General features: G+C 44.0%; 11 non-coding genes across 11 annotated transcripts; 2 read left to right on the top strand and 9 right to left on the bottom strand.

Moving 5' to 3' along the window:
- Positions 1-1559: 1559 nt before the first annotated feature.
- Positions 1560-1631, bottom strand: trnam-cau (transfer RNA methionine (anticodon CAU)). The gene has a single exon. It is a non-coding gene; the product is annotated as a tRNA-Met (tRNA).
- Positions 1632-33304: 31673 nt separating this feature from the next.
- Positions 33305-33376, top strand: trnam-cau (transfer RNA methionine (anticodon CAU)). Its single transcript has one exon. It is a non-coding gene; the product is annotated as a tRNA-Met (tRNA).
- Positions 33377-55516: 22140 nt separating this feature from the next.
- On the bottom strand, positions 55517-55590 carry trnat-agu (transfer RNA threonine (anticodon AGU)). The gene has a single exon. It is a non-coding gene; the product is annotated as a tRNA-Thr (tRNA).
- A 12919-nt stretch (positions 55591-68509) lies between these two features.
- On the bottom strand, positions 68510-68599 carry trnap-agg (transfer RNA proline (anticodon AGG)). Its single transcript is given in 2 exon segments — positions 68510-68545; positions 68564-68599. It is a non-coding gene; the product is annotated as a tRNA-Pro (tRNA).
- A 13565-nt stretch (positions 68600-82164) lies between these two features.
- trnaw-cca (transfer RNA tryptophan (anticodon CCA)) lies at positions 82165-82236 on the bottom strand. Its single transcript has one exon. It is a non-coding gene; the product is annotated as a tRNA-Trp (tRNA).
- Positions 82237-82810: 574 nt separating this feature from the next.
- Positions 82811-82892, bottom strand: trnas-gcu (transfer RNA serine (anticodon GCU)). Its single transcript has one exon. It is a non-coding gene; the product is annotated as a tRNA-Ser (tRNA).
- Positions 82893-88966: 6074 nt separating this feature from the next.
- On the top strand, positions 88967-89049 carry trnal-cag (transfer RNA leucine (anticodon CAG)). Its single transcript has one exon. It is a non-coding gene; the product is annotated as a tRNA-Leu (tRNA).
- Positions 89050-107639: 18590 nt separating this feature from the next.
- On the bottom strand, positions 107640-107721 carry trnas-gcu (transfer RNA serine (anticodon GCU)). Its single transcript has one exon. It is a non-coding gene; the product is annotated as a tRNA-Ser (tRNA).
- A 15350-nt stretch (positions 107722-123071) lies between these two features.
- On the bottom strand, positions 123072-123161 carry trnar-ucg (transfer RNA arginine (anticodon UCG)). Its single transcript is given in 2 exon segments — positions 123072-123107; positions 123125-123161. It is a non-coding gene; the product is annotated as a tRNA-Arg (tRNA).
- A 6591-nt stretch (positions 123162-129752) lies between these two features.
- On the bottom strand, positions 129753-129842 carry trnap-cgg (transfer RNA proline (anticodon CGG)). Its single transcript is given in 2 exon segments — positions 129753-129788; positions 129807-129842. It is a non-coding gene; the product is annotated as a tRNA-Pro (tRNA).
- Positions 129843-132809: 2967 nt separating this feature from the next.
- On the bottom strand, positions 132810-132900 carry trnar-ucu (transfer RNA arginine (anticodon UCU)). The gene is given in 2 exon segments: positions 132810-132845; positions 132864-132900. It is a non-coding gene; the product is annotated as a tRNA-Arg (tRNA).
- Positions 132901-144179: the final 11279 nt, after the last annotated feature.

Raw genomic sequence — 144179 nt, 5'->3', positions numbered from 1 at the left:
CCCGGAGGGAAAGGTCCCCACAGAATTCTGACAATGGGGGTGAGGGGAAGATGTGTTTGGTTGTGGCATCATGCTGGAGTCAGCAGAAATGGCAGAGAATGATCCTTACTAAGCAATCCTGATTGAGCTGAGAATTACACTTGCAGTGTGAACTAGAAGGGCAGAGTTTTAAAAATAAGGGATCTCCCATTCAAGATGGAGACGAGGAGGAATTTCTTCACTCAGATGATTGTTAGTCTTTGGAATTCCCTTTCCCTGAGAGCAGCGGAGGCTGGATCATTGAATATATTGCAGACTGAAATAGACAGATTTTACAAGGAAATCAAGGAATGAGGGAGACAGGCTGGTAAGTGGAGTTTAGGCCATAATCAGATCAGCCATGGTCTTATTTAATGGCAGAGTAGACTCGAGGGGCTGAAAGGCCTCCTCTTGCTCCTATCTCTAATGTTCTTATGCCTGTAAGCTCTTCCCCATTCTGGTTCCTTTTTCTTTGCACGTTTGGTTTTAATCTCATTTCTCTCTTGTTTTTGCTTTCGGATGGCAGCTGTTCATCATTCCTCCATTCACACTCCTTTAGACTCATCTCTGGTTTTTGTTACTTGTTCCTTTACCATTCCCTGTAGCCTTGCAGCACCAATTCTTTTGCCATTGAATCTCTCCTGCCCTCTACCCTGCAGACTGAACCACAAGACAAAAGGTTTTTACTAAATTCACTAACGAGTAGCGAAGGAGAATTAATTAATAATCTGACAGTAAATGAGCATCGAAAAATCTCACAATATGTTAGAGGCAGGCATTCAGTTCGAGGAGAATGGTCACACACATGCTACAGTTTTCACCTTAAGCAAGTCCGATATGGAGGGAATGAGCGATAAACTGAACTCGTTAAAATTCGCTGGGTGATTAACAGATAAAAAAAGACAGGAAGCAATCAGACTATCAAAGAATTATTTAGCACAATATGTAGAATGCATGCCCGAGGGAATGAAACTTCACGTTCTTGGTTCATGATGATTTGGGGGACAGAATTCCATGATTTGAGTCAGCGATTAAGAAGGAACCTGTCCAAGTATTGATTAACTGTGTCTTTGACGTGATGCTGTCTCCGCAATGCTGATACTCTCGATGGGACATGTCGAAGGCAGGACACTGTTGTCCAAATTAGCATGGTGAATTACTGCAGGGTGTCCGGTAGATTGGACATACTGCAGCTTATACGTATAAACTTCATTTTTATATTATTTCCATTTAAGGGAATAGCTTTTGCTCTTCAGGCAATCATAGCTTGTTAGAGAACAAGAGAAGGCCACTCGGACCATCATGCCTGTGTCAGCTCTTTGGGAGAAATGGAATGAGAGAAAATCTAGGCTTGTGTGTGTTTGCCGCATTTACAGCTTGTGTTCTTGTGTGATTAAAAAACATGACAGAGGTTTGTTGCAGACTGAAGTGGTTACAGGAAGCGAGAAGCTGCTTAAAATTCTTGTGTACGGTAAAGAAATATCAGATATATTTGTGGGGAGAGGCCAAATGTTTCTTTCTACTTTTAAAGAAAACGTAAATAGCAGAGAATGGTTTCGATCCATCGACCTCTGGGTTATGGGCCCAGCACGCTTCCGCTGCGCCACTCTGCTACCAGTTGATAATTTCCTGCTACGTTTTGTTGTGCTTCGGCGGCTCCCCTTGGCGACTCAATTCCACTTTGCAACATTCCCAAGAATGTAACAGACAGAGGACGACACAGAAGAGCAGTAAGAGACTGTCCGCACACACGACGATAGGAAGGCAAAGGAGCATGGAGTGAATCACCATTTATGTAACGACGTTCTCTCTTGCATAAATATGTCCCACATTCGTAAGGGATTTTCTGTTGCCTAAATTAGCTCCATGTGCATGTGTGCTCTTGTTGAAAGGTGTTGCGGTGTTTAAAGTGCTTTCCCGTTTTTATTAAATATCTTCCCTGCTGTGCAACTTTGCTGTCTGCTTGGAACTGTGTTCACTGCTGAGTGCGAATCCCACCACGACAGATGGTGGAACTTGAATTCAATAAAACATCTGGAATTAAAATAAAAACAAAAAGCTAAAAGCTACTGCGGATGCTGGAAATCCAAAACAAAAACAGAATTACCTGGAAAAACTCAGCAGGTCTGGCAGCATCGGCGTAGAAGAAATCAGTTCACGTTTCGAGCCTTCATGGCCCTTCGGCAGAACTGAAGCATAGTTAGAAGAAGGGATAAATATAAATTGGTTTAAGGTGGGGGGGGGGGGGAGTGGGGGGTGGTGGTGGTGGGGGGAGAGAGAGACATTGAGGGTGTGGTGATTGTGGAGATGAGCAGATAATCAAAAGATGTCACAGACAAAAGGGTCAAAGAGGTGTTTTGTCTGAGAAAAGTGCTAATTAAGAATGGCAGACAGGATATTCAAAGTACAGCTCTAGTGGGGGTGGGGTGGAAAGGCTAACAAGGTTTTAGTTTTAGATTTAAAAATAATGGAAATAGGTGGGGAAAGAAGAATCTATATAAATTATTGAATCTTTCCCCACCTATTTCCATTATTTTTAAATCTAAAACTAAAACCTTGTTAGCCTTTCCACCCCACCCCCACTAGAGCTGTACTTTGAATATCCTGTCTTCCATTCTTAATTAGCACTTTTCTCAGACAAAACACCTCTTTGACCCTTTTGTCTGTGACATCTTTTGATTATCTGCTCTTCTCCGCCGATGCTGCCAGACCTGCTGAGTTTTTCCAGGTAATTCTGTTTTTGATCTGGAATTTAAATTCTAATGATGACCATGACACCATTGTCGATTGTCGTAAGTATCCATCTGGTTCATTAATGTCCGCTAGGGAAGGAAATCTGCCGTCCTTAACTTATCTGGCCTACATTTGACTCCAGACCCACAGCAATGTGTTTGAATCTTAAATGCCTTCAGAACAAGGGCAATTAAGGTTTGGCAATAAATGCTTGCCGAGCCAGCGATATCCACGTCCCATGGACAAATAGAAGAAAAGAACTCTGCTCTCTGCTGTAGAACTGTGCTCTCTGCTGCAGTTCTGTCCAGTCTGATGTGGAACTGTGCTCTCTGCTGTGGAACTGTTGAGAGATATTCTCTGTTGTGTAAAATACTTTCCTGTCGTGCAAATCTGTTCCAGGTAGTGTAAATACGATCCCCCTTGTACTTCTTTTCTTCTCCATTCTGTAAAATGTGACCTGATCAGAAGGTGTCCCCTGTTGTCCGAAGATATTACCTGTTGTTCTTTGAAGACGTTTTCTGTGGGTAAATATTTTCTTCCTGGTCTCATAATGTTCCCCAGTCGTGTTAAGATGCCTCGTGTTATGTTTAAAATTTCCCATTTCCTATGTGAAAATCGTGATATGCCACAACTGGTCAGTTGTCAAATCTAAATTGCATCAATTAGCCTCTGGTCGTGAATGTGACTGTGGGTACATATCATATCCATCAAACTCTGTTACTGTATGTGAGCGAGATTTGTTCTGTATCTGTCAGTCACAGGTAGTGCCTCTGAGTGTAGGATTCATTCTATAACTCAGTCCGTGGAACAGTTTGTGAGATAAAGGCAAAATACTGTGGATGCTAGAAATCTGAAACAAAAACAAAAAATGCTGCAAAAACTCAGCAGGCCTGACAGCATTTGCGTAGAGAAAGACAGGGTTAACGTTTCGAGTCCGTATGACTGTTCCTCAGAGCTGAATAAGAGTCATACGGACTCATAATGTTAACTCTGTCTCTCTCTCCACAGATGCTGTCTAGCCTACTAAGTTTTTCCAGTTTTTTTTTTTCGTTTTGTTTTTGGACAGTTTGTGAGAATGGGGTTTCTTCTTTATGGGTCAATGTCTGGTACTGTATGTGAGGGTGGGATTAATTCTGTATCAGTCAGTGGCACAAAACGTCAATTTGGGAATCATTCTGTACTTATAAATTCTCATTACTGTTATGGAAAATGGGATTAATTCTGTATCTGAATGTCTCTGGTATTCTATGTGGGCTTTGACAGCATTATTCAGCACTCAGTTTCCCATACTTTGTGGGAGTTTGGAATTAATTCTGTTTCAGTGAGTGGTATTGTGTGGAAAGTATGAATCATTCTATGTTGCTCAGTCCCCCATATCAATGGACTGGTCAGGTGCGCAGAAAAGTGGCAACTGGAATTCTACCTGGGGAAGTGTGAGGTGATGCACTTAGGGAGGTCAAACAAGGCAAAGAAAAACAAACTACACTGTTAATGGGAGAATGTTCAGAGTTGTAGAGGAGGTGATGGAGTTAAAGTGAATGTCCACAGATCCTTGAATTTGCCAGTAAGGTGGTTCAGAGGGCATGTGGAATCATTTCCTTTATTAGCTGACTATAGAATATAAGAGCGGTGGGGGGGGGGGGGGGGGGGGGGAATCGCCCTATCTCCATCAGAAGGGTCTCACTGTGCAGCTGCGGAAAGGCTCAGCCAACGGAAAACGGAAAATGCTCGGAGCATGCGCGGTGCGGCACCAGGAAGCTGAATGTGGGTGATCGTCGCCTCATTAACACCGACTCTCAGCGTCTCCGCCGCGGGGACGGGGAGCGGGTCGGCGCCGTGAAGCCGATGGTGCAGCGCCTCCCCGATCCTCACCGCCGCTTCCCAGATTCTCCCGTTTGCACCGTGTCTTTGATGCGGTAACAGAGAGGGTTGGGGAGGGTGATGCTGTTCATGTGGTTTACATGGATTTCCAAAAGGCATTTGATAAAGTCTCACACAACAGACTTGTCAACAAAGTTACAGCTCATGGAATAAAAGGGACAGAGCAACATGGATATGGGATTGGCTGAGTGACAGGAAACAGAGGGTAGTGGTGAATGGTTGTTTTTCAGACTGGAGGAAGGTTTAAAGCGGAGTTCCGCAGGGGTCGGTGTGAGGACCCCTGCTCTTCCTGATATAAATGAATGGCCTAGACCTCGGTGTACAGAGCATCATTTCAAAATTTGCAGGCTTGATGAAAGTTGTGAACAGTGAGGAAGATAGTGTTAAACTTCAACTGGATATAAGTGTAAAAACAGAAAATGCTGGAAAAACTCAGTTCTGACATCATAATCTGTGGAGTGAGAAACAGAGTTAACTTTTCAATTCTGTATGACCCTTCTTCAGAGCTAAAGATATAGACAGGATATAGGCAGGTTGGTGGAATGGGTAGACAAGTGGCAGTGGTAAAAGTTTAGGATCAGAATGCTTTGGGGCCAGCCCTGGGGAACATGCACACTCTGTGCCTGGGAAAGTCAATGCATTGGACACAGTGGTTTCTCGGGCACAGAATTGTGGGAGTTGCAGCCACCATGAGCAGATGTCAGTAAGTGTTTTATTACAGGCTGATTGTCAGTGACCTGAAATATTAATTCTGTTTCTCTCACCGCAGATGATGCCTACCTGCTGCATATTTGCAGAATTTCCTGTCTTTATTTAAGACTCCCAGCAGCCACATTATTTTGACAGTGAATTATTGCAGGTGTTGCTCACAAACCCAAGGCCAGAAACACAAACTGACAAATGAGGAGTCCTTTTGCATCAGGGTGGATGTTGGATATGGAAGTCGGTCTCTCGCTTTCTGTGAAGGTATGTTCTTGTTTGCTGACTTTCAACTGGAGTGTAGATGGAGGAGTAGTTGATGTGTTTAACCTTGAGTACTTTTGAGATCAGTAGAGCCTATCTATTTCTGATAAAAGGACACAAGCAAAAATCATTAGCTGTTTCCTGTACTGTAAGAGACTGACAGAAAGTAAATTCCACACTCTGATTTGGTGACAGAGAGTGACAGACTGAGTTAATTCCACCTAGAGTCATATACTGTAAGAGAGATTGACAGGTAGTTCATTCATAGAATCATAGAACGGTCACAGTCCAGGAGGTGGCCATTCAACCTGTCATGTCTGTGCTGGTTATATTCATCTTGTGCCACTTCACCACCTTTTCCTGTAGCTCTGCACATTTTTCCTTTTCAGTTAATCCAAATCTCTTTTGAATACATTGTTTGAACCTGCCTCCATCACACTACATAAGAACGTATGAAATAGGAGCAAGAGTTAGCCATTTGTCCACCCTAGCCTTCGATGCCATTCAATAAGATCATGGATTATCTGATTGTGGCCTTTGTTATTCACAATAAGAGGTTGTGGTGGAAGAATTAATCCAGGCTGGTCTTTTTGTTCAAGCTGCTTTATTTTCAAGACAGCTCCTCAGTGCTACAGACTTCCAAGTATCTTCCCCACAAAGTGTTTCAGCTGTATCTTTTCATTCTGTTTAGGTGGGATAATCAATGCCCACCACCTGTTTAACTAACAATAACAAGGCTTTTGTCATTCAAAAATCTGCCTAATTCAGCTTTGAATATATTCAATGACCCTGCATCCACTGCTGTCTGAGGTAGAGAATTTCAAAGATTAAAGATCCTTTGAGAGAAGAAATTCCTCCTCATCTTTGTCTTAAGAAGGAGACCCATCATTTTGAAACTGTGCCCCTCCTTGTTCTAAATTCCCCCATGAGGGGAAACATCCTCTCAGCATCTTTCCCCCTCAGAACATTTTAAGATCTAATAAGATTACCTCTCATTCTTCTAAACTTAAATGACTATTGGCCCAAACTGCTTAATGTTTCCTCAAGGGACAACCCCTCATCCCAGGAATAAGCCGAGTGAACCTTCTCTGAACTACTTTTTTTTTGGAAAAATATACTTTATTCATAAAATATCTGGAAGAACATTACAAAACATTTCCAAATGGCCATCACAAAAAGTGCAATCATATTCAACTTTTCCACATGGATCACGAGGCGCAATTAATACCATCAATGAACATTACGGTATTTTCAATATGGTCATCACAGTCAGTCAGACAGTGCAATGGTATTGGAGTTATCGATATACAACATGTTGCACTCTGAAGTGCTTCAATATAATTGAGACACATGTAGCTTTCACTATATACATTCCTTGTGAGTCATACAACCGAGGGGTCTATACGATTCCCAGCCCCTCGGTGCACTATGGCAGAAAGGTCTTAGACAGTGACCTTTCCCAATTGCACCTTTGTGGCGGCTGCCTCAAGCTTTAGTGCTTCCCTCAGCACGTAGTCCTGGACCTTGGAATGTGCCAGTCTGCAACATTCAGTCGGGGGCAACTCTTTGCACTGGAAGATCAACAAGTTTCGGACAGACCAAAGGGCATCTTTTAGCAAGCTGATGATCCTCCAGCTGCAGTTAATGTTTGTCTCGGTGTGTGTCCCTGGAAACAGCCCATAGAGCACAGAGTCCTGTGTCACAGAACTGCTCGGGATGAACCTCGACAAAAACCGCTGCATCTCTCCCCAGACTTTCCACATAGGCACATTTCACAAGGAGGTGAACAATGGTCTCTTCCCCACTACAGCCAACTCAAGGGCAGCGTGCGGAGTGGGTGAGACTCCTGGTGTGTAGGAAGGATCTGATGGGGAGGGCCTTTCTCACCACCAGCCAAGTTACATCTTGGTGCTTTTTGGAAAGTTCTGGTGATGAGGCATTCTGCCAAATGACTTTGACAGTCTGCTCGGGGAAGCACCCGACAGGATCCACCATCTCCTTTTCCCGCAGGGCCTCTAGGACATTACGTGCTGACCACTGTCTGAAGGACTTGTGGTCAAAAGTATTTCTCTGCATAAATTCTTCCACAAGGGACAGGTGGTACGGCATGGTCCAACTACTTGGAGCGTTCCGCGGCAGCGTGGCCAGACCCATCCTTCACAACACCGGGGACAGGTAGAACCTCAGCACTTGGTGACACTTGGTGTTTGTGAACCGGGGGTCTATGTAAAGTTTGATGCAGCCACACACAAAGGTGGCCATCAGAATGAGGGTGATGCTGGGCATATGTCCCTCCTTCAACAAGATGACCAAAACTGTACACAGTGTTCGAGCTGTAGTCTCACCAATGCCCTGTACAGTTGCAGCAAGGCATCTCTGCTTTCATTCTCCATTGTCTTTGCAATAAAGACCAACAATCCATTTGCGTTCCTAATTACTTGCTCGAGCTACATGTTAACTTTTTGTGATTCTTGTCCAGGATGTGTCTGAACCACAGTATTTTGCAATCTCTTCACATTTATATAATGATCTGCTTTTCTATTTTTCCCACCAAAGTGGAAATCCTCACATTTTCTGACAGTATAGTCCACGTGCCACATTTTTTCCACTGACTTAACATATCTATATTGTTTTGTAGATTCTGTGTCTTCCTCACAACTTCCTTTCCCACCTATCTATGTATTGTCAGCAACTTTGTCTAGTCTGTCCTTTCATCTGAGTCATTAATATAGATTGTAAATAGCTGAGAACCCAGCACTGATCCCTGTGACACTCTGCTAGTTGCAGTTTGTTAACCTGAAAGTGACCCACTTCCATTGAGTAACAGAGACTGACAGACAGAGAGTTAATTACACACACGTTATGATAGATTGACAGAGAGTGAATTCCACACACTCAGAATAACTGTGATTGACAGAGTATTAATTCTGCACTCACACACAGTTACAGAGATTGACAGAATGTTGATGCCACACTGACACATAGTAACGGAGACAAAAAGATCTCGAGTTAATTCCACACTCTCACACAGTAACAGAGACCAACAGATACAGAAATAATTCCACACACACATAAAGTAACGGGGACTGATGGAGAGTTAATTGTGCACTCACATACAGTAACAGAGATGGAGGGAGAGTTAATTCCACACTCGAATGCACTAATAGAGGCTGACACATACAGAATTAATTCCACACTCAGACAGACTAATGGTCAATGACAGGTCGAAAGTTACTGTATTTCCGCCCTGAAACACAGTAACAGAGATTGACGGATAGAGAGTTAATCATGCACTCATGTACAGATGACAGATACTGGGGATTAGTTAATTCCACATTCGCATACAGTAGGAGAGATGGATAGATATAAAGTTAATTCCACTCACTCGTACAATAACAGTTACCTGGTTCACACTTGAAGAATTCATCTGACGTGCGTCACACGTCCTCTTCATTGTTTCATGATATTTTCTATCTTCCTCATCATCCAAGGAGCCCTGGCTTTGGTTCCTCCCCATTTCCCTCTTATTGGAATGTACCTACTCTGTTTCTGAAATATCTCCTCCTGAAAGATCACCCATTGTTCTGTTACAGTTTTTCCTGTCAGACTCTGGTTCCATTTTACCCTGGCTAAATCCCCTCTCCTCCCATTGAAGTTCGCTCCCTTCCAATCACTCTTACCCAAGGGTTCACCCACAGACACTTGGTTCACGTGGCCAACCTTGGCCCACCTCATTCCCCAGCACCAGATGCAGCAATGCCTCCTTCCTAACTGGACTGAGAACATTCTGGTCGAGGAAGTTCTCCTAAACACATTTCATCAATCTCCAGACATCACCACTCTATAGTTCTTATTACTCTTAAAAATAAGGGGTCGCCCATTTAAGACAGAGATGAGGATTTTTTTTTTTCCCAATCGGAAGCTATTGTGTCTTTGAAACTCTCTTCCTCAAGAAGCAGAGACTTTGAATATTTTTCAGGCAGAGATAGATTCTTGATAATCAAGGGGGTCAAAGCTTATCAGGGATAGGCACGGATGTGGAGTTGAGGTTACAATCAGATCAGCCATGATCTTATTGAATGGTGGAGCAGGCTCGAGGGGAGGAGTGGCCCTACTCCTCCTAATTTATATCTTCCTATGTTCTTATACATCTGTGATTTCCCTGCAGATGTGCTCCTCTATCTCCCTCTCTCTCACCTTTTTGGAGGCCAATTGAATATCCCCGTGAGTGTGATCATCCTCTTATTATTCCTCAGCCCCAATAAATGAATTCTGCCTTTGTCCTTTTGAGGATATTGTCTCTTACCAAGATTACAATGACTTCCTTAATTTGTACTGCCATCCTACCTCCCTTTTCCCTTCTCTATCTTTTCTGAACACTTTGCATCATTGAAAATTAAGCACCCAGTCCTCACAATTTTTAAACCACGTTTCCGTCATTGCCACGACTTCATATTCCCACACGGCTATTTGTGCTTCTAGCTCATCAACATTATTCACCACACTTAATGCGATAACACACATGTCCTTGTATCTCTCTTGGATTCCTTCTTCATCTACTCCTATCTTGTATGTTCCCACTTCTTCCACAGTTATTCCTCAGTTCTGCTTCTATATCCTGATGCTCACCCCGTGCCTATTTAGTTCAAACCCTCCCGAATCACACAAGTGACCCTCCCCATGAGGAAATTGGTCCCAGTCCTATTAAGGTGCAACCTGTTCCTTTTGATTAGGTGTTTCCCGCCCCAGAACTGGTCCCAATGTCCCAAGAATCTGAATCCCTCCCTCCTACACCAGCCTCAAACCACATATTGATGTTCCCTATCTTCACATTTCTACTCTCACTAGCACGTGGCACTGGCAGTAATCCCGAGATTACTCCCTTTGAGGGCCCACTTTTTAACTACCTCCCTAGCTGCTGGAATTCTGACTGAGGGACCTCAATACCTGTCCTCCCTGTGTCATTGATACTGACGTGTACCACAACCTCTGGCTCACTCCCTTCCCCCTGCAGAATATTCTGTACCCTCCCCGTGATGTCCTTTACCCTGGCACCAAGGAGACAACACACCATGTGGGACTCTCAATGACGGTGACAGAAATGCCTGTCTGTCCCCCTGACTATGAAATCTCCAATAATGACTGCATTTCTGCTCTTTGCTGTTCCCTCCTGTGCAGTTTCTTGCCCATTGATGCCATGGTCTGGACTGCACTCCTTCAGGGTGTCACCATTCCCAGCAGTCTCCAATGCTGAGTACCGGTTTGACAGTAGCACACACCCTGAACACTCCTGCATTTCCTGCCTCTTCCTACTCTTCCGGATGACCACCCATCTACTATCCTGACCTCTCTCTCTCTCCCATTGAGGTGTTCCGCTCCTGGAATGGACGATCCAGCGATCTCTCATCCTCCCTGATGCTCCACAGTGACTCCAGCTGCCCGTCAAGGTCGGAAATCCTGAGCTCGAGCTCAAGCTGCTGGAGACACTTCCTGCACATGTGGCCCCCAAGACACATGAAGTGTCCTGAGGTTCCCACATGGGGCAGGAACTGCAAACAACAGGTCTCAGCTGCCCATTCATGATCGAAAACAAACCTCTATTCCGTCTTTTAGAAACCAGTTTGTACCTTGTTTAAATTGTTATTTATATTAAATACCTCATGACCTGTTCTGCACTAATATTCTTATAATTGCCCTGATCGAAATGTTTAATTTTCCAACTCCTTGTTTAATCAGTGCCTCATGTTGAGAAATCTGCACAAACCAACCAGCTCCCTTCTTTCTCCTGATATCATGCTTTGACTATTTATTATAAACATGGCCGGTTTGCTCCAACCCCTCCCTCACAGCTCTTTATCCTCCCCACCGCTTTCACTCTTCTCTCCTTCTCTCTCTCACTGCTGCTCTCGGGCTGCTCTGCCACTGCTCTTCATCCACCCTCCAGTCTCACTCAGCTCTCACTCTCACTCACTCTCAGCTCCTCCACAGTCCCAAGTTTCTGACTGTTTAGGAAATTCTCTGATCTTTCTCTGCTCCAAGATGGATGACCTCACACTTCCCCATGTTGAGCACCATCGGCCATAGTTTTGTTCACTCACTGAATCTGTCAATGAGCCTTTGAAACTTGCTGCTCCTGCCTACACTACAAACCATGTCACCTAACCTATTGCCATCAGCAAACTTGGATATAGGCTGGAAGTATTTGAAATGTAAGAGCTCTGGGAATGCAAACACAACAGCCAGCTGACGTGACAGAGAATCAGTTCAGTATCAATCTCTCCACGCTGAAAAACAGCCATTCACCACTACTTTCTCCTTTCTGTCCCTTATTCAATTTTGCATCCATGTTGCACCTGCCCCTTTAGTCCCATCTGCTTGAATTTTACTAACAAGTCTATTTCAAACCGCTTTGGAAATCCAGACAAACACCATCAACCTCACTACCCTGGGCAATGTTCTTTGAAACTTCATCAAAGAACTTCATTAAGTAATTGCCATGGTTTTCTGTTAACCAATCTGTGCTGGTTGTCATTTATCAATCCATGTTCAACAAAGTGACAATGAATTTTGTCCTGGATTATTGTGTCTCAATGTTTCCCCACCACCAGCATTAGACTAACTGGTCTGTTGTTCCTAACTTTATCCCTCTCCATTATAAACATGGATGTAACATTAACAACCTGCAGTTCTCCGGCTTCACTCCCATATCCAAGGAGGTTTGAAAGATTGTGGCTCGAGCTTCCTCTATTTTCCCCCTTCCTTCCCTCAGGAATCCAGGATGTATCCCATCCAGGTTATGTGGCGTTTCTACTATGAACACTGCCAACCTTGTGCTGGCCTCCTCTTTATCTATTTTCATCCTATCCAATTTCTCCACCAGCTCCTCCTTTACTGTGAGATTAGCAGCATCCGCTTGTTTCGTGGTGACAGATGAACTGTTCTCATTTAGTACCTCAGCCCTCTGCCGCCACAGGATCTCCTAATCAGCTGACCTTTTCAGTAACTGTCTATACATTGGTAAAAGACTTCTGTTTTTGGTTAGGTTACCTTCTAATCTTTTCTCATACACTCTCTTGGCTGACCTAATTTCCTTTTTCAGCTCTCCTCTGTGCTTTCTATATTCTGCTTGGTTCTCCAATGTATTATGAATCTGACAATTATCATCATGCTTCTTTGCAGTTCCCACAGAGCACAGGATGTGTAGGCAACAGCTCTCAGCTGTCCCAACAATTCACTGAAATGAGCCATTTAATTAAAGTCCTTGTTATTTAGAATGTTCCTCTCTTTCTCTCTTCTACTTTTGCTGTTGTCTCTCGGTTTCAATTACACATCAGCTCCTTCCCCGTCTGCACCTAATCCCCACTCTCCACAAAATCCACATTTTAAACTCTTCACTCTGCAATTCACTCTCTCTGTGTTTGAGCTTGCAGGTCACTCTGGGACTTTTTGTAAAATAATTGTTCTACTGTATTTATTCGAAAACAGTTTGTTTTTAAATTATCAATTCATTTGCACTGTAATTCTAGTTCATCAGAATTCAATGTTTCAATAAATTGGAACTCAAGAAAATCTAGAGATGACTTACTTGTTCTGCAATGACGTGTCTATTCCACTTAGTTCATTAAACCCTGTTCTAAACAGAAAGCTTAATCCAGATAATATCTCGACCTGATGAACTGATGATGCACAGAACTCTCAGCTTTTGACAGGAGTTATTCCACTTTTGATTTTAACTTGTTCGCTGGTGTCGATTTACTTGGATTCTTCACCTGATTTCTCTGCTGTCCAATGAAGTTCTCTCAGCAGAGTTCTCAATAATAATTTGATTTTTCCTCACAGGATTTCAATCTTGATGGTTTTTGAACTGTTTTATTAAAGGATTTAGTTTTGTAATTAGCTCTAGCTCCCTAGCTCTCCTCATGATCAGACAGGAAGTTTAACTGTTGCATTTTCAAGCAGCTGACAGCTTGATTTGAAAAGTCATTGTGACAGGATTTTGGGTTTGAATCCAGTCACAAATCTGGTTGTGATGCATTGTGGCTCCAGCTGTCATGTGACCTGCCAGGGGATGACATCATAATTGCCCCAGTCATGTAGCTGTTGATTGGTCGATTTCTTAAACACTTTCACTGGGACTGACCTGGTCGCAGTCGCCTTTGGAACACAAAGGTGTTTTTTTCAAATCCCACACTGGAATTTGTGTGTAACAAAGAAGACTGCTACTCTAGTACAGCACTGAGGGAGGGCTCCACTATTCGAGGTGCAATCCTTCAGAAGACCCATTAAAACGAAGCTCCCTCCAGCCTCTCCTTTTGTTGTAAGTGATTCCATGGTGCTCTGCCGAAGACACGAGCAGTGGCGTTATTCTCCTCCTCCCCGCCTGCGCAGTCGCTGATATTTATGTCTCAATCAACAGCCCAAAATATGGTCACATTGGCGCTTTTGGAGGTTTCCTATGTGCAAATTAGCTGCCTCTTTCTGACAGAAAATGTCTGTTCCTTTTCCCTGAATGAGTTTCGGTTTTGCACAAATAAAACATGAAATTTGACTGAAAACTCAACTCAGGTGGGACTCAAAATCACAACCAGTGCATTAGTAATAAAGGATAGAGGGTTTAATTGATCAGAGTGTGTGATGGACTAATGCTTTCTGTATTAAGTACCGATTTCATTAAGATAATATAAGAGAGAGTGAAACAACTGGATTTTAATTCCACTTCTATGGCTACTATTCCCAAAAACACCATGGAATTGGGTCAACAGGCAGATGTTCCTGCATTAAAATACCCAAATACTGATCAAAGGATTCACAGGTGGCAAAATCTGGGAAATGCAGCTTGGATAGGATACTGCAACATTTACTGGGAGCTGCGCTGTGTGTAGGATTCTAGTTCTGAACTGGAGATTTTCAATATTGAGAGAATAATGGCATCAACAAATTTCGACAGGGATGCACCTCGTTTCAGTTCTCTCCAATAACTATTGAGTACAGAACCAGAGTTAACCCTAGAATCATAACCCACATCAATGATTGAGAATGATTAAATTAACCTCACATTCACATAGAAAATTGGACAGGGTGAACTACTGAACAAATCCAACATGTTACCAGGCACTGACAAACTGCACAATACACACACACAGCACCAGAGTCTGACAGATACAGAATGAAGCCCATTACTCACAGCACCAGTGACTGACCAGCACAGAATAAATCACCCACTCACTACAGTAACGGAGACAGACAAATGCAGAATGAATCCCACGTCACACACAGTACAGCTGACCAGTAGATACCAAATACACCTGAGACCGTTTGACATTCAGAAGTTGAGAATGAATCAGACTTTCACACAGTGCCAAACACTGAGACACAGAGGAATCATGAGCACACGTTCAGAATCAAAGTCTGATAGAGACAGAATGAATCCCACAGTCATTAATGAAAATGAAAATAGCAGAAGATGGTTTCAATCCATCGAGCTGTGGGTTATGGGCCCAGCACGCTTCCGCTGAGCCACTCTGCTAGATGGCGAGGTAGTGCCACAGTGTTATTGTCACTGGACGAGTATTCTAGAGACCCAGGAGACCCAGTTTCGAATCCCACCATGGCAGATTGTGAAATTTGAAATCAAAACTCTGATTGTCGATTGTCGTCAAAAACCATGCAAAACCTGCCTCTTTTACATGATCCCACTGGTAACTCCAGGCCCCTGACCCGCAGTAATGTGGTTGTCTCTTAAATACCCTCTGAACAAGGGAAATTAGGGATGAACAAAGTTGTGCACAGCATCAGGGATTGAGTGTTACAAAATGTATCTAACACTCGCACAGATTACCAGAGCCTGACAGACAAAATGAATCCCACTCTCACATACAGCATCACAGACTAACAGATGCAAAATATGTTTCAAAGATTCCCAGATATTGAGAATGACTCTCACATTCCTGTTCAACACTTGAAACTGACAGATACAGACTGAATTCCACACTCACATTGAGCAGCAGATGTTGGAATGTCCAAAATTAATCCCACCTTCAGACACAGAACCAGGCTCCGACAGTGAATGAGAAGTGCACAATCAGATAGTACCACAGACTGAATGATCTAGAATCGACACCAGATTGATTTACAGTGCCAGAGACTGACAAACACAGGATGAATCTCATTTACGGACATTTACAGGGACTAACAGGTATAGAATCAATCCAACACTCTCATATTGTGGTCTAGAATGACACATACAGCATTTATCCCAAACTGGTATATCATAGAAACAAGGATCAAGTGTAGGCCATTTGGCCCTTTGAGCCTGCTCCACCATTCAATATGATCATGGCTGATCCTCTATCTCATCGCCATATTCCCTCTTTCTCTCCATACCCCTTGATGCCCCAAATATCCAAAAATGTACCAATTTCTTTCTTGAATATACTCTGTGACCCGGCCTCCACAGCCTTCTGTGGTAGAGAATTCCACAGGCTGACCACCCTCTCAGTGAAGACGAGACCATGAAGCAGCACTGAAACATTGTTATGGGGTATGTGGAACATTCCTTGTTCCAGTCCGAATCAGGCCCCCTCCCGCAACTCTTTCTTCGGTACACCGATGACCATTTCGGTGCTGCTTCATGTTCTCACCTGGACCTGGAAAAAATTATCAATTTTTCTTCCAATTTCCATCCCTCCATCACCTTCATGGTCCATCTCTGACACTTCCCTTCCTTGACCTCTCTGTCTCATTTTCTGGTGATAGACTGTACATCAATATTCGATACAATCCACTGGTTCTTCCTTATCTTTTCTCCAAAAACTTCAGTAGATTAGTTAAGCATGATTTCCCTTCCATAAACCCATGCTGACTTTGTCTAATCCTATTAATGCTTTCCAAGTGTTACCATGTTACCATGTCTTTTATAATAGACTCTAGAATTTTCCCCACTACTGATGTTAGGCTAACTGGCCTGTAGTTCTGTTTTTTCTCTCCCTCCTTGTTTAAATAGCGGGGTTACAATTGCCACCCTCCAATCTGTAGGAATTGCTCCCGAGTCGAGAGATTTTCGATGATGACCACCAATGCATCCAATATTTCCAGGGCCACTTCCTTTAGTAGTCTGGGATGTAGATCATCAAGTCCTGGGGATTTCTCAGCCTTTAACCCCCTTAATTTCTTGACCACAATTTTTAACTAATACTAGTTTTCTTCAATTCCTCCCTCTTGCTAGACCCTTGGTTCCCTAACATTTCTGGAAAATTATTTGTGTCCTCTTTTGTGAAGACAGAACTAAAATATGTGTTCAATTCTCCTGCCATTTCTTTGTTCCCCATTATAATTTCCCCCGTTTCTGACTGTAAGGGACTTACATTTGTCTTTGCTAATCTTTTTCTCTTCACATATTTATAGAAGCCTTTATACTCAGTTTTTATGTCCCTTGTAAGTTTCATCTCATATTCCATTTTCCCCTTCTTGTCAAATCTTTTTGTCCACTTTTGCTGAATCCTAAACTGCTCCAAATCTTCAGGCTTGCTCTCGTTTCTGGCAATTTAATATGTCTTCTCATTGGATCTAATATTATCCCAAATTTCTTTTGTAAGCCATGGTTGGGCCACCTTTCCTGTTTTATTTTTGTGCCAGACAGGAATGAATAATTGTTGTAATTCATGCATTGCCTATCCACTGCTCAACCATTTCAGTACAGTTCCCCAGTCCATCATTGCCAACTCACGCCTTAGACCCTCGTAGCTCCTTTTATTTAGGTTCAGGACCTTCGTTTTGAATTCAACTTCTTCACTATCCATCCTAATGAACAATTCCATCATTTTATGGTCACTCTTCCCCAAGGGAGTTAATTATTTCTTATTGCATGGCACCCAGTCTATGATCGCCTGCTCTCTAGTTGGTTCCTCAATGTCTTGGTCCATAAAACCATCACGTACACACGCCAGGAAATCCTCCTCCACAGCATTATTGCTGTGTGGTTTGTCCAATCTGTATGTAGATTAAAGTCACCCACATTACAGTTGTATCCTTATTGCATGCATCTCTAATTTCCTGCTTAATGCCTTCCCTTACATCTCCATTACTGTTTGGAGGTCTATAGACAACCCTCACCAACGTTTTCTGCCCCTTGGTGTTTCTTATCTCCAGCCAAACAGATTCCACATCATGATTTTCCAAGCCAATATCCTTCCTCACTATTTCATTGATTTCCTCCATTACTAACAATGCCACCCCACCTCCTTTCTCTATTGGTCTTCCCTTCCTAAATATTCAATACCCCTGGATGTTCAGTTTGCATCATTGATCACCCTGTAGACATGTCTTCATAATTGCAACTATATCATAACCGTTTATAAATATTTGCACCGTTAATTCATCTGCCTTATTGCAAATGTTCTACACATTAAAATATAATGCCTTTCAACTTTTCTTTAACTTTGTAACCACCTTCGCTTTATTTTGCACTCTGACCCCATTTGTTTTTCACTCTTTTTTTCTGCCTTTCACTTTTGCTCCTTACTTTTCTGCCTTGTGTTTCTATCCTTGTTTCCCCCTCCTCTGTCTCCCTACTCAGGTTCCCATCCCCCTGCCATTCTAGTTTAAACCCTCCCCAACCGCACTAGCAAACACTTTCCTCCACCACCACCACCCCACAGCCAACCCCTCCACTCCCACCAACCCCCCACCCCCAACCCCTCCACCACCAAGGACATTGGTTTCGGTCCTGCCCAGATGCAACCTGTCCTGTTTGTACTGGTCCCACTTTCCCCAGAACTGGTCCCAATGTCCCAGGAATCTGAATCCCTCCCCCCAACACCATTTCTTCAGCCATGTATCTATCTGATATATCCTGTTGTTTCTACTCTCGCTAGCACGTGGTACTGGTAATAATCCTGAGATTACTATCTTTGATGTCCTACTTTTTAGTTCACATCCTAACTCCCTATATTCAGCTTGTAGGAGCTCATTGTTTTATTTTTTACCTATGTTGTTGGTACCAATATGCACCAAGACCACTGGCTGTTCACACTGCTTTCCGCCCCCCTTCACAATTCCCTGCCGCTCTCTGGGACATCCTTGACCGTGGCACCAGGGAGGCAACATACCATCCTGGAGTCTATTTTGTGGGCCACAGCAACGCCTGTCTGTTCCCCTTACTATTGAATCCCCTATCACTATAGCCCGGCCACTCTCCTTCCTCCCCTCTTTTGCAGCAGAGCCACCCGTGATGCTATGGACTTCTGCTGCTTTCCCCTGAGACGTTGCCTCCCCCAGCAGTATCCAAAACGGTATATATGTTAGAGAGGGGGACGGCCACAGGGGACTCCTGTACTACTTGCCTCCCTCTACTCTGCCTGGTGGTCACCCATTCCCTTTCTGCCTGTTCAGTCTTTATCTGCAGTGTGACCGCCTCACTGAATGTGCTGTCCCCGATGATCTCAGCATCACAGATGCTCCTGGGTGAATCCACCCGCAGCTCCAGCTCCGAAATGCAGTTAGCCAGTATCTGCAGCTGGACGCACTTCCTGCACACATGCTCACCAGGGTCACTGGAAGTGTCCATGAATTCCCACATAGCACAGGAGGAGCATATCGCGGGTGTGAGCTCTGCTGCCATGAGTTCCCTTTAAATTAAAGTTGTTAGTTACTCCCTTTTAAAGAATACTAATTACACTAGGGTCCTTATTCCACTCCAACCTCTCCTACTACAGTCCAAAGTCCTCACGTTATTTTGTTTAAACTAATGGACTGCAGCAGTTTAATTAATAGAATAAGTAGAAGTACTTACCTGACTTACTTACTGCGTCATAATTTGAATAGTGATGTCACTTTGAACTCCACCGCCTGGAGGCCCTGAGGGTCCGCCTCTCCTCTCCGGACTTGGCGTCTGTCAGAGGAAGAGAATGAAAACCCCACTCAATCACATGCACCGCTAACTGACAGATGCACAATGAGTCTCAAACACTATCACAGTCAGATACAGAATGACAGCAACAATCACTTTCAGTCCCAGAGACTGACAAGCACAGAATGAATCCCAGACTCTCTCACTGTAGCACGGCCTTACAAACAGTGAATGAATCTCAAACTCATTCACAGTATCAGAGTGAGTAAATCCCAAACTCGCACACATTATCAGGGGCTCTATGTTACAGATGGCATCCCGCTTTCCCGTGTAGTCTCTCTCTGTGGAGAACGGATCCTCGCAAAACAATCAGGCGACATTCCCCGATGTATAGTAAAACACTGTGGAACTGGGGCTGGAGAGAGTCTTTGTAAAATGTATTTCCTGACTAAAGTAAATGGGCACGAGTTGGGAGGAGGAGTGAGGGCGAGAAAGCACAATCTGATTGGCCTGTTTCCATATCCAATCCTGAAATTATATACTTAGAGGCTGGTTTAGCCTTTAAACTGTCCATTCAGAGTCATCTTTTCCCAATCCTTCATTAGCATAGATCTGGGAGACTGTCTATTTATTCGGCGCTCGGAAGAGGTTTGGTTTATTTCTGTGTCTGAAACTGAAGATGGTTGATGAGAAGAAACCAGCTCCCAAGAAGGGAGCCAAGAAAGCCTTAAAGAAACCGGTAGCAAAGGGCGGCAAGAAGCGGCGAAAGTCGAGGAAGGAGAGTTACTCCTGACCATTTTCTGAACAGATTCACCAGTCAGAGTTACAAGGACTATTAATACAATCTGCTCGACAATCCGCCTTTTTAGACTCTGAGGAACCGCCCCGAACAGTAATTGGCTGCAGCCTTACGCCCAGGCAGTTGCGTCCAAAATCGAACCAATGAATTAATCCCTGGCAACTCAGGTCCTCATTGGTCGAGTTGTTTTTAATTGCCCATTTAAAAATTCCGCCTTTTTTTGCAGCCGTTTACCGTCTCGACAATAGACTTCGTTCTTCCCTTTTTTTGAAAATTATAAATACCATTTTTCACTATCACTCACTATTTCCTAACCCCAATGAAATTCCAGTTCATGTAACCTGTCCCGGCAATTTGTAAACCCCGCATCATCCTGGTGAATCTGCTCATTTTTGGACAGAAACACCAGTCTGTTGTTTGAACTGTGTAAAGTCAGTGCTGATTTTCCCAGGCAATAACTGAATTGTTAATATAATAATAATTGAGCATTGCTCCATACAGCACAACCAACCTTTAAAATCGCCGCTCGCTTAGAGGGCTGGAATGGGTAATAAAATAGAAACGGTGCTGGGGGCATCAGACCCCTTCCCATTGCCCTCATTCTGGGCTGTTCATTCCGATAAAGAGCGGGAACGGGAGCGGCTCGAAGCTCCCCCTGTTCCCGGTCTGAGTCTTGATGGACATCCGTGCGAATATTGGGATTAGGAGCAGGAGGAGGCCACTCAGCCCATCGAGCCGGCTCCGCCATTCAGTGAGATCATGGCTGATCTGATTGTAACCTCAACTCCACTCACGGATTGAACGGCTGATATCAGAGGAACCGCCGGATCCTGTCATTACTATCCGACTCATTATTCATCCAGAACAAAACCTTTCGACAATATGAAGCAGTGATGAGACTTTTCAGTGTCAGTGCAGAATGTGCCATCCGGGTAAATAAACAACGGGCAACCTGAGATTCTCAGTACATTCCCCGTCAGAACAAACCAGGCACTAACATTCCCGATCACAGCCCATCCCAGCTCCCGTTCCCAGGTCTCTGCTCTCTGTGAGGTGGTGGGTGGCTCTTAAAAGAGCCTTTGTTGTGTGTTCGGTAGAAAGGGTCGAGTTGTTCAGCCGCCGAATCCATAGAGAGTGCGGCCCTGGCGTTTCAGAGCGTACACCACATCCATGGCAGTGACCGTCTTGCGCTTGGCGTGTTCAGTGTAGGTGACCGCATCCCTGATCACATTCTCCAGGAAAACCTTCAGCACCCCGCGAGTCTCCTCATAGATCAAACCCGAGATCCGCTTGACACCGCCACGGCGAGCCAGGCGGCGGATTGCTGGTTTGGTGATGCCCTGGATATTATCACGAAGCACTTTGCGGTGCCGCTTTGCTCCGCCTTTCCCCAGTCCTTTGCCTCCTTTCCCTCTGCCAGACATGATGATTCTTCACTCAGATAGCTGCAGAATATGAGAGACGAGCTCCTGCACGTTCCTCTTTTATACAGCCCGCCCCGACCTAACTGAGAAACGGGCAGAGAGTGAGAGGCGGGACGGGGAGGAGACTGAGTGACAGACAGAACAGAGGAACGTCTTTGATAATCCAGCTCCGCCCCCTGCCCGCTCGAAACGACATTTTTTTAAAATTATCGACAATGGAAGTTAACACAGCGCTCGGCACAAAACTTATAGATTGGAGCTTCATGTTCAACGGTTCTAGAAACCCGCAGCTTTTAAATACAGAGCTTTACAAAGAAAATTCAGTACTACTCCCGCCCATGTACATACACTATACCCTGTCAAATCCTTCTGTTTCCACTTCACTCCCAGCTTCTGTTCTATCCCCACACACCTCCCCTCCAGACGGGTTGAGCAGTTTACCGACACCTCACTCCAGCTGAATTAGACAAACTCATGTGTTGGGCTTTGAGTTGTAACGCGGGGTTTCTGCGCCCGGGTAACTGTCTTACACACTCTCACCCTGAATCTGTGAAAAGGAAACGAGCAGAAACTGACAGAGCAGCTGAACAAATCCCTAGTTACAATGGGGCACGGACACCGCTCTGTTTCATTGCAGAGTGGGGGAGGGGCTGGGTATAGTGCATGTCAGTGAGATACCGGGAATTTTCAATTTAATATAAATCATTTCAGTGTGAAACCTGCTCCCAGCGCCGGGACAGGGACATTTGATTCGGGGATCAGCTCTTTCCTGAGAGACGTGGGCGGCTCTGAGAAGAGCCTTTGTGTTCAGAGGTTTACAATTTGCTCGGCTGGTTTCATTTCTTTCCTGGCGCTGCTTTCTTAGCCTTTGCTGCTTTCACTTTGGGCTTGGCCTTCGATTTATCCACTTTTTTAAAAACCTTTCCGCCCGTGACCTTCTTGACGGGAGATTTTTTCTTCAGCGCTGCTTTCTTCACCGCCTTTTTTGGAGTTGCCGCCTTCTTGCTGCTTGTTTTCTTGACTGTTGCTTTCTTCGCTGGGGATTTCTTGGCTGCTACTTTCCTGGCTGGAGATTTCTTAGCTGCTGGTTTCTTTGTTTTCACCTTCTTGGCCGCTGGTTTCTTGACTAAAGATTTCTTGGCTGTTGGTTTCTTCTCCTTCTTTCCCACTTTCCCCTGGGATTCCTTCTTAGGGATTTTGAAGGAGCCGGAGGCGCCCTGTCCCTTTACCTGCACCAGGGAGCCGCTCTCCACCTTCCTCCTGATACTTAGCCTGATCTGGGAGCCGAGCTTCCCCACATCGACACCGCTGCCAGACAAAGCTTTCTTTATCGCGGCCAGGGACATCCCCTTGCGATCGCTGCAACCCGCCACAATCTTGAGGATCTGTTCGCCTAACTTGGGACCGGCTGCCTTCGATCGGGAAGCCGCCTTCTTCTTCTTGGGAGGTTTGACTTGAGCGGCAGCGGCTGGAGGAGCCGTTTCAGTGGCTGCAGTATCAGTCATATCCGAGACTGTGTGGAAAATCTCTCTGACAGTCAGAACTGGATCAGAAATGAAACCAGTGGTGGCGGCTCAGAGCAACTTAAACACAGAGAGCGGACGGGGCAGAGACAACCTGCTGTCAGCTCCCGGCTCCTCCAGCCTCTCTGTGTTTCTCTCTCCTCATAAACTCCCCAATTCCACTTCAAATTGGACATTTCAGATTCCCACACTCGCTTCCTTCTGGTAACAAAATCCGAATCTTTGTTGTCGAGAAAGTTCCATCCGAATTAAAGGCAGCAATTTCGATTTAAACCCGTTTCTTTGCTGCTTTGATCGCGCCCTCTCAGCCGAGCGCTGACTTCTTCTCTGTGTTTCCACTGAAATCTTGAAATTATCGAAATATTTCCCTTAAATTCTCTCTTCAGGGCTGAGCAGGGGAGCAGCGCGATCCAATTACAGGGATATCTTGTGATTTTACACAAGAATGACTCGGAAACCTGGCGCTGAGTCCGGACACACAAACACAGTGACATTAGTCTAACCCGCCCGCCCCTTTAACACACTCTCGCTGATACAATGTCACTGTCAGCCTGTTCCTGCCCCACGGAACTCATTTCTTGCTTTCTTGACTCCATTCTCTCTCCCCTTGTCCAGTCCCTTCCCACCGACATCCGTGATTCCTCTGACACCCTACATCATATCAACAATTTCCAGTTCGCTGACCCCAACCGACAGGAGCCATGGACGCCCAATCCCGCTACAGCTCCATCCCCCACCAGGATGGTCTGATGGCTCCCCGCTTCTTCCTCGAACAGAGGCCCGAACAATCCCCATCCACCACTACTCTCCTCGTCTGGCTGAACTTGTTGTCACACCGAACAATTTCTCCTTAAACTCCTCTCACTTCCTCCAAATAAAAGGTGTGGCTATGGGTACCCGCATGGGCCCCAGCTATGCCTGTCTCTTTATGGGGTATGTGGAACATTCCTTGTTCCAGTCCTACTCCGGCCCCCTCCCACAACTCTTTCTCCGCTACATCGATGATTACTTCGGTGCTGCTTCATGCTCTCATCTGGACCTGGAAAAATTTATTAATTTTGCATCCAATCTCCACCCCTCCATCATCTTCACATGGTCCATCTCTGGCACCTCGCTTCCCTTCCTTCACCTCTCTGCCTCAATTTCTGGAGATAGATTGTCCACCAATATTCATCACAAGCCTACCGACTCCCACAGCTACCTTGACTACAGCTCCTCACACCCCGCTTCCTGTAAGAACTCCATCCCATTCTCTAAGTTCCTTCACCTCCATCACATCTGTTCTGATGATGCCACTTTCAAAAACAGTTCCTCTGACATGACTTCCTTCTTCCTTAACCAAGGTTTTCCACGCACGGTGGTTGACAGGGCCCTCAACTGCGTCTGGCCCATCTCCCGCGCATCCACTCTCACACCTTCCTCTCCCTCCCAGAACCATGATAGGGTCCCACTTGTCCTCACGTATTACCACACCAGCCCCCACATTCAAAGGATCATCCTCTGCCATTTCCGCCAACTCTAGCATGATGCCACCACCAGACACATCTTCCCTTCACCCCCCCGGCGGCATTGCACAGCGATCGTTCCCTCCGGGACACCCTGGTCCACTCCTCCATCACCCCCTACACCTCAACCCCCTCCCACGGCGCCTTCCCATGCAACGGCAGAAGGTGCAACACGTGCGCCTTAACTGCCCCTCTCCTCACCATCCAAGGGCCCAAATATTCCTTGCAAGTGAAGAAGCATTTCACTTGCACTTCTCTCAATTTAGTCCACTGCATTCGTTGCTCCCAATGCAGTTTCCTCTACATTGGAGAGACCAAACGCAGACTGGGTGACCACTTTGCAGAACGCCTTTGGTCTGTCTGCAAGCATGAGCCAGACCTCCCTGTCGCTTGCCATTTCAACACTCCACCCTGATCTTATGCCCACATGTCCGTCCTTGGCCTGCTGCATTGTTTCAGTGAAGCTCAATGCAAACTGGAGGAATAGCACCTCATCTTCCCACTAGGCACTTTACAGCCTTCTGGACTGAATATTGACTTCATCAATTTTAGATCATGAACTCTCTCCTCCATCCCCAACCCCATTCCGATCCCCCCCTTTTATCCCCAATAATTTATATAGATTTTTCGTTTCCCAACTATCTCCATTATTTTTAAATGTATTTCCGTCCATTGTTTTATCTCTACCTTTTAGCCTATTTCGATCCCTTCCCTTCACCCCATCCACACGTGGGCTATCTGTACCTTGCTTGTCCTGCTTTCTACCCTTAAATAGCACATTCCTTAGATAATATCACCACCTTCAACACCTCTTTGTCCATTTGTCTATGACATTTTTTGGCTATCTCCACTTCTCAGTGGCCTTCTATCCAGCTCTACCTGTACCACACCCCCTCTCCCTTAAACCAGCTTATATTTCACCTCTTTTCTGTTTTTACTTAGTTCTGTTGAAGAGTCATACGGACTCGAAATGTTAACTGTGTTCGTCTCTGCATATGCTACCAGACCTGCTGAGTTTTTCCAGGTATTTTTAATTTTGATCACATCTACACATTGACAGGACAAACTGTGTCTCAGATTTACAGCTCCCAGGACAGGCGTTCCTCTCCTCTCGGCCTGAGCTGTGGATTCTCGGGAATTAGTTGTAGTTTCCCAGCTCAGTAACTGTTAAACCCTCTGAGATCGGAGTTGCTCACAGTGTCTGTTCCCCAGATCCAGGAGGCTGCAGCCAATCACAGCTGTGCCTGAGTTAACCCGTAACTGTTTTAAATTATTAACTTGTTCACAGGCAAATTTACTTTTGATCATTGGAGGGGGCATCGAATGAAGCTTTGTGGGTAGATTTTAGGAATTAAAAAGGGGCAGCCATATTATTAGGTGGTATTATAGACCCCCAGATTGTCAGCGGGAAATTGAGGATCAAATATGTGCACAATTTTTGGAGGTGGGTAAAAACAATGACAATAGGACGATTATATTAGGTGATTTCAACTTTCCCATCATTAATTGGGATAGAAAGTGTGCTAAGGACTTGGATGGAGTGCATTTCTTGAAATGTGTACAGGAGAACGTTTTTGGTCAATATGTAGAGGGTCCAATAAGGGACGGTGCATTGCTGGACCTAATTCTGGTGAATGAAGCTGGACAGGTGGCTGAGGTGGTGGTGGGCGAGCATTTTAGTGATAGCGACCACAACATGGTACAGTTTAAGTTTGTTATGGACAAAGAAATCGAAAAGTTGCGAAAAAATGTTTTGCATTGGGGGAGAGTGGATTTTAGTAAAATAAGGCAAGATCTGGCCAAGATAGACTGGGAACAGTCATTTGTGGGAAAATCTACAGAGGAATAGTGGGGGGTGTTCATAAAGGAAACGGGGATGGTACAGGTTCAACATGTTCCCTCTAGGGTGATAGGAAGTAGTAACAAGCCCAGAGAACCATGGGTGACCAGAGATATTCAGGTTAAGATGAGATAGAAAATAGAGGCTTTTAGCAGGTACAAGGGATGCAAAACAGCAGAGGCATTAGTGGAGTACAGATAGTGCAGTGTGGAGCTTAAGAAAGCAATTAGGAGAGCAAAGAGGGGATATGAGAGAGCTCTGGCTGGTAAAAGAAGGGAAAATCCCAAGATATTCAATAAGTATATCAATGGGAAGAGGATAACCAGGGTCATAGTATATGGGATCAAGTGGGCATTTCATGGGTGGAGCCAGAGGACATCGCTAGAATTTTGAATGAATACTTCACATCGGTCTTCACCCAAGAGTATGAGGATGAATGTATCGAACTCGGGGCGAAAGACTGCGAGGTACTTAAGCAAATTGGTATAGCGATTGGCAAGGTATTGGTGGTGTTGGCAGGTTTAAAAGTGGAGAAATCTCCAGGTTCGGATGATTTGTGTCCCAGCCTGCTGAGGGAGGCAAGGGAGGAGATCGCAGGGGCTCGGACCCAAATTTTAATTCCTCTCTGGCCACGGGGAAGATTCCAGAGGACTGGAGAACAGCTGATGTGGTTCTGCTATTTAAGAAGGGTTGTAGAGATAAACCAGGGAACTACAGGCCAGTGAGTATCACGTCAGTGGTAGGGAAACTATTGGATAAATTTCTGAAGGAGAGTATCCATCTCCACATGCAGAGGCAAGTTTTGATCAGGGATAGTCAGCATGGCTTTGTCAGAGGCAGGTCATGCCTAACAAATTTGATTGAATTTTTTGAGGAGGTGACCAGGTGTGTAGATCAGGGTAGTGTAGTTGATGTAGTTTATATGGATTTCAGCAAAGCCTTTGACAAGGGAGACTTATAAAGAAGGCAAAGGCACATGGGATACAGGGTAAATTTGATAAGGTGGATTCAAAATTTGATTAGCTGTAGGAGGCAGAGGGTGATGACAGAACGATGCTTTAGTGACTGGAAGCCAGTGTCCAGTGGCATACCACAATGATCTGTGCTCTGTCCCCTATTGTTTGTCATTTATATAAACGACATAGATGACTATGTGGGGGGGTAGAATTACTAAGTTTGCAGATGACACAAAGATTGGCCGGGTGGTTAACAGTGAGGTTGAGTATCTTGGGCTACAGGAAGATATAGATGGGATGGTGAAATGGGCAGATAAGTGGCAGATGGAATTTAAACCTGAAAAGTGTGAGGTGATACACTTTGGATGGAGTAATTTGACAACGAAGTATTTAATGAGTAGCATGGCACTAGGAAGTTCTGAGGAACAAAGGGACCTTGGCGTGTGTGTCCATAGATCTCTGAAGGTGGAGGGGCATGTTAGTGGGTTGGTGAAAAAGGCATATGGGACACTTGCCTTTATCAATCGAGGCATAGATTACAAAAGTAGGGAGGTCATGTTGGAGTTGCATAGAACCTTGGTGAGGCCACTGTGCAGTTCTGGTCGCCACATTATAGGAAGGATGTGATTACACTGGAGGGGCTACAGAGGAGATTCACCATGATGTTGCCTGGGATGAAACTTTTAAGTTACGAAGAGAGGTAGGATAGACTTGGGTTGTTTTCGTTGGAGCAGAGAAGACTGTGGGGCGACCTGATCGAGGTGTACAAGATTATGAGGGGCATAGACAGGGAGGAGCTTTTCCCCATTGAGGAAGGGTCAGTCACAAGGGGGCATAAGTACAAGGTGAGGAGAAGGAGGTTTAGTGGGGATGTGAGGAAAAACTTTTTTATCCAGAGGGTGGTGATTGTCTGCAATGCACTGCCTGGGAGGGTGGTGGAGGCGGGTTGCATTACATCCGTTAAAAAGTACCTGGATGAGCACTTGGCACGTCATAACATACAAGGCTATGGGCCAAGTGCTGGTAAATGGGATTAGGTAGGTAGGTCAGGTGTTGGTCAGGTGTTTCTCACGTGTCGGTGCGGACTCGATGGGCCGAAGGGCCTCTTCTGCATTGTGATTCTGTGATTCTGTGATTTGAAGATAGACTGTGCCTACTCAGCTACAAAACAACAGTATCGCGCCTTCATGTGGAGTTCAAGAGAGAGGGGGTGGAGGGATAGACAGAGACAGAGTGAGTGAGGGTGGTGAGACACAGAAAATGCATCAGTTGCAGAAATCCTTGTAAATTCTGGTGTTATCCAGAAAGATTCTCATGTAGAGGCAGAAGCTGCAGTCTCAGATCTTAATGATATTGTAACAGAGACACATTATTAATCCCACACGCAGGATTAATGCTGTATTTTAACAGAAATGAGGCAGTATGAAGATAATGGTCCAGTTCTAAAAATTGTGCAAGGAAAGAGGGACCAAGAGTCTTTATATCTTTGAAGGTGACAGGAGATTTTGAGGGAGTAGTTAGGAAAGCAGATGGGATCTTTGGTTTCATCAACAGAGGTACTGAGCATAGAAACAGGAACGTTATGTTTAACATTTATAAAGCTCTGGTTAGGCTGCAACTAGAATATTGCCTCCATTTCTGGTCACCACGTTTTTGGAAGAATGTGAGAGTGTTTGAGAGGGTGCAAAGGAGATTTACCAGATTAGTTCCAGACATGAGGGATGATAGCTGCAAGGTTTGTTTGCGGAATCCGGAGTTGCTCTCCTTGAAGCAACCGAGATTGAGGGAAGGTCTGAGAGAGGTGTACAGGATTATAACAGGTTTAGATCAGGTAGACAAAGGAAAGCTGTTCCCATTAGCTGAGAGCAGAAGGATGAGGCAGCACGGATTTAAAATATAAGACAAGATGTACAGGGGGGATGTGTGCAAGAAATTTGTTACACTCTGGGTAATGACCTGGATCTTGATCCCTCTGGGCATTGTGGAAACGGAGATGGTCAATGATTTCAAATTGAAATTGGGTGAGCGCTTGTGGGAAATAAAGTTGCAGGAATGGAGCAGGAGAATGGGACTGACTGGATTATTCTACAGACAGTCAGACTGGATGGGCCGTATGGCCTCCTTCTGAGCAGCAATGTCTCCATGACTCTATGTCCGTCTGTCTCTATGACAGTGTCAGCGAGTGAGAAACAGTAGCCCATGTTTAACCCTCGGTTCTCCGTTCTACTCCCTGCAGCTCTTGGCCGTTGGGTATCACTCTCAGTGAGTGATAGTTTCACTCGGATTGAATGAATCTGTTAGAATTCCTGACAGATATTAGCTCTTGCACGGTCCCAGCAAACACCCCGACTACCGGCTTCCTCCAGTGATTCTGCAGGATTGCTTTGTGATGACGGGCCCCTGAACAGCAAAAAGACTGCACAGAAAGATCCCAAGCTGAAATTCTTAAGGGGGCGAGTCCTAATTTCCATCGTTCCCTTTCTCAGGAGCTCCACATCTTTTGCTGGTCTCGGATATAAGTGAATCGGAGAACGTTTCAAAACATAATTGTTTCACGGAATGTTGTAGAATTCTGCGTCATTCCGACCCACCAGAGCTCAATGGGTCGGAGCGGAAGAGCGCACGGGCGCTGCTCTCCCCCAGCTCCACCTGGGACAGGAAGAGCTGCCAATCAAGAGACCCCAGTCCTGGGGGAATGGAACAAACAGCAGCCTCCTGGGAGGAGGGAGACAAAATGGCAAGAAGCTGTTATTGAAAATCATTGCTGCTTTCTCCCCACAAAGCAACTGTGAATATTCCTGGTTGAATTCCCACTCCCCCGGTTTGTTGATATTGGACAGTGAGGAGTGGGAACAGAGCCGGACAGTCAGGATGTGGGGAGTTAGACAAAGAGTAGCTATTGCAGGCACCAGATGAGAAATAGGACGGGCACTTTTTAAACTGCGGCAGTTTGGTTTCGGTAGCAGTTTTATTAGTGGAGATGGGGGCGTAGCGGGAATCTAGAATTCCAGGTTAATGAACATAAGAACAGAAGGAATAAAGAGCAGGAATAGGCCACTCGGCCCCTCGAGTTTGCTCCACCATTCAGTAAGGTCATGGTTGATTTGATTGTAACCTCAACTCCACATTCCTGTCGACCCTCGATAACCTCTCACCCACTTGCATTCAAGAGTCTACCCCTTCTTTAAAAGTATTCAGAGACTCCGCTTCCACCCTCTTTTGAGGAAGAGAGTTCCAAAGACTCAAGACCCTCAGCGAGAAAAAAAAAATCTCCTCATCTCTGTCTTAAATGGACGACCCCTTATTTTTAAACAGTGACGACGAGTTCTAGATTCTCCTCCAAGAGGAACCATCCTCTCCACACCTACCGTGTCAAGAAACATCAGGGCCCCCTCAGGATAATGTTATGGAGGTGAGGGATCAAATCCCACCACAGCTGCTGGTGACATATAATTCAAAAAAACCTTGAAAGTCACGTTGATAAAAAACCCATCTGGTTCATGCACTCTCCTGCTCTGTTTGAACGAATATACATTCCTGAGACTTGGGCTCACTGCCGGACTAACTTAGTGCAAACAAAAACAGAAAATGCTGGAAAAACTCAGGAGGAATAACAACATCTGTGGAGAGAAAGACAGAGTTTACGTTTCATGTCTGTATGACTCTTAAACGTTAACTCTGTCTTTCTCTCCATAGATGCGGTTAGACCTGCTGAGTTTTTCCAGCATTTTCTATTTTTCTTTCAGATTTCCAGCATCTGCACTATTTTGCTCTTTTCTTACTGTGTTGTTGGTGCTTGTGGAACTGATGTCTCTGCTCTCTGTGAGTGATACTGTACTTACTGTGTGAGAAGGAGCTGGCTGCACTTCTCCTTTTGTCACCGAATCACTATTTCGATTCTGCTGCTATCAAACTTTTGCCTGTAGGAACAAAAAAGTATTTATAATAATTCAAAGAGAGAGGAGGTAGCAAATACAAAATAGACCAACGCATTTGTTTCAATTAATAGTCAATAAGAAAAAACAGAAAATTAAAAGCAGCAACTCAAGCAGGGCCTGATCTGAAGGGTAATTAGAGCGAGGCAACATATTCTGGCCTTGTCAGCGACTCCTACAGCCCGTAAACAAATAAAAACATAAGTGGATCCCGAGTGTGGGAAGTAGTAATTTGAACTGTACAGAACTCCCTGCTCTGTCACTCAGTCCCATTCATGGAGCAGTGGATTGTTTCTGGAGGGCAGGAAATTGTTGTAAAATGATCCAAGTCCTTGCAGTAGCTGGGTGCTGCAGCACTGTCGTGCAATCAGACACTGACTCTGTTCAGAGAGAGAGAGAGAGTGGATGCAAATCATCCTCTAACCCGAAGGTCTGAATAATAGAAAGAATAACGGAGACATTCCGATACAGAATTAACCCCACTTCCCCTGGCAGTAATGGTGTCTAATAGACACAGAATGATTCCCACATTCACAGTCAATACCACTGCCTGATACAGAATTAACCTCACCCTCACATATAGTACCAGGCATTGACCCATAAAGAAGGAAACCTGCTCTCAAAAATTGTTCCAGAGACTGAGTTGCAGAATTAATCCTACACTCACAAACACTATCTGTGATGGACACATACAGAACAAATCTCGCTCAAGTCCAATAACAGAGTTCTCAGGATGTATCACACAATCACATTCATCACTAGAAGGTAACAGATACAGCTGTGAATTGACGACTGTAGTCCAGTTGGGAATTAACCAGATTTTCACTCAAGAAGAGGGAACATCTGAACACAACATGGAACACATTAACATGACAGGGGAAATTAAGGCCCCTGAAAGAAAATAATAACCCGATAGAAAGCAGTCACACTGAGCAACAGAGAACATCTTTGCAGAACAGGGAGCACTTTGAAACAACAGAGAAGATTTTAATGCAGCTGGGAACACGTTTGCGTGACAGGGAAGCGCGTTACACAACGGTGAAGATCTCCCAACAGCAGAAAGCACAGTTACACGATAGAGAGCACAGTTACACAACAGAGGGCACAGTCACACAACGGAGAGCATTGTTACACAACAGGGAGCCGAGTTAGACAACAAAGGGCACAGTTATACAACAGATATATAATTACATAATCGTGAATACAGTTACACACCAGAGGGCAAAGTTCCACAACAGAGAGCACAGTTAAACAACAAAGGGCACAGTTCGACGACAGAGGGCACAATTAAACAGATGACACAGCTACACAACAGAAAGCACAGTAACACAGCAGAGAGCATAGTTACACGACAAATAACACAATTACACAACAGAGAGCGCAGTGAAACAACATAAGACGCAGTTACACAATAGAGGGCGGAGTAACACAACAGGGAGCACAGTTACACAATAGGGAGCACAATTACACAACAGAGAGCACAGTTACACAACCAGGTGCACAGTTACACAACAGGGTGCACAGTTACACAACAGGGTGCACAATTACATTACACGATGCAGAGTAACGCAACAGGAGTCATTATTACAAACAGGGGACATCTCTGTGCAGCTGGGAACAGTTTACAGAAATGATTAGTTTCTCCACCTCAGTGTCTTGCTAATTTTCTCGGCGTCTTTCTCTGTCACCTTGTGTATCCTGACAGTCTCTTGCTGCCTTTCTGTGTGTGTTTTTCTGTGTGTCTCTGGTGTTACGCAGTGGAATTGTGCAGCCAAGATGATCCACCCAACACATCTTCTCTCTCTCTCAAAAGCACTAAACAAGTGACCATTTAGCTCCCTAATACACAAAACTAGCATTCATTAACTAGTGATAATATGCAGCAGAGTGGCGCAGCGGAAGCGTGCTGGGCCCATAACCCAGAGGTCGATGGATCGAAACCATCCTCTGCTATTTATATACCCACTAAAATAAACATTTTGCTGATACCCACAAACTTATCTCATTTGTAGGTATTAGCATTGGCATCTCGCTTCCTGTAAACACTTCTGTCTGCAACAAATATCTCAAATTGCTTTTATTCACAAAAGGATACTAGCTGCAATTGCTACAAACACTCACCAGCAGAGACCAGCCCATTTCTCGCAAAGAGCTGGCACAGTCTGAATGTTCTTCTCTCGTTCACTATCACCTCATCATTACCTGAATAGGAAATTCCTGAGATGGGAAAATATAGTGAAATTGATATTTATTACATGCAGTCTGTCCGACCTATATGACAAGCAGCAGTAATTCACCATTCTAATTTGGACAACAGCTTCATTCACTGTGACATGTACCATCGAGGAAGAGAGAATCATCATAATGAAGACAGCATCATGTCAAAGGCAGTTAATCAATATTTGGGTAGATATCAGCGTTCCTGATTAATTACTGGTTTAAAACTGGGATAGTGAAGTTTCCTTCCTTGGGCCTTGCATCAGATACCTTTTATACAGTAAACACCTTTGAAAGCCTCTGATTCTTTCCTTTATCCTGTTATTAGCTGTTCGGAATTTAATGTGTTCAGCTTCCTGCTCATTCTGCCCTTACCGACCTTACTTAAGGTGAAAATTGTAACATTTCTGTGACCATTCTCTGCCTCTAACATATTATGGTCACTCATTGCTAGATGCTCATATACTGTCAGAATATGAATTAATTATCTCTCGTTACTTATTACTAAATCTAATATAACATTTTTCTCTTGTGGTTTCCAAATCAGGGTGGACGGCAGGAGAGGTTAAATGACAAAAGAGTTGATGGTGCAAGGTTAAGGTAAATGGGCAAGTAACAAAACCAAAGATGTGTCTAAAGGAGATGTGAATGATGGGATGATGAACAGCTGCCATTCAAAAGCATAAACAAGATAAAAATGTGAATTCAACCAAAATATCCAATGGAAAAGATACATAATGGGGATTCAGATTACATTCTCAAATTGTTGTACTCATTGTTGAGCCTGGAAGGTTTTAAAGTGCTAAATTTAAAGATGAGACATGGTTCGTCGAGCTTACGTTAAGATTCATTAGAACACTGCAGGGTGCCGAGGACAGAAAGGTAAGTGTGAGGACAAGATGGAAAATTAAAATCACAGGAGATTGGAAACTCAGAGTCTGACCTGCTGACAGAGCAGATGTTCATCACAGTAATCACTGAAACTGCCTAACATAGATCAGACCACCATTGTGAGCAGTGAATGCGGGGTGCTAAGTTAAAGAAATTACACATAAATCACTGTTTCAGCTGGAATGAATATTTTGGTGAGGACAGGTAATATTCCATACCAACACTGCTAATTACCTTCCTTTTTTCGCAACTGGTTATCTCTCCTCTCTCTGATTGAAAGGGCCCTCAAGCATTTCTTTTCCATTTCGCGAGCTCTGCTCTCAACACTTCCCTCTCTCCCAGAACACCGATAGGCTTCCCTTGTCCTCACCATCCTCCCCACCATCTTTCACATTTAATGGATCATCCCTTGTCATTTCTTTGTAAGGCAGAGAGTTGTTGCGGTCTTTAACCCTCTGCCGTAATTGGTGGTGAAATCCGAAACAAAATAAACTTTCAAAAGTGAAACGAGTAAATACCGAAGGGAAAATATTTTATGTCCAATGTAAAGGAGAAGGGGAGGGGTCTGATTTGCTTCTATAGAGCTTGCACAAAAACGATTAACACAAACGTTTCCTCCCGTGTCGCTGTTTAGAATGAAATGGCGGTAACCGCTTCCCAGAATGCTTTGGGGGATGTAAAAAGGCCTATCTCGAGCAGAAGGGCCGCACCTCGCAGGCGCACCCATGTCCAACGGAAATCCTCTTTAAGCCGAGCATGCGCGGTACAGCTCCCGGAAGCTGAGCTTGGCGAGTGCAGCCTCAGTAACACCGATTCTCAGAGTCCGAATCAGAGCCTCCGGGTCCCTCGGACGTGCGGCGATGAACCCGGGGGACGGCACCATGAAGCCGATGTGCACCATCCCAGGCGCCGCTTCCCGGTTTCATCTCCCGTTTGCACCGAGTCTTTGATGCGGTAACAGAGAGGGTTGGGGAGGGTGATGCTGTTCATGTGGTTTACATGGATTTCCAAAAGGCATTTGATAAAGTCTCACACAACAGACTTGTCAACAAAGTTACAGCTCATGGAATAAAAGGGACAGAGCAACTTGGATATGGGATTGGCTGAGTGACAGGAAACAGAGGGTAGTGGTGAATGGTTGTTTTTCAGACTGGAGGAAAGTTTATAGCGGAGTTACCCAGGGTTCGGTGTGAGGACCCCTGCTTTCCTGAAAAATATTGTTGACCTACTCCTTGGTGTGTGGGAGACCATTTCAAAAGTTGCAGATGACATGAAAATTCGAGGTATTGTGAACTGTGAGGAGGATAATGTTAAACTTCAAGAGGACATAAGCATATTGGTGAAATGTGCCGATAAGTTCGACCTCAGAATGACCCGGGGCCGGCCCTGGGGAGCATGCGCACTCTCAATGCCGGGGAAGTCAGTGCATTTGATAGAGCCGTTTCTGGGATGCAGGGAATTGTGGGAACTGCAGTCACCATGGGCAGATGTTAGTAAGTGTTTTATTGCAGGTTGATCGTCAGTAACCCGAAATGTGAACTTTTCTTTCTCCACAGATGCTGTCTGATGTGCTGTGTATTTCCAGCATTTTCTCTCTTTATTTCAGATTGCCACTATCCACATGATGTTGTCAGTGAATTGTTGCAGGTGTTGCTCACAAAACCAAGGTCAGAAACTCAAACTGACAAATGAAGAACACTTTTGAATCAGAATGGATGTTGGACGTGGAAGTCGTTCCTCGCTTACTTTGAAGGTATGTTCTTGTTGGCTGATTTAGAACTGGAGAGTATAGAGAGGAGAAGGTGATGGGTTTAACCACGAGCACTTTTGAGAACAGTAGGGCCCAAGCATTGCTGATAAAAGGTCTTTTACTGTTTCCTGTACAGTAACAGACTGACAGGAAGTATATTTCATATTTATATGTAACAGCAGAGAGTGACAGACGGTGTTAATTCCACCCACACTCATATATTGCAAGACAGATTGACAGAGTTAATTCATCGAATCATAGAAAGATTACAACACAGACGGAGGCCATTCTGCCCATGATGTCTATGCTGGCCTTCTGATGGAGCAAATCACCTCTTACCACTTTATCGCCTTTTCCACATAGCCCTGCACGTATTTTCCTTTTTGGATAATAATCCAATTCTCTCTTGAATTCCTTGATTGAACCTGCCTCTACTACATTCTCAGGCACTTCTCCTATCCACTCACTGCATGACAAGGTTTTTCCTCATGTTGCCATTGTTTATTTTGCCAGTTACCTGAAACCTGTGCCCATTGTCCCTCCACCTTTCCACCAATGGGATTAAAAACTCTTCCTGTCTGCTCTGCCACACTCGCAGTAACAGAGACGGACAGAAAATTAATTCCACATACATTCAGTAATGCAAATTATTAGACTTTTTATTCAAACTCACATACAGTAACAGACTCTAACAGAGAGTTAATTTCACACTCAGATCCAGTAACAGACATTGACAGGATGTCAATTTACAATCACGCAGAGCAACCAAGACTGTCAGAAATTTAATTTCACACTTATTCACAGTAACTGAGACTGGCAGAGAGTGAATACCACACTCACAGCATAATTGATACTGACAGGTACAGAATTACTTCTGCATTCATGTACAGCAAAGAGTTTGACATGTAAGGTATGAATTCCACGTCCACAGTCAATACCAGAGACTTAATGATAGAGATTTAATTCGTCACTCACATAACAGAGACTGAGACTTAATATCTCACTCATATACAGTAACACAGATTGGCAGATGATGAGTGTGGCATTAACTTTCTCGAAGTAGCAGAGCCTGAAGAGGAGTTATTTCCATGGCCTGATACAGTAACCGACACTGACAGATACAGAATTAATTCCACGTTCTGATACAGTGACACAAGCCAACAGAGTTAATTCTATATTCACCTACAGTAACAGATTATCATACAGAGATAATTTCACACTCACGTACAGTAACTGACATGATTGGATAGAAAGCTAAATCCGCGCGTGCATACGTGACAGAGATTGAAAGTTAAGCTTTACACAATAGGAAGGATCTGAATGCATTGCAGAGAGTGCAGAAGAGGTTTATGAGAATGAGTCCAGGGATGAGGCACTTCAGTTATGAGGAAAGATTGGAGAAGTTGGGACTGTTTTCCTTGGAGAGGTGAAAGCTAAGAGGAAATTTGATAGAAGCTTTCAAAATCATGAGGTGTGTGGATAGAGTAGATAGAGAGAACCTTCCCTCTTGTAAACGGATCGAGAACCAGAGGGCATGGTTTTAAAGTGTTTTGCAAAAGAAACAAATGCGAAGTGAGAAAAAACTTTTTCACACAACGAGTAGTTCGGTTTTGGAATGCACTGCCTGGAAGTGTGGTGGAGGCAGGTTTAACTAAGTCATTCAAGAGGGCATTGGATGATTATTTGAATAGAAACAACTTGCAGGGTTATGGGGAAAAGGCAGGAGATTGGCATTAAGTTAAAATGCTCAGAGAGCCGGTGCAGACACGATGGACCAAATGGCCTCCTTCTATAGCATAACAATTCTTTGATTCTGTGAATTCACACTCAAAGTGACAGAGACTGACTGATAGAAAGTTAATTCCACACAATCCAGAGATTGTTTGTGTATTCCTCACTCACATACAGTAACACAGGCAGACTAATATGAGAGTGTGGAACTAACTGTCTTACTTTCACTCAGTCTCTGTTGTTATAACTTAATTCCTCACTGAAATATTAATGGAAATTGACAGGTCCTTTATTCCACTCTCAGTTGTCACAACAGAGACTGGGAAAGAGAATTTCACATTCACAGTAACCGAGACTGACCGATAGAGAGTTAATTCCACACTCACATACAGTAACAGAAACTGACATAAGGAGTTAATTCCATATTTTCATACAGCAATTGGCTAACAAAGATTGAATTCCACACTCATACAGTATCACAGGCTGTTCGAGAGTTATTTCCACTCTCATAACCATATCAGAGACTGACAGAGATTTAAATTACACACTCACATTCAGTGAGCGATGGACAGAGAATCAATTCCACACTCACATGCAGATAAGGCTGAGTTAATTTCACACTGAAATACAGTAAAAGAGACTGACAAACAGAGGGTTAATTCCACACTGACAAATTAAAAATATAAGAGAAACAGGAGGAGGCCATTCAGCCCATCGGGCCAGCTTTGCCATTCAATAAGACCATGACTGATCTGATTGTGGCCTCAAACCCACTCTCCCACCTGCGCTATAACCCTTGACTCTTCTGCCGATGGAAAATCTGTCTAACTCAGCGTGAATATATGCAATGACCCAGCCTCCACTGCTCTCTGAGGTGGACAATTACAAAGATTAAGGACGTTCTGAGAGAAGAAATTCCTTCTCACCTTCTTCTTAAATGGGAGATGTTTATTTTTAAGCTGTATCCCCTGGTTCTATTTTCACCACAAATGGAAACATTCCTCTCAACATCTACCCTGTCAAACCCCCTCAGAATATTATTTGTTTCAATGAGACCACCTCTCATTCTTCAAATCTCTGATGCAGATCAGCCCAACCTGCTTAAACATTCCTCATAAAACAACTCCTTCATCTCAGGAGTCAGTCTAGCACCTCTGTGAATTGTCCCCTATGCAATTATACCCCTCTTTAAATAAGGAGACTCCAACATAACACAGTACTCTCGGTGTAGTCTCACCAAAGCTGTGTAGCTGTAGCAAGACTTCCCTACTTTCAGACTCCACCCCCCCCCCCCCCCCCCCCCCCCAACCGAATAAAGGCCAACATTCCATTTCCCTTCCTAATTACTCGCTGCAGCTGCACATTAACTTCTTGTGATTCATGTACAAGGAGATCTTGATCCCTCTGTACTGCAACATTCTGCAGTCTCTCTCCACAGTATCACTGCATCGAAGGAGGCCATTCGGCTTATCAAGTCTGCATTGGCTCTCTGAAAGAGCATTCTACCTGGTGCCATTCTCCTCCCTTGTCCCCATAACCTTGCACGTTCTTTCCTTTCAGGTAGCAATGCAATTCCCTTTTGAATATCTCAAGCAAACCTGCCTCCACCACCCTTTGAGGAAGTTTGTTCCAGACTCCAACCACCCTCTGGGTGAAAAAATATTAAATTTTAAATGAAACTTTGAGTCTATCTCACATCACATTTACTCCTTTTGCCAATTATTTTGAGTCTGTGCCTTCTGGTTCTTGATGTTCTATTGAGTGGGAACAATTTGTCATTTATTTACTCTGTTCATACCCCTCAGGATTTTGAATACATCCCTCAAGTCTCCTTTAAGTCACCTTTTCTCCAGGGAAAACAGCCCCAACCTCCCCAGTCTATCCCCATAGCTGCAGTTCTTTATATTGGAATCATGCTTGTGAATCTTCTGTGTACTCTCTCCAATGCCTTAACATCCTTCCTTAAGTATGACACCCAGAACTGGACACAGTACTCCAGATGAAGCCTAAAAAGAGACTTATAAAAGTTCAACATGACCTCCTTACTCTTCACAGAATCACGGAATCTTGTCCTCAGTGCCCCTATTAATAAAGCCTAAGTTACTATATGCTTTATTGCCTGTTCCCTCAACATGCCCCACCATCTTCAATGACATATGTACATATACAATGCGGTCCATCTGTTCCTGCACCTCCTTTAGAGGGTCTCCCTTTATTTAATACTGCCTCACTATATTTTTCCTACCAAAATTAATCACCTGACACTTCTCTGCATTGAACTTCAGCTGCCACTTGCCTGCCCAATCCACCAACATGTCTATGTCCTTTTGAAGTTCAAGACTATTCCAATCACAGTTGACAATGTTTCCAATCTTGTATCTGCAAATTTTGAAATCATGCCTTGCACACCACAGTCTAGGCCATTAATATATATATCATTTGAATGATGTTTTTTTTTTCTATTCTTCCCATCAAAGTTTCCCACTTTGTATTTCATCTGCCAAATGTTTGCCCACTGATTTAACCTTTCTATATCCTCTTGCAGACTCTTTGTTTCCCCCTCACAATCTGCTTTTCCACCTATTTATGTATTGTCTTAAAATTTGGTGATGCTCTCCCCACTCATCTGTGGGGAGTACCTTTGGTACTCTTTCGAGTTATCAACAGTCACAGATTGCAACTCTTTCGAGAACAATCACAGTTCTTGGTTTTCCAGGAGTGGGACATGAACCCACAACCCTCTGATTCAAAGGCAAGGGTGCTATGAACTGAGCCACAGCAGTGGCACTTCATCAAATACCTTCTGGAAATCTAAGTACAGTACATGGACTGGTTCCCCTTCATCCACAGCACATGTGACTCCTTCAAAGAACTCCAATAAATTGACTGGACATGATTTCCCTTTCACAAAGCCATGTTGACCCTTGAATTTTTCTAAGTGCCCTGCTATAACTTCCTTAATAGCTTCTAAAATTTTCCCTATGACAGATGTTAGGCTAACTGGCCTATAGTCTTCAGCTTTCTGTTTCCCTCCCTTTTTGAATGAAGGAGTTATGTTTGCTATTTTCAAATCTAATGGAACCTTCCCTGAATCTAAGGACGTTTGGGAAATTAAAACCAGTGCATCAACAATCCCACTAACCACTTCTTTCTAGACCTTAGGGTGAAGCACATCCGGACCTGGGGATTTGTCAGCCCGCAGCCCCAACTATTTACTCAATTCCACTTCCCTGGTGATTGTAATTTTCCCCAAGTTCCTCCCTCCCTTCCATTTCCTGATTTACAGCTATTTCTAGGATGTTACTTGTGTCCTCTACAGTGAAGAATGAAGCAAAATACCTGTTTAATTCATCCACCATTTCCCTACTTTCCATTATCGATTCCCCTGAATCTAGAACATGTGGGCACCATGTCAGCATAAGGGGTTGATCATTTTGGACTGAAATTTGGAGACATTCTGCACTCTCAGTGTGTGAATATTAATACTTCTCTGTCCTAGTGAAATATGGATGCTTCATCCATGAATATATTTAAGGATGACGCAGACAGGTTATTCAGTGAATCAATGGATATGGGGTGTAGGCAGGAAAATCTAGTTAGGCAGAAGGTCAGGCCTCTGACCTTATTTTGTTTGCTGTGATATTGCCTCTTAGTGAGTGATTTATTTGGTGTATTTCAGTCTTTGGTATGATGTATGAGTGGTTCGGGTTCTGCAAGTCAGTCTCTGGTACTCTATCTGAGTGTGAATATCCTTTTATTTCTCTTTTAGTCTCCCACTCTGAACAAGAGTGAGTGATTTTTTTTTCCATCAGTATCTGGTACTGACTGTCAGCTTGAGATTCATTCAACATCTGCCAGTGTTTTATATTCCATGTCAATGTGGAACTAATTGTGTTTTTCAGTGTGAGTAGTTGCAATCAATTCTGCATCTGTCAGTATCTGGAACTGAACAGCACTATGGGATTCATTCTGTATCTTACAATCTCTGTTAATGAATGTCAGTAAAATTCATTTTGTGTGCATTATTTTCCGGTACTGGAATTGATGGCGGGATTTAATATTTAACTGTTATTCCCTGGTACTGCATGTGAATTTGTGTCACATCCTGTATCAGTCACTATCTTTGTGTGTGTCTGTATGTGCATGCAGGGTTCATTCTGTATTTGTCAAAATCTGGTACTGAATGGGAATTTGGAATAATGTATTTTAATATATGTCTACATCTGGGGCAGAGAGTTACTGTGGGATTAATTGTATATCACTCGGTTACTGGAACTGTGTGTGTAAGTGGGATTCGTACTCTATCTATGTGACTTGGGAGCTGTATATGATGGTACTTTACTTCCATATCTGTATTTAATAGGTATCTCAAGAGTTGTCGGCAAAACCATTTATTTCACATTGTAGACTGCAGTTCAGGGTTAACCTGATTATTGTGATTTGTTCTAAGATCACACATAAACCCAATTGGGTAAGGATTGGGATGAGAGGTTTCCTTCCTGCCAGGTATTAAGATGTGAATCATTTACAACACCATGCCTGAGATAACTATTGAGTACAGATCCAGAATTAATCCCAGAGTCATAAGCAACATCAAAGATTGAGAATAATAAAATACACCCCACATTCACACACAAAACTGGACATGGTGAACTACTGGACAAACCCTATACGTTACCAGGCACGGACAAACTGCCCAATAGACAGACAGCACCAGAGACAGACAAATGCAGAATGAATCCCACATGTCACATTGAGAACAAAACACTTGCACACCTGCAGTTCTACTGGCAGGCTCAAAAAGTGTCCAGACACTCATACAATACCAGAAAATGCAATATGCAGTCTGAATATGACACAGATATATTGTACCAGAGAATGAGAGACACAGAATGACTCCAACACTCACTTTCCCACCAGAAGCTGACTGATAGAGCAAAATCTTTCCACATACAGTTCCACTGACAGTTTCAGAATGTAACCCACCTCTCAGTATCAGAAAATACTGATACAGATTGGAATTGAATATAACACAAAAAAACTGTCCAAGAAAGTGACTGTTACAGAATAAATCCAAACATATTGGCAGTTCCACTGACAATGTCTCCACACTCACATACAGTAACCAAGACTGACAGGTTCAGAATGTCTCTCAGTTTCACACACTACCAGTGAGTGACATAGATAATAAATCCCACATTTACAAAATGGGCCAGAAAAGGGCAGTGAAGAATGTATCTCACTCTCAAATACAAAACAACGGTCTGTCGGTTTGAGCACAACATTATAACTTCTGCTTGGTATAACAAAATATTATGAAATGTCATCACCTCCGTTAGTAATTCCAAAAACCTCCCTTCGCCGTCCAATAAAATGTGAACGCTTCTTGTCTGTTCTGTCGCTCTCTGAGTGTGCTGACATCTACTGGCCAGAGCTAAGAAGTGCAACAGAGCGGAACTTTTTTTTATTAATTCAATGGATATGAGATTCGCTGGCTCGGCCATCATGTTTATACAACTGGGAACACGTTTGTACTGCAGGGAAGCATTTTACACAACAACAAAGAACATTTCAACACCAGAGAGCACAATTAGACAGCAGGAAATATATTCTAAACATGTGAAACACTTTAACACCATAATGGAACAGTAGACATTCAACACCAAGCAGCAGAGTGGCGCAGCGGAAGCGTGCTGGGCCCAAAACCAAGAGGTCGATGGATCGAAACCATCCTCTGCTATTTACATTCTCATCAATGCCACAAGGGAGTATTTTCTGTTGCCCACAATCATGTCTGTTATTTGCAACAGTTTCTTGCAAGAAATTTCAGAAGAATTCAATCTTCAACAAATCTCTGATATGGTGTTTATTCACAGACGGACACAAACTGTAAATGCTGCGAACACATACTAGCCAATGCTTTCCCCTTTCCCTCAGCCCATTCCTCCCAAAGAACTGGCACAGGCATGTCCTGAGTGGCCACCTCCTCTTCACTATCGCTGTATGATTATCTGAATAGAAAAAACCATCCTCTTAGATGGAAACAATATCGTGAAGGTCATATTTTTTCAAGTTAATTCACGGGATGTTGGCTTCGCCGACAGGGCCGCAATTTTTTACCCATCCCGAGTTGCCCCTGAGAAGGTGGTGGTGGGCTGATTTCTTGAACCGCTGCATTCCGTGTGGTGTAGGTACACCCACAGTGCTGATAGGAAGGAAGTTCCAGGATTTTGACCCAGCGACAATGAAGGAACGGCGATATATTACAAGTCAGGATGATGAGTGACTCGGAGGGGAACTTAGCCGCAGGTTTTCCGATCTATAGGACACCCTGCAGTAATTCGCCATCTTTATTTGAACAGCAGCGTCCTCCCTGTGACATGAACCACCGAGAAGGACATAACTATTAGCATAGCGGAGACATCATCGCACCAAATACACAGTTCATCATTATCTGGACAGAAATTGTCATTCCTTCTTAATCACTGGTTTAGTTTATGGAATTCCGTCCCCATGATTAATAATATCAATCATAAAAATAAGTAACCATAATTATCATAAAAGTTTCATTCCTTCGGGTTTGCATTAGATACAGATTACAGTAAATTATTATTTGAGTGCCTTTGATTGTTTCCTGTCTTGTTTTACCTGTTAATAGCTGATGGGAATTTAACGTGCTCAGTTTACCACTCATTCCGTCCTTATTGGCCTTACTTGAGGTGATAACCAGCATGTACGTGACCTTTCTGCTCGAACTGAATGTCTGTCTCTCACATATTTTGGTCACTCATTGCCAGATGCTCATTCACTTTCATATTGTTAAGACATTCGAAACTCCAATGAGTCTAGATCCAACCTGATCAACCCTTCCTCATTAGAAAACCCCCTCAGTCGAGGGAATATCCCAGTCACCTTTCTCGGGAACTGTCTTCAATGCAAGTAAAATCCATCCTTCAGTAATCAGACCAAATCAGCACCCATTATTCTAGGTGTGGTCTCGCCAATGCCCTGTACAGTTGCAGCAAGGCTTCTCCGCTTTTCTATTCCAGTCCCCTTGCAATTAAGACCAACATTCTGCATGCCCCCCCTAAGTATTTGATGCACCTGCATGCTAACTTTTTTTCAATGATTCTTATACAGCGGCACCCATATCCATCTGTACTGCAGCATTCTGCAATGTCATCTAAACATTTTTTGTATTTCTTGTACAAGGATCCCTCTGTACCACAGGATTCTGCAGTCTCTCTCCATCTCAGTAATATTCCTCTCTCCTATACTTCTTGCAGAAGTGGGCAACCTGACATTTTACTACATTGCACTATATCTGCCATTTTATCCCCACTCACTTGAACATCTACATATCTATGCAGACACTCTGTATCCACCTTACAAATTGATTTGATTCCTATATTTGCGTCGTCAACAAATTTTGCTACAATACAGTGGATCCCATCATTCAAATCATTAACATCGATCATAAATAGTAGAGGCCCCAACACTAAACTCTGTATCTGTCCACTAGTTATAGTTTGCCAACCTCAAAATGATCCATTTATCCTGACCCTCTGTTTCCTGTTAGTTAGCCAGTTCTCAATCCATGCTAATATATGAACCATAACAACATATACTCTTATCTTGTGTCGTGACATTTTATGTGGCACCTTATAGAATGTCTTTTGGAATACAACTGGCTCCCCTTTATCATCCCTGCTGCTTACATTCTGGAGGAGCTCTAAAACAATAACCCAACAAGATTTCCCTATCTATCTCCCCTTAGAATCTTTGAATTACACTCACCATTTGCCTTCACACTTGACGATAGTACATTAATTTCCCTCATCCAAACCTTCCTGGCACTTGGTGATGGACGGCTTCAGTATCCAAAGAGACGTGAATGGTGCTAAACTTTGTGCAGTCATCAGGTTTCTGACCTTATTTTGGAAGGATGGTCATTCATGAAGCAGCTGAAGATTGTTGGGCCGAGGACACTACCCTGAGGAACTCCTGCAATGATGTCCTGGAGCTGAGGTGATTGACCTTCAGCAACCACAAACATCTTCCTCTGTGGTAGGTATGACTCCAAGCAGCAGAGAGTTTTCCCCATGATTCCCATTGACTCCAGTTATCACACTGGCACTTACTGTTATACTTACCCTGATTGACTTTTTAAAAAATTTTCATCTCCTAGTTTCAATCAATATCCAAATTTAGAAAGAGAAAAACAGAGAAATCGGCACAAACTAACCAGTTACCTCCTTTCCTGTGATATCAAGCATTGAATATTTTGAACATCGCCGGTTTGCTCCAGCCCCTTCCTCTCAGCTCTTTATCCCCTGCCACTCTCACTCTTCTCTCCGTCTCTCTCCCTCACGGCTGCTCTTGGGCAGCTCTGCCGCTGTTCTTTCTCCACCCTCCAGTCTCACTCAGCTTTCACTCTCGGCTCCTCCGGCATAGTCCTAAGTTTCTGACTGTTTAGGAAATTCTCGGATCTTTAGTTCAAGATGGATGACCTCACTCTTCCCAGTGTTGACCACCACCGGCCACAGTTTTATTCTCTCACTGAATCTGTCAATGACCCTTTGAAACTTGCTGCTCCCACATACGCTACTAACCATGTCACCAACCTATTGTTATCAGCAAACTTGAATATAGGCTGGAAGTTATTAAAATTTACATTAAAACAGAAAGTGCTGTAAAAACTCAGCAGCCCTGGCAGCATCTGTGCAGAGAGAAACAGAGTTAACGTTTGAGTCCATATGACTCTTCTTCAGAGCTCGCCACTACTTTACCCTTTTTGTCCCTTATTCAATTTTGTATCCATGCTGTCGCTGCCCCTTTACTCCCAGCTGCTGGAATTTTACCAACACGTTCATTATGTGGGACTTTTTCAATTCGTTTTGGAAGTCCAGACACTTATCATCATCCTCACTTCCCTGGTCAATGTTCTCTGACACGTCATCAAAGAACTTTATTAGTATTTCAGTGCTGATTTTCTGTTAACCAATCTGTGCTGGTTATCATTTATCAACTCATGTTCTGCCGAGTGACAATGAATTTTGTTCTGGATTATTGTCTTTAAATGTTTCCCCACCACCAGCATGAGACTAACTACTCTGTAGTTACTGGGTCTATCCCTCTCAATTTTAAACACGGATGTAACATGAACAACCTGCAGTTGTTTGGCTTCATTCCCATATCCAAGGAGGATTGAAAGATTGTGGCTCGAGTCTCCGCTATTTCCACCCTTCATTCCCTCAGTAATCCAAGGTGTATCCGATGCGGATCGAGCAGCTTTTCTACTGTGAGCGGTGCCAGCCTTGTGATAGCTTCCACTTCATCTATTTTCATCCTATCCAATTGCATTAGCAGCATCCGCTTGTTTTGTGATGACAGGTTTAGTGCAAAGTTTACGAGGCAAATACCAGGGATGGGCCGGTTGTCTTTGAGGTGAGATTGAACAGGTTAGGCATGTATTGCATGGAGTTCAGGACAGTAAAATGCAACTAGATTCAAACTTTTAACATCCTGAGGGTCTTGACAGGGTGGAGATGGAGAGCACGTTTCCTCTTGTAGCAGAATCTGGAACTAGGGGTCATTGTTTAGAAATGAGGGGTCGCTCATTTCAGACAGAGTTTCTTTTCTATCCGAGGGTCGAGCGTCTTTGGAGCTCTCTTCCTCAAAAGCTGGTGGAAGCAGAGTCTTTGAATATTTTAACGGCAGAGTTAGATAGATTCTTGATTAACAAGGTGGGGGGGGGAGGTGAAATGTTATTGGGGGGAGGCAGGAATGTGAGGTTGAGGTTACAATCAGATCAGGCAGGGTCTTATTGAATGGCGGAGCAGGCTCGAGGGGCTGAGTGACCTACTCCTGCTGCTAATTAGTTTGTTTGTATGTTCTCATTTAGTACGTCAGCCATGCCCTCTCCCCGCACAGGATCTCCAAATCAGCCCCCCTTTCAGTGACTGCCCTTATGCTGGTAAAAAATCTTCTGTGTTTTCGGTTGTTACCTGCAAATCTTTTCTCATCCACCCTCTCTTCTGATCTAATTTCCTTTTTCCATCTCTCCTCTGCACTTTCTGTATTCTGCTTGGTTCGCTAATGTATTATGAATCTGACTATTATCATCAGTCTTATTTGGAGTTCCCACAGAGCACAGGATGTGTAGGCAACAGCTCTCAGCTGTCCCAACATTTCACTGAAATGAATTGTCTATTTAATTAAAGTTCTTGTTATTTAGAGAGTTCCAATCCTTCCCTCTTGTACTTTTGCTGCAGTATCTCTGTTAAAATTACACAGCAGCTCCTTCCCCCTCTGCACTTAACCCTCACTTGCAAAAAATTGAAATTTTTAAGTCTTCACTCTGAAATTTACTGGCTCTGTGTTTGAGCTCACAGGTCACTTGAGTTCTTGTTTGTAATTTAATTGTTTCACGTAATTTACCTGAAAGTAAGGTTTTATTTTGAATATCAATTCATTTGCATTGTAATTCCAGTTTATTTGAATTTATTATATCAACAAACTAGAAGTTTGCTCCTAGTTTCTATGTTTTCAAAGGAAAATCTAGAAGTGGCTTATTTGTTCTGCAATAACGTGCCTGCACAACTCAGGTCAATAAATCCTGTTCTAAACAGAACGCTTTATCCAGACAATACATCTACTTGATGAGCTGATGATGCACGGAACACTCAGCTTTTACTCACTGATCTTCACAAGAGTTGATTGAGTTTTGATGTTGACTTGTTCGCTGGTGTCGATTTACTCAGACTCCTCACCTGATTTCTGTGCTGTCTAATGAAGCTTTCTCAGCGGAATTCTCAATAATAAGGTGACTTTTCCTCATAGAATTTCAATCTTGATGGTTTTTGAACTATTTTATCAAATGATTTTGTCTTCAAAATGTCACAGTTGCTCTCATGATCAGGCAGAAAGTTTAACTGCTGTGTTTTCAAGCAGCCGACAGCTTTATTTGAGATGTCTTTGAGACAGGATTTTGGGTTTGAATCCAGTCACAAATCTGGCTGTGATGCCTTGTGGCTCCAGCTGTCATTACCTGCCAGGGGATGATCACATAATTACCCCAGTCATGTAGTTGTGGATTGGGCGATTTCTTAAACACTTTCACTGGGGCTGACTTGGTCATACTCGCCTTTGAAACACAAGGGTCTTTCTTCAAATCCCAGTCTGGAATTTTCTTGTAACAAGGAAGGCTGACACTCCAGTACTAAGGGAGGTGTTGTCCTTCAGAAGAGACATTAAAACAAAGCCCCGTCCATCCTCTCATTTTATTTTAAGTGATCGGATGGTGCTGCGGCAGAAAACACACGAGCAGTGGAGTTATCCCCGTCCCGAGTTCTGGCTGATATCTATCCATCAATCAACAGCCCGAAGTATGATCACATTGATGTTTGTGGGAGTTTCCTCTGTGCAAATTAGCTGCCCCTTTCTGACAGAAAGTGTATGTTCCTTTTCCCTTAACCAGTTTCGGTTTTGCTCAATTAGACATGAAATCTGACTTAAAACTCAACTCGGGTGGCACTCAAAATCACAACAAATGAATCAGTAATAAAGGATAGAGGGTCTAATTGATCAGAGTATGCGAGGGGCTAATGTTTTCTGTATGAAGAATTGATTGCACTAAGTCACTAACCTCAGTGTCCCAGCTCAATATAACCCTGAGCAATAACTGGCAGCAGGTTTTTGTAGAGATGATTAAATTGGGCCCTGATGTTGACGAAGGTTCCCCCGCGCTATTGAAAGGAGCGCGGGGAATTCTGCCACTGTCATGGCCAACTTTCGTGACTCAATAACGCCACCAGAAACTGCTGCACATAAAGAATTAACTGAAGGGTCAAAGTTTAAAGTGGAAAACCAAACCCCTTCCCGGCTTCACACAGGAACACATCGCCCTTCAAAAAACATTCTTCATCAGATCCAATATCTGATCAATGAGATACAGGCACCTCCTCCTGCCTGAATTCATTATGTGCAGGAATTGGATTTATTTTGTTTTATCAGCTCTTAAAAGTATCCAGGAACCGGGAAACTTTCATGATTTCCTGTGTTTCAATGAAAATTATCATCTGAAATTTTCAGAAAGACACAGAAAATGCTTGTATCACGGAGCAGATTTGTCCATCACTGGATTAATACAAACTCACTTCCCGTCCAATCAGTGAGGGATGTAGACACAGAAAGAATATGAACAGAGAGGGAAACAACTGGATTCTAATTCCGCCCCCCTGAAAAAAACACGACGAAATTGGGTTAACAGACAGATGTTTCAGGATTTAAATTCCCAAATATTTATCAAAGGATTGGCAGATGGTAAGATCTAGGAAATGCAGGTTGGAGAGGATAATTTTATTATCTGCAGTGTTTACTCGGGGTTGAGTTGGGTGCGGAATTCTAGCTCAGGACTGGAGACTGTCAATATTGAGAGAATAATGGCATCAACAAAGGCTGACACCTCGTTTCAGTTCCCTCCAGATTTAGTTTTTTTTTATGAAGAGGGGGTGGAGGAATTAACTTCATGAGGCAATATGTACACACTGGATCAGAATTTGAAAACCTGCTCGGTCCAGGATTGTGAAAATCGGAATATACAAACAGAAGTAAAGTATCCTTCCCTCATGCCTGTTCTGCCATTTAATGAACTCGTGACTGGTCTGTATTTTAGCTCCGTCTATCCCTCTTTGTTTTGTAGTTCTTAAAGTTCTTACCAAACAAAAGCCATCAGTTACAGTTTGGAAATTTTTGATTGACTCCCAGCTTTAACGCTTGATTGAGGGAGAGAATTCATTATTTCCACCACCCTTTGTGTGAAGAAGTGCTTCGTGAAATTACCCCTGAAAGGCTTTGTTCTAATTTGAAGGTTATGTCCCCTTCTTCTGGTCTTCCCCCGCCCGAGGTAATAGTTCCTCCCGATCTACCCTGTCAAATCATTTAATCATCATGTATGTCTCAGTTAGGTCGCCCCTTAATCTTCGATATTCAAGGCATTATGAGACTAGTTTTTGAAATCCGTCATCATTTGAGGCTGGTGAAATTCTGCTGCTCCCACTCGGAGGCCAATCTATCCTTCCTGACGTATGTTGTCCGGAACTGAACACAGTGATCTAAATAGGATCTAAACAGAGTTTTATAAAGCTGTAGCATGAGGTCCTTTGTATTCTACTAGCATTGTTACAGTATTTTTACCTTCCTGTCCACTGGCTTTTAATGATGTCTGTACATAGCTTCCTGCTCCTCCACATTTTCCCACCTCTCAGCACAAAAATTAACAATCCGCTCTATCCTTCATAGGATTAATTAGACAGCCCATCACTTTAAAGTTCATTTGCTAAAACTTGCTCACTCACTGAACTCATCAAGCAAAGTTCAAATTAAATGTGTTCCCCAAGGATCATGTTATGTTTCTGCTCCATTGTCATTAACTTTTTCCGTTGCCTCCTTTCATGAATCCTGTCTGATAATCATTCCAGTATAATTTGGGTGAAGAACTGTAATTGTCGGTCTCAGTTTTGATGAAGCCTGAACAAATCCGGGATCTCCAGTGAGATATTGACAATCAACGGGTTTCAGGTCTATTTTATTCAAAATGTAACAAAACAGGAAGCAACAATTAATTAATAATATCCACAAACTAGCAACAAGGATTGGATTGGAACCCACATATGCAAAACACAATAGATTAGCAATCCAGCACCTTAAACTCTCAGTCACCTGGTCACCTGTCTGAGTTTTAGAACACAGCCTCACACCCTTTTACCATCCATGAGAAGTTGGCAAGAAGGTTCTGAATGAACATTTCTATCACATCAGGTCAGGGACTGTTTGGAATGGACCAATGTGAAACATTTCCTGACAAATTAAGTTATGACAATAGCAAAAACTTACAGAGTGTATGTACTCTTCATTGGTTGTCATTCTGTCAATTGGTTAACCGTATTGTATAAGAAACAAAATACTTGGGATGATTTTAAATACCTGTATTGAATTTCCCCTTAACGTTCCCTGTGATAAGAAGAACACTGGCAGTTTTTTCCCCAGTCCATCCACATACGGGATCCCTCACCGCTCATACCATTCCAGTAAATCTCCACTGTATGGTCTCCAAGGTCTTGCTGTTCTTCCCAAAACATTTCCCTAGCCCTCACCAGGATCTTATTATCATTATTATAATGGGATATGCCTCCTATTCTTTGAATCACATCTACCCACATGATTCTTGTTAACTAAGATATGCTGCATTATAGATGAGGATAGGCTTCCATCAATGTTAATTTCCTTAAAGACGTCGAAAAATTGATTTTCAATCTCTATTAAATTAATCTTTGAGAAATTCGGCAATCAGACGATGAAAACCCCGTTTCCTTCATTGCACGTATTGCTATTTTTATTTCTGTTAATCCTACTTCTTTATCACAAAATCTTCTCCTTTACATCCTCTTCAACAAAAGTGCTCATTTTCTCCATCCACAATTTACAACCGTCTTCTTTTATATTTAACTCTTGTTTAAAAAGAGGTACTGGATGGACTGGCTGAACATTATGTTGGTAAGTCGCAAGGACTTAATGGGATGCAGCTGACGATGCTGAGAGATGTAATAGTGGAAACTGTGAAGTTACTGGCCAGAACCTTCAGAATTCTATTTGTTTTTGTAATGGACAGCAACAAACCACTTATTTATCCCAGGACACAATATTGAGTTAATGTGAATCGGTGCTGAGCAGGTTCTAACGTCCCGCGTCTCCAATTCTTTTTACTTCAGTGACCGGTCCTTGATGTAAGCTTTTTGCTTCAGAACTCTTGTTTATTACGGGAAACAAAGATGAATAGAATTTAATCGGTGCAGAGCAGATTCCAACTCCCTACATCTCAGTTTTGATGTAAGTTTTTTCCTCTAAAAATGAGACCCCACCTCCTGGGAACACAGCAGCAATACTTCCAGGATCTGATTTACAAATTTGAAACTCAGTGAAAGGTTTTCACCCTCCCCTCGGGCTCTGACCGCCGCTCTACCCCCAACATTCCGCTTGGATAAGCAGACAAAAGAACTTCCTTCCCAGCAGTCCCCCAGCACAGACTGGATAATGTCCCAAGCTCGTATCCCGCTAATCTCACATTGCTCTACCGATTTATGATATTCCCCCAAGCTCCGGGAATCTCGGCCCAAATCCCCAGACCTTTCAATATCTCCTTAACCAACATTATCTCCCCAGATTAAGTCCACCCTGAGAAGAGGTGCTCAGCATTCCGTGTTCCTCTGCAGACATCCGGTTGCTGCTAATGGGCCAAAAGGGGCCTAAAACCTGAAAGAAACCCTCTGGCACAGCCCTCTGAACATGTCTCCATTAGACCGTATGTCTCCATTAGACCGTGCAGTCACTCACTTTTCCAGAGCCGCTTCATCCAATTCAGGATCGCGGGGAGTCCGAGACCATCCGGACAGGCACTAGGCGTTGGCGGAGTTCACCCAGGGCGTGGACTCCAGTCCATCACAGGGCACACACTCACACACACAGACACACACTGAGGGGCAATTTACCGTAGCCAATCCACCTAACCGGAGAAAATCTACGCGGACATGGGGAGAAAGTGCAAACTCCACTCGGACAGACACCCGACCGAACCCGGATCCCTGAAGCTGTGAGGCAGCAGCGCCTCCGCCCACCGCGCAGACAATACCTGCTTCATAGATAACAACAGCGCGAAGTATGAGCCATTTCGGTGCCAGCATCCTGTGGAAATAGAGGATTAAAGATAAAACAGAATTAGAAATACTGAACAGATCCTCAGGGAGCAGGACTCAAATCAAAGTGGAAAAACCCAGTGGATTTGTCGTCGTAACTTTTCACCATTGGACAATGGCAAATGAAATCACCCCCCCTCCCCACCCACCTCCCTCCCCACAGCCCCCCTCCTCCCACCCCCCTTTCCCCCCACCTACCCCTCCCCCGCTTTCATACAGAACAAAAATGTTCCTGCGCTGATTCACTTTTGTTCAAGTTGTTTACAATCAAATGAAGAAAATAAACTGCTGGAGGGAATTTCCATGATTTATGGAAACACCAACAGCCGCCAGTTGTCAATCACTCAGCCCCATCAGACCCACCCACACTGACGGGAGCTTCCTGCATCCAGCACTGGCCCTGTCGCACTCACCAGCTGCTCACCCAGACCCCACTCTCACAAACACTCAACATTTTTACACAGACACTTCAAATTATTTTTAACAATGAGAAGAAATGTTCACATTTCATCGCAGTTTGGTTGAACAGAACAAATGTTCAACTTTTCACCGTCACTCGGTAACCACGCTCGACATTCCTTCAATCAGTTGTATAAATTATCGGCTGTAAGGATTTATTTCACTGGGTTAAACAATTTCCATGTGAGGAATGTTCCAGTGTGAGAATGGAGGGGGCCGGGCTGACTGAGCTGTGTCTTCACCGCTTCTGGGCAGTGGGAATGTTCACCCTTCATTCTGCTCCGATTCACTTTCCCAAAGGGAATCTACAGATTCTCCAATCTGGGCCCTGGGGTTTATTCATTGGTTCCTTTCAATTTGTCTCATTTTTCCTAATGACGATGTTTTCCGAAATTCGGGGAAACCCTCCCCCTTACATCATGCCCCAGTCTAGGGTGGAACAGGCCGATAGCGACCCCAAACTGGTCACCTCCACACTGACAGATACAACACGGTCACACTCTGCTTCAGTGAGATGAATGTCGAGAGCGGTTTCTTTTGAAGAAATTGTGGCTGATTGAGGTGCTTAGAAAGTCCTGATTATTTGTAATGAATCCGTCCCAACTCCATTGGAATGTTCCTGGAGTGACACCTAATAACCCTCTTTGTGAAAGGATATTTCAGATAAATGATAATCTCTTTCGGCGAAACGTGTTGAGCAGGTTGTGAGGAGAACTCTTTGAAATGTTCACGTGCTGCCACGTTAACAACATGTAAACAATTGACACTTTTTCACAAATAAATTTAAACCAAATATCCACCTAGATGTAAACTCAGAATATTCAGCATTTTAAACGGAGTGGAAAACAGGTTCATTGCACATCTTCAGTGAGGTCTCGGCAAGCGGAATTTGCCAACTGCTTGTTACAGTGTTCACACAGTAAACTATTGTTCACCTCTCTTCCTCTTATTTCCGGTGATGAAGTTTGAATCCTATCGCTGACCCAGTGAGTTTTACCTTGCTCTGTTGTCTTGTTCTTCCAAAATCTGGATGTCAGTGTTCTGAACTTCAACTATTAAATAGAATAGCGCCCATCTCTTCCGGTGGAGTCACACGAGGGAGGGTTTCTCAGTGTGAGTGGCCACTTTCCACAAATCTCTTCTTCAGTTGTGTTGAAACGTTAGAAGTAAACCTGCTGTACAAGGGAGGGCAATTTGAGCTAGCAATTTGGAAATACTCATCAGAACCAAGAAATGTTTTGCACTGTTACGAAGGACTTGCTCAAATCAGCTCAAAACTTGTAAATGGAAGCAAGGCTCCGCTAGGATTTGAACCCAGGGTCTCCTGTTTACTAAACAGGCGCTTTAACCAACTCAGCCACAGAGCCCAAGGTCCGTTTAGATGTCTCATGAACAGTTAGTTATATGTCGCAGATCTGGCACGACTTCTGTCCAGAAAACTGGGGTAAAGTATAAAATGAGTGTAGCGCCTTTCATGATGTGGTAAAGAGACACTTCACACAAAGGGTGGTGAAAAATTAGAACTTTCCTCCCAAAAAGCGAACGATACTTAGAGTCAAATGACAATTTTAAAAATGAGATGGATCGTGGTTTTTTTGAATCAGCACTGGTATGATTGTCTGTGAAATCCTGCCAGGAAGATGGAGCTCAGATACAGATGATCCAGGATCCAGTTGAAGGGCGGAACAGGGTTGTGACCCAGCGACAGGGAAGGGGTGGCGATATATTTCTAAGTCAGGGCGGTGTGTGGCTCCACTGAATGGGGAACTCACCATACTGAAGGGACAATCCCCTCCGCGACCGCTGCTCTACCGCCAATATCCCCTCCCCTTTTAACCGCACCTTTCTGTGCTAATGCAGGAGATACAACGTCAGCTTTTTATCTCCTCAAAACCCAAACACCTCTTCCAAGTGAAGCAGTGATGCACTTGACCTATTTTTCAGTTTAATGTCGTGTGTTTGCAGGTGATAGTGTTCCCATGCGTCTGCTGCCCTTGTCCTTCTCGCCGGCAGGAGTGGCGGGTTTGGAATGAGCTGTGGAAGGAAAGTTAATGTCAGGAGGGGGATTCTTCACCCACGCTTCCAGAAGAATTGGGCAATATAAACACAGCACTTCAGACCACTCGGCCATCATAAATCGCAGCTGTGATGTATTGGGACACTAACCCATTGAACTTTGCACAAATGTTTTGGATTCTATTTTCACCTTCATTGAATTAGAAACTCGATGTGATTTTGCTTTTTTCAGCACCTGTCAGGTTCCTGTATCTGAGTCCCATCCTTCCCCAAGCCGCCGGGGGGTGAGGAGCTTCTCATTGCTGCATTGCTCTGTTTGCTCAAATCAACAAAGACCCAATTCCCGCCCGACCTGTTCCTCACACGAAGGTGATGAGAGTGTAAGATCTGAGCGGCGTGAAGTATCCAATTGGAAAGTTACATCCTTGCGACAGGAATCTCTCTCTACAGCTGCTTTCGGACCTGCTGTATATTCTCCGCATTTCCTGTTTCTGATTTTGTGCCTTCATTACAGGAGTTTTTTTTCACTGACAACCCAAAACTTGTCTCTCGGGGCAGCTCCAGCCATAGTTTTTCTGTGATCTCCCCACATACATGCTCTCTCTTCACTTTCCTACACACATGTTTTAAAGTCGGCTGTTTTCACACTCACCATCCTGCGCCATTGATTTCAATCCCTCCCTCCCCGCCTCACCTCCCCCTACCCCACACCCGCTGCGCAATTACGCCTCACGCAGTCTAAGCATTTCTTAGGCATTGGCAAAGACGAGGGGAGAATTAATCCACACTCACTTTCAGTAGCACTGAGTGATAATGAGTTAATCACACAGACACACACACGTACAACCACATACACCCCAGCCCCCACACGCCACCAGCCAACAAACACACACAGACACACAGACACACATACACAGCGCCATTGTGAGATTCAGGATGAGGACATTCAGAAAGTCGCTTACAATACCAAAGACTGACAAATACAGAATAAATCCGGTCATTTACAGCACCGGAAGCTGACTGTCAGGCAGATCAATTGCACACGTACAGCTCCACTGACACACTCAACTAATGGCCCAAACCTCATAAAGTATCAGAAAATGCAAGATGCACACTGAATATGACGAAGATATATTGTGTCAGGGAATGACAGATGCAGGAATCTGATCCTGTCACTGGAAGAGAATTCCAGCGATCCCAGGCTCATGCTCTGAGAGCCATCAGCAGCAGCAGAATTGTATTCGACCATAATTGATACACTCCTGGCCCAGCACATCACCCACCCTAACATTCCCATCAAACGGCGGAATCAGCCTGTATATCGAGGGTCTGCCGAACGTCACGACTCACTGGGGATAGTTCGCTGCAATATCAAACCCCACTGCTCCCCGAGCCACGACAAATGTGAAAGCGTTTGATCAAACCACCACATTGCCCCAATTCTACCTAACTGTTTAATTTAGGCTAACAGAGTATGAGCACCAGGTTTGTAAACTTAATAAGTAAGTCATTGTTTTTGATCAAATTGTTTTTATCAAATGGCAAAAGAAAAAAAAATAACTGCTAACTTCTAACACGATAACTTAAACTCCACCCCCTTCTTAAACCCCCTACGTACACACACACATACACATACGTCACACAAAACATGCATTTTAAGGGTGGGGTAAAACAGTTCATTAGCAGCAAGCTGGAGTACAGGTTGGAAGGATTGATTTAGATTGATGGCTTCCAAATTCCTTTCAGATCTTGTTGATGATACGAGGTGGCCTTCCAGCACTTTCAGAATTTAGTTCATTGGTTGATAACTTGCCTTTCAATGTCTCTAACAATGGTTTCCCCTTTCCCTTTTCACACTGGTTTCCTCAGAGAGAGAGAGCTGGTTATAGAGATATGAGGAAAGAGATTTTAGATGCTTTCTCTTTGCAGGCCAAGAGCTTTCTGCTATACCGCGCTTCACACAAAACCTTGGTCACCTGGTCAGGAGCCAATGACAATGTTGTTGTCAGACAGCTGCCTTCTTCCAGAAATCCTCCCTGGCACCATCCTGTCTTTCATGACACAGTCTGTTCCAGGATTGCAGCATTGTATATATCTCTCATTCTGTTCCAATGAGCATGTCTTTCAACATGCAGCCATTGTAATTCTAATCCACAGTCCAACAGGAAATAAAAAGATATGTTCTTTACAACAGCTCAACAGAAATGAGAAGATATGTTTCTTACACTGTGAATAAGAAAATACCAGAGACATTTAGCCAATTTCCCTCACAATAATGATGGCTGATAGATACAGAATGACTCCCACATTGGCAATCAGTACCACTGACTGATACAAAATTAATCCCACCCTCACTTACAGTACAAGACATTTACCCATAAAGAAGGAATTCTACTCTCACAAACGGTCCCACAGTTGGGGATACAGAATGAATCCGACACTCACAAACACTACCTGTGACTGACAGATACAGAACAAAGCTCATTCAGTTACAGATGCAGAGTTTTATGGATCTTTAATCCCACAATCAAATTTATTCCCAGCGATTAGCAGATGCAGTCGAGACTTGATGACATTAATCCCATTGTCGTTTAACCAGATTTGTACACAAGAACTAGAACATTTCCTTTTTTTGCACGAGATGTGGGCGTCGCTGGCGAGGCCAGCAGGTGTGCCCTGTCTACAAAAAAAGCAGAATAAATCCAACCCGGCCAATTAGTCTACTCCTGATCAAAAAAAAAGTGTTGGGTGGGGACTTCGACAGCGCCATCAAGCAACAGTTACTCAGCAATAACCTGTTCATTGATGCTTGGTTTGGGATACACCAGGGCCATTCAGCTCCTGACTGCACTGCAGCCTTGGCACAAACATAGACAGAAGAACTGAGCTCAACGGGCGAGGTAACAGCGACTGCCCTTGATATCAATGAGGTATTTGAATTGAAGATTTGCATTATTAAAGCTGTTTTCACAACCACAAGGGGTCTCAATACGCGTTACAATGAATGAAACACTTTTCAAATCTAATTAATGGTCTAATGTTGGAAATTGCTGAGCTTTGGAACAATTATCCATTGTTGGAAATCCGAAAGGAACACGCGCAAACCGAAGTGGTTCTGCGGCGCAATGGAAAGCGGGTTGAACTTCTAGGCAGTGATAATTAAGGTATTCAAAGGTTGTGGTCTAGAGTCCCACGGGAGTCGGATTTTCGATCAGGTTACAAGCAAATCAATGAGTCCACTGCGGATGCTGGCAATCAGAAAGACAAACAAAAAAGGCTGGATAAAGTTAGCAGGTCTCACAGCGTCTATGGAGGGAGAATAGGGTTAATGTTTTGAGTCCGATATCACTGTCCTTCGGCACTCTGAAATAGTGGACACGAAGCGTTAACTCTGTTTCATTCTCCACAGGTGCCGCCAGACTTGCAGAATTTTTAACGTTTTCTGTTTTTCTCACTCTTTCATTCAAGGCTTTCAGTGAAGGGGAGCTGTTTCACCGACATCTCCAGTTACACAGGGGGCTCCTGTCCACCCCCACTTTCTATCTGAACCACTGACCAGAAGAAACTCGCCTTCTCACGGCTACTTTTCATGAAACTAGAAAACACCAGGCCAGGCCAGAATCAGTCTGTTCATTCTTCAAACAGTTTCCAAAGTTGACATATACAGCCAGCGGGAACAGTGGCACGCAGCACAACACGATCTTTCCAAAACTGCTCAGTCATCTCACCGTGCTGTTTCTGGCAGAGAGCGTGGATACAAAATTGTCAATGAACAGTTGTTTTCCAGACTTCAGCGGAGCGGACGGTAATGTCCCCAGGAGTCAGTGTTAGAGCCACTTCTCTTCTGGATAAACTTTAATAGCCTTCACTTGTGTTTATTGCGTACAATTACAAAGTCCAAAATTACACATAACTCAGAAGTCATCAAAACAATGTGAACGATTGCAACAGATTTCAGGAGGACATTAAAAAAACACTGGTGAAGTGGTGGAGTCTAGGACTAAAGGACATAAATTTCAAACAGAGACAGGCCATTCAGGAGAGGCGTTAATAATTATTTCTTCGCGCAAAGATGGAGATGTGAAGCAATCTTCCCTCGTAAGCAGTAAATGCTGCCTTAATTAATAATTCAATAACTGCGAGTGATAATTTTTTGCTAGGCAACCGCCTAACAGGATTGGAAATCACGGCAGCTGGATGGAGCTAAGATACAGACCATTGAAGAGTCTCTGAGGAATCTCTACAGCTCAAGAAAAAGGGCAGAAATAGCAGCTATGGAACCGACACAGGGCTGACAGGAAGGGGATGGAGGTTAAGTCTATAGTTCCGTGCTAGAATCTGGGAAATCTGGAAAATCAGCGGCGTTTCTTACAATAACCCTGCAACCTATTCTTTAAAAAGCCGAGGTTGTGGGCCGCCAGATCCAGGGAGTTCATCAAATTTTAAACCGTTTTTTTTCCCAGTAGCACAACATCCTATCTTCAAATTTCCGTCTGAACTTTCTGAAAAAGAAATTACATTTGTTTGTTGAAATATGAAAAGTGTTTTCTGTCGATGGCTGATTTTCCTTAAGAATAACGGGAAAGAGGAATCGGAATCTATTCAGCCTTCTGTTGCCTTTTCTGATCGAGAGCGAGGGAGAGAGTGAGATTTAAGGGAGGGATAGTCAGAGAAACAGACAGATGAACAGAGGGAGAGCGATGGAACTGCGCTTTTGACGAACACATGACGTTCCAATCCGTTTGAGCAGCAATGAAGTCGTTTTGAAACGTTGTTAATATTCTAATATCAGATATGCTGAACTTTTGCAGCTCTCTGCTCGTCCTACATTGTCAGAAATCCTCATAAGGCAAAGGGAAATGCTGCCACATGTGAGACTCTGTAGTGCAATGGGTCGTGTGTGTATTGCTTAAAACAATGACAAAAAGGACATTCAAAAGTCGTGAGTGCCAGTCCCCTGGAAGTTAGTTTTTAATTCATGTGTGAGCAGCTCCTTGTAGGAAAATCTACATCATCGCAGTGGGAGACATTCAAAAAGAAAATTATAAGATTGTAGGCCAACATGTTCCCGTAAAGGTGAAGGGTGGGACCATCAAGTCCGGAGAACCCTGGATGTTAAGACATTTACTGGATTGTAAAAGGAGAAAAACTGGAAGCTAGGGCAGACACCGAGGGCTCAAAACAGCGGAAGCCCCCGGGGAGTATAGAAAGTGCAGGGAGTTACTTTAAAAACAAATTAGGGGAGCGAATAGCGGGCATCAAAATACTCTGGCAGGTAAAATAAAGGAAAATCCAAAGGCGCTTATAAGGATATTAGGGTAAAGGCGATAACTAGGGAAAGATAGGGCCAATAGGTACCAATGTGACAGCCTGTGTGAGGAACCAGAAGACGTTGGTGAGGTTTTATTTGAACACTTTGCATCTGTATTCACTATAGAGAAGGACGGTGCAGGCATAGAAATCAGGGAAGGGGACTGTGATACACTGAAACAAATTAGCATTGCGAGGGAAGAGGTATTACTGGTTTTAGCAGGCGTAATAGTGGATAAGTCGCCAGGCCCAGAAGAGATGCATCCCAGGCTGCTGTTGGAGGCAAGGGAGGAGATTTCTGGGGCGCTGATATTAATTTTCAAATCCTCTCTGGCCACAGGAGAGGTGCCAGAGGACTGGAGGACACCATTATTCAAGAAGAGTGGTAGGGATAAACCAGGGAACTATAGGCCAGTGAGTCTAACATCAGTGGTAGGGAAACTTCTGGAAAAAATCTGAGCGAAGAGTTAATCTCCACTTGGAGGGGCAAGGATTAATCAAGGATAGTCAGCAAGGCTTTGCCAGGGGGATATTATGCCTAACAAATTTGATTGATTTTTTGGAGGAGGTGACAAGGTGTATAGGCGAGGGTAATGCAGTTGACATAGTCGACATGGACTTCCATAAGGTGTTTGACAATGTCTCGCATGGGAAAATGGTCAAGAAGGTAATAGCCCATGGGACCAGAGAATTTTGGCACATTAGATCCAAAATTGACTTAGTGGCAGGAGACAGAGCATGATGGTCAAAGGTTGTTTTTGTGACAGGAAGCCTGTGTCCAGTGGCATCCTGCAGTGCTCAGTGCTGGTCGCTTGCTGTTTGTAGTGTACATTAATGACGTAGACATGGATGTAGGAGGTATGATCAGTAAGTTTGCAAATGACAAGTTATGGTGTGGTAAACAGCGCAGAGGGAAGCTTTAGACCACAGGATAACACAGGCGGGCTGGCCAGATGGACAGAACAATGGTAAGTGGAATTTAATCCTGAAAAGTGTGATGTGAAGCATTTTTTGAGGATTAACAAGGCAAGGATCACACGATGAATGGCAGCACCTTAGGAAGCACAAAGGATCAGAGGGACCTTGTTGCGCATTTCCAATGATCTTTGAAGGCAGTAGGACAGGTCGATGAGGTGGTTAAGAAGGCAGATGGGATACTTGCCTTTATCAGTCGAGGAATTGACGATACGAGCAGAGAGGTTATGTTGGAACTGTATAAAATTCTAGTTAAGCCACAGCTGGAGTACTGTGTGCAGTTCTGCTCGCCATAATATAGGAAGGATATGATTGCACTAGAAAGGGTGCAGAGGAGACTCACCAGGATGTTGCCTAGGCTGGAGCCTTTCAGCTATGAAGAGAGACTGGATCGGATAGGATTGTTTTCCTGAGAGCAGAGGAGGCTGAGGGGGCGACCTGTTGGGGTGCACAAAGTTATGAGGGGCAGAGATTGGGTAGTTAGGAGGAAGTTCTTCCTTTTTTTGAGAGATCAATAGCCAGGGGGCATATATTTAAGGTAAGGGACAAGTGGGACAGAGGCGATTTGAGGATTTTTGTTTCATCCAGAGTGTGGAGGGCATCTGGAACTCACTGCCTAAAAGGGTGGTAGAGGCGGGAACCCACACGGCATTTGAGAAGCAATTAGATGAACACTTGAAATGACGTAGCATATAGGACAAAAGCAAAATACTGTGGATGCTGGAAATCCAAAATAAAACCAAAAATAACTGGAAAAACCCAGCAGGTCTGACAGCATCAGCCGAGAGGAATAGAGTTGACGTTTCGAGTCCGAATGACTCTTCATCAGAACTAAGGAAATAGAGAAATGAGGTGAAATATAAGCTGGTAGAGGGGGGTGGGACAGGTGGAGCTGGATAGGGGGCCAGTGATCGGTGGAGGCAAAGAAGATATTGCCAAAGATGCCATAGACAAAAGGACAAAGGGGTGTTGACGGCGGTGATATTATCTAAGGAATGTGCTAATGGGGGCATAAAGGGCAGCAAGCAGGCTAGTGGCAGATGGACCTAGTGGGGGTGGGGTGGCGGAAGGGATCGAAATGGGGTAAAAGGTGGAGATAAAACAAAAGATTGAAATAAATTTAAAAATAGGTGGAAAAAGAAAGATTTATATATTTTTTTAATTATAAATTATTAGAAAAAGGGGGTGGGGATGGAGGAGAGAGTTCATGATCTGAAATTGTTGAACTCAATATTCAGTCCGGAAGGCTGTAAAGTGCTTAGTCGGAAGATGAGTTGCTGTTCCTCCAGTTTGCGCTGAGCTTCTCTGTAGCAATCTAAGGACGGACATGTGGGCATGAGAACAGGGTGGAGTGTTGAAATGGCAAGCGACAGGGAGGTCTGGGACATGCTTGCGGGCAGAACGAAGGTGTTCTGCAAAGCGGTGGCCCAGTCTGCGTTTGGTCACTCCAATATACAGGAGACCGTATTAGGAGCAGCGAATGCAGTAGACTAAATTGAGGGAAGTGAAAGTGAAATGCTGCTTTACTTGAAAGGAGTGTTTGGGCCCTTGGACGGTGAGGAGGGAGGAAGTAAAGAGGCAGATGTTGCACCTTCTGTGGTTGCATGGGAAGGTGCCGTGTGAGGGGGTAGAGGTGCAGGGGGTGATGGAGGAGAGGACCAGGGTGTTCCGGAGGGAACGATTCCTACGGAATGCCGCCAGGGGGGTTGAAGGGAAGATGAGTTTGGTAGTGGCATCATGCTGGAGTTGGGGGAAATGATGGAGGATGATCCTTTGAACGCGGAGGCTGGTGGGGTGACAAGTGAGGACAAGGGGGACCCTATCTTGGTTCTGGGAGGGAGAGGAATGTGCAAGGGCGGATGTGTAGGAGATGGGCCGGCTAGGATTGAGTATCCTGTCAACAACCGTGGGTGGAAAACCTCGGTTAAGGAAGAAGGAAGACATGTCAGAGGAACTGTTTTTGAAAGTGGCATCATCAGAACAGATGCGACGGAGGCGAAGGATCTGAGAGAATGGGATGGAGTCCTTGCAGGAAGCGGGGTGCGAGGAGTTGTATTCGTGGTAGCTATGGCAGCCAATAGGCTTGTAATGAATATTGGTGGACAATCTATCACCAGAAATAGAAACTTAGAGGTCAAGGAAGGGAAGGGAAGTGTCAGTGATGGACCACGTGAAAATGATGGAGGGGTGGAAATTGGAAGCAAAATTAAAATTTTTTTCCAGGTCCAGTCGAGAGCATGAAGCGGCACTGAAGCAGCCATCGATGTACTGGAGAAAGGGCAAGTGCTGGAGAATGGGATTGGAGTAGAAAGGGGATTGATGACCAATGCGGGCACGAAGTGCCGAAGGGCCTCTTTCCGTGCTCTAAAACCCTATAACTCCATGACTGTGGTTTAATTGAGAAACTGGTTCGATAATGCCTGTTGGTGATGGTGACTCAAGTCCCTGTTCCTTTTCCCTCCGAACCACTGAGCAGAATCATCAAATTCTCAGGGCAACTCCTCCAACACACATTGAGAATTGCTCGAACACAGTCAGTTTGCTCAGCCCTCAGGCAGACTCCAACCTGTCCATAAGCAGCCAGTTGGTAATAGTGACATGCAGCACGGCACTGCCTCTCAGAACTGCCCTGTCACCTCTCCAGACTGTTTCTGGGAGACACCTTTAAACAATAACATGATGAGGCCGATGTGAACCTACACCACTGGATGTCAAGACCAGCACCATCACCACGCGGCTCTCACAGTTGTAATGAGCAGCTCCTGTTGCAGTTTTCGATCAGACAGTGGAGGCTTATCCCGGGTTCCCTGTCAGATTACATGCTGCTTCAGAACGTTTTCCAACCGGACACATGGGGCGAGCGGCAGTGAGAATATTGGAGGGCCGGGGGTAGATTTCTCACTTGTCAGGCTGGAGTTTCGCGTCCATTTCCAGACAATCCCCTTACTCGATCTGAAACTAATTCTGGTCCCTTGATGATTCGCGCATTTCCTTGTTCCACCATTGGAGGCCGTGCCTTCAGCTGTCGGAACCATCAGCTCTTCAATTCTTTCCCTAAACCTCCCAGCTCTCCTTTCTCCTTTAACGATCTCTTTAAAATCTACCTCTTTGATGAAGTGTTTGGCCACCTGGCCTAATACATGTTGCGGTATCAAATGCTGCTTGTGCCTCTCCTGTAAAGCACCTTGGTCGGGTTTACGACTGCACGGTGTTGCAATAGCCTGAATGTGGATAAACTCACATTCTGCTTCAATCTTAAAGTGTCCCCTGCATTTTCCTGACGTCGCCTATGTCGACAAAACAGTGATGAGTTGCACAAAATGATGAATGATTTTGATAGACTAAATAAAGAGAACGTTTTTTTTTAAATCCTGTGACAGAAGGGTCAGTAACCACAGCACCCAGTTTTAAGGTAAATAGCCTCTTGGTGGCACAGAACTTGAGTGTTTCTGATAAAAAAAAGAGACATGCTGTCGTAGTTTTTCATCTTGCACTTATCAGGACAGACACACGAACGCCAAATTTCAAAGGGAACAACATTGAAAACTATGTGATAAACAGGGTGCTGATTGGTTGGCATGTGGAATCTGACTGGTTAAGGCGTTGCCATAGACAATGCACCAAGAAACAGTTAATCCAAAGCTTTTGTTTTAATTCCAAAATAAGGCAAGACAACTCAGATTGGTCAAACATATCAACATGCGAGCTTACGAAATAGGAGCAGAAGTGGGCCATTCAGCCCCTCAAGCCTGCTCTGTTGTTCAATAAGATCATGTCTGCTCTGCTTGTGTTTCGATTTTCACATTCCCATCTACCTCCGACAACCTTTGATTCTCTTACCTAACATGAAAATTTGTACCTTTGCCTTAAAAATTGTCAGTGATCCCGCCCCTACCGCTTTCTGAGACAGGGAATTCCAAAGTCACACAACCGTCTCAGAGAAAACAAATTCTCCTAATCTCTGTCCTAAAAGGGCGACCCCGAATTTTAAAACAGTGCCTCCTAGTTCTGGACTCACCCACAAGAGTAAACATCATTTCCACGTCCACCTTGTCAAGACCATCCAGGATCTTATATGCTTCAACCAAGTCACCCCTCAATCTCCTTAACTCCAGTGGAAACAAGCCCAGTCTGTACAACATTTCCTCATAAGGCATCCCGCTCATTGCGGTTATTAATCCAGTCAACCTCCTCTGTACCACCTCCAACCCATTTACCTGCTTCCTTAAATAAGACCAAAACTGCGCACAGTGTTGGAGATGTGCTCTCATCAATACCATTTATAACTGAAGCATAACATTGTTACTTTTATGTTCAATTCCTTTCGTAACAAAGGGTAACATTCCACGAGCCTTCACAATTTCTTGCTGTACCTGCACTAACTTTCTGTGAATCGAGAACTAGAACACCTAGATCCTTCAGCACCTCGGAATTCTGCAGGCGTACCCCGTTAAATGACAATCTGCTTTTTTTAATCTTTGTGCCAAACCGAAAAACTTCACCATCTGCCAAATGTTTGCCCATTCATTCAACCTATCTATATCCGTCTACAATCTTCTTATGTCCTCTTAGCAACTTACCTATGTTTGTTTCTTCTGCAATTTTAACTACTATGCCTTGCCTACCCTCATCTAAGTCATTGATATAAATTGTAATAAGTTGAGACCCCAGCACAAACCCCTGCGCGGCCCCATTCGTCACATCCTGCCAAACAGAAAAAAATGACCCATTTATGTCTACTCTCTGTTTTCTGCCAGCTGCCAATTTTCTACCCACGCTAATCAGAACAGTGATGATCGGCTTGAAGTTGACAGTAGCAGAGAACTCATTTAGCGGATTTCTCAAATAGCACATCTAGGAAAGGGAGCTGGTTACAATGTTCATTTTCAAATGTGAATATGAGCGCGGGATGGAACACGTTAATGTCTGCAAGGAAATGCTTACTTACAGCTACATGCTGGTTGTTAATTCCCCCTGAACGAGATTGCGGAACCACATAAAGGCCCATTTTCTCCTCAGTGAAACTCCTGGAATACCATGTAAATGCGGTCAAATAAAAACCAAGCTGCGGGGTTACCAGCTCTCTCAGTCCTTTCAGATAATATTACAACAGAATTCATCAGCCAGCAACCTGAACTCACAAGCATGGTGTTGCCTGAATTGCTGTTTTGGGATAATTTCAGAGTCAGATTACATAGGCAAACATTTATAAGGCCTGTGTTTATTTTCCCCACACGTGCAGCGTGGATAAATTCTAAGCAATAACGACCTGGATTCACAAACCTGCTCCCGATTTCAGTAAATCCCACCTTCTAGAGCACAGCTCTTCATTGTTTTCCTTACGCAGCCCACATCTTGGACCAAAAGCCACAAACGATGATGTTTGGCTGGGGGTTGAACCCTTCACTTCTCGCAAACCAATTCAACAAAAATTCCTAACTAAGGATCGCACTCCTAGACCAAAGAGCCAGCGGAGATGACCCGCTTCAATGAATATCGATGTTGATTGCCATCAAAGTGCTTCAGTCACCCTTTTACATTGCTATAGTGAAAAGACAGCAATGAACAATTCCAGCTCAGCTCCGGCTGTAATACGGGGAGTGAAACACTTTGCTGCTCCACAATTTTAGTCCTGCCCAGATGTCCTGATTGTTAATTCCCCCTGAACCGGATTGCTGAAACGCTCACTTTCTGCTCAGTGCAAATACTAGAAAACAGCTCAAATATCGAAAAAAAATCAAGCTATGCCATTGTGTGTGTTCGTTCAGGCAAAATTGCAAGTGACTGCATTGGGCATCCCACCTGAATCCACAAGGTGGTAATTGCTGCATTTGGTGCAGTGGGATGAATTCCTGAGTCCCATGACACGAGGAGACTTTGCGGTCATTTTCTTCACGTCCGCTGAAGTGAAGTATTCTCTGCAATGAACTTCCAGGGTGTTTCAATCTCGCCCTGATTTCCGCAATTAGAATTTGAAAAATAGCAGGGCTCGTCCGGGATTTGAACCCGGGACCTCTTGCAAGTTCACACAATGAAAATCCCTAAGCAAGAATCATACCTCTAGACCAACGAGCCAGCCGGTAACGTGTCCCCGGTGCAACTAAGGAATCGTTTCAATGCCATCTACAGTCGACCAAACATCTTTGGACATCGTGATTGGGAAATCAGACATTTTGGCAATTACTCCGCATCTCAGGCAGTAACACGGACAGTGAAACCGATGTTCACGTTTCACATCGATTACTTTTGATCAACAATGGAAAAAGGTACTGTTGTCATTCGTTTTAATCCAGTGAAACGCAGGAAAAAAGCAAAAGCGGTAGCCTATGGTGTATTGGAAATCAGTAACGATAAAAGGAGAATAAAGTTTGTGCAGTTTGGCCAGAGAGAGGGAAACATAAACTCTTAGATTTACAACAGCGCAGAATGAGGCCCGTCCTGTCTGTGAAAACGGTTCCGACTGTGCAGCCAGTTGTGCAATGTTGGAAATGTCGTTTCTGTTTTTGATCTTCACCAGAACAGGCAGTAAGATGTAACATTGATCATCATACAAACCGCGAGAGATTAAATCACAATAAAACACAGAGAGCGATAAATAACCTGAAACAACAAATCTATTGGATTGAAATGTTGAATTTCGATTGATATATCGCAAACAGCCAATTGAATTGGATCTTCGTCGTTTTATAGATCCGGAAGAGAAAAGAGAAATTGATGAAAAATGAAAAAAAAAGAACGATAAGGAATGAAAAAAAAACTGCTGCCTTATTATCTGTTTCTTCACTCACCCTTCAATACTGGATAAAACAGAATGGAAATAACTGGGTGAATTTAACCAAACGGGTCCCGATCTAAAACGTTCACTCTGTTTGTCCCGTCACAAACGCTCCCAGTTCTGCTGTGTATTTCCAGCTTTTTCTGAGTTTTCTTCAGATTTGCAGCATCTTCATTATTTCGCTTTTGGAATGTATGAGAAACCTCGGTGAACACTCGCCCTTCCCCCTTGGGTCGTGCCCCAGTCTCATTTTAAGTGGCCCAATGCGACCCTAACACCGTCACCTCCACGCTGACAGATACAAGGTGGTCAGGCACTGGTTCAGTGAGATTAATGCCGAGAGCGGTTTCCAGGTCCAATGCAATCGCAAAAAGAATCGTTGATTGAAGTTGTGGGGGATTGCGGCAACTTTGAATTGTGAATTTGTGCAGCGAATTACTATATGAGAAGGGACAATTTCAAACAGCCATTCTGAAAACCTTTCTGAAAAGAAAATGATTCGGCCCCGTTTTGTTTAACTTCACAAATTAATCCAAATGTTAGTTTCTTCGACAGGGATTTAACCACAGCGTGTTTGTTAGGAGGATATTTTAACTAAATTCTCATCGAATCAGAGCAGAGGAGCCTGATGACTTGATCTGAGGGGTCTTGGGGGTGTATTTGATGTGTTTAGCTCTGAATTTTCCGTCTCTGGGTATGTTACGATTCCGTGAGTTTGCTGTTCTGTGTGATTGAGAGGGAGGGAAGCAGGAAGATCTATGAAGAAGTTTTCCCTTTAAATATTTCACAGCTCCGCCGTCTACCTTTTTGTATTCGTTCATAGGATGTTGACATCGCTGGATAGGCCAGCATTTTTTGCCCATCCTGAATTGCCCTTGAGAAGATGGCGGTGTGTTGCCTTCTTAATCCGCTACTGTTATGACGCGGCAGATGGTGTGAGCCAGGCGGATCAAATCCACAAAGGAAATTTGATCACTAGGTCACAACGATTTGGCAATTTGTATTTTATTTCAAGGTGCGTGCCCTGAATTCACTAGTATTATATCTACCAAGACTCTAAAGGTGTTTTCAAAACTAAATTAAACATTTATTAGCAAAATAAAATATTTCAAGTACATACATAGGTCTACAAATTACTGCTACAATAACTTGTACATCCGCTAATTAATCTGGCTTCCAGTTATACCCCCATTAAGGCAGCGTTAAAAAATAGATTTAAACTGATCCAGCCAAGTCAAACATAATACCCTGAACAGTAGAATTCAAAGTGGCTTTTCCCAGCTTCTGTTTCTGTAGACAGCACCTTAATGAACAAACACTGGAGGCTTTTCACACTTCTGGTGGATCTTGCAATGCCTTCCCTTACACAGAACTTCTATATTCTTTAGACAAGTTTCTCCCTTTTAATGTATATTCCATTGTTCCCGTATGTCTTTGGAACTTTACTTTTCTCATAATATAAATCATTGCATGGTGCTCATATTATCAGAAACCTCTGGGAAAAAATAATTACAGTGCTTGGCCTAGCTTCTGTGGCTAGGCGTAACATTCTATCATCTCTCTGAAATTCATGCTACCTTGATTTATCTAAAAATGCAAATTCTCCTCACCTCACATTCTAAAACTTCAGCCATGTTTACTAAATTAGCATCTCAAACAATGCTCCCTTTTGATGAGTCAAGCCTCCAGACCAGCTGCCTCTAACTCAATTAAAGCCCACACACACGCACAGAAACTATTCATACCGCACTACTAACCCACTTTTAAAACAATAACATTATGAGAACTATTATACTGTTGTGATAGCCACAGTCCATGTGTTGTAGGTGCATCCACAGTGCTGTTTGGGAGGGAATTCCAGGATTTTGACCCAGCAACAGTGAAGGAACCACGGAAAAGTGCTACCTCAGGATAGTGTGTGGCTTGGAGGTGAAATTGCAGATGGTGCCCTTCCCATGATTTTGCTGCCCTTGTCCTTCGTGGTGGTAGAGCTGCGGGTTTGGAAGGTCCGGTTGAAGAAGCCTTGGTGAGTTGCTGTAGTGCCTCTTGTACATATTGCTGCCAATGTACGTCAGTGGTGGGAAGAGTGCATGTGTATTGTGGTGAATGAGGTGCCAGTCAAGCGGATTGCTTTGCCCTGGGTGCTATCGAGCTTCTTGAGTGCTGTTGGAGCTGCACTCATCCAGGCAAGATGAGAGCATTCCATCACACTCCCGACTTGTGCCTTCAAGATGGTGGAGCAGCTTTGGGGAGTCAGGAGGTGAGTTACTCAACCGAAGTCGCGTCCTCTGATCTTGCAGCCATTGTATTCAAATGGATGGTGTAGTTCGATTCCTGGTCAATGGTAGCCCCCAGTGTGTTGATAGTGAGAGATTCTGCGGCAGAACTGCCATTGAATGTCAAGGGCTGATGATTAGGTTACTTCTTGTTGTGGACGGTCATTTCCTAAAACTTAATGGCGCGAATGTTATCTTCCACTTATCAGCCCAAGCTAGAATATTGTCTAGATATTGCTGTATATGGTCCAGACTGCTACACTATCTGATAAATGAATGATGCTGAACATTGCACAACATCCACCAACATCCCCACTTCTAACCTTATGATGGCGGCAAGTTCATTGATGAAGCAACTGAAGATTGTTGGGCCAATGGCATTCCTCTGAAGAACTCCCTCAGTGATGTCCTGCAACTGAGCTGAGTGTCCTACAACAGCCACAACCACCTTCCTTTCTTTTAGGCCTGACTCCCCCTCATGGGGAGTTGTCCAGCTGATTCCCATTGATTTCAGTTTCGCTCGGGCTCCTTGTTGCCACACTGGGTCAAATGCTGCGTTGATGTCAACGGCAGTCACTCTCACCTCACCTCTTGAGTTCAGCTCTTGTGTGGACAAAGGCGGCAATGATTTCAGTAGCTGAGTGGCCCAGACGGAACACAAACTGAGAGTCAGTGAGCAGGTTCTTGCTGGGTAAGTGCAGTAAGTGGTGATAGTACGGACAACAGCACTTTTCATCACTTTGTACATGATGAAGAATAAACTAATGGAGCAGTATTTGGCTGGGTTGGATTTGTCCTGCTTCTTCTGGACAGAACATGCCTCGGAATTTGTGCACATTGACGTGTAGATGCCTCTTCTGCCTCTTTACTGAAACAGATAGGCTACAGGGGCAGCTAGATCTGGAGCTCAAGTCCAGCGATGGCCAACAAACCCAATTGGAGAGTTCAGGCGCAATCGGGCAGCGACTACAATCACTTTCCGTTAAATTCACCCAGTTGTTTTTACATGTTTTAATGCAGTATTGATTAGCGACAGGATAAACAGAAAACAAGGAAGCAGCTCCATCATTTCTTTTCTTCCTATCGACATTTTTTTCCCTCCGTTTCTCTTTTCTCTCCCGGGTCTAGAAAATGACGGGAATTCCAATTTACTTTCCTTTTCCATCGATGGTTTCTCATTTCTAAACGATATTTTACATTCCAATCGAATCGATTTGTTATTTCTCATTGTTTTTCCGCACGTTTTGTTTTGTTGAATTCTCTGAAGGCCTGGTTGATGATCAATGTTCACTCTAACTGTCTGTTCTGGTGAAGATCAGCAGCACCATCCGCCTCGTCGGCTTGAGGCAGCGCCTCGCCAATCATGTGGAATTAAATCAATTCGTCCTGTCAGTTGGCATTTCAAAACATATTAGAATAGTCATTACTTCGACAATGGCCTAATGTTTAAGGCGTCTGGCTGATGGTCATGTTGATGCGATCCAATGATTGGATCTTCCCGTTATTCCGCGATGTTTTATTTACAACGTGACGAAACATGTTGCACATGGTCTTGCAGTGTTTCACATCAGCCCATTCATAAAAATCCGTGACCTGATGTGATGGAAATGTAATTTACCGACAGAAAAAACATTTTCAACAAGTGGCGAGTGATGTAGTTGAAGAGTTGGTTTTAATTTTCCAAAATTCTCTAGATTCGGGGAAGTCTACATTAAGTTGTAAAATAACTAATTTAACACCTGTATTCAAAAAGGCCGGGAGGCAGAAAGCAGGAAACAATATGCCAGTTCACTTAACATCCATCATAGTGAAATTTTTAGAAGCTATTATTAAAGGATTTATAACAGGGCACGTAGATGAATTCAAGGCAATCAGCAGGGTCAACATGGTTTTGGGAAAAGGGGAATCATTTTTAACCAGTTTGTTGGATTTCTTTGCTGTGGTTAAAGGGAAATATTGGATGTGCTGTATTTAGATTTTCAGATGGCATTTGGATCAGCGGCATTGTGGAGACTAATCGAAGACTGGGTGACCATTTTACGGAACATTTTTGCTCAGTCCTCAAGCATGACCCTGTCTTCCGGTCACTTGCCATTTCAAATCACCATCTTACTCTCAGGCTCACATTTCCGCTGTGGACTGCTGCAATGCTCCAGTGAAGCCCAACGCAAATGGGAGGAACAGCATCTCATCTACTGGCAAGGCAATTTACAGCCTTCAGGACTTAACATTGAGTTCAAGACCATGAATTCTAACCTCCTCCCCCTACATGGTCATCTGTTACATGTTCTCATATTTGCCTTTGGAGAGCGCTGACCTTGTTCTGCTGTTAACACGTTCTGTAATCGTACCTTTATGCCCCATATTAGCATTTACCATAGTCTTTAACACTACCTTTAACACTCTCCTTGTCTTGTGACCATGATATATTTGTCAAGTCTCTGCTGAGGTCCCGACTATACCCGACCTTCTGTTTTGCTCCACCTGCTCCACCCGCTCTCTTCCACAGTATAAAATCCATCACATTTCTACATCTCTTCAGCTCTGAAGAAGAGTCAAACGGAGCTGAAACGTTTCTCTCTCCTCAGATGCTGCCTGGCCTTTTGCAGAAGTTTTTATTTCAAGTTTCCAGCACCTGCAGCATTTTGGTTTAATTTTAGTGCACGATTCCTGGATTCCCAGCCATCGGAAATAGTTTCGCTCTCTGATGCTACCGCCTTAACATGACGAAAAATTCGATCAAATTACTCGTTAAATGGAAAGAAGGACTTTCTTCAAGGCGTGGTTTAAATGTTTCGTGGACTAATTTCTGGAATTTATGGAATAAATACAACCACATATTTATTCACATGGGACCAGTATCGGTTTACTAGGCCGTGTAAGTACCGCGGGGCCTAATGGGTAAGTCGATTGACTTCGGTGTGTGTAATGATGCTATCAGAAGATTGCAGCTTCGAGTCCTCCCGCGGTCGCTTTATACAGAAATCGATTGGAACTTTCTGAAAACCGTGGGTCTTACTCGTCAGTTGAAGATTTTGCTTTTCCCCCCGCCCCCCAAACATTTCAGAGCTCTTTCTCAGAACGCAGTGTCTTGTTATTTTATACAATCTTTGTATTTTTTTCAATTTCTAACAAATCCACAATATCTGATGGACCTCGATCAATTTTTGATGTTTCCAACTGGAACAAAACGCTTTGCCTCAACCCATTTCATGGGATTAATAAAATGCTTTGGAAGAAATTCCAATCTCTCCGTGAAGCGGCTCAAACATAAGCTAAACGCACTGCGTTTGTGTACAATAGGGATGGACGACAGTGTCACTGTGTTCCTCAACTTGAAGGCCAGACTAATCTCCGTGCACAAAAGCAAAATACTGCGGATGCTGGAAATCTGAAACCTTCGGTCTGTCCGCAAGCATGACCCAGACCTCCCTGTCGCTTGCCATTTCAACACACCACCCTGCTTTCAAGCCCACATGTCCGTCCTTGGCCTGCTGCAATGTTCCAGTGAAGCTCAAAGCAAATTGGAGGAACAGCACCTCGTCTTCCGGTTAGGCACTCTACAGCCTTCCAGGCTTAATGTTGAGCTCAACAACTTCAGATCATGAACTCTCTCCTCCATCCCCACCCCCTTTCCGATCCCCTTTTTTCCAAATTCATATTTTTAAAATATATTTTTCTTATCCCACCTGTTATTAAATTTATTTCGATCTATCGTTTTATCTCCACCTTTTAGCCCATTTCGATACCTTCGCCCCACCCCAGGCCCACTAGCGTTATCTGCCACTTGTTTGTCCTGCTTTCTGCCCTTAATGTCACCATTAGCACACTCCTTAGATAATATCAGCACCGTTAACACCACTTTATCCTTTTGTCTATGACATCTTTGGCAATCTCTTCTTTGCCTCCACCTATCACTGGCCCTCTATCCAGCTCCACCTGTCCCACCCCCCGTCAACCAGCTTATATTTCACCACATTTCTATATTTCTTTAGTTCTGATGAAGAGTCATTCGGACTCGAGGCGTTAATTGTGTTCCTCTCCGCAGATGCTGTCAGACGTGCTGAGTTTTTCCAGCTATTTTTATTTTTGTTTCTAATCTCCGTGGACATGTGTTTAAATCCCGTGGTGGCAGCTGATGGAATTCAAGCTCAATTAGGTAATAAATATGGAATTGTGATCTCATCTTAGTCATGGCGACCATAAAACTATAGTCAATTGTTCTCAAAACAAATCTATTTCATCAAAGCTCTTGAGATACAGAAGTCTGCGGCGCTGTCGGTGTCTGGCCCGCATGTAACTCCCCACCCACAGCAATATTATTCCCTTAACTGCTCTCTGAGTTAGCCGAGTTCAAGGGCAAATAGGGAAGAGCAAAAAATGCTGGCCCTGCAGCTCATGCAAAGAAGAATAATTAAGAAATAAAGAAATTCGTGGTGGACAGAGACAGAAGGAGTGACCAGTTGGGTCTTTTTTCTCTTATAACAACAAACGTTACGATCCCAGCTGATGTTACTGCTGGGTAAGTCAGATCCAGGGTGGAACTTTATATGATATATCTTATACGTTTTTTGCTTAGAAACGTGAAGGATGGTTACTGAACAGAATCACAGGAGTCTGCTGATGAAATTTTAACACAATAATAAAACATTTATTATGCAAGGAAAGGCGAAGTACATTACACTGCTCCTTCACCCAAACTATACCTTTACTGATATACACAAATACATAAAGATAACATAAACTACAAAAATATCTTATGTTCTAACGTTCACGGCAAGTGTAGTCTATGTAGCTGAATGGGTGAGCTGCAGTCGGACATACCACACTCCAAAACCAAGTTTCGAGGGATTTCTCATTAATCCCCCAGTTGCTCATAGCACTGTGAGGCAACTAGTCTCAATGAAACTTTGCCTGTCTCACAAGGGTTTCCAATCTTCACATTCGAAGATCTCGGTTTGGTATTCTTTCCCAAACGACGCTTTCTCTCAGTTACCTTCAAGAAGGGTCCACCTCCAGGGTTTCAGCCTCTCTTTCCAAGGTTCTTTTCTCCTGGATCTATCCGCACATTCAATCTTCACCTTCCACACGGACACTATCCGGTATTAGGCCGCGCCAAACAGAACAACATTGCTCCAAAGGTCCATAATAAGGGCCAACCTTTGGCTGTCTACGCAGATTATCTGGCTTCTTGCAAGCCCATCTCATTCTAAGTCTGCTCCGCGCGGCTCTGACTCTACTCCTCAGTCTTCACTGAACAGGATCTGTTTCAGATTCCTGTCCTTATCCTTCAACTTCCTGAGAGCTCTTTCTGTACCAGTCCCTGGTTTGGGACTGCTCCTTTGTTTTGGGAACTGCTCCATGTACCTCTCCTTTGTCCAGCTTTTTCTGGCACTTTTTTCAGAAAGGAGCTCTCTTAGTCACCTGCGTCCCTTTTCACGCTGTTTTGCTTTTGACCTGTTTTCACTACTGCGCAGGCGCAGAAGTAACTTCCAACCTGGAAAAAATGGAAACGAATTGCGCATGTGTGCAAAGCCTTGTCCCGGCCTGAAGTCGAGAAAATGCGCCAAATACGCATGTGCAAGTATTTGACGAACAGCATATGCGCAGTATCAACGACGTCGCTAAAAGAACAACCTGCGCATGTGCGACCATTTCAGAACTAGCCTTTGCGACCCCCTGGGAACTGTAGTTCGCAGTCTCCGAGGGCTCGATCTCCATTTTGAAAGATAAATTTCAGCTTGTTCCTTTTTGGGTTCATCACAGAACGCTGAGGAGTGGCGCCTCGTTTCAGTTCCCTCCAGATTAAGTTTTATTTTCTGAAAAGGGGGTGGAATAACTAACTTTAACAGACAACGTGTACAGACTGGGTGATAATTTGTAAACCTGTTCAGTCCAAGATTATTAAAATTGAAACATAGGAACAGAAGTAAACTATTCTTCCCCCATGCCTGCCCTGCCATTTAATGAACTCACGATTGGCTCAATCTATCTCTCTCGTTCTAATTTTAATGTTGTGTACCTTTGGCCTGGCTCCACCCCGCCTCCACCAGACGTCATAGCCTCTACTTATCTACCCTGTCAAATCCTTGAATCATCATAAACATTTCAGGCAGATCACCCCTTAATCTTCGAATTTCAAGGCATTACAAAACTATGCTTTGCAATCTGTCCTCACTATTTGATTGTGGCAACACAGCTGCACCCACTTTTCACTCTTCCTCAGGTTTTGTTGTCCAGAATTGAACGCAATGATCTGAATGGGATCTAAACAGTATCTTACATAACTGTAGAATGAGTTCAGTCAGTTGTATTCTATTAGCCTTGTTTTTTTTCACCTTCCTGTCCAATAGCTTGTAATGATGTCTGTACATGGCCCCCTGTTCTTCCACAGTTGCCACTATCTCACCCCAAAAATAACACCCTGCTCTAAGTATCATATGTTTATTTAAAGGGGCCCTAAATTTAAACTTATTTTGCTAAAACTTGCTCACTCACTTAACTTATCAAGTAAATACTAAATTAAATGTGTTCCCTAATGATAATCTTGTTTTTCTGCTCCGTCACCATTATTTTTTTCTGTTGCTTTCAGCTGGTGTAAATCCAGAGAATAGAAGGGAGGGAGGAAAATGTCTTACTGCCTTTCATGAATCCTATTTTATCATCATTCCAGTAAAATTTGAGTGAAAAACTGAAGCTCTCAATCTCAGTGGTTTTATGGCCTGAACAGACCCGGAATCTCCAGTGAGATATTAACAAGGATAGGATTCCAGGCCTATTTGATTCAAAATGTTGGCAAACAGGAAGAAGCAATTAATTGATAATATCCACAAACAAGCAACAAGGATCCAAATCAGAATGGATCATCGTTCCTTCACCTTGAACTCTCTATCACTTCGTCACCTGTCTGAGTTTCAAAACAAAGTCTCATATTCTTTTTCCATCCAGGACCGTTGACAAGATGGTTCTGAATAGGCAGGCAGGTGTGCAATGTTGGACATTCAGCTTCTGTGAGTAAAATAACCTTCCATCACATCAGGTCAAGGATTTTTTTAAATTTACAAACGTGAAACATTTCCTGACAAAATTATTTCGGACAAAAGCAAAACCCTGCTGATTATGTTGAATTTGTTCATTGGTTACCTAACATTCAGTCAATGGAAAAATATTGAATAATGTGTATAAGAAAATCATATGCCTGGGATCAATTTAAATACCTGCACTAAATCTCCCCTCAACATTCTCTGTTGTAAGAAGAACATCCCTAGTTGTTGTTTCTTTGTCCAGCCACATACGGAATCCCTCACCGCTGATACCATTCCAGTAAATCCCCAATGTACGCTCTCCAAGGCCTTGCCGTCTTCCCTAAAACTTTCCCCTAGCCCTCACCAGCATTTTATAATCCACATTATAATCTGATATGCCTCCAATTCTTTGAATCACGTCTCTCTACATTATGATGATAAACTGAAATCACAATACATTTTCGATCACGAATGTTAATTTCCTAAAAGATGTAGAAGAAATATACTTAAAATCTCTCGAAATAAACCTTCGTGAAAATCTTCAATCAGCTCATGGACAACCCGCCCCCTTCATTCCACTTATTGCTACTTTTGTTTCTGCTAACTCTACTTCTTTACCACAAAGGCCTCTTGAAACCCTCTTCAAGAAAGGTTCTCACTTTTTCCATCGACAAATTGCGAATATGTTTGTTGTTCCCATAAATCTTGTGAAAGAAGAGGCCCGAGCAGGATTGGCTGCAATGAATGTTAATAAGTCACGAGGTCCAGATGTGATGCAGCTGAGGCTGTTGTCGGATGCAACAGCGGAAATCCTGAAGGTAATGGCCAGAATCTTCCGAATACTGTTTGTTATTTTTAATGGACAGCTACACACAACTTGTTTATTACAGGAAACAAAAATGAATAAAAGTGAATCAGAGATGAGTGGATTCTAACGTCCTACATCTCCAGATTTTTTATTTGGTAATGATGTCAGGTTTTTGCATTAAGAATGAGACCCCCGCCTCCAGGGAACACAGCAGCGATACTTCCAAGATCAGATCTGCAACCTTGAAACTCAGTGAAAGGCTTTCACACTCCCCTCGGGATCTGCGGCAGAGTGTGTGGAGTCACCTCAGAACCCATAGCCCCGGAGTGGAAGGAAGTCATTCTCATTCAAGAGGTACTGTCTAAGACAGGAGACTAAATTCTTTGGTGATTGTCTCTGGGTGATGAACTGATGGTGCACGGAGCTGTCGGCTTTTACTCATTGATTTCACAGGAGTTGTTTCAGTTTTGATGTTGATTGGTTCTCTGGTGTCGATTCCTCGTATTCTTCGCCTGATTTCCTGTCCAATGAAGCTCTCTCAGCAGAATTGTCATTAACGCCTTGTCTTTTCCTCACAGCGTTTCAATCACGATGTTTTTTGAACTATATTATTAAAGGGTTTGCAGCAGCCAGCTTCCAGGAACAGCAATGTGATGAAGGCAGGAGAATCTGTTTTGAAGTGGTGTTAATTGAGGGGCAAATGTTGGCTCCGACACGATGGAATAACTCCCGTGCCGCTGTCCGAAATTGTGCCATGGTAATTTTACATGTGAAGGCAGATGGCACCTCAGTTTGCCATAGCATCTCAAAACTGGCAACTGTAACAGTGAAACTTTGGCTCAGCGCGGCACTGAAGTGTCAGCCGGACTTTCTGCTCAGAATTCTGGAGAGATTTTGAACTCACAACCCTCTGCCTGTAAAAACGTGATAGCAACTGACTGAATCATAGTTCACAGAATAGGGCAAAGACAGGGGACATTGTACTCTGAGAGCAGAAGCAGCACTAGATTGTTATTTAGAGAGGTGCTACAGGGAATGAGAGATTAACACTCACAGTTGAAAGAGGTGGACTTTTTAGCAGGGCAGGGAGAGAGAGGTTGCAGGAATTTCGATTCAAGTGTTGCAATCAGAAAACGTTATCTTTGTTTTAAAGATTGGATGTGATAACGCGTCAGAGGCTGAGAGAAATTAATGACAAAAACTCTTATCAGTCGGATCCACATAGGGAGGAAGTGATGATTTCTGATTCCCACATTTGCCCCGGGAATGGAGCAGACAGCATTACAACATTGAGAAGTTCAACGAAACAAGGAGGGAGACTCTTCAATCGACTGTCTTTGAAGACAATGGGCAACATCTGCTGTGGTGTGTGAGCTTTATTCTGAGGTATGTCTGCATCACATCTCCACCGACTGGAAGAGGTTATGTTTTATTATCAGTGGCCACGTGAGTTAGTAATGCCAGAACGAGCAGTTTCTCAGTGTTTCCAACTCCTTGACCTTCTCGAAGAGGTAAATTGTTTACCACGATGTACTGTAATACCCACAGAGGGGTAACAAGGATATATGACACTATCCAGTAATAAACCACATTTAAAACCGGGATCCCATCTTCCCCTCTCGGAGGGATGTGAACAGTCCAACCAGGCTATTTACAGCAAGAGAAGAGGAGTTTTACCCGGAGTCCTGAGATCATTAATAATCCCTCATCCAGAATCACTGAAACAGGTTATCCAAATATTGATCAGGTTACTGCCTGTGGGATCCTGCTGTGCACATTCAAGCACGAATCTCAATTACCAAGACCCCCCATCAACCCCCTTGCCAAAAATACCCACCCATTGGCTGTGCGGTTTTGGATCTTTCTGCGGTTGCAAAATGTGCTGGCGAAATGCAAGTTCCTCCTCATTCCCGCCCTCCCCGCAGCTCCCTCCCTCTTTTCCTCCGTCGCTCTCTTCCTCGTTCTGACAGATGCTGTCCCCCACAACCCCTCCCCTTTTCTCCCCCGTTTGCATTCCTCCCGTCGCCATCCCTTCAGTCCCCTCAAACCCGCAAAAACCTTCCTTCTCTCTAATCTCATTCCCTTTCCCTGGAATCTGTCCTCTCCCCAGGCTCCCTCTGACACCGGGCTCGGGGATTCTTAGGCCGGCCCTGGCTCTTTAACCGGCTCCATTCACAGGAAAAGTGACTTCAGTTTCCACAAAAACATCCGCTTTCTCTAAAATCCCAAAACTGAAATTCAGGCTGCCGGTTAATGTGAAGAGGCGGGTGTCGGGATGCGGTTTCCGCTCCTGCTGTTTAATGCAGGTCGCTATAACTGGATGCCGTGAGCAGAATGAAATTGCTGCTGTTTTTAGACATTTGTTTTAACTGAACTCACTGTCGCTCTGCTTTAAAAGGACGAGTTTCAATCTCCTGACTTATAGATAAAATAAAGTCGGGTGATTATAGTTTACACAACCAACTCTAGCCAACGGAATTAAGCAGCTGTATGGACGGAAGCGGCTGTGGGTTTAAACCCCATGATGGACACTTTGTGTTTTCCTTCTTATGCTGGGTAACAGAGCAATTGCAAAAACAGTAGATACCCCACATCGCTGAAACTTTGTTCCAATGTAAAATTGTGTAAAATGAAAACTGAGCCGGAAAATCGGAAGAGATTACTTTCACCATTGTTCTGAAATTAAACATTTCGCCAGAATCCAGACACAAGGAAATTTGTGTCCAGACAAAAGCATCAGGTATAGTGAAGAGCCATGAGCCCGACGTGATTTGAACACGCAACCTTCTGATGTGGAGTCAGACGCGCTACCGTTGCGCCACAAGCCCAGCTATAAGAAGCCTGTTGTTGCTTGTCCTAGATTCACTTCCTTAGACCTTGATCATATTCAGTGCATTGAAAATAAAACAGGGATCCTGAAAGGGAACATGATTTTCCCTCCCTTCCTCGTGGCCTTCTTTGCTTTCTGTCGATTTACATCACAAGGACGACTAACAGAAAAAGCAAAGAACGAGAGAGCAAACGCACAACAATAAGCCGTGGGAGAAGTTTATTTTCAAATTTCATAAATAGTTTAACTGAGTGAGAAATACTTTGGCAGTTGGATTCACAATGAACCATAATCTGATTGAGGCCACGAATGCACGAGTTTCGTTTCGTTTTGTTTTTAATTGGTGAGATGTTGCAAACGATGGAGGAGCAGAGGCCCAAATTATACAACTGAAAATTAGCGGACAGGGAGAAAGAAATAACGATGCAGGATTTCAAGGAAGCACATCATCTCACAGTGCAGAAGTGGCCCTTCAGCACATCGAGTCTGCACCGAGGTGAGAAACACGTGACCTACCTACCTAATCCCATTTACCAGCACTTGGCCCTCAGCCGTGACCGTTAATAAAGAGACGACGAAAGTGGGATTCGAACCCACGCGTGCAAAGCACAATGGATTAGCAGTCCATCGCCTGAACCTCTCGGCCACCTCGTCGCGCGGGGTCGATTTATTAAATCTCCTTCTATGCTCTTTGCATTCATGATCTGTTGGAATAAATGATCCTCTTTCGTACAGGTCCTGAATATTCGGCCAGGTGTCTAAAGATGGAAATGTATTTTCTGTCAATAAAATGCATTTCCACCACATCAGATCAGATGATGTTGTAAATGGGCTGATGTGAATCGTTTCAACACTTCAACATGATATCCAACATGTTTCTACACAGTGTGAAAACCCATCGCGGAAAGACCGGAACATACAAGCATTTGGTAGCAAGAAGAAACCCTTCCCAGCTGACTGCCAGTGCCCGATCACAGCTAAACTGTGGGAAATGAAAATAAATCTTTGGAGATCCCAGCTCTGCTTGGCCTTTCAGTCACGATTTTCACTGAGTTCAATCAGCCTCCCACCTGAATCCAGAAGTAGACAGTTCCCTTATGTGATGCATTCGGATAATTTCAGAGTCCCCTAACACGGAGAAACGTTCTTTAAACCCTGTGTTCATTTCATCACGTGTGTTGAGGTGATGCATTCTCTGCAATGACTTCCCGGGTGTTCAAACTTGGTCCTGATTTCCGGAACTGCCACCACCACGAGCGCGAAAAAATACTGCATTAAAATGCTTGCTGGGCTCGTTCTGGAGATGAAAGCGGGACCTCTTGCATACGAACTCATTGAAAAGCCCCACGCGAGAATCGAAACCCAAGAACAACCAGCCACCTGCACGATAAACTGCTCTCAATGGATCCTTCCATTGCCACCCACAGTGTATCAACCAAAAGCGAATTCCTGTTAATGCTGGAAATCTTTTAGAATGTATTGGAACCCCCGGGCTCGACTCCAACCAGTGGAGAGTTTCCCGACTCATTTCTATTGACTTCAGTTTTGCGAGTGTTCCTTGATGCCACACTCGGTCAAAAGCTTCTTTGGACTCAAGTGCAGTCACTTGCACCTCAGGTATTAAGTACAGCTGCTTCCTCCATGTTTGGACCAAGGCTGCAATGAGATCAGGTGCTGAGTGACCCTGGCAGATACCAAACTGAGCTTCAGTGAGCAGGTTATTGCTGAGTAAGTGCCACTTGATCGCGCTGTCGAAGAAATTTCCACCCACTTTCTCGATGAACGAGAGGAGACTGATCGGGCGGTTTTCGCCGGTTGGGTTTTCCTGTTTTTTGTGGACAAGACAGACCTGAGCAATTTTCCTCATTGTCGGGTAGATGCCAGTACTGGAACAGCTTGGCGAGGAGCGAGGCTATTTCTGGAGCACAGGTTTTCAGTGCTGCTGCAGGAATGTTGGCCAGGCCCAAAGCCTTTGCAGTTTCCCGTGCCTTCAGCCATCTCTTGATTTCACTTGGAGTGAATGGAGCTGGCTGAAGACTGAGATCTGTGATGCATTTCCCCAGCTTTGTGCAAAAGCGGAACTGAGGGAATCACATTTGTGGCTCTATGAAACTCACCTGCTAAACAGTGAAAGATGACAGTGTTTATCACAAGTGGGTCCCATTAATTCAGAAACAGTTTTGCTGCAAAAGTAGCCATGACCATGTGCGATACACAGTTTTCTTATCTGCAATTAGATGTGCTCCCGCTGTGACACTTACATACGCGTGAGTTGAGAAGATTTAGGCGCTATCTGTTTGAGGTAATTGAGATGATTAATAGGTTTTAACGTGGAGAAACAATTTCCTCTTTTGGGGGAATACAGAACAAATGTATATAACCTTAAACTTAGAGTTAAGACATTTAACGGTGACATCAGCAAACAATTCACTCAAAAGATGAAGAAGGCTGTTTGTAGGACAATTCTAGTATAGCGATTGGCCGAGAGCTTATGGCAATGAACTGATGCTTATTTGGGCTTTGGACCCCCTCTTTGTCAAGAAAAAAATCGAAATCTGGAGGGACTGAAACGAGGTGATGGCTGTCCTTTGTCATTATGCGATCATGTTCTCTAATATAAGCGGAGGACAGTCGGTGACTGTAAAACTGGTATCCTGGTCGCTGTTTAAATTCTGGCTCGAAGCATCGCTTCTGTCAGCTGAAATAGTTCAGTTGGTCGAGCGTTAAACTGATGATCTAAAAGTCACTTGTTCAATATTGTGTTCCGGCAAAGAGTTGCAAGTCGACTCGCCTGAGCATCTCCGGTTTTGTGTTTCCCGGTAGCTGATTGAGGGTGCCTGTCTCTTTTGGGGAGACGCAGTCCCATTTCTGAGGGCAGCGGATACTTGCCCTCCCCGCTTGAGCGTGTGCAGCTCTGTGCCCACTGGTCCACGTTACTGGAATAAAGATCGGTTTAACTTCTAAAAAGATACGAAAAAGCGCTGGTCAACTCATCTCCCATTAAACTAACCTAACCAACCTGCAACTCTCAGGTGGCGCAGAGGAATCGTGCTGGGCCCATACCCAGAGATCAATAGATCGAACCCATCCTTGCCTAATAATACTGGCACAGCAAAAATTCGTCCGTCGGAAGAAGAAGCATACAAAAGGAAGGACGAGGCAACCATGGCTGACAAGAGAAGTCAGAGAGAGCAAAAGAGAAAGCATATAAAGTGACGAAGAGCAGCGGGGAGCCACCAGAGGACAACGAAATAAGAAAGGAGAAGATTAAATATGAGGGTAAACTAGGCAGTAATGTATTAGAAGGTTGCACGAGTTTTTTTTAGATATATAGAGGGTAAGAGGGAGGCAAAAGTGGACATTGGGCCGCTGGAAAATGACGCTGGAGAAGTAGTAGTGGGGAACAAAGAAATGGCAGAGGAACTGAATAGGTACTTTGCATCAGTCTTGACGGTGGAAGACACGAGTAACATCCCCAAAGTTCAAGAGAGTCGAGGGGCAGAGCTGAGTATGGTGGCCATTACCAAGGAGAAGGTGCTAGGAAACTGAAAGGTCTGAAGGTGGATAAATCACCTGGACCAGATGCATTACACCCCAGAGTTCTGAAGGAGATAGCTGAAGAGATAGTGGAGGCGTTAGTGGGGACCTTTCAGGAATCACAGGAGTCAGGGAGGGTCCCAGGGGACTGGAAAATCGCTAATGAAACCCCCCTGTTTAAGAAGGGCGTTAGACAAAAGACTGGAAATTACAGACCGATGAGCCTGACCTCGGTTGTTGGTAAGATTTTAGAGTCCGTTATTAAGGATGAGATTTCAGAATACTTGGAAGTGCATGGTAAAATAGGGCAAAGCCTGCATGGTTTCATCAAGGGGAGATCATGCCTGACAAATGTGTTAGAATTCTTTGAGGAGGTAACGAGTAGGTTAGACAAAGGAGAGCCAATGGATGTTATCTACTTGGACTTCCAGAAGGCTTTTGACAAGGTGCCACACGGGAGGCTGCTCAGTAAGATAAGAGCCCATGGTGTTAGAGGCAAGGCACTAGCATGGATAGAAGATTGGCTGTCAGGCAGGAGGCAGAGAACAGGGATAAAGGGATCCTTCTCAGGATGGTTGCCCGTGACTAGTGGAGTTCCGGAGGGGTCAGTGTTGGGACCACAACTTTTTAATTTATACACTAATAATCTAGATGATGGAACAGAGGACATACTGGCTAAGTTTGCAGATTTTACAAAGATAGGTGGAGGGACAGGTCGTATTGAGGAGGCGGGGAGGCTGCAGAACGATTTAGACAGGTTAGGAAGAATGGGCAAAGAAGTGGCAGATGGAATAGAATGTGGGGAAGTGTGAGGTCATGCACTTTGGTAGGAAGAATAGAGGCGTAGACTATTTTCTAAACGGGGAGAGAATTCAGAAATCTGGAGTCCAGGATTCTCTTAAGCTTAACTTTCAGGTTGAGTCAGTAGTTAGGAAGGCAAATACAATGGTGGCATTTATTTCGAGAGGACTAGATTATAAAAGCAGGAATGTGCTGCTGAGGCTTTATAAGGCTCTGGTCAGCCCACATTTAGAATATTGTGAGCAACTTTGGGCCCCGTAGCTCAGGAAGGATGTTCTGACCCTGGAGAGGGTCCAGAGGAGGTTCACGAGAACAATCCCAGGAATGAAAGGCTTAACATATGGGGAACGTTTGAGGACTCTGGGTCTATACTCGATGGAGTTTATAAGGATGAGGGGGGATCTGATTGAAACTTACAGAATACTGAAAGGCCTGGATAGAGTGGACGTGGTGAAGATGTTTCTATTCGTAGGAGACACTATGACCCGAGGTCACAGCCTCAGAGTAAAGGGAAGACCGTTTAGAACAGAGATGAGGAGAAATTTCTTTAGCCAGAGAGTGGTGAATCTATGCAATTCATTGCCACAGAAGGCTGTGGAGGCCAGGTCATTGAGTGTATTTAAGACCGAGATAGATAAGTTCTTTATTGGTAAGGGGATCAAAGGTTACGGGGAGAAGGCGGGAGAATGGGGTTGAGAAACTTATCAGCCATGATTGAATGGTGGAGCAGAACTCGATGGGCCGAATGGCCTAATTTCTGCTCCTATGTCTTATGCTCTTATGGTCTTATATGGTCCCAGCTGCTGATTCCTTGATCAACCATTAGGGATATAAATCCTGAAAAATCCGCCGATTGATCCATTTCATTGGTGCTTTGGTTAACATTAATCGAGGGGAGCGGAATTGTAATCTATCAGTTCCCTCTCGTTTATTATGCTTTATTCGTGTTTGTATCTGTCAGTGATGAGATCGAGAAGTGAACTCACTGCAGTCATGCGGCGGGCGGATCTTATGAGTATGAGAAATATTTACCCTTTCTTTTTAAATTCAGATCAGAATGTATCACTGAAACACAGGAAATGCTGCTTAATCTGCTCGAAGGAGGCTTTAATGACTCACTGAGACGATAAAATTTGACCTTTCAGTAAGCTATTTGTGTGCAGCAGTTTCTGGTGGTTTTCCTCAGTCACAGAATCACACAGAATCACAGTGCAGAAGAGGCCCTTCGGCCCATCGAGTCTGCACCGACACCTGACCTACCTACCGAATCCCATTTGCCAGCACTTGGACCATAGCCTTGAATGTTGTGACGTGCCAAGTGCTCACCCAGGTACTTTTTAAAGGATGTGAGGCAACCTGCCTCCACCACCCTCCCAGGCAGTGCATTCCATACCGTCACCACCCTCTCAGTAAAAAGGTTTTTCCTCACATCCCCCTAAATCTCCTGCCCCTAACCTTGAAATTATGCCCCCTTGTGACTAACTCTTCAACTAAGGGGAACAGCTGCTCCCTATCCACTCTGCCCATCAGGTCGCCCCTCAGTCTTCTCTGCTCCTTGGAAAACAACCCAAGTCTATCCAACCTATCTTCATAACTTAAATGTTTCATCCCAGGCAACATCCGGGTGAATCTCCTCTGCACCCCCTCCAGTGCAACTACATCCTTCCTATAACGTGGCGACCAGAACTGCACACAGTACTCCAGCTGTTGCCTCAATAAGGTTCTATACAACGTAAACATGACCTCCCTTCTTTTGTAATCTATGCGTCGATTGATAAAGGCAAGTGTCCCAAATGCCTTTTCACCACCCCACTAACCTGCCCCTCTGCCTTTAGAGATCTATGGAAACGCACGCCAAGGTCCCTTTGTTCCTCAGAACCTCATAATGTCATGCCGTGCATTGAATACTTCCTTGTCAAATTACTCCTTCCAAAGTGTATCACCTCACACTTTTCAGGGTTATATCCCAACTGCCACTTATCTGCCCACTTGACCATCCCCTCTAGATCTTCCTGTAGCCCGACACTCAACCTCACTGCTAACCACCCGGCCAATTTTTGTGTCATCCGCAAACTTACTAATCCAGGATGTAACTCTCCAGTTGGAAACTTCACGTCGCTCAGGTCTTACAATCTGAACACCTTCGTGTGAGGAACAGGTCGGGCGGGAATTGGGTCTTTGTTGATTTGAGCAAACAGAGCAATGCAGCAATGAGAAGCTCCTCACCCCACGGAGGCTTGGGGAAGGATGGGACTCAGATACAGGAACCTGACAGGTGCTGAAAAAAGGAAAATCACATCGAGTGTGTTAAAGCAGTGACGATGAATGTGGAACTCAGAACCATTTGTACAAAATGCAATGGATTTAATGGCCGAGCATGCTACAGAAACGTCAGGATGGCCGAGCGGTCTAAGGCGCTGCGTTCAGGTTGCAGTCTCCTCTGGAGGCGTGGGTTCAAATCCCACTCCTGATACTAATTTTCCTTCAGCAACTTCCAAACCCGAGACCTCCAGCACTTGGAAGGAAAAGGGCAGCAGATGCATGAGAACACCACCAGCAGCAAGCTGCCCTCCGAACCACAAACCATCCTGACTTGGAACTGGATCGCCGCCCCTTCACTATCGCTGGGGCAAAACCCTGCAACCTCCTCCCTAACAGCACAGTGGGTGCACCTACACCACATGGACTGTAGCGGTTCAAGATGGCAGCTTCTCAAGGACAATTTCGGTTGGGTAATAAATGCTGGACGAGCCATCGACGCCCACATCCCGTGAAAGAATAAAACAAAAGCTCTTGGTCACCGGAACACAGCTCATTTCACTGATCGATTTCAGCAACAGCTCCGAGATTTAATAAAACTCCGCAAAGCGCTTCAAAGGAGTTCTATCAAGCAACATTCGACATCGAGCCACATATTTGGTCAACTGAACAAAACCTTCGTAAAACTGATAGATTTTAAAGGGGAGAGTGAACTGGGGATGTTTCTAGAAGGAATTGCTGAGCTAAAGGCTCAGACAGCTGAAGACGTGGCCGCTAATGATGAAACAATGAAAAGTGTAAATGAGCAAGAGGACAGAGATAGATTTAGAAAGAGAAAGGGAAATGTCTGGGAATGGAACTGGAACTCCAGTTCAGCCTATGAGAAATCTCCACCTCAACCACTAATGTTCAGAGCCGCTCATTCCATGTGTCCAGTTGGAAACCTGTCTGAAGGAACATGCAGTCTGACAGAGCGCCTGTGATAATCCTCCACTGTCTGATCTAAAGTTGTAACAGGAGCTGTTCATTACAGCTGTCTAAACCGTGATGGCCTTGATATTCAGTGGTGCAGATTCACATCATCATTTGAAATCTTTCTGAAAGCTCAGCAGACTGACTCTGGTCAGCATCTTTAAAGGTTTTTGTTTTGTCCTGCAATAACCCACAGGGCAGGAAAGGCAGCTCATTGTCCTTTGGTACAAAAGCAAAATACTGCGGATGCTGGATATCTGAAACATCGCCAGAAAATGCTGCAATTGCTCAGCACATCTGGCAGCATCTGTGGAGAGTGAAACAGATTCACGTTTCAGGTCTTTTTGGTGCAAGTTCGCGCCCTGAAATTTAAACTGTTTCACTCTTCACAAATACTACCAGATCTGCGAAGGGTTTCTAGCAATTCCTTGCGGGTAATTGAGCATCGTTAGGTTCTGTGGTTTAATTGGTTAAAACACCTGCCGAGTAAACAGGAGACCCTGGGTCCAAATCCCAGCAGAACCTGACTTCGTTGGATTTCATCTGGGCAGTTGGGCGCTTGCTTTATAACAGGGCCAAATCTGGAATTTAAGGTTAAAATGGTCTCTCCTTTTACAGTGGACTCTCTGCAAAGGCTTTAACAATGACAGGGTTTCCTTTCTGTAACCGTCGAAGAAGAGACCTAGTGGAAGTTACCACACACAATGAGAAACTCTCCCCAGTGTGCCGCTACTGGAAGAGCTGGGCTCTATTCTATTTAACAATTGACGCCCGGAACACGAACATCGAGATTTTGATTGGACAAGGGGAACGTCACTGGGTCAGAATTCAAACATCATCCTGGGAAATAAGAGGAAGAGAGATCAAAGCAGATTACTGTATGAACGCTGGAACAAGCAGTTTCTATATCCTGTTTTCCGGGAACTCACTGAATATCTGTGACTGACCTGTTTCTGACTCCGGTTAAAATACTGAATATTCTGCATTTACAGCGGGGCAGAAATTTGGTTTTAATTCATTTGTGAACAAAAATATCAAGTGTTTAGGTGTTGTTAAGCTGGCAGCACGTAACAATTTCAAGGAGTTATCCTCATGACCTGGTCAACACGTTCCAATTAACTTTAATCTTTCCCAAAGAGGGATATTAGGTATCACTCCAGGAAAAACCCAAAGCATTTGGGATGGATGCACTACAAAAAATCAGGACCTTCAAAACACCTTAATAACCCACAATTCCTTCAAATGAAAAGTGTTCGCTGTTGCATTGGACCTAGAATCCGCTCTCGGCATTAATCTCAGTGAAGCAGAGTGTGACCGTGTTGTATCTGTCAGTGTGGAGGTGACCAGTTCGGGGTCACTATCGGCCGCTTCCAGCCGAACACAGGCACGATGCAAGCGGGATGTTTATCCCGAGCTTTGGAAAATATTGTCAGTCAGGAAAAGGGACAAATCAAAAGGAACCAAAGAATAAATCTCAGGGCCCAGATTGGAGAATCTGAAGATTCCCCTTGGGAAAGTGAATGGGGGCAGAATGAAGGGTGAACATTCCCACTGCCCAGAAGCGGTGAAGACACAGCTCAGTCAGCCCGTCCCCCTCCATTCTCACGCTGGAACATTCCTCACATGGAAATTACTTAACCCAGTGAAATAAATCTTTACAGCCGATAATTTATACAACTGATTGAAGGAATGTCGAACGTGGTTCCCGAGTGACGGTGAAAAGTTGAACATTTGTTCCGTTCAACCAAACTGCCATGAAATGTGAATATGTTTTTTCTCATTGTTAAAAATAATTTGAAGGTCCTGGATGCAAATGTTCAGTGTTTGTGAGAGTGGGGTCTGGGTGAGCAGCTGGTGAGTGCGACAGGGCCAGTGCTGGATGCAGGAAGCTCCCGTCAGTGTGGGTGGGTCTGATGGGGCTGAGTGATTGACAACTGGCGGGTGTTGGTGTTTCCATAAATCATGGAAATTCCCTCCAACAGTTTTTATTTCTTCATTTGATTGTAAACAACTTGAAATAAAGGGAATAAGGTCAGGAACTTTTTTTTGGTCTGTATTTCAGCTGCCATTGTCCAGTGGTTAAATTTTCCTCTAACAATCCACTGGGTTTTTCGACTTTGACTTGAGTCATAGAAACATAGAAACTGGGAGCAGGAGAAGGCCATTCGGCCTTTCGAGCCTGCTCCGCCATTCATTATGATCATGGCTGATCATCCAACTCAATAGCCAGCTCCTGCTTTCTCCCCATATCCTTTGATCCCTTTCGCCCCAAGAGCTCTCTCTAACTACTTCTTGAAAGCATACAATGTTTTGGTCTCAACTGCTTTCTGTGGTAACGAATTCCACAGGATCACCACTCTCTGGGTGAAGAAATTTCTCCTCATCTCAGTCTCCTCATATGTCAGTCCCGCCATCCCAGGAATCAGTCAGGTAAACCTTCGTTGCACTCCCTCTATAGTAAGTTCATCCTTCCTCAGATAAGGAGACCAAAACTGCACACAATATTCCAGATGTGGTCTCACCAAGGCCCTGTACCATTGCAGCAAGACATCCCTGTCCCTGTACTCGAATCCTCTGGCTATGAAGGCCAACATACCATTTGCCTTCTTTACCACCTGCTGCACCTGCATGGTTACCTTCAGCGACTGGTGTATAAGGACACCCAGGTCTCGCTGCACATTCCCCTCTCTCAATTTAAAACATTCAGATAATAATCTGTCTTCTTGTTTTTGCTACCAAAATGGATAACCTCACATTTATCCACATTATACTGCATCTGCCATGCATTTGCCCACTCAGTCAGCTTGTCCAAATCACACTGAAGCATCTCTGCATCCTCCTCATAGCTCACCCTCCCACCCAGCTTTGTGTCATCTGCAAATTTGGAGATATTACGTTTAATTCCCTCATCTAAATCATTAATATATATTGTGAATAACTGGGATCCCAGCAATGATCCCTGCGGTATCCCAGAAGTCACTGCCTGCTATTCGGAAAAAGACTCATTTATTCCTACTCTTTGTTTCCTGTCTGCCAAACTGTTTTCTATCCTTCTTAATACACTGCCCCCAATCCCATGCGCTTTAATTTTATACACCAACCTCTCACGTGGGACTTTGTGGAAAGCCTTCTGAAAGTCCAAATAAACCACATCCACTGGCTCCCACTCATCACCTCTACTGGTTACATCCTCGAAAGATTCCACTAGATTTGTCAAGCATGTTTTCACCTTCATAATTCCATGCTGACTCTGTCCGATTCTGCCACTGATTTCCACGTGCTCAGCTATTAAATCTTTTATAATGGACTCTAGAATTTTCCCCACTACCGACATCAGGCTGACTGGTCTATAATTCCCTGTTTTCTCTCTGCCTCTCTTTTTAAATAGTGGGGTTAAATTAGCTACCCTCCAATCTGTAGGAACTGTTCTAGAGTCTATTGAATCTCGGAAGATGACCACCAATGCATCCACTATTTCGAGGGCCACTTCCTTAAGTACTCTGGAATGTAGATGATCAGTCTGTGGGGATTTATCGGCCTTCAATCCCATCAATTTCCCAAACATCATTTCCCAACTAATACTGATTTCTTTCAGTTCCTCCCTCTCATTAACCCAGTGTTCCCCAACATTTCTGGTATGTTATTAGTGTCCTCCTTTGTGAAGACAGAACAAAAGTATTTATTTAGTTGGTCAGCCATTTCTTTGTTCCCCATTATAAATTCCCCTGTTTCTGACTGTAAGTGACCCACATTTGTCTTCACAAATCTTTTTCTCTTCACACACCTATAGAAACGTTTACAGTCGTTTTCTATGTTCCCTGCAAGCTTACACTCGTGCTCTGTTTTCATCTTCTTAATCAATCCCTTGGTCCTCTATTGCTGAATTTTAAACTGCTCCAAATCCTCAGGTTTGTTGTTTTTTCTGGCCAATTGTATGCCTCTTCCTTGGATCTAATACTATCTCTAATTTCCCTTGTAAGCCATGGTTTGGCCATCTTTCCTGTTTTACTTTTGCTCCAGACAGGAATAAACAATTGTTGCAGTTCACCCATGCGTTCTTTGAATGATTGCCGTCGCCTACCCACCATCATCCCTTTAAATAATGTTTCCCAATCCATCATAGCGCAACTCGCACCTCATACCATCGTAATTTCCTTTATTAAGATTCAGGACCCAAGTCTCAGAATCAACTGCGTCACTCTCCATCTTGATGAAGAATTCTAACAAGTTATGATTGCTCATCCCCAAAGGGGGGACACAACTAGATTGCCAATATTTTTCTTTCCCATTAAACAATACCCATTCGAGGATGGCCTGTGCTCTCGTTGGTTCCTCAATGTATTGGTCCAGAAAAACATCCCGTATACACTCCAGGAATTCATCCTCTACGGTCCTGCTCCCAGAGGATCCATTCAGTATTGTAAATTCTGTTTTATCTTGTATCCTCTATTCCCATGGAATACTGGCACTGAAATTGCTCATATTCTCACCATTGTTCTCTATGAAGCAGGTGTTGTCTGCACGGTCTAATGGAGACATGTTCAGAGGGCTGTGCCAGAGGGTTTCTTTCAGGTTTTAGGCCTCTTTTGGTCCATTAGCAGCAACCGGATGTCTGCAGAGGAAGTCGGAATACCGAGTCCCTCTTCTCAGGATGGACTTAATAAGGAGGCAAAATGTTAGTTAACGAGAGAATAAAAGGCCTGGGCATTTGGGCTGAGATTGCCGGAGCTTGTGGGAATAACACAAATCGGTGGAGCAATGTAACATTCGTGGAATACGAGCTTGGGAGATTATCCAGTCCGTGCTGGGGGACTGCGGGGAAGGAAGTTGTTTTGTCTGCCCATCCCAGCCGAATGTTGGTTGTGAAGTGACGGTCAGACCCCGAGGGGAGGGTGAAAGCCTTTCACTGAGTTTGAAGGTTGTAAATCAGATCTTGGAGGTATCGCTGCTGTGTTCCCAGGAAGCGGGGGTCTCATTCTTTGAGCAAAAAGCTTACATGGAGGACTGGTTTCTCAGTAAAAAAACAAAACTGGAGACGTGCGACGTTAGAATCTGCTCAGCTCTGATTCACATTAATTTATTTAGTGTCCTGGAATAAACAAGTGGTTTGTAGCTGTCCATTACAGAAAGAAATAGAATTCAGAAGATTCTGGCCAGTACCCTCACAATTTCCACTATTACATCCCGCAGAATCTTCAGCTACATCTCATAAAGTCCTACAGCCTTAGCAACATTAAGCACAGGCTGTCCTTCTGGTACCTCTTCTTTAACAAGGGTTATATGCAAAAGAACACATTTGCAAATTGTCGGTGGAGAAAGTGAGCACTTTTATTGAAGAGGGGTTAAAGGGGAAGAGGCAACCCTTTGTGATAAAGAAGTAGGGTTAGCTGAAATAAAAGTAGCAATAAGTGGAATGATGGGGGCAGGTCGTTATGGGCTGATCACAGAATTTCATAGAGGATCAGAGGGACCTTGGTTTAAATGTCCATCGATCCCTGAAGGGAGCAGCACCGGTAGGTAAGAAGGCATATAGGATACTTGCCTTTATTAGCCGAGGCATAGAATATAAGAGCAGGGAGGTTGCAGCTGTATAAAATGCTAGTTAGGCAACAATTGGAGTCCTGTGTGCAGTTCTGGTTATCACACTATAGGAAGGAAGTGATTGCACTGGAGATGGTGCCGAGGAGGTGCCGATATCCAAGATTGCTGATGACACTAGGTTAGGTGACATGGTTAGTAGTGTAGGTGGGAGCAGCAAGTTTCAAAGGGTCATTGACAGATTCCGTGAGTGAACAAAACTGGCTGAAGATGTTCAACATGTGGAAGTGTGAGATCATCCATCTTGGAGCAAAGATCCGAGAATTTCCTAAACAGTCAATAACTTGGGACTGTGTAGGAGCTGAGGGTGAGTGAGAGTGAAAGTTGAGTTAGGCTGGAGGGTGGATAAAGAGCAGCGGCAGAGCAGCCCGAGAGCAGCAATGAGAGAGAGAAGGAGAGAAGAGTGAGAGCGGTGGGGGGGATAAAGAGCTGTGAGGGAGGGGTTGGAGCAAACCGGCCATGGTTATAATAAATAGTCAAAGCATGATATCAGGGGAAAGAAGGGAACTGGTTGGTTTGTGCCGATTTCTCTAAATTAGGGCACTGATTTAAACTAGGAGCTGGAAAATTAAACGTTTCAATCAGGGTAAGTACAACAGTAAGTATAAGCGTAATAAGACTATTAATGCAGAGCAGGTCGAGAGGCATTAAATAAAATTAATAATTTAAACAAGGTACAAACTGGATTCTAAAAGAGGGAATAGAGGTTTGTTTTAGATCATGGATGGGCAGCTGTGACCTGTTGTTTACAGTTCCTGCCCCATGTGGGAACCTCAGGACACTTCATGTGTCTTGGGGCCAATTGTATACAAGTGTCTCCAGCTGCTTGAGTTCGAGCTCAGGATTTCTGACCTTGAGGGGCAGCTGGAATCACTGCAGAGAATCAGGGAGGATGAGAGTTTCCTGGATCGTACATTCCAGGTGGTGAACACCCCAAAGGGAAAGAGGGTGTTCAGGATTGAAGTTGGGTGGCCATCCAGAAGAGTAGGAACAGGCAGGAAATGCAGGAGTCTGCGGGGTGTGTGCCACTGTCAAACCGGTACTCAGCACTGGAGACTGCTGGGAATGGTGACACCCTGAAGAACTGCAGTCAATGGGCAAGAATCTGCACAGGAGGGAAAAGTGAAGAGTAGAAATGCAGTTGTTAGAGCAGATCCCATAATCAGGGGGACAGACAGGCATTTCTGTATCCGTCATTGTGAGTCCCACATGGTGTGCTGTCTCCTTGGTGCCAGGGTAAAGGACATCACGGAGAAGGTGCAGAATATTCTGCAGGGGGAAGAGAGTGAGCCAGAGGTTGTGGTACACGTCAGTATCAATGACACAGGGAGGACAGGTATTGTGGTCCCTCAGTCAGAATTTCAGCAGCTAGGGAGGTAGTTAAAAAGTAGGACCTAAAAGGCAGTAATCTCTGGATTACTATTACTGTGGCATGTGCTAGTGGGAGTAGAAATGTAAATATGTAAATGTAAATGTCAATATGTGGCTTGAGGCCAGTGCAGGAGGTGGGAGGGCTTAAGATTCGTGGACATTAGGGCCAGTTCTGGAACAGGAAACACCTATTTGAAAGGAACAGGTTGCACCTTAACAAGACTGGGACCAATGTCCATTTGAGGAGCGTCACTCGTGTGGTTGGGAGGGTTTGAACTAAGGTCACAGGGGCTGGGAATCTGTATATAGAAGTAGAAAAGAGGAATAACTAGAGAAGGAAGTCGGAGCATATAAGATAGGAGTAGATGAAGAAGAATCTAAGAGGGATACAAGGGACTGTTTAGATTGGATGTTTGTAATCGCATAATGCGTGGTGAATAACGTTGGTGATCTCAAAGCACAAATAGCCATGTGGGAAAATGATGTAGTGGCAATGATTAAAACATGGTTTAAAAATGGTGAGGGTCGGGTTCATATTCAAGTGTACAAAGTGTTCAGGAAAGAGAGATAAGGAAAAAAGGGAGGTGTAGTGAGAGGGATAGAGAAGCAAATCTGCAGAGAAATCACAGATGTATAAGAACTATAGAGTGGTGATATCTGGGGATTTCTGAAATGTGTTCAGAGGCACTTCCTGGACCCGAATGTTCTCAGTCCAGTTAGGAAGGAGGCATTGCTGGATCTGGTGCTGGGGAAGGAGGTGGGCCAAGGTTGGCCACGTGAACGAAGTGTCTGTGGGTGCACCCTTGGGTAAGAGTGATTGGTAGAGCGTTAACTTCAATGGGAAGAGAGGGGATTTAGCCAGGGTGAAATAGAAGCAGAGAGTGAAAGGAAAAACTGTAACAGAGCAATGGATGATCTTTCAGGAGGAGATTTTTCAGGTACAGACTAGGTACATTCCAATAAGGGAGAAGGGAGGGAAACCAAAGCCTGGGCTCCTTGGATGATGAGGAAGATAGAAAATATGCTGAAACAATAAAGAGGCCGTGTGACACACGTCAGATGAATTATTCAAGTGAGAACCAGGTCACTGTTATTGTACGAGAGTGTGGAATTTACTCTCTCCCTGTCCATCTCTGTTACTGTACGGGGATGTAGAATTAACTAATCCCTGGTATCTGTCAATCTGTACGTGAGTGCATGATTAACTCTCTATCTGGCAGTCTCTGTTACTGTGTTTCAGGGCAGAATCATGGTAACTTTCTACCTATCTGTCTCCATTAGTCTATTTGAGAATGGAATTAATTTTGTATCTGCCAGCCTTTATTAATGCATGTGAATGTGGAATTAACTCTCCCTCAATCTCTGTTACTGTGGTTGAGAGCACAGCTAACTCTTTGTTAGTCGATCTGTGCCCCTGTGTTTCAGTGCAGAATTACATCTCTATCCATCTTCGTTAGTGTGAGAGAGGGCGGGATTAATTCTGTATCTGGTGTTCTCTATTAGTGTATGTGAGTGGGGCATTAATCCTTTGTTCATCGCTGTTATTGCATGTGAGAGTGTAATCAACTGAGTCTTTGTTACTGCATATGAGGGCAGCATTAATCATTCTCCTTCTCTATTGTGTAACTGAAAGTAGAATTAATTCTCTCTCCATCGACTCCGTTACTTTGTGAGTGTGAATTAATTCTATATCCTGCAGTCTCCAATAATGTATTTCAGTATGGCAAAAACACACTGTTAGTCTCTGTTACTGTATGAGTGCAGAATTCACTCTCTGTCAATCTATAATAATGTGTAATTAACACTCTGTCCATCAGTCTCTGTTCTTGTTTGCAAGTGGGCCACTTTCAGGTAAGCAGACTGCAAATAGTAGAGTGCCACAGGGATCAGTGCTGGGTTCTCAGCTTTTTACAATCTATATTAATGACTCAGATGAAGGTACAGACCATCAACAAATTTTCAGACAACACACAGATAGGTGGAAAAGCAGGTGGTGAGGAGGACACAAAGTGTCTGCAAGAGGATATAGATAGGTTAAGTGAGTGGCAAACATTTGGAATACAATGTGGGGAAAATGTGAGTTTTCCACTTTGATGGGAAGAATAGAAAAACAAAACATTGTTTAAAAGATATATATTAATGACCGAGACTGTGAGTGTGCTGGGTATGATTTCAAAATTTGCATACGATACAAAGATTAGAAATATTGTCAACTGTGAACTTAAAAAGGACATACACATGTTGGGGGAATGGGCAGACAAGTGGCAGATGAATTTCAATGCAGAAAAGTGTGAGGTGATTCATTTTGGCAGGAACAATCTGCTGAGATAGTATAAAATAAAGGGAGAACCTCTAAAGGAGGTGCAGGAACAGAAAGACCTCTGTGCATACGTACATAGGTCATTGAACATAGCAGGGCATGTTGAAGAGCAGTTAATAAAGCATATAGTATCATAGGCTTTAATTACAGGGTCATTGAGTATAAGAGTAAGGAGGTTATGTTGAAATTGTATAAAACACTTGTTAGGCCTCATCTGGAGCACTGACTCCAGTTCTGGGCACCACACTTGAGGAAGGATGTGAAGGTATTGGAGAGAGTACAGAGGCGATTCACAAGAATGATTAAAGCAGTAAAGAACTGTAGCTATGAGGACAGATTGGAGAGGTTGGGACTCTTTGCCCTGGAGAAAAGAAGGCTGAGAGGTGTTCAAGATCCTGAGTGGTATGGATGGGGCAAATAGAGATAAATTGTTACCACTCAAGAGAACATCAGGAACTAGAGGGCACAGATTCAAAATAATTGGCAAAAGGAGAAAATGTGATGAGAAGATTTTTTTTTCACCCAGAGGGTGGTTGGAGACTGGAACAAACTTCCTGAAAGTGTGGTGGAGGCAGGTTTGATCGCGGTATTCTAAAGCGAATTGGACTGCTGCCTGAAAAGAAAAAATGTGCAAGGTTACGGGGATAAGGCAGGGAAGTGGGACTAGATGGAATGCTCTTTCAGAGACCCAGTGCAGACTTGAGGAGCCGAATGGTTTTCTTCTGCACTGTAAAAATACTGTGATACTGTGGAGAGAGACTACACAATGTTGCAGTACAGAGGGATCTGGGTGTCTTTGTACATGAATCACAAGATGTTAAAGTGCAGCTGCAGCAAGTAATTAGGAAGGTAAATGGAATGTTGGACTTTATTCTAAGGCGGGGTGGAATATAAAAGTAGGGAAGTCTTGCTATGACAACAGGTCATTGGTGAGACGACATGTGGAGCGCTGTGTAAAGTTTTGGTCTCCTTATTTAAGGAGGGATATACTTGCATTGAGGACAGTTCAGAGAAGTTTGACTAGACTGATTCCTGACATGAAGAAGTTGTCTTATGAGGAATGTTTAAGCAGGTTGGGCCAATCACCACTGGAGTTTCGAAGAAGGAGAGGTGATCTCGTTGAAATATATAACATTCTGAGGGTAGATGTTGAGGGGAATGTTTCCATTTATGGGGAAACTAGAACCAGAGGGCACAGTTTAAAAATGAACATCTCCCATTGAAGGTGGGGATGAGAAGGAATTTATTTTCTTTGTAATTCAGAACCCTAGAGCGCAGTGGAGGGTGGGTCAGGTCATTGAATATATTCAAGTGGAGTGGACATATTTTTGATCTACAGGAGAGTCAAGGGTTATAGGATGGACGGGAAAGTGGAGTTGAGGCCACAATCAGATCAGCCATGGTCGTATTGAATGGCGAAGCTGGCCCGATGGGCTGAATGGCCTTCTCCTGCTTCTCTTTCTTGTATTTTTAATTTGTCATTGTGGGATTGACCTTTCTGTTCATCTCTTTTGCTCTATTTCAGTGTGGAACTACCTCAGTTTGATCTACATGTGAATGTGGAATTCAGTCTCTGTCCATCACTTACTGAATGTGAGTGTGAAATTTAAATCTCAGTCAGTCTCTGTTACAGTGTGAGAATGTGGAAATAAATCTTTATATCAGTCCCTGTTAATGTTTGTGAATGAGGGATTAACTCTCTGTCGGTCTGTCTCTGTTACTGTATGAGAATGTGGAATTAAATCTTTATATCAGTCCCTGTTAATGTGTGTGAATGCGGGATTAACTGTCTATTGGTCAGTCTCTGTTACTGAATGTGAGTGTGGAATTAACTACAATCAGTCAGTCTCTGTTAGTGTAGGTGAGTGTGGATCAAAGTCTCCATTGCTCAGTCTCAGTTACTGTATGTAAGTGTGGAATTAACTCTCTATCGGTCGGTCTTAGTTACTGTAAGTGTGGAATTCTCTTTCACAGTCTTTGTTAGGATATCTGAGAGTGGAATTAAGGACCTGTCAATTTCCACTAATGTTTTAGTGAGGAATTAACCTACAATAACAGAGACTGAGAGTAATTAAGACAGTTATTCCACACTCTCATATTAGTCTATGTTACTCTATGTGAGTGAGGAATAAACAAACAACTTGTCAGCCTCCGTTACTTAGAGTGTGCAATTAATTCTCTGCAAATCTCTCTTATTGCATATGAGTGTGAATCTCTGTTATGTGTGCAAGTGCTGATTTAGCTTTCTATCCCGACCATGTTGGTTGCTGTACAATAGTGTGAAATTAACTCTTTGCATGATAACCTGTTACTTTCGGTGAATAAAATTAAGTTTGTCAGTTACTGTATTGGAGTGTGGAATTAATTCTGTGTCTGTCAGTCTCTGTTACTGTATAGGCCTATGGAAGTAACTCTCTTTCAGGCTCAGTTACTTCAAAAAAGTTAATTCCACATTAATCATCTGTCAACCTGTGTTACTGTATATGAGTGTGAAAGTAACTCTCTGTCTCTGTTGTATGTGAGTGAGGAATCAACTCACTTTTGCTTAGTCTCTGGTACTGTCTATGGGTGTGGAATTCATACCTTACATGTCAAGCTCTGTTACTGTACATAGATGTGGAATTAATTCCATGTCTGTCAGTCTTAGTCATGCAGTGAGTGTGCTCTTCACTCTGTGTCAGTCTCAGTTACTGTGAGTGAGTGTGAAACTAAATTTCAGTCAAACTTGGTTGCTATGTGTGATTGTGGAATTACCTGGTGAGGCCACAACTGGAGTATTGTGTGCAGTTCTGGTCACCACATTACAGGAAGGACGTAATAGCTCTGGAGAGAATGCAGGGGAGGTTTAGAAAAATGTTGCCAGGGTTAGAAAAGTGTAGCTACGAGGAGAGATTGGATAGGTAGGGGTAATTTTCCTTCGAACAAAGAAGGCTGAGAGGTGACTTGATTGAGGTGTACAACATTATGAGGGGAATAGATGGAGTGGACAGGATAAAATTGTTTCCCTTGGTGGAGAATTCTAGAACAAGGGCACACAGATTCAAGATAAGTGGCAGAAGGTGTAGGGGGGACATGAGGAAAAACTTTTTTACGCAGAGGGTAGTGGGTGTCTGGAATTCGCGGCCCAAGTTGGTGGTAGAGGCAGAAACTTTAAACTCTTTTAAAAAGTGCCTGGATCTGAACCTAAATTGCTGTAAACTACAGGGCTATGGGGCGGGTACAGGAAGGTGGGATTAGAAATGGCACCCGGGTGTCCTAGGGCTGGCATGGACAAGATGGGCCGAATGGCCTCCTGCTGTGCTGTAACTTTTCTATGGTTCTAAGGTTCTACCTTCCAGCCAAAGTCTGGTATTGGATGTGATGTGAAAATAACTCTTTGTCTGACTCCATTACCGTACATGAGTTCGAATCAAAACTCTAATAAGCTGCATTACTCTATGTATGTGGAATTAATTTTCTGTCAGTTTCTGTTACTGTGAGTGTGACAGAGTAGACAGGAAGACTTTTTTCCTCACATTGTTAGAAAGAAATAGGACCAGAGGGCACAGATTGAAGGTAATTGGCAAAATAAGCAATGGTAACATGAGGAAAAACCTTGTCATGCAGCGAGTAGCTGGGGAATATGACTGAGAATGTGGGGGAGGCAGGTTCAATCGAAGCATTCGAGAGAGAATTGGATTATTATCCAAAAAGGAACAAAGTGCAGGTCTATGGGGAACAGACAGTGAAGTGGCATGAGGTGAATTGCTCCTTCAGATGGCCAGCATAGTCATAATGGGCTGAATGGCCTTCCACTGTGCCATAATCAATGTATGATTCAATGAATTAACTCTCTATCAATCTCTTCTACATTCAGTGTGGGTGGAACTAACTCTGTCACTCTTTGTTCATGTATGTAAATGTGAAATTCATTTCCTGTCAGTCTCTGTTACTGTACAAGAAACGGTTAATGACCTTTTATCAGAAATGGTTGGGCCCTACTGTTCTTAAAAGTGCTCGTGGTTAAACCCATCAATGTCTCCTCTCTCTGCTCCGCAATTCAAAGTCAGCCAACAGGAACATCCCTTCAAAGAAAGTGAAGAACGATTTCCACGTCCAACATCCACCCTGAAGCAAAAGGGATCTGCATTTGTCAGTTTGTGTTTCTGGCCTCGGTTTTGTGAGCAAGACCAGCAATAATTCACGTGCAAAATCAGGTGGATACTAGGAATCTGAAATGAGGAGAGAAAATGCTCAAAATACATGGCACGTCAGGCAGCATCTGTGGAGAGAGAAGCAGAGATCACATTTCAGGTCACTGACAGTCAGCCTGGAAAAAAACACTTACTAACATCTGCTCATGGTGGTTGCACTTCCCACAATTCCCTGCATCTCAGAAACCGCTCTATTCAATGTACTGACTTCCCAAGACATTGAGTGTGCATGCTCCCCAGAGCCGGTCCTGTGAAGTTCCGAGGTAGACCTTTTACCACTCCCACTTGTAAGCCAATCCCACCAACTTGCCTTTGTCCTTTCGAAGTTTTAACACTTTCCTCCTCACAGTTCACAATATCACCAAGTTTAACGTCATCCGCAAATTTTGAAATGGTGCCCCGTGCACCAACATTAACATATATCAGGAAGAGCAGGGGTCCTAACACCGACCCCTGGGGAACTCCACTATCAACATTCCTCCCATTATAAACATTCCTCCAGTCTGAAAAACAACCATTCACCACTACCCTCTGTTTCCTGTCACTCAGCCAATCCCATATCCATGTTGCTCTGTCCCTTTTATTCCATGAGCTGTAACTTTGTTCACAAGTCTGTTGTGTGAGACTTTATCAAATGCCTTTTGGAAATCCATGTAAACCACATGAACAGCATCACCCTCCCCAACCCTCTCTGTTACCGCATCAAAGACTCGGTGCAAACGGGAGAAGAAACCGGGAAGCGGCGGCTGGGATGGGGGAGGCGCTGCACCATCGGCTTCATGGTGCCGTCCCCCGGGTCCCTCTCCGCACGTCCGCCGGACCCGGCGGCTCTGATTCGGGCTCTGAGAGCCGCTGAAACTCGGCCTTACTGAGACTGCACTCGGCCACGCTGAGGTTCCGGAAGCTGTGGCGCGCATGCTCGTCGTAGGCAGGATTTCCCGTGGACGACCTATTGCACCTGCGCAGTGCCTATCTGTTGGAGATAGACCGTTATACATCACCCCGAGCATTCTGGGAAGAGCTGTCCGCCATTTCATTATAAATTGCAATACAAGAGGATGCGTTTGTATTAACCATTTCTGAGCAAGCTCTTTTGTAGCAAATCAGCCCCACTCCTCTGTCGTTTCCAATAGCCCTAAAATATTTTTCCATACCATATTTTTCATTTCACTTTTGTAAGTTTATATCGAATCTGCTTCCACCACATTTTCCGGCAGAATATTCAGTTCACAACAACTCCCTGCCTTGTAAAGAAATGACAAGTGATGATCCATTCAATGTGGAGGATGGTGGGGAGAAGGATGAAGACAAGGGGAAAGCCAGAATTAACCCCGCCCTCACATGCAGTACTAGACATTGACCGATAAAGAAGGAATCCCATCTCACAAACCATTCGACAGACTGAGATACAGAATAAATCTTACACTCGCAAGCACTACCTGTGATTGACAGATACAGAACACATCTCATTCAGGTACAGTAGCAGAGTTTATTAGATGCTTCATGTATCCCACAATCACATTTTCTCCCAGGGTTTAACAGCCACAGTCATCCCATTCTGGTTTAACGAGAGCTTTACAAAAGACCCGGAACAATCGCCCCCCCCCCCCCCCCCCCCCCCCGCCCCCAAACGAGATGTGGAAGTCGTTGGCTATGCCAACAGGTATGTCATGTCCACAAAAAATAAGTAGGACAAATCCAACCCGGCGAGGTACCGCCCCATTACTGTTCCCCCTATCAAAATAAGGAAATGATTGATGGGGTATTCCACAGTGGTATCCAGCAGCAGTTACTCAGCAATAGCCTGTTCATTGACGCTTAGTTTGGGATCCACCAGGACCATTCAGCCCCGACTGCACTGCAGCCTTGGCCCAAATATGGGCAAAACTGCTGAACTCAATGGGCAAGGTGACAGCGACTGCCCTTGATATCAAGGCAGCATTTGACAAGGAAGACCATGAAACCAGGAAGAACATATTTTCCCAAAGAAAACCTCCTCACAGAACAGAGAACATCGTTACACTAGAGGAAATATCTTTATCGAACAGAGAAAAGTTTTGCACACAATGGATCATATTTACACAGCCGGGAGCACATTTGCACAACAGGGAAGCATTTTACACAACCACGGTGAGGATGTTTCAACGGCAGAATCACAGTTTCACCACAGAGGGATCAGTTGTACAGCAGAGAGCGCAGTTACACAATAGGAATTACATTTAAAACAGGCCCTATCTTTATGCAGCAGGAAATACCTTTTCATAAATGATCAGTTTCTCCATTGTAATATCTTGCTGGTTTGCTCGGCACCATTTAGTGTCAGCGATTGTGTTTATCCTGATAGTCTCTTGCTACTTTCTTGTGTGACTTTCCCTGTCTGGTACATTCGTGGTAGCGTAAGTGGATTTGTGGAGTTTGGGTGAGCTTCCCAATAGTTGTGCTCCTGTTTAAAAAGTAATGAGGAGGTGAATATGTGTTTGGCTACCAAACAACGGTAATAGGCAGTCGAAAAATGTTGCTTTGGAGGAGACTGGCGTTGCAGAAGCGTGCTGGCCTCCTAACCCAGCGACCGATGGATTGAAACCATACTCAGTTTATTTAAATTCTCATTAACACTCTAAAATAACATTTGTCTGCGACACAAAATCACCTCTGAATTTGCTTCATAGTAAATTTACATCAGCTTCTTGCTTCCAGTAAACACTTCAATCTGTAACCAATCTCTCAAATCGTTTTATTTCAAACACGGACGCAGCAGAAGTGCTGCAAAAATACACCAGCCGAGGATTTCCCCTTTCTCTCAGCCCATTTCAGGCCATGGTCTGAACGGCCTTCCCTTGCTCTCTATCACTCTATGATTATCTGAGTAACAAAAACGAAAACCAATATCTTATCTGCACCCGATATAGTGAAGTTTATACATATTAGCTTCATTATGTCGGATATACAGGACACCCTGCCATAATTCCCATGCTTATTTGGACAGCAGCGTTCTCCCTGAGACATAGACCATGAGAAGGACAAGATTATCAGCATAGCGGAGACATCATCACGTCAAAGACACAGATAATCATTATTTTGACAGACATGATCGTTCATTCTTAATCACTTATTTAAAAAATGGAATTCCATCCCCAATATCACCATGAACTGGGAAGGTTTCGTTCCTTCAGGTTTGCATTAGAGACACATTTTACAAAACACTTCCGTGAGTGTCTCTGGTCAATGAAATGATGATGCGCGGAGTTCTCAGCTTTTACTCATTGATCTTCGCAAGAGGTGATCCAGTTTTGACGTTGACTTTTCCTCTGGTGTCGATTTACTCGAATTCCTCACCTGATTTCTCTGCTGTCCAATGAAGTTCACTCAGCAGAGTTTTCAATAGGAATTTGAATTTTCCTGACAGGATTTCAATCACCATGTTTTGGAACAATTTGTTTAAAAATATGCTCACAGCCGGCTTCCAGGAGCAGCAACGTGATAAAGACAATAAATCTGTTATTAAGTGATTTTAATTGAGGAATGAATGTGGGCTCCGACACCATGGGATAACTCCCCCGCCCCTCTCCGAAATGCTGCTTGGTAAACTGCAGCTGAGAAGGCAGAGGGCACCTCAATTTACCATATCATCTAAAAGATGGCACCACTAACAGTGAAGCATTCACTGATTACTGCACTAAAGCGTCAGCCTGGATTTGTGCTCGGGACTCTGGAGTGAGTATAGAACTCACAAACTCCTGACTGTAAAGAGCAAGAGAACAACTGACTGAATCATCATTCACAGCAAAGGAAAGACGACAGAAGACATTTCACTCCAAGGAGAGGCAGAAGTAGATTGTTAATTGAAGAAATGTCACAGACAATGAGAGATAAACACCCACAGTTGAAAGAGACCGACTTTTTCTCACGGCAGGGAGAGAGATTGTTGCAGGAATTTCGATTCCCAATGCTTCTTGTTAACACCCCAGTACAAGCTAAATGGTTTGAACACTGCCCGCTAGACTAAAAAACGAAGCTAGAATGTTATTTAATCATCGTAACATTTTCAATCAGATCGTCCCTGAAACATTGATATTCACGGTATTACAGGAAACGTCATAACTTGGGCCTGATGGTAATTTCCGATTTCCTTTCTGCATAACGCCGTCCCATACAAAAACAGGATTTAAACTCACGCGTGGGAAGCACAGTGGATGAGCAGCCTTCAATTCAGATAATCATGGAGTGATTAGCGACATTATCCCAACGCCACCTCCTCTGGAAACCTAGTCTCGGAAGATTACATCAGTGATTTCAGACATGCCTTCAGAAAAAAGCACCGCATTCACGAAGAACCAGTTAATAAACTGACGACGAAGGTGGGATTTGAACCCACGCGTGCAAAAGACAATGGATTAGCAGTCCATCACCTTAACCTCTCGGCCACCTCGCCACGTGCAGTCACCTAATTAAACCTCCTCCTGTACTGTTTTACATCCATGAACTGTTGAACTAAATGATCCTGCCTGTTTCAGGTCCTGAATAACCATCCAGGTCTCTCATGTAGTTTGTCAATAAAATACATTTCCATCACATCAGGTAGGAACTGTTGTAAATCGACTGATGTGAATCACTTCAACACTTCAACACGATATCCAACATGTTTCTAGACAGTGTGAAAACCCACCGCGGAAAGACCGAAACATACATTCATCTGGAAGAATAAAGAAACTCCTTCCGGCTCACTGCAAGTACCGGAACACAACTGAAATGTGGTTTGTCACTCAAGACTGTAACTGACAGCAATCAGCATCCGACTGAACCCACATGGAGAGAGTTGCCATATTCGATGCATTCGGAGAAACTTTGCGTTGGTTTTCTGTGTTGTGATTCATTCTCCGCAATGATTTCCCGGATGTTCAAACCTGGACCTGATTTCCCCAACTGGCACCACCTCGAGCACACGAATTAATGTATTAAAATGCTGGGGGGGGGTGGTGGCGGGGGTCGTCCGGGAATTGAACCCGGGACGTCTGGCATATTAATTCACCATAAATCCCAAAACGAGAATCATACCCCTAGTCCAACGAGCCAGCTGCCACGGAAGAAGTATTCAACATATCCTTTCATTGCCACCCACAGGAAATTAACAAAATGCAAAATACTGTGGATGCTGGAAATCTGTTGGAATGTATTAGAAATCCCGGGGGCCGACTCCAACTAGTGGAGAGTTTCCCTCCTTGTATAACTTGACTTCAGTTTTGTTGGGTTTCTCAATGCCACACTCCGCAAAATGCTTCTGTATAGTCAACTGTAGTAATTTGCAACTCACGCCTTGAGTTCAGCTCTTTTGTCCATATTTTAATCAAGGCTGCAATGAGGTCGGGAGCTGAGTGGCCCTGGCGGAAACCAATCTGAGCTTCAGTGAGCAGGTGATTGGTGAGTTAGAGCCACTTGATCGCTCTGTCGAAGACAGCAATGTGGTTGACTCTTAACTGCCCTCTGAAGTGGCCTACCAAGCCTCTCAGTTGTAACAAACCACGACAAAGCCACAAAAAAGGGAATGAAACTGGACGGACCACTCGACATCGCTCTCGGCACCATCAATCTCAGCCCTGTCCACCCTGCAAACTCCCCCTTACAAACATCAGGGGGCTGGTGCCGAAATTGGGAGGGCTGCCTCACAGACTAGGCAAGCAACAGCCTGACATAGTAATCCTCACAGATGATGTCCCAGATTCCACCATCACTATCCCTGGATATGCCCTGTCCCACCGGTAGGACAGGCCCAGCAGAGGTGGCGGCACAGTGGTATACAGTCGGGAGGCAGTAGCCCGGGGATTCCTCAACATCACCTCCAGACCCGATAAAGTTTCATGACATCAGATCAAACATGGGCAAGGAAACCTGCTGATTAACACGTACCGCCCTCCCTCAGCTGATGAAGCAGTGCTCCTGCATGTTGAACACCACTTGGAGGAAGCACTGAGGGTGGCAAGGGCACAAAATGTCATCTGGGTGGAGGGATTCAATGTGCATCACCAAAAGTGGCTCGGTAGCACCACTACTGACCCAGCTGGACGAGTCCTAAATGACATCGCTGCGAGACTGGGTCTGTGGCAGGTGCTGAGTGAACCAACAAGAGGGAAAATCATACTTGAGCTCATCCTCACCAATCTGCTTGCCGCAGATGCATCTGTCCACGACACTATCGGTAGAAATGGCTATCGCACAGAAGTTTTGGAGACGAAGTCCCGCCTTCACACTGAGGATAGTTGCCATCGTGTTGTGTAGCACTACCACCGTGCTACATGGGATAGATTTCGAACACATTTAGCAACACAAGACCGGGCATCCATGAAGCCCTGTGGGCCATCAGCAGGAGCAGAACTGTACTTAAACACAATCTATAAACTCATGGACTGGCATATTCCCCACTATATCATTACCATCAAGCCAGGTGATCAACCCTGGTTCAATGAAGAGTGAAGAGGACATTCCAGGAGCTGCACCAGCCTGACCTGATAATGAGTTGTCAACCTGGTGAAGCTATGACACAGGACTACTTGCATTCCAACCATCATCTGCAGCAAGTGATCGACAGAGCTAAGCGATTGCAGAACTAACAGACAGACCTAAAATCTGCAGTCCTGCTACATCCAGTTGGGAATGGTGATGGACAATTAAATAATTGACTGGAGGTAGAGACTCCACAAATATCCCCATCCACAATAATGGAGGACCTCAGCACATCAGCACAAATGATAAGCATTTGCTACAAGAAGTGCCGAGTGGATGATCCATCTCAGCCTCCTCCAGAGGTCCCCAGCATCACAGATGCCAGTCTTCAGCCAATTCAATTCACTCCACGTGATATCAAGAAACAGCTGAAGGCACTGGGTAGTGCAAAGGCTATGGGCCCTGACAATATTCTGGGAATAGTACTGAAGACTTGTGCCCCAGAACATGTCACGCCCCGAGCCAAGCTTTTCCAGTACAGCTACAACACTGGCATCTACCCAGCTATGTGGAAAATTGCCCAGGTATTTCCTGTACACAGAAAGCAGGCTAAATCCAACCCGGCCAATTACTTCCCAATCAGTCTACTCTCGATCAGCAGTAATGTAATGGAAGGGGTCATCAGTAGTGCTATCAAGCGGCACTTGCTTAACAATAACCTGCTCACTGACGTACAGTTTGGGCTCCGCTAGGGCCACTCAGCTCCTGACCTCCTTACAGCCTTGATTCAAATATAGGCAAAAGAGCTCAACTCCCGAGGAGAGGTGAGAGTGCCTGCCCTTAACATCAAAGCCGGATTTGCCTGAGTGTGGCATCAAGGAGCGCTAGGAAAACTGGAGTCAATGGGAATCAGGTGGAAAACTCCATTAGTTTGTAGTAATGCTTAAAGCGTTCAGTCATCTCATCTCGAGGATATCTCTGCAGGAGCTCCTCAGGGTAATGTGCTCGGCCCAGCCATCTTCCATTGCTTCATCAACGACCTTTCTTCCATCATAAGGTCAGAGGTGGCGATGTTCGCTTATAATTTCACAATGTTCAGCACCATTCGTGGGTCCTCAGATACTGAAGCAGTCCATATCCAAATGCAGCAAGGCCTGGACAATATCCAAACTTGGGATGAAAAATGACATTTGCACCACATGAGTGCCAGGCAATGGCCATCTCCAACAAGAAAGAATCTAACCACTGGCCCTTGACGTTTAATGGCGTTACCATCACTGAATCGCTCACTCTCAACATCCTGAGGGTCACTGATGACCAAAAGCTGAACTGGGCTAGCCATATAAATAGTGTGGTTACAAGGGCAGGTCAGAGGCGAGGGATTGTGCGACGAGTAACTCACCTCCTGATTCTCCAAAGCTTGTCCAGAATCTATAAGGCACAAGTCAGGAGTGTGATGGAATAGTCGCTAATTGCCATGTGGAGTGCAGCACCCACAACACTCAGGAAACTTGGCATCATCCAGGAAAAAGCTTGAACTGCACCACAAACATAAACATTCACTCCCTCCACCACCGACGCACAGTCGAGGAGTGCGTGGCATCTACAAAATGCATACAGGAATTCAACAAACCTCCTTAAACAACACTTTCCAAACCCACGACCCCTACGGTCGAGAACAGCAAGGCAAGCAGCTACCTGGGAACATTACCACCTGACAGTTGCCCTCCAAGTCACACGCCATCTTGACTTCGAAATATATCGCAATTCCTTCACTGTCGCTCGGTCAAAATCCTGGCACTCCCTTCCCAGCAGCACTGTGGGTGTACCTACACCACATGGACTGCAGCAGCTCACCAGCTGATCACCACCTTCTCAAAGGCAACTAGGTTTGGGCAATAAATGCCAGCCTAGCCAGTGAAGTGCACTTCCCGTGAATGAATAAAAGTTTTCCTGACACCTTCAATCATTTATGAAGATGCCCACAATTTCCCCCTGCTCTTGCACGCCCTTTGGGTGCACACGCTTTATTTTATGTTACCTCTTTGCTTTCTTCCGACCACAATTAATCTTTTCACATTTCCCTGGAAAAGGAAATCAACTGCAAAAGCGCTGGTTAGTCCACAGCTGGAATTTTATGTGCAGTTCTAGTCGCCACTTTACAGGAAGGACATAATTGCACTGTACAGAGCACAGAGAGGATTTACAAGAATACTGCCAAAGCTTGAAAATTGCAGCTACGAGGGAAGATTGGATAGGTTAAGGTTGTTTTCCTGAGAACAGAGGAGGCTGAGGGGTGACCTAATTGAGGTGTACAAAATGATGAGCGGCCTAGATAGGGTGGACAGTAAATTCTTCTTTCCCCTCACTGAGGGGTTAATTGTCAGGGAGCGGAGATTTAAGGACATTTTTGGAAGGATTAGAGGGGAGACGAGGAAAAGCTTTTTCATGCAACGGGTGGCGAGCATTTGGGTTTCACTGCCTGAACCGGTGGTTGAGGCTGAAACGCTCAACTCATTTAAAATGTACTTAGATCTGCTTCTGGAGCGCTGTAACCTGCAAGGCTACGGATCACGTGCTGTGAAGAGGGTTTAAAATGAGCGGCTAGTTTCTTCTTCATCTTTTTTCAATCCAGCACAGACAGGATGGGCTGAATCACCTCTTTCTGCGCCGTCACTTTTGTAGGGTTATGTGGTTCTCTCTGCCGCTTAACCGCCCATTGCACCAACCTGCCCATGTCGTTTTGAAGTTCTACTGAATTTTTATAGCTCTTTACGCAACCACAGGACGTCCAAAATCATTTTACGGACGATGAGCACTTTTGAAATATAGTCACTGTTCAAATTGCTGAAATTTTGAACTGTCTGTCCGTCAATGTCAGAAATTCCCATATTGGGATGGGAAACAAGTATCATTGGTGCAGATCTGTGGCGCAACCGATAGCGCTTTGGACTTGCAGTCGGTATAAACAGAGACATTTAAAGGTTGTGGGTTGGAATGCTTTAGATAAGCATTGAAGAAAGTCAGCAAGAGGTTTATCAATATACTCAGAAAAGGGAAACTGCCGTCCCGAACTTCCTTCTATACAGGTCACTCCCCACTTTCCCATCTGAACCACTGAACAGCCGAAATCTCATATTTCACCTATATTTCACCTTTCTCCTAACTATACTCAGTTCTGCCGAAGGGTCATGAAGACTCGAAACGTTAACTGATTTCTTCTCCACCGATGCTGCCAGACCTGCTGAGTTTTTCCAGGTAATTCTGTTTTTGAGCCGAAATCTCATCACCGTCTCAGGACAAAACAAAAACATTTGAAAGATGCTGACCAGAGTCAGTCTGCTCAGTCCTCAGAATGATTTAAAATTGGACATTTACAGCCACCGCGGAAACTGCTTCCCATTACTGCTCAGTCATCTTTCCAGACTGTTTATGACAGACAACTCGAAACAAGGATGATGTGAATCTGCACCACTGAATATCAAGACCAACACGGTTATCACAGCTGTAATGAACAGCTCCTGTTGCAGCTTTAGATCAGATAGTGGAGGATTATCACACGTGCTCTGTCAGACTGTATGTTCCTTCAGACAGGTTTCCAACTGGATACATGGAATGAGCGGCTGTGTGAACATTAGTGGTTCAGGGGAGATTTCTCACTGGCCAGACTGCAGTTCCAGTTCCATTCCAAGACATTTCTCTTTCTGAATCCATCTCTGTTCTCTTGCTCATTTACACTTTGCATTGTTTCATCATTGGCGGCCACGTTTTCAGCTGTCTGAGCCTTTAGCGCTGCAATTCCTTCTAGAAACATCCCCACTTCACTCTCCCCCTTAATACCCTCCTAAAATCTATCAGCTTTACTAAGGTTTTGTTCATCTGGCCAAATATCTGACTGGATGTCGAATGTTGCTTGATCAAGCTCCTTTGAAGCGCTTTGGGGAGTTTTGTTAAATCACGGCGCTGCTGCTGAAATGGCTCGAATTTGGATAAATTCACAAACAGCTTCAATCTTCTTAAAGATTCACCTTTATTCCCTCCACTTGCTTTGCATCGAAAAAACATCTCCTATGAGGTGTTCAAAATGATGACCAGTTTACTAGAGTAAATAAGGAGAAACTGTTTCCACTGACAGGAGGGTCGCTAACCAGAGGAAACAGTTTGAAGCTGATTGAGAAAAGAACGAGGAACGGGATGAGGAGAATGTATTTTACACAGTGAGCTCATTGTGAAATGGAAGCTACCTGGGAGGGTGATGGAAGCAGATTAATTATTAACTTTCAAAAGAGAGTTGGAGAGAAAACAAACTTGAAGGAAGGGAATACAGGAAAATGGGAACAGATCACGGATCTAGGAGTAATTATATCGCTCAACCAAAGAACCAACGCAGGCGGAATGAGCTCCTTCTGTCCTTTATCATTCTATGACTTATGGATAAAAATCAGTCCTACATTCTGAACAGCAGGAAGGGTGTGAGAAGCCGGCATGGGAATTGATCCCGTGGGCACAGAATGGAATCGGTAAAATTCTGTGTTTTGTCAGGGAATCGAAACTGTGTAAATATGGCTCTGTCTGATTAAAAGTGGCTTGTTACCAATTCCAGATAATTGACGCTTTTCTTAAAAGGGATGTGTTATAAGTCAATGAATAGACTATAATATAAAAATGGAAAATGCTGTTAATAGCAGCAACTGTGGAGAGAAAAGGAATTAATGTTTCAGGTTGGTGGCCCTTCATCTGAACTGAGGGAATATAGGAATGTAATAGACTTGGAGCAAGGGACCGGTCCGGGCTTTGGGAAGAGGTTGAACAAAAGCACAGGTTTGTAATGGTTTGGGGGCCCGGAGAGATTCAATTACAAAAGGTTACACCGCGCCAAAGCCAAAGGACTAGAACAGGCAAAAAACAAAATGTGGCTCCAGATGAGGTGAGAATGGCTAAAGATCAGCCGCCCAATTGCAAAGTGAAGGAATTAAATAAGAAACAGAAAATAAAATGATAATCCTGAAAGAAACACATGAAACAAGAGAGAGGCTGAGTTTATAATTTAAAAATATTGAACTCGACGTTGAGGCCAGAAATGTGCAGGGTGAGGTGTTCTTCCTCGAGCTTATGTTATTCTTCACTGGAACACTGCAGCAGACCAAGGACAGAAAGGTCAGAGTGGGAGCAAGGTGGAGAATTGAAATGACAAGTGACAGGAAGCTCAGAGTCAGGCTTGCGGATTGAACGGAGATTCCTCAAAGCCCTCACCCACCTGAAGCAGATGAGAACATATTGCGGCAGCAAATGGAGCACATTAAACTGAAAGAAGAACAAGTGCATCACTGTTTCACTTGGAAGGAGTATTTGAGGCCTTGGATAGAAAGGCGTCATTAAAAGAGGAGGGGATATTGACTGAGTCAAGGATTTCACACTGAGAGAGAAGGAAATGATGATCTCACTGCCTGAGATGCTAGTTCTAAATTTCTCTCCACAGATGCTGTATAATTGTTGTGTATTTCCAGCACTTTCTGATTGTTACTATTTCTGATTTGCAGCATTCGCAGTATGTTGCTTTTGTATCCAGTTTACTTTATGAGCTGTTTTCAGGGGATCCGGTTGCCTCGAGTCTGGCTCGGCCGACGGAAATTCCCCTTGAGAAGCTGGCAGCGAGCTGCCTTCTTGAACTGCTGCAGCCCATATGGTGTAAGTAGGTCCACAGCGCTGTTAGGGAGTTCCAGGATTTGAGAGGGCGATACAGTTCCAAGTCAGGATGGTGTGTCGCTCGGAGGGGAGCTTGCTGCTGTTCTCATGCATCTGCTGCCTTTTTCCTCCCGGGTGGTGGAGATCTCGGGCTTGGAAGGAAAAAATAATGTCAGGAGTGGGATTCGAACCCACGCCTTCAAAGGAAACTGCGACCTGAACGCAGCGCCTTAGACCGCTCGGCCGCTCCTTTCTGCATAAATGGTTTTAAATTCCATATTCATCGTTACTGCTTTCAAAAGCTCGATGTGATTTTCCTATTTTCCACCACCTGTCAGGTTCCTGTATCTGAGTCCCATCCTTCCCCAAGCCGCCGGGGGGTGAGGAGCTTCTCATTGCTGCATTGCTCTGTTTGCTCAAATCAACAAAGACCCAATTCCCGCCCGACCTGTTCCTCACACGAAGGTGTTGAGAGTGTAAGATCTGAATGACGTGAAGTGTCCAATTGGAGAGTTACATCCTGGCGACGGGAATATCTCTCCGCAGCTGCTTTCAGACCTGCTGAATATTTCCAGCATTTCCTGTTTCTGATTTTGTGCCTTCATTACAGGAGATATTTTTACTGACAACCCAAAGCTTGTCTCTCGGGGCAGCTCCAGGCACCGCTTTCCTGTGACCTTTAAAGTCGCCTGTTATCACATTCATCACTCTGCGCCATGGCTTTCAACCCCCACCACCACATCTCCACCCCCCCACCACCCCCCCCCCCCCCCCCCACCCCCCGCACCTCCGTCTCTGTCCCCAGTCCCGTGCCCCACTCCCATCCCCTCTCCCGCCTGCTCAGCTCTCAGGTCGTGTTAGCGTCTTTTTTTCTGGAATTCGCAAGGGCCCGGGGATCACAGAGTCTGTGAGGGAATATAAGGGGTTAATCCACATTCACATACAGGGAACTGTGACTCTCTCAAGATGGACGGAAGTTGGTGTCCCTTCCAGATCCACTAGGAGGTCTAGTTACTGGAGCTGTGGGAATTCCTGCCATTTCTATCCCACAGGGAGTGGCGCCTCTCCGTTGGTCCCGCTGGGATGGTGATGGCTAAAGTGAGTGGCCGAGAAAGCGGGTGGTCCCCATGTCTCTCTTGGGCTTGTTTTCCCTCATCCAGCTGTGAGGGGGTGGGGGGTTGAGTTTGTGGGGTGGGGGCGGTATCTTGCTGGTTTGAGCACCTTTTCCTGTCTGTCACTGTGTGTGTCCTGATCGTCTCTACTGCTTTTCTGTGTCTTTCTCTGTCTGTTGCATTCGGAGTGTTGTGAAGTGCAATTGCGCAGCCAGGGTGAGCTTCCCAACACGTGTGCTCTTGATTAAAAATAAGTAAGAAGTGAATATTTGTTTGGCTACCGTAAAGTATTCAGCGGCAGGAAGGAATTACGGCTCCGTCGCAGGGCGGTGCAGCGAAGCCCACAGCACAGAGGCCGATGAATCCAAACCAACTTCTGCTATTTTTGTTCTTATTCACACCAAAAATATCCAGTGGCCCGCAACCGAAAAACATACCTGGCTTTTTCTGTACAGTGAATTTGTGTCAGCTTCTTACTTCCAGTAAACACTTCAATACATATTAGCTGCAGTATGTCCGATCTACAGGACACCCTGCATTAATTCCTATGCGTATTTGGACAGCAGCGTCCTCCCTGATACATGTACCATCGAGAAGGACAAGCGTATCAGCATAACGGGAAGAGAATCACGTCAAAGACACAGATAATCATTATTTGGAGTCCTATGTTTATTCATTCTGACTTACTTATTAAATATATGGAGTTCCATCCCCAATATAACCATGAACTGGTAAGGCTTCGTTCCTTCAGGTTTGCATTAGAGACACATTGTACAAAACACCCTGTGAGTGTCTCTGGTTAATGAACTTATGATGCGCGGAGCTTTCAGCTTTTATTCATTGATCTTCGCAAGAGTTGATCCAGTTTTGACGGTGACTTGTTCTCTGATGTCGATTTACTCGAATTCTTCACCTGATTTCTCTGCTGTCCAATGAAGCTCACTCAGCAGAGTTTTCAATAATAACTTGACTTTTCCTAACAGGAAATCATTCATCATGTTTTTGAAAAAAATTTCAAAGGATTTGCACACAGTCAGCTTCCAGGAACTGCAATGTGATGAAGGCAATATGATCTGTTTTGAATGTCTCCGACATCATGGAATAACACCCCCGCCCCTCTCCGAAATTGTGCCATGGTATATTTTACGTGAGAAGGCAGATGGCAGCTCAGTTCAACATATCGTCTAAAAGCTGGCACCAGTAACAGCAAAGAATTCACTAGACTCTGAGCCTGAATTTGTGGTCAGGATTCGGGAATGAGTTTTGAACTCACAACCTCCTCATTGTAAAAAGCAAGGGAGCAGCTGACTGAATCATAGTTCACTGCATAGGGAAAAAAGACAGAAGAGATTGCACTCTGTAAGGAGAAGCAGAAGTAGATTGTTAATTGAAGAGGTGTCACAGACAATGAGAGATAGACACCCACAGTTGAACGAAGGAATGAAGCAGACAGCATTACAACATTGAGAAGCTCAGAGTAACAAAAAAGGGAAACTCTTCAACCGAGTCTCCCTGGGGGAAAAAAGGCAACATCCGCGGTGGTATGTGAGTATTTTTGGTGTCTATATTATATCTCCACTGCCTGGAAGATGTTATATTTCATTATCACAGTTCACGTGAATTAGTAAAGATAGAACCAAGACTTCTTCAGTGCTTCCAACTGCTTGAAATTCTAGAAGAGGCAAATATGTTCCACAAATTGTGTATTGCCCCACAGAGGGGCAATAAAGATACATGACTATTTCACTCATAAACCACAATTTAGACTGAAACCCCATTTCCCTGTCGGACGGATGCGAACAATCCGACCAGACTATTTACAACAAGAGAAGCGGAGTTTTACCCGGAGTCCTGGGATCAATATTAATCCCTCAAACAGGATCTCTGAAACAGATTATATAGTCATTGATCAGGTTGCTGCGGTGGGATGTTGCTGTGCACATTCAAGCAGCAATCTCACTTACCAAGACACATCTCCGCCCCCGCACCATTGGCCGTCAGGCTTTAGGTCTTCTTGAGGTTGCAAAATGTGGTGGAAAAATTCAAGTTCCTCCCTCCCTCCCGCCCGCTGCCTCTCTTCCTCCAGCTCCGCCCTTCTCTAACTCCCTCCCTCTCTCCCTCGCTGTCTCCCTCCCTATCTCCCTCCCCGGCTCTCCCTCTCCCTCCCCGCATCACCCCGTCCCGCCCCGCCCGCACCCCCTCTCTCTTTAAAATCTTATTTCCTGTCTCTGGGGCCTGTTTTATCCCCAGGCTACCCACTGACCCCGGCCTCTGGGACTCTCAGGCTGGCCCGAGCTCTTTAACCGGCTCCATTCACAGGAAAAGTGACTTCATTTCCCACAATAACATCCGCGCTCCCTGTACCCCTCTACCCACAAAACTGAAATTCAGCTCAATGCTAACATGAAGACTGCGGGCTGCGGGTTCCGCTCCTGCTGTTTGAAACAATTCGCTATATGTGTGTACAGTGAGCAGAAAGAAATTGCTGTACTTTGTAAACATTTCTTACTGAACTCACTGTCATTCTGCTTTAACAGGACTAGTTTGAATCTCTTGATATATTGGCAAAATGATATATGAACTTCATTTGAAATTTAACCACATCGGAAACTGCTCTAATATTCAGTTGGTCTGTCCGCCACTGATCAACTCCTGTGTCCAATCAGTAACATATGCAACCACCGAGAAAGAGGTTTAACAGAGAGGGAAAAGCCCGGTTGATTGGATTTGGTTATTGTTAACAAAATCATAATCGGAGTGATTTTTCAGGATTAATATTCCCCAAAACTGATGGAAGAATTTGCAGCTGTGGAAATATAGAGAATGCAGGGGTGACAGGATTCTCTATGTGTCAGCAGCAGTTACTGGTAACTGACCGGTGGATGGGGTTCTAGTATTCAACAGGAAATCGTTCATCGTGAGAGGAAAATGTTCTCAACAAAGGAATGAGCCTCGTTTCAGTTCCCTCCAGATTTCGTTTTTCGTTATGAAGATGGGGAGGAGAAATTAACTTTGACTGTTAAGAAAAAATAGAATGGGTGATGATTTGTTTGGTCCAGGATTAGGAAGATGTGAATAGAGGAACGGACGGAGACTGTTCTCCACTCAATCCTGTTCAGCTCATGACTGGTCTGTATTTGAACTTCATCCATCCATCGTGTTTTTATAATCCTTAAAATAATTGCGAAACAAACAAACAATCAAAAACTATCAGATGCAGTTACTAAATGTTCGAATTGACCCCCAGGTTCTAAACCACTTTGCGGGATAGGGGTGCAGATTTGCACGGTCCTTTGTGTGAAGAAACCTTCCTCATATCACCCTTGATCGGTTAGCTCAAATTTTTGGTTAGGCCCTCTTGTCTTGTAGAAATGGAGATCGGAAGCTCAGCCCCAATTGCTCGCTCTCTCTCTTCTCACCATTCCCCTGAATTTTTCTGCTCTCTATAACTCTCGTTGGCCCTTGGGCTCCCTCCAGGACCTACTTGGTTCCAGAAATTAAATCACAGCTCGGTTCCTTCATTTAAACCAATGACTGCGTCTTTAAGGAAGTTCTTCATCCCGATTTATCGAGTAATTTGATGGAACATACGAACAAAGAGCAGGGGTTGGCCAAGAGGTTTTCCGAAGTTGCAGGGATGGGGTCAGACTGAGAAACAATGCTTGACGATCGAGAATACAGGACAACGAGGCAGCGACAGATTGAGACAGATTAGACAGTGAGAAACAGTTTCTATTGGTGCAAAGCACCGGTTTTAAACGAACCAATGTGGACATGAGGATTCATCTTCCCTGGTGAGTGGTGAGGATCTGGAATGCACTGTCTGAAATATGTGGTAGAGGCAAAATAAAATCGGGGCGTTCATAGTGGAACTGGACAGCCACCTGAAGATAAAAGTTTACATGGCTATGGAGGCAGGGCTGGGGACTGGGATAGCTGAGTTTCTGCTGAAGCATCTCAGGAGAGACAGAGAGCCGAATAGTCCCCTTCTCTGTTGTAGCTCTTCTATGTGTATGTGTGTGGGGTTCATTCAGGACCATGTTGTCTCTGGAACAGGGTTTGAGTGTGGAATTCATTATCCATCTGTCGGTCTCTGTAGATTCATTCTTTATCGCTTTGTCCCTGGGAGAGGATTTGTTTTCGGGATTAATCGTGGATCTGTCAGTTTCTGATGATGTGCCTGTGTGTATGATTCATTCTGTATCATTCTGTCCATTGAATACTGTGAGAGTATGCGATTCAATGTGTATCAGTCAGTCATGCCTGAGTTAATGATTCATTCTGGATCTCTCTGTCTTTTGTTCACAGTTTGAGTGTGGGACTCATTACGTGTCTGTCAGTCCCTGAGACACTTTGCAAATCTGGATTCATTCAACCCAGAATATACCTCACTGAAACTGGGCCATTTGTTCTAACAGGTAAACTGCCCGACAAGATCCTCCACCTAGAATACTTCATGTAACATTCTCTGTTTATCCCTGAAATTAATTCTCCCTCCTTTACTTATCTAGACTTCCCTTAAATGCAGTTTATCTAATCGTCTCAGTTGTTCCAGGCGATAGTTGGCCTGTAACTGCAGCCGATTCAATGGGAATAAATTAATTAATCGTGTTTCTTAAATTGTATTTCATATTTGCATTTCTATGTCTGCCCCATCACATCACATCACAAATTCCTCACATTGACCTGTTTCCGCGACACCGACAATGTGAGTTTCTACCGCTCTGTTGCGGCCAGTAGATGGCAGCACATTCTGATATAGTGAAGTTGACAACAGAGGAGACTTGTTCATGTTATTCGGCAAGGGGCAGTTGTAGAAATACTATGGATGGAGATGACCATTTCTTATATGTATTATGTAACAAGCAGTGGTTATCGTCTGGCCCTCGATACGAGGATGACATCCACTCAGGGCCGTGAGTTTCTGCCATGGGTCTTCATGAGAGTGAACAGGTCAATTCTCGGCCCACAGACCTTTGGACACATGGGGACAGGATGTCCCACGAGGTAGTGAGATCCAGAGTGCAGGATTTGCTTCCTGTTACTTCTTCTTAGCCGCCTTTCTGCCTCATCATGAAGACCTGGGGACTCACAGCGCGCTGCAGCTTGGGGGGCAGGTTTTGGTCATTTTGAATGGTGAGAAGCAAGTTCCTCGCAGTCATTAATATGAATGCTGCAGCGTTTGAATTAACGTTTCAGAGTGTCTTTGGAGCATTTTTTTGTCCTCCCCTGGAATGTTGTCCATTTGAGAGTTGAGGAAACAGGACTTGGCGGATGCGACGCTTTTCGATTATCCGGTCACAGTGCGCAGTCCATCCAAGTTAATTTTTCAGAAACAAAAACATAAGTACCTGAAAAAGCTCAGCAGGTCTGACAGCATCTGCGGAGGGGAATACAGTTAACGTTTCGAGTCCGAATGACTCTTTATCAGTTGAACAGTCATACGGACTCGAAACGTTAACTGTATTCCTCTCCGCAGATGCTGTCAGACCTGCTGAGTTATTCCAGGTAGTTTTGTTTTTGTTCTAGATTTCCAGCATCCGCAGTATTTTGCTTTTATCTTAATTTTTCAGGAGTTTGGCCTGAATGCTGGTGGAGCTGCCTTCAAGAACGACACTACAGTTTGTTCGGCAGTGTTCCCACGGAATCTGGAGGGTGCCGCGGAGACATTGCGGATGGAATTTATCTACCGCTCTTATGAGTTGCCGATGCACAGTTAATTAGTATAACGTTGTATGCGACCCGTCAGCCTATGTCTTGTTTGTGAGAGCGAGACACATACTTATCTACTCTTCTCTGCTCCATTTTCCCTAAATTCAGCCTCCCAGAATCTTTCATAATTTTAAAGACCTGTATGAGACCAGCCTCCAGTCTTCATTCTTCAAGGGAAAAGGTAGACATCCTGAAAATCATGTCGTGTCTGTTTCCCACTTGTTTATTTTTTCATAGTCTATGGGCGTCTTTTGCAAGCCCAGCATTTGTTGATCATCTCACATTATCCTTGAAGTTACGAGTGAAGCAAATTACTGTTTGTCTGGAGTCACATGTAGGAGAGACAAGGGAAGGGCGGATGATTTCTTTCCGTAAAGGGCATTCGTGAACCGGTTGGGTTTTTGCTACAATCGATGATAGTTTCATAGCCGCCATTACTGAGCCGAGATTTTAATTCCAAATTTAGGAAATGTTTTAATTTAAATCTGCTCTGTTGGGATTTAAACCCGTGCCCGCAGAGATTAGTCTGGCACCTCTGTATTGTTAGTCCAGTGACAGCAGATTCAGCTAATGATCGAGCCGCTTCATGAGAAGATTGGAATTCTCCCAAAGCATTTTATTAAACCGATTGACGCATAGCTTTTGTTCCAGTTGGACACATCAATAATTTAACGAACGTGATCAGATAAACAAAATGAGTTAGAAATTAATGCATAAATTAACAAGAGCAGACATTTTGAGAAAGAGCCCTGCCATGTTAGGAAGGAAACGCAGAACCTTCAGCTGACGAGTGAGACCGCGGTTTTCAGGAAGTTAAACAAATTTCTACATAAAACGACCACGGCAGGACTCGAACCTGCAATCTTCTGATAACCTCACCAAGTACCATCGAAGTCAGACGCCTTATCCATTAGGCCACGCGGTCAAGTAATGTAATACTGGAACTGATGTTAGTGCCATGTAAATAAATATCGTGGCTGTATATTTTTCAGTTCGATTTTTGGATGATCCGCTGAATCCCAGATCCATGGCCTCGGGGTCTGAGTTCGACTCTGTGTCCTTCGTTGGAAAATAAGGATTGGGAGATCGGGAACTCAGTTCCTATTGTCAGAACCCTCTCCTCATCATTCTCCTGTAGTGTTTTGAATCTCTCTCACTCTCTGCCTCGTGGCCTCCCCTCAACCGCTGCTAAATTCCAGAAAATAAACCACAGAACAGCCCCTTCATATAAACCACGAACAAAGGAAGCCGTTCTTCCCGAATTAATGAACAATTTGATCGCGGTTTCCGACATGTTAAGGCGACAGTGTCAGAGAGAGAAACTTCAGCGATGGCGGGAATTTTGGAATTGGGGGAGGGGGAAGGGTCTGGGGGCTTTGGGGCTCAGTCAAAAAACAAGTCGTTTCCGGAGTGAAATTAGGAAACATCTCTCTCAGCAAAGGGTCCTGGAATTTCAGAGATCCCATCGGGAAACAGCACTTTAATTTTAAATCTTAGTTTTATAGACTTGTATTCATCAAATATATGATGGATAAGCGAGAAACTGGGTATTTATCTGTCCCGGAACTTTGATCCTTGAAACATTATTGAAGACATTGAGTTATGCATTCACTGTAATCGAACCCAGGTTTCTTTGATGGAAAATAAGAATTCTACCCCTGAATCACCAATCCGCCCATCATGCTGAAATCAATTTATTTCCCTAACTACAAGATCACTGCACTAAAACAGAAAGCAAACTGAAAGTCACCTGAAGAAAAGAAAATAATTTAGGGACTGTGATGCTGTTACAGAATCGGCAACTTCGGGAATCTAATCCGAGTTTCCCACGCCCTAGAGACGCATTGTGCTCCTGAACCAGCAATGCACAGGTTTGGACGGATTTCATAACTTTTAAACTATTTCCTAATCTGATTATCAAAGTATCACTTCCCTTATCATTGATCTACAGTCCCTCATTGCTCAAATCCCACGTCTGGAATTCGGTATTTTTAATCACTCCACAGACAGAACTGTCAAGAGGGTTTAGAGAAAGTTAATAAAGATGAACTGTTCCCACTGCCTCAAGGGTCAGTGACCAACCAGGGCAGATTTTAATTCATTCGAAAAGGAACCAAAGATAACGTGTGGAAAAGATTTTCTCGTAATAAATTCTTAGCATTTGGATTGTCTGCCTAATCGGCAGGCAAACCCCCGACTGCTATCATCTGGAAGTGCAAAGGCAGCAGACACATGGGAACACCAACACGTGGAGGTTCCCCTCCAAGCCGCACATTATCCCGACTTTGAAATAGATCGCCATTCCTTCACTGTCACTGGTTCAAAATCCTGGAACTCCCTCTCCAACAGCACAGTGGGTGGATTTACACCACAGGGGCTGCAGCGGTTCAAGATAGCAGCTCACCTCCAGTTTCTGAAGGGCAATTGTGGATGGGCAATAAACGCTGGCCTAGCCAGCGACGCCCACAACCCATAAATAAATAAATCAGCCCCTACAATATTTTTGTTGTTGTTGTTATTTCTGTGTAGGTGTTTACCTGGATAAGGAAACAGGTTCTGATCAGCCCTTTGACAGACAGCCGAGATTGCATCTATTAAGCCTGCGAGATCAGACTCTAACGTGTGCAGGGAATGAGGAAGAGCGAGAAGGAGGGAACACCCTGCGTTGGATCGGTTTTCTCTGAAAGAAAACAAAGGTTTGCTTTTCTTCAGCTGATTTGACAACCACAAGATTTCACAACGACGCGTGACAACTACTGGAGAATTTCTCAAGTGTGTTCGGCATTGAGTCCTGTTTAGGTCTCCTTCTTTAAGGGGGAATATACTTACATTGGAAAGAGTTCAGATTTGCCCTGAGAAGGCGGTGGTGAGCTGCCTTCTTGAGCCACTGCTGGGAGTGTTGACATTGACTTTGGTCCTCAAGCCCTGGATTTATATTTGACTCTATAAACTTGCGGCTCAGAGGTGTGAATGTCACCAACCGAGACACCCTGTGTAGAAGTAATTTATCACGGTGAATAGCTGTTGTTGATTTGTTAGGAACTAAAAATAGAAAGATGACTGAGAACAAATGTTCAAAACAGCAAGATGAAGCATTTCAATAAATAACTCTGCAATGTTTGCAAAGAAAACAGCACTTTCACTGAATGAGTGGGAACGTGGTTTGATTTCATTGGGTTGAAACTGATTTCTATGTGAAATTACCATGAATCAATCTCAACATCAGCAACTTGCATAGATCAACCAATGAATCCATGTCTCCCAAGTTCTCTATCAAGTGATTCTGGTGCCTGTCTTATACTATTGACAGAAGATTGAAGGTTGTTGAGTGCACTTGTCTGATAGCGAATTGCCATAGGAAGGTGGGATTAGAAAGGGCACCTGAGTGTCCTCGGGCTGGTATGGACAAGATGGGCCTAATGGCCTCCTTCTGTGCTGTAACTTTTCTATGGTTCTATTTCTATGAATGTTTTGTTCCAGGAAACTGCCACTTAGTCACATCCTGTCCCAGGAAATTGCAACACTTACTGCCGTGAGAACCTCACTTAGACACTTGCTGCTCACCAGTTGATCATAGTCTTCACTAACGTCCCTGATTCTATATGGGATCATTGAATCACAGAACATAATGAGAACATTCGGCCCGTCTGGACTCGGCTGTCCCTCTGAACGAGCTGCGTACCTGCTGCCACTCCACACCCTTTTCCCAGTAACACTGCTCATTTTTCTTTTCAGATCAGGAGCAAATTCCCTTTTGAAAACCTCAATTGTCCCTGCCTCCAGCACACTCTCAGACACTGCATTCAACATCCTAAACACAGGCTACAAGAGAAAAAAAAATTGTTATGTGGTAATTGCTTTTTTTGTAAATTAATTTAAATCTGTGTCCTCTTGTTCTGGATCATTCCATCAATGGAACGATTAAACCATATTTACCCTGTCCACACATCTCGTGATTTTGAATACCTCTATCAAATCTCCTCTCAAACTCCATCTCTTCAAGAAACACATTCCCAACTCCAATCATTCAATGTGAGTTAAGTTCCTCATGCCTGGAATCTGTCTTGTGATTTTTTTCTGCAATCTCACTAATGCTTTCACATCCTTGCTAAATTGTGATGCACAGCATTCGATATGATACTCCAGTTGAGGCCGAAGCAATGTTTTCTACAGGCTTCACATAACTTCATTGTTTTTTTGCTACATGCTGTATTGATGAAGCCCACGACGTTGTCTGTTTTACTGGTCATTCTCTCAACCTGTCCTGTGACGATAAATGATTTATGCACATATACACCCACATCCCTCTGTTCCCGCAATCCCTTTAGAATTGTAACCTTCATGTCGTGTTGCCTCTCCCTGTTCTTCCTACAAAAACGAATGACACCGGGTTAGTCTGCAATAAATTTCACCTGCCAACTGTCCGCCCATTCAATCCACATTTCTTGATCTCTTTGGAGTTCTACACTATCCTCCTCACAGTTCACAGTGCTTCTAAATTTTGTATCATCGGCAAATGTTGGAATTGTGAGCTTGCAACAAGATCTGGCTGATGAATTGCAGGAAGAGCAGGGGCCCTGACACTGGACACAAGAAATAGGAGAAGCAGTAGATCACATGGCCCATCGCGCCTACCCTGCCATTCGATGATATCATGGTTGACCTTGGGTCTCAACTCTATTTTTCCACCAGTTCCCGATACCCCGCAAGTCCCCGAGAGACCTGGAGAGTTCCACAAGATAACTTTCTCCAGTCCAAAATGCAACAGTTCACCACAAATCTTTGGTTCCCGTCACTCAGCTCATTTCGTATCTGTGCTGCTATTGTCCCTTCTATTCAATGAGCTCTAACTTTCCTCAGAAGTCTTTTGTCCATCACTTTATCAAATGCCTTTTGCAAGTCCATGTAAATCACATCAAGGGCTTCACCCTCTTCAAAATGCTTTGCTGTTGCATCAAAAAAAAACTAATTGAAGTTAAATAACACGATTTGTTCTTACCAAATAGTTAGGAAGTAGAGAGTTTTAAGTAAGTTAGACTGGTATTTGCAATTGTTAGGATTGAGTTTTAGCTGTAAAGTTTAAGTTTGATTTGTATTTCTGTATGTGTGTTAAGAAAGGTCAAATGGAGTTTTAGTTTCGTTTTTAAAAGGTGCTTGCATCGCCAATCAGGCTTATGACTTAAGAAGTGAAGCAAACACATCAGTAGAAGAATTGGGCTGTTGCCTAGCAAGAGGGAGGCAGAGAGGCAGGTCCCTCCCACAGACACACACACAGAAGGAGAGAAACTGCAGTTTTGATTTGGAAGCTTCGGACCTCGGTTGGTTTTTGAAAGTTGCTGCCAAGAGAGACTGGAAAAGGGTGCAGATAGTTAGTCCCAAACGAAAGAAAAATCCCAAAATCCAGGGGAGTGGAAGAGGGGAAAGTCCAAAACAGACCTTCTGGTCAAAGGAAGGATGGGAACCTCAAACAGGTCCTGTTAATGAATTTAAGAGTGAGGGGCAGAGGGAATGGCTTCAAGCTTCAGGGTGAAAGGCACAAAAGCTGCAGAAAACAAATTTTAAGGGAGAACAGCTGGCAAGGGGCAAAAAGGGCCAAAGAGACAACTGAAGGTCTTTAAATCTTTGCCATGGGCACGTGAAGCAGTAGCGTACTGTTGACAGCTGAGTCGATGAGAGAGAGTGCATCGAAGATAGCTTGTATGCATGTGGTGACCCATGGGAGAGGAACATTGCAAGGATAGTTCGAAACCCTGGAGCTGAACTTTTGTGGAAGGCATCGGAGTGAAAGCATTGGTTTGGGAGAAGATGCCAAGGCGAAGTGTAGAGAGCAGAGATTGGAAATACTCGTGTGAAAGGCAGAGTGCAGTGAACCTGGTTGACTCACGGCTTGACAAGCTTCTGGGGGGAGTTGAGGAGAGATCCATAGCACCTGGTTAAGGTGGCATCTGTCACTTGGTTTCAGGGTCTGGTGTGCCTTACCACAGGGTGCCTATTGATACATGGCTTGTGTAATTACTGTGGAAATTAAAGAATAAAATAGATTTTGCAACTTGCGTTGTCCTTACAAACCTGTCTCCACCTGTAAAGTTGTAGTTGTGGGTGAAAGAGTATTGTAACATGATTCATCTTTTCTCGTTGAATGAATGTTTTAATTATTTTTTGCTAAAAGTTGATCAGCTGACTCCTGTGACTCTGTTCAGAAGCTACTTTCCACGTATTTAACCAAACAAATAAAAGTTAGGATCTATCAAGCTGGGTTCCACTCTGGGTTTAGGATTGTCCAGGGGTAATCTCAGCTGGGACTATAACATAATCCATGCTGGTTTTACTTATTAATGTGCATTTTCCCGAGGTAATTTTCATGTTGTCGGGAATTTTCCTTTCTGAAAGGTAGCTCACCACCCAGGTTAAACTGACTGCCCTGTAGTTTCTGGGCTTATCCTTACACATTTTTTTGAACAAGGATGTTACAATAGCAATTCTCCACTCCGCTGTCACCACCGCGAGTCTAAGGAATATTGGAAAATTCTGGCCAGCGGCCCTGCAATTCCTGCTCTCCTGCCTCAGTATTCTGGATGCACCTCGTCTGCGTCTGGTCCTAATCAACTTTAAGCACACACAGCCAATCAAATACCTTCTCCTGAAATTGTTTATTATCTTTACACTAAAATATCGATCGAGGTGAAACGGCTCACTTTCTGCTCAGTACAATTCCTAGAACACAAACAAAATATAATCAAATCAAATTCTCACTATGGGGCTCCCAGACCTGGCCGTATCAGAAAAGTTTACAATTCTCTCAGAGAATACAACAGCCGAATGCATTCATCCAGAAAATGGGATTGTCTAATTAGTGTGTTCGGGTAACATTACAGTGTGATTAAGTGGGCAATTGTTTTTTTTTCAAATTGCCTTCATTTCCTTCATGTGTGTTTCATCGATGAGTTCTCTGCAATGGTGGGTCCAGTTCTCAAACTGACCCCTGAGATAAGTAAACCGCCCTAGATAGACCGCAATGAGTTTTAGACAATGCACTGGGCGACTTACACGACAAATAACAACACGTGAGAGCTCGCCTGTGATTTGAAACATAGACCGCTCACATTCTCACTTATGAAACGTCCCATAGCGAGAATCACACGGCGAGACCAATAATATAACTGTATGTATATAACTCAGCCAATATAGACATTCATTGGCACCCAAAAGATACCAGTCATTCTTTCAGAGCGCTCTAGGTAAAAGAGAACATTGAAGAAATACACCAGGCAGTGTCTAGGCCCAGGCAGTATCCACGGAGCCGGCAAGAAAACTCAAGTTTCAGTTACACTCATTCTCTTATTAGGATAAATTAACCGTCCGATTACATGAGCAACAGTTTCTTCATTTACTCCACGTGTTTTGCAGTGATAATTTTGTTATAATGACTTCTCAGGTTCTAAAAACTCGCCCGGGTTTAAGTAAAACCCGCCTTTTCGCTCGTAAAAAAACATACATCACAAGTAGCAACACACGAGGGCTCGTCCGGGATTTGAACCCGGGACCTCTCGCACGATCAGTTAACGAAAATCCCGAAGCGAGAATCATACCTCTAGACCAACGAGCCTTCTACAGGTAAGCGAGATAATCGCTATGTGCAATCATTGTCCTCCAGAGTGCGTCAATCCTCCTTTTGGGTTTCTGTCGTAACACCAGAAAACAATTAAGAATTGCACCTCATGGCAGGCAGCAGCGTGGTCAGTGAAAGGGTGTTCACGTTTCAGGTCGATGACATTTCATCAGAACTCAGCAATGCTAGAATTGTTATCAGTTTTACACTGTAACTCCTGACACCGAGCTGGAGCAGGAACTCGGCACCCACTCAGTCTGCCGGTGCGTGCGCCCTTCCTCCCACCGCTGACGTCCTCGTTGTTCAGCCGTTGACGGTCGCCCACTTGCTGCCTCCCACTCACTCCCCTGCTCCCGAATGCCAGGTGCACAGACCCCAGACCCTCGCCGCCTCGCTCGCTGCGCTACACTCCAACCCTTATGCCGCACCGCTCGCTACCCGACTACCAAGCCCCTCACCTCCCACTCGGCACCTTCCTCCTGACACCTGTCGCCGCCCATCTCACCACAAGAACTGAGGAGATGGTGACAAGCAGAACAACAAGTGAGGCGGTGAGTGGTAGGGAGCAGGCCGGAGAGCGGGAGGTTACTGAGGCGCCGAGCAGTCCGGCAAGCGAGACCGTGAGCAGGCCAGGGACAGCAGTGCAGAGAGAGGCACACAAGAACAATAACACGAAAATCAGGAGCAGTAACAGGCCATTCAGCCCCTCGAAGCAGCTCCAGCATGGCTGATCTGAATGTGGCCGCAACTCCACTTTCCTGTCTGCCCCCCATAATTCTTTACTCATTCCTTTGTCAAAAGTCTCTCCAACTCAGCCTTGAACATTTTCAATGACGCAGCCTCCACTGCTCTCTGGGGAAGAGAAATCCACAGATTAATGTCCCACTGAGAGAGAGAAAAAAACAAATTACCTTCTGTCAGTCTGAAATGGGAGAGCCCGAAATTTTTAAACTGAGTCACCTGATTGTAGAGTCCCCCACAAAAGGAAACATAGCCTCAGCAGCCACCCTGTCAAGTCCACTCAGGATTTTATATCTTTCAATAAGACAACCTCCCATTCTTCAAACTCCAATGGGTATAGGCCCAACCTCCTCAACTTTTCCTCAAATGAAAACCCTTGCATTCCAGGGACCAGTCGACTGAATCTGCTCTGACCTGCAGTAATGCAATTATATCCTTTCTTAACTAAGCAGGCCAAGACTGTCCACAGTCCACCAGATGCTGTCTCACCAACTGTGTATGACTGTGGGGAAACTTCCAGAATTTTATATTCGATTCCTTCTGTAATAAAAGCCAAAGTTCTATTCGCCTTCTTAATCACTTGCTGCATCTCTATACTAACTTCTTGAGGCTCATGAACCAGGACCCCCAGAACCCTCTGCACTGTAGAGTTCTGCAGCATTTTTCCTGTCACATGATGTACTGCTTTTAAATTCTTCCTGCCAAAGTGGACAAGTTCACATTTTCCCAAGTTATTCTGCATCTGCGAATCACCCAACCAATTTCTATCGCTCTGTACACTCTATATGTCCTTCTTCTACAGTGAAGGCAGAAACAAAATACCCGTTCAACAGTTCTGCCAGTTCCTTGTTTTCCATTATTAATTCTCCAGTCTCACCATTTGTGGGACCAACATGCACTTAAAGAAATATTTTTAAACATTTATAGACTGAATTCCGACTCGGGAGTGGGCCAGCGAGCGGAACACAGCAAAAACAGTGTTCATTTCGGGCTGAGTTTGATCTGCACCATCTCCGCTGCTGAAAGTGACCTGGAGCGTCACTGGCTTTGACGTCACAGACACTGAAACTCCACGTGTGGAGCGCGTGCTCTCTGCTGTTCCGGTGTCAACAAACTCAGTCAAAAGGTCTTTCCCATGTGGACCAACGTGAGAACATCCCCGGAAGTTTACATTCACCCCTCCTGCCGTGGACTCTCCTCGAATGCCTCCGACCCGGAACTAGAGTCAGAAACTTGGGACAAATCCCAAACAATTAGCTTGCTAGATGCCCAGGAAAGGTTAAACAGTTTAAATTCTGGTCTATCACCTGGGTTACTGCGCAACTGAATACTCAGTCGCCCCGATCCGACCAGCTGACCTCTCCGCGGATCTCCTGACTGGCTCCCAACCTGTATGTTGAGGCGGTCACGCATTTAAACCATCAGACCCACCTACGCACTCACCCACCAAACTCATTCACTCAGCCAGCTATCTACCTACACACGTCACTCACCTAACCATTCATTCAGTCACTAGCTCACCCAGTCAGTCATCTATTCGCTCACGTACAGTCAATGACTCGATATTTAAACTACCAGAATATGGCAGTTAATGTTGTAAAAAGGGGCCATGTACTTTCGTTCCACGACTCTGCCGCTGGGTTTAGATGTCCTACCACCTTCAATGATTTACGTACATAAACACCGAAGTCCCACTGCTTCTCCACCTCCCTTAGAGTTGTACCCTTCATTTTATATTGTTTTTCCAAGTTCTTCCTACCAAACCTCTCTCCATTGAACTTCATCTGCCACCTGTCTCCCCATTTCCACCAACTGGTCCAAGTCCATTTGAAGTTCTATACTCTCCACACTCTCCACAATGATTCCAAGCTTTGTATCCTCCGCAAACGTTGAAATTTTGTCCTGGGCACAAAGGTCATTGATAATTATCAGGAACAGCAAAGGTCAACAGCAAAGGTCCCAACCCTTTCGCCAGGCCGAAAAAAAATCCATTTACCACCAACCTCTGTTTCCTGCCATTCAGCCAATTGTGTATCCTTGTAGCGGCGAAGCGGCTCTCCTCCTGTTGCCACCTGTTTCACTATTCGGTGGCGAGTTTTCTTCTGTGATGTGGTTCAGATTGGAAAGTGGGGCGTGACTGGATTCACCTGTACAGAAAGGGGTTGGTGACGGCAGTTTCCCTTCTCCGATGAACCAGTTGCTGATTTGCTTTTATCCAAAAATCGACTCTAGTGGGATTCGAACCCACGACCTTTGAATCTTTTATACAACAGCAACTAGAAGTTTAACACGCTATCCGTTGCGCCACAGAGCCCAGAACATGATGTGCCCATTCCCTATTCCGCATAAGGGAATTTCTGACATTGTAGAACAAAACGTTCAAACGGTCAGCAATTTCCTCCATTTGAACAATGACGACATTTCAAGAGCACTCATTGCCTGTGAATGTTTTGAACCTCCTGTGGCTGTGAAAAGAGCGATAGAAATTCGAGTGAAAGAGCAATTTCCTTCAAAAGGTCAAATTCAGGTTGGAAAATAGGGCGACTGAATTGTTTTGCAGAGAAGGATGAAGTGATACATTTTGGTCGGAAGAACACGGGGAGAAAAGACAAAATAAAGTTTACAATTCCAAAGACGGTGCCGGAACAGCGGGAAATGATGGACATCTGCATAAATCATTGAAGGAGGCAGTGCAGGTTGAAAGAATAGTTCATGAAGCATACAATATCCTTGGCTTTATGAATGGGAGCGTAGATTACAAGAGCAAAGCGGTTGTTTTGAACTTGGGAAAGACAGTATTTCGGCCACAGCTGGAGTATTGCGCCCAGTTCCGGGTATCACACTTTAGGAAAGATGTGAATGCATTGGAGAGGAAGCAATAAAGTTTAACGAGAATATTTCGCAGCGAGGAACTTAAATTACCTCGATATATTTTAGCGGTAGGGGATATTTACCTTGGAGACGAGGAATTTGAGAGGAGATTTCTTAGAGTTCTTTGCAGTCCCGAGTCTTCTGGACAGAGGGTGGGTGATGATTTGGACATGGGCTGCTTCAGTATCGGAGGTGTTGAAAATGGTGCTGAACATTGAGCAATCATCAGCGAACATTCCCAATTCTGCTGGAAGGAAGGTCAATGGTGAAGCAGCTGAAGATGGTTGGGCCTAGGACACCACACCGAGGAACTCTCGCAGTGACGTCCTGGAACTGGGATGATTGATCTCCACAACACAATCATCTTTTTTGTGCTGGGTATGACTCCAACCAGCAGAGAGCTCCCCACCCTCTGCCCCCCGCCCCCGATTCCCATTGTCTTCAGTTTTGCTGGGGATCCATAATGCCACACAGTCAAATGCTGCCTTGATGTCAAGGGCAGTCACTCTCACCTCACCTTTGGAGTTCAGTTTGCGTTGGAGGACGAGGGGAATCAGGTTGTTTTGTTTGCCCACCCAAGCTGAATGTTGGGCTTGAAGTGGCGATCAGATTCGGAGAGTATGGTGACAAACTTTCACTGAGTTTCAAGGTTGCAGATCAGACCTTGGCGGGATTGCTGCTATATTCCCAGGACGTGGTGATCTCATTCTTAGAGCAACACACTTACACTGAGGACAAGTTGCTCCATGTAAAATAAAATGGAGATGAGGGATGTCAGAATCTGTTCAACACTGATTCACTTTTATTAATTTCTGCATTCTAGAGTAACAAAGTGGTTTGTAACTGTAAAAAAGTAAATAATATTCAGTAGATTCAGTCCAATACCTCCACAGTTTCCACTATTACAGCCCTCAGCGTTTTCAGATGCATTCCATCTGGTCCCACTGACTTATCAACATTTAGCACAGCCAGACCTTCTCGTATCTCTTCTTTAACACGAGTTATATGTTAAAGAAGTAATTTGTAAATTGCCGACGGAGGATTTGTGCCCTCTTATTGAAGAGGGTTTAAAGGAGAGGAGCGAAGCATTTGTGCTGAAGAAGTGGGATCAGTGAAAATAAAAGGAACAATAAGTGGAATGAAGGGGGCGGGCTGTTCATGGGCTGACTGGAGAATTTCATTAGGATTTATTGATTGGAGATTGGAAGGTCATTTTTTCCAAATCTTTAAGAAGATTAATGTTGAAGGAAGCCTGTCTTCATCTATAAGGAATCATCAGCTAAGTTTGTAAAAATAACTCGGATAGATAGGATTCAAAGAATTGGAGGGGTATCACGTTGTAATGTGGAATATAAGATCTTGGTGAGGGCTTTATGAAGAACATCAAGTCCTTGGAGAGCGTGCAGTGTCAATTTTCTGGAATGGGATCAGTGGTGAGGGATTCCATATGTGGATGGACTGAAAAATACAAACTGGAGATGCTGTTATCAGAGAGAATGTTAAGGGGAGATATTTAAGGTACAGATATTTAAGATTAGCCGATGTATTTAAAAGCAGCCCAAGTATTCATTTCTTATACACATTAAGCAATATTTTTCCCATTGATGGAATGTTTGAAAACCAATGATTAGATAAAAAATAAATCGTGGGGAAATGTTTCACACTGCTCCATTCCAAACAGTTCCTGACTTGACGTGATACATTTTTTTCTGCTTACTGGAGCCGCATTTCCAACATTGCACACCTGGCTGCACTTTCAGAACCTTCTTGCCAACTCTTCACAGCTGGAAAAAAGGATTCGAGACTATGACTTAAAGCTCGGATCGGCTCTGAGGGGATGTTAAGATGAGGGATTGTGAAACCATTGTGCTTTTCACACGTGGGTTCGAATCAAGTTATTGGATATTTTTAGTTATTGTTTCTTCCTGTTTGAGTAGGTTTCACATAAAAAAGGCCTGGAATCGGATGGTTGTCAATGTCTCACTGGAGATGACAAGTGACAAGTAACATTTGCGCCACACAAGTGTCAGGCAATAATCATCTCCAAGAAGTAAGAATCCAACTATTACCTTGATGTTCAATGGCATTACCATGACTGAATCCCCCACTATCAACATCCTGGGAGTTACCATTGACCAGAAACTGAACTGGAATAGCCATATAAATATTATGGCGTCAATAGCAGGTCAGAGGGTAGGGATTGTGCGACAAGTAACTCACGTCCAGGCTCCCCAAAGCCTGTCCACCATCTACAAGGCACAAGTCAGGAGTGTGATGGAATGCTCCCCACTTGCCTGGATGAGTGCAGCTCCCACACTACCCAAGAAGCTTTACACCTTCTAAGACAAAGCAACTCGCATGATGGAGACCACATCCAAAAACATTCATTCCCTCCACCACCGACGCACAGTAGCAGCAGTGTGTACCATGTTCAAGGTGCACTGCAGGAACTCAGCAAGACTCCTTCGACAGCACCATCTAGACCTTGGACCACTACCGTGTAGAAGGGCATGGTCAGCAGATAGATGGGAACACCACCACCTGGAAATTCACCTTCAAGCCATGAATTGGAAATATATTGCTGTTCCTTCAATATCGCTGGTAGAAATTCTAGAACTCCCTTCCTGACAGCACTGGGGACGTACCGACACCACATGGACTGCAGAGGTTCAAGAATGCAGGTCACCAACGTATTCTCAAGGGCAATTAGGGATGGACAATAATTGCTGTCCAAACCAGCGAAGGCCAAATACCTAGAATGATTTTTTTTAATGGAATATTTCTGACTTAATCAAAATTGATACTGAGCTATTACAGTCCTTTCCCCAGGTTTTATTGGAATGATGAACAAATAGGATTCAGGAAAGGGAGCAGGACTTTTCCTTCCCTTTCATTCTCCGGATTTACAGTGGCTGAAAGAGCAGCTGGAAAAGTTAATGGTGATGGAGCAGAAAAAAATAACATTGTCCTTGCGGAACACATTTAGTTTGACATTTTCTTGATAAGTTCAGTGAGTGAGCAAGTTTTAGCAAATGAGCTTTAAAGTGAAGGGCCATCTGATTAAACCTATAATATATAGAAAAGGTTGTTTATTTTTGTGGTGAGATTCTCGAAACTGTGCAGGAGCCGAGAGAGATGTACAGACATCACTAAAAGCTCGTGGACAGGAAGATAAAAAATAATATCTAAGAGTAATAGAATACGAAGTATTGGGAATCATATTACAGGTGTATAAAACCCTGTTTAGATCAATGCGTTCTGTTCCTGACAACAGACCTGAGGGATGTTAGATTGGCCTTGGAGTGGGGGCAGCAGAATTTCATCAGAGTGATACCAGATTCAAATGACGAGGACAGATTGTAAATACTAGTATTGTAGTACCGTGAATATCAGAGACTAAGGGGTGATCCAACTGAGATGGTTACGGTGCTTGAATGATTTGACAGGGTAGATAGAGAGAAACTGTTACAACTGGTGCGACGGGAGATGGGCGCCGGGGTTGGGTGTGGTGCCCTCAACAAGGGGGCTTAACCTTTAAATTAGAATGAAGCCTTTCAAAGGTAATTTCAGGAAGTACGTCTTCACACAAAGGATGGTAAAAACTCCCTCCCCCAAACAACTGTAAACGCTGGGGGTCAAACGAAAAGTTCCAAACTGAAATCGATAGCACTTGTTTGTTAAGTGTTTTAAGGATTACGAAACAAAGAGGGATAAATGGAGCAAAAAGACAGACCAGTCATGAGTTCATTAAATGGTAGGACAAACTTGGGGGAAGATTACTTTACTTTTGTTCCTCCACCCCGAATTCATAAAGAAAAACTAAATCTGGAAGGAACTGAAATGAGGTGTTATCACTTGTTGGTCCTATTATTCTCTCAACATTGACAATCTCTAGTGCTGAGCTACAATTGCACACACAACTCGTCTCCCAGGAAACCCTGCAGGAAGAAAATTATCCTCTCCAACCTGCATTTCCCACATTTTACCAGCTGCCAATCCTTTGATCAGCATTTGGAAATTGAAATCGGTCTATTGCCCCACTTCCATGGTGATTTTGGGAATAGCAGGGGAGCAGAATTAGAAAGCAATTGTTTTCCTCTCTGTTAATATTCTCTCAATGTCGACATGCCTCATTCATTGGAAGGAGAATTGAGCTTGTTTTAATCCTGTGATGAACAAACCTGCTCCATGTTACAAGCATTTTCTGTGTTAATTTTTTAAATATCAGATGACAATTTTTCATTGAAACACAGTAAACTGCTCCCAGGTACTTTCATGAGCTTGTGAAACAAAACAATTCCAATTTCTGCACATAATGAAGCCAAGCCGGAGGAGACACCTGTTTCTCAATGATCAGATATTGGAGTTGATGAAGAATGTTTTCTGAAGATCAATGTGTCCTTTTGGAAATCTGGAATGGGTATGGTTTTCTATATTAAACTTTGACCTTTCCGTTAGTTCTTTATGTGCAGCTGTTTTTGGTGGTGTTATTGAGTCAGGGATGTTGGTCAGGGCAGCAAGAGAAATGACTGAGCTTCTTTAATAGCGCTGGGAAATCTTTCATCGCTTTAAAAACCTGCCACAAGTTATTGCTCAGGATTAGCCAGGAGTGGCACACCGAGGATATTCACTTATTGAAATCAATGCTTTTTACAGAAAGCATTCGTTCCTGTCAAGCAAGTATAACAGTTTCATAATATTTTTCTGGTTTATTGCGAAGTAATTTTATAGGGTAAGTATAGTTGGGTCTGTCTGTGTGTAATGTAATTACATTTGGACTCAAGTTTAAATCATCAAAAGAAACTGGGTGCTTGACATGCTAATGAGTAAACATGGAACCTGGATTAGCATGTAAGGTGTGAAGGGAATTTGCATTTTTAGATAAATGAAGGGATATTTGGATTTCAACGGTATCTCAGTCTGTTTTCAACTAGCCAGATAAGCAAGGCTAAGGAACATGTTTATTTTTCCCAAAGGTTACTGGAAATAGTGGAGACATGGGAGTTTTTTTATATTGTGAAGAAGATACAATTTCATCGACATCCGGGTCTATAGAATTTATACATTAAGAAGGGAGAAACATATGTAAAGGAGAATGAAAGGTTATGTTGAAAAAGGCCATGTAAGATCTAACAGGAGTGTGATAAATGGCCTCAATGAAGCCTCCAGCATTTTTGCGTAAGTCTGCTGTCTAACTAAACAGGAGTTGAAGAAAAGCCATACGGCATTCCATTGTCCAGGATACTGTGTTAACTTGCTGAGTCTGCTTTAATTCTAAACTCTATTTCGGACCTTAAAGGGTGTGTAACTGAGGGGGTCAGGTTAATTAGTAACTTGAGGAGTTATTATAGCGCTATTTGTAGTCTTATGTATGTGCTTGACATCTTTTATTTTTAATAAGATATTAATTATTTTTAAAATTTCTAAATATCCTGGCAGGCATGTTGCTTCTGAATTCGGTGCACACATCTCGTAATAAATATAAATTGCAAAACCGTTGTGACAACACGACCAACTATCCCTCTTGGATTTGGTCCATATCTTCTGCAACGTCATAACAGTCCCTCACACATTCTGATCAATTAACGCCTGTGCCCTTTATTGCTGATGGATTTCTTGTCATTTTGAGTCCCACCTGAGTTGAGTTAGAAGTCAGATTTCATGTTTTCTGGAGCAAAACTGAAACTGATTCAGGAAAAAAGAACAGACACTTTCTGTCAGAAAGGGGCAGCTAATTTCTGCACAGGAAACACTCACAAACAACAATGTGAACATGCTTTGGGATGATGATTGAGTGCTCGGGGGCATAACTCCATTGCTCGTGTGTCTTCGGCACAGCACAATGGGGTCACTTTGGATAAAATAAGAGGTTGGGAAGGGCCTTGGTTTATCATCATTATTTAAAGACAGCACCTACAATAGTGCAGCCCTCCCTCAATACTGTACTGGAGTGTCAACCTTCTTTGTCACACACAAATCCTGGCACGGGTTTTGGGGACATACACTTATCATTCAAGGCCAAATGCGACCAAATCAGCCCCACTGAAAGTTTGTAACAAATCGCCCAATCCACAGCTACAGGACTGGGGCGATTATGAGGTCATCCCCTGGCAGGTCACGTGACAGATGGGGCCACAATGCATCACCACCAGGTTTGTGACTTGAGTCAAACCCGAAATCCTGTCCCAATGACTTTTCAAATAACTCTGTCGTTTACTTGCCAACACAGCAGTAACACTTTCTGTCTAACCATGAGGAGAGCTAGGGAGGCATGTACAAAACTAAATCCTTTAATAAAATAGTTCAAAACTCATTTAGGCTGAAATCCTGTGAGGAAAAGTCAAGTTATTATTGAGAACTCCGCTCAGAGAGCTTCCTTGGACAGGAGAGAAATCAGGTGAAGAATCCGAGTAAATCGACACCAGCAAACAAGTTGACATCAAAACTGGATCAACTCCCGTGAAGATCAATGAGTAAAAGCTGAGAGCTCCGTGCACCATCCGTTCATCAAGTAGAGATATTGCCTGGGTAAAGCATTCTGTTCAGGACAGGATTTATTGAACTGAGTCGAATAGACGGGTCTTTGCACGACAAGTCAGTCATCTCTAGATTTTAATTTGAAAGCTTCCAGTTTGTTGCAAGATGGAATTCATATAAATTATAATTACAGTACAAATGAGTTGATAATTCAAACACAAACGTTGCTTTCAGGTAAATTAAGTGGGACAATGAAATTACAACCAAGAACTCAATTGACCTGGGAGCTCAAACACAGAAAAAGTTAATTGCAGAGTGAAGAGTTTATAATGTGGATTTGTTGAAAGTGGAGATTAGGTGTAGACGGGGAATGAGTTGCTGTGTAAATTAAACCGAGAGACAACAGCAAAGATACAAGCAGGAAGGAGCAGAACATTCTAAATAACGAAAACTTTAATTAAACAGGCAGCTCATTTCAGTGTAATATCGGGACAGCTGAGAGCTGTTGACTACACATCCTGTGCTCTGTTAGAAATCCAAAAACAGGCTGATGATAGACGTCAGATTCATAATAAATTAGGGAACCAAGCAGAATACAGGAAGTACAGAGGAGAACTCAAAAAGTAAACTTGAACAGCAGAGAGAGTATATGAGAAAAGATTAGCAGGTAACACAAGGTAACACTGAAGGCCATTAACACAAATGGCCAGTCACTGAAAGGGAGGCTGTGGAGGCAGAGGGGATGGCTGAAGCTCTACATGGCAGGAGAGATTAAATGACCAAAGAATTGGTGCTGCAAGGCAAAAGGGAGAGGTAAACGAACAAGTAACAAAAAACTGAGATGTGTTGAAAAGAGGTGCGAATGGAAAAATGAGGAGCAGCTGCCACCCGAAAGCAAACGCAACAGAAAAATGAGGTTAAAACCAAATGTGAAAAAAAGGAGTCAAAATGGGGACAGAAGTTACAGTTTGAAGAACATTAGAGATTTGAGCAGCTGCAGGTCATTCAGCCCTTCGAGCCTATTCTGCCATTAAACACGATCATGGCTGATCTGATTGTACCCTCAACCCCACTTTCCTGCCTGTCTCCCGCAACCCTTGACTCCCTCATAGAATCTGTGCAGCTCAGCCTTGAATATATTCAATTATCGAGCCTGCACTGCTCTCTGGGGAAGATAATTCAAAGGCCAATGATCCACTGAAAACAAATTACTCCTCATCTCCATTGTAAATAGGGGACCCATTATTTTATAAACTGTGTTCCCTAGTTCACACTGCAAGTGTAATCCTTAGCACAATTGGGTTTGTTTACTAAATGTTGTCCAATCGCGGAATTAGAGTGTGCAGTAATGAACTGCCTGGTGGAGTATATGGTAGGATTTTCCCTCATGGTTCACTGTGCACACGTATACATGGGTTGTCAAAGACACAGAAAAGTGATGTTCCTTTACATCCTATCTCATCTCTGACTGATTCTTCACAACATGAGTTGGCCAAATGGCTGAGTGAGTTGCTACAAACAGTTCTGAGCGAGTTTTCCACATACACAGTGAAGGGATTCTTCTCCTTTGTGAAGTCCATACAGGACATGCATATTGATAGCAATGGCGTGTGCATGTGCTTGTTGCCTGTTTGACTTTGCTATCCTCTTGATTAATGTGCCACTCAAGGAAGCCATTCACATATGCACCATGTCATTATTTCATGATGATCAAGTCTCACTGCCATTGTCTGAAACTGTATTCAATGAACATATGAACTCAATAACTCATGCAGTTTATTTCAGTTTTAATGACACTGTGTATGCCCAAAGAAATGATGTTGCCATGGGACACCCTCTAGGCCCGGCTCTTGTAAACATCTTTGCCCATTTCCACGAGAAACGTATCTTCAATGAAATGACCCCTAAAATCCTATCCCTTTCCTTTTTCTGGTACACAAATTACGTGTTTTCTATTTCTGCATCTGCAGCTACATGTAAAACATTCCTGTGACACCTTAATAGGCTCTAACCTGCTCCATTCTCATTGAAATTGACCAGTCAAACGAGCCCTCTTTCCTCAATGTACTACTTGAGAAATCGGCCAATGCGTTCTCTACTACTGTCTACAGCTAGCCCACCGCCACTGTTGGGATTCCCACAGTTCCATGCGGTATAAGATAAGTCTTGTCGGCAAACTGATAGGTAGGGACCAGGCCATTTGCTAATCATGCATCATGATGCCAAAATCTGGCACTTCAAAGCTATCCTGCAGAATAATGGCTCCATCGATCAAATAATTGCTCACTGCCTATCACACAAACTCATCAATGGGCCTAAGCCCGTTCTGAAAAGTCTGTTCTGAAGAGTGGCCAGTCTACCTGACATAACCCTGGAATGGTTCAGGTATCTCAAAAACGTGAACAACTAATAAAGCTGCCCGTTTCACAATGCTACTATGCAGTAGCAACACGAGTGGCATTCTCCACTAACAGGATGCTGCTGTCAAGACTAAAAATACGTTCTGCCAACAACACAAATAACTAATGTTCTATATGAATTTCAGTGTCAGTGTGATGTGAGGTCTATGGACATTTGCCCCAATGAATGTTGGATCGTACCAAACAGCTTAGGCCTTCAGCTGTTCACAACAGGCAAAGTACTGAGCATACTCACCAAGATCCTGCTTGAAAAGCTCAGAACATAGTGTCCAACATTGGATGTGATTTCACAGAAGGACAATACTTACTGACCAATCCCAATTGTGCTAAGAATTACACGAACATCTGTTACAATCCCGGCTGATGGTAAAAGCGGATAAGTCAGCTCCCGGAGTGAAACCTGGCTTGATAGAACCCAACATGTGTAGGATGTGAGAAAAGATTCTGAAGAAATTCACAGGTGTTTGCTCATGAACTTTGAACACAAAGAATAAAATATTGATCAAAACAAGAAAAACAAACTACCTTAACCAGACAAAACAGTCAGAAAGATCTCAATACAAACAAAAGAAGGTGATTCAATTTCCCAATATTCCTTTGCTCAGCAATATCTTTACAGATGGATAAACCAGTGAAGAGTTACCACGCGCTTGTCACAAAGGCTTCTTTCTTGGGGCTGGTACACGTGCAAATGTTTTCTTTTGGTGAATTCTTGAGCATTCACTTGATCCTTCTCAACCAAGACTTGTCTCACCCAAAATAACTGCACTTTATACTCACTGTTTCAGTAGCAACACCACCGAACTGATCACGACAATGAGTCCTATAACTGACCCTGCAGTTAACTATTGTCCCAGTAGCCTTGTACTTTTCTCTTCTCAAGAGCCTAAAAAATCCCTGCTTAACTCTTTGATGCACATTGAACTCGTCCCTCTCTTTCTCTGTCTCTGTGTCACTTGAACACTGTCGGTAGGCAGCAGCCCAGTTTTATTTTCTATTGTGTGTTTCTTTTTTCCCCAAAATCACTAAACATCTAACCCCTTTACTGACCTGTCAGTCAGGGATCCACCCAGGCTTCTAAGTCCCAAGGCTAATTTATAAAAAAACTTATGAAACTGGAACGACTCTACATTTCTGACACAAAAAATGCACACACATGTATCTATCTATACACATTATATGAATATATATATACACACACACACTCATTAAAAATTGTACATAGTTCCTAACAACCAATTGAAGATTAACCATTCCCAGTTCCAACAAAATGTCATGACCTGAAGCCACTGGTACTTCCAGATCTGCTGTGTATTTCCAGCATTTCCTGTGTTTATTTCAGATTCCCAGCATCCAGAATATTTTGCTTTTATATTTCCATTGTATTATTGGTTGTTACTGTGGGATAAATTTTATATCTGCCTGGCTCTTGCACTGTGTCTGTCGGATATGAGGTGTACATGTTGGTCTCTAACAAACATGTGTGCCTATGGAAAAGGACTGCCTGTGCAGACAGTTCCTACCCTGATCCTTACAACTCCTCCCACACCAAGTGAGATCAGACAGATACAGGCCCCCTTGCACAGATACAGAAAGATGTCACACAGACACTAGCATTAGTCTAATTTTCGGCACCAAACCTTTGGAAATACGTGAAGGTTTTATGAAGAGTGCAGAAAGGGTTTACAAGAATGTTTGTAAGGATGAGGGGCTTTAGTTACATGGATAGATTGAAGAAGTTGTGGTTACTCTCCTTCGAAAAGAGAAAGCTGTGAGGAGATTTGGTAGAAGTGTTCAAAATAGTAAGTGTTCTAGACAGTGTAGA

This window comes from Cetorhinus maximus, chromosome 31 (genome assembly GCF_964194155.1).
Source record: "Cetorhinus maximus chromosome 31, sCetMax3.hap1.1, whole genome shotgun sequence".
NCBI lineage: Eukaryota > Metazoa > Chordata > Chondrichthyes > Lamniformes > Cetorhinidae > Cetorhinus > Cetorhinus maximus.
The sequence above is the reverse complement of the archived record's forward strand: the minus strand, read 5'-3'. Positions and strand labels throughout refer to the sequence as shown.